Source organism: Scyliorhinus torazame, chromosome 25 (assembly GCF_047496885.1).
Source record: "Scyliorhinus torazame isolate Kashiwa2021f chromosome 25, sScyTor2.1, whole genome shotgun sequence".
NCBI classification, from domain to species: domain Eukaryota; kingdom Metazoa; phylum Chordata; class Chondrichthyes; order Carcharhiniformes; family Scyliorhinidae; genus Scyliorhinus; species Scyliorhinus torazame.
In genome coordinates, this window is record NC_092731.1 from 33,493,650 (window position 1) to 33,637,828 (window position 144,179).

Below are 144,179 nucleotides of genomic sequence, written 5' to 3' on the forward strand. Positions count from 1 at the left end.
AACTCGAAATTCCACTACGAAACACGGAGCTAATCTACAAGAACACTGCCCAGTGAATTCACACAATAAATTAAAGGGTCTTTCCCGCTGAAATGGTGACTGTGCCTCAACTCTGGACATGCGTCGCTGATGATAATAGGTAAGGTACAGGTAGACTAAGAAGATATAAATATGTTCACATGTTTGTTGACATGTGTGTGGTCAGTCGCTATTTTTGAGAACATATTCCCTGAAGGGGAAGATGAGGCGCGTGGTGCAATGGAACATTTCCCGGCACTTCCAGGGAACGATTACCTCCATGCTTATACTGTGAAATTTACAATTGAATCAGCTTCCATCTCCCGTTCAGAGGGTTTCCCAGATGATGACAATGCTCTGATGAGGATTCTAAACATCTATCGTTCTGAGTCATGTATTTATTCAGCTTTTCTATAACTGCGTCGATGTTACTCGTTTTAAACCACTTCCGCTCAATATTGTTCCCACAGTCTGCGTAAAGAAATCCTTCTTAATTCCCGATAGGATTCACAAATAGGTATATTTTATTGATGACGGATAGTTCATGTCTCACCTATTCAATTACTCCCATCCTCTGCTCACTCTAAGTTCCCTGAATTTACGTCCCCCCCTCAAGATTTTCACTAATTCAATTCCAAAATTAACATTGAATCTGCTTCCACCGCACTTTCAAGAAATACATTCTCTACTGTCTAACTGACAGGTTTAAACAGGCGCTACACGTCTAACTCTCAGGTATTTTTAGCAATACTCCTGAATCTGGGTTCTCTGCTAATACTTCTGCTCCGGATTAACACCCGCCCCAGAAATCACCAAGAATATAAAATCAAAATATTGTGGATGCTGGAAATCGGAAATAAAATCGAACAAGTTGGAAATACTTAGCTGGTCTGACGACATATGTGGCATTAAACAAAGTTATAATTTCAGCTGAGATGATGCTTTAACGTCTAAATATTTCTTGCAGTTTTCCTTCTTCCTCAGAAAATGACAAGTCCCTTTCTGAGAGCCAATGAAAACGTGAAGAGAGATTTCCAGGGATATTTTCACAGTTTGTTTTGCAGATACGGTGGCCGCGCTGATCCAACAAGCTCCCTCTTCTATATGCAGTCCCAGGGGACCCCAGTCACAATCGAATGCCGTTACACAGAAGCAGCAGCTTATACCTATTTCTACTGGTTTTGATGGCATTCTGACAGTGAGCCTCAAAACGTTTTCTGTTCTAACACCGATGGGGAAGCACTTCCCACCGGTGAAGTGGACGGTTTCACCGCTTGGAGACACAGCGACACTCACTTTTACCTGGAGTCCTCCGGCCTGTGAGCGAATCACTCGGCCGTGTATTATTGTGCCAGGATTGGACATCATGACACACAGAGAAATAAAATACTTAACACCTGGAGAATTGTGTGCAGTTTTTGTGTCCTTATCTGAGGAAGGATGTTCTCGCTATGGAGGAAGTGCAGCGAAGGTTTGCCAAGCTGATTCCTGGGATGACTGGAATGTCATTTGAGGAGAGACTGATTCGGTTAGGATTATATTAACTGGAGTTTAGAGGAGTGAGAGGGGATCTCATGGGAACTTACAAAATTCTAATAGGATTAGACAGGGTAGATTCAGAAAGAATGTTCCCGATGGTGGGGGAGTCCAGAACTAGGGGTCATAATTTGAGGGTAAGGGGTAAACCTTTAGGACTGAGGTGAAACATAGAAACATAGAAAAATACAGCACAGAACAGGCCCTTCGGCCCACGATGTTGTGCTGAACCTTTGTCCTAGATTAATCATAGATTAACATTGAATTTACAGTCCAGAAGGAGGCCATTCGGCCCTTTGAGTCTGCACCGGCTCTTGGAAAGAGCACCCTACCCAAACTCAACACTTCCACCCAACACCAAGGGCAATTTAGACATTAAGGGCAATTTATCATTGGCCAATTCACCTAACCCGCACATGTTTGGACTGTGCGAGGAAACCGGAGCACCCGGAGGAAACCCACGCAGACACGGGGAGGACGTGCAGACTCCGCACAGACAGTGACCCAAGCCGGAATCGAACCTGGGACCCTGGAGCTGTGAAGCAATTGTGCTATCCACAATGCTACCGTGCTGCCCTTGAGAACAAATAAATCTATGCTATCATTTTACTGTAATCCATATACCTATCCAATAGCTGCTTGAAGGTCCCTAATGTTTCCGACTCAACTACTTCCAGAGGCAGTGCATTCCATGCCCCCACTACTCTCTGGGTAAAGAACCTACCTCTGATATCCCTCCTATATCTTTCACCTTTCACCTTAAATTTATGTCCCCTTGTAATGGTTTGTTCCACCCGGGGAAAAAGTCTCTGACTGTCTACTCTATCTATTCCCCTGATCATCTGAAAAAACCTCTATCAAGTCGCCCCTCATCCTTCTCCGTTCTAATGAGAAAAGGCCTAGCACCCTCAACCTTTCCTCGTAAGACCTACTCTCCATTCCAGGCAACATCCTGGTAAATCCCCTTTGCACCTTTTTCAAAGCTTCCACATCCTTCCTAAAATGAGGCGACCAGAACTGTACACAGTACTCCAAATGTGGCCTTACCAAAGTTTTGTACAGCTGCATCATCACCTCACGGCTCTTAAATTCAATCCCTCTGTTAATGAATGCGAGCACACCATAGGCCTTCTTCACAGCTCTATTCACTTGAGTGGCAACTTTCAAAGATGTATGAACATAGACCCCAAGATCTCTCTGCTCCTCCACATTGCCAAGAACTCTACCGTTAACCCTGTATTCCGCATTCATATTTGTCCTTCCAAAATGGACAACCTCACACTTTTCAGGGTTAAACTCCATCTGCCACTTCTCAGCCCAGCTCTGCACCCTATCTATGTCTCTTTGCAGCCGACAACAGCCCTCCTTACTATCCACAACTCCACCAATCTTCGGATCGTCTGCAAATTTACTGACCCACCCTTCAACTCCCTCATCCAAGTCATTAATGAAAATCACAAACAGCAGAGGACCCAGAACTGATCCCTGCGGTACGCCACTGGTAACTGGGATCCAGGCTGAATATTTGCCATCCACCACCACTCTCTGACTTCTATCGGTTAGCCAGTTCGTTATCCAACTGGCCAAATTTCCCACTATCCCATGCCTCCTTACTTTCTGCATAAGCCTACCATGGGGAACTTTATCAAATGCCTTACTAAAATCCATGTACACTACATCCACTGCTTTACCTTCATCCACATGCTTGGTCACCTCCTCAAAGAATTCAATAAGATTTGTAAGGCAAGACCTACCCCTCACAAATCCGTGCTGACTATCCCTCATCAAGCAGTGTCTTTCCAGATACTCAGAAATCCTATCCTTCAGTACCCTTTCCATTACTTTGCCTACCACCGAAGTAAGACTAACTGGCCTGTAATTCCCAGGGTTATCCCTAGTCCCTTTTTTGAACAGGGGCACGACATTCGCCACTCTCCAATCCCCTGGTACCACCCCTGTTGACAGTGAGGACGAAAAGATCATTGCCAACGGCTCTGCAATTTCATCTCTTGCTTCCCATAGAATCCTTGGATATATCCCGTCAGGCCTGGGGGACTTGTCTATCCTCAAGTTTTTCAAAATGCCCAACACATCTTCCTTCCTAACAAGTATTTCCTCGAGCTTACCAATCTGTTTCACACTGTCCTCTCCAACAATATCGCCCCTCTCATTTGTGAATACAGAAGAAAAGTACTCGTTCAAGACCTCTCCTATCTCTTCAGACTCAATACACAATCTCCCGCTCCTGTCCTTGATCGGACCTACCCTCGCTCTAGTCATTCTCATATTTCTCACATATGTGTAAAAGGCCTTGGGGTTTTCCTTGATCCTACCCGCCAAAGATTGTTCATGCCCTCTCTTAGCTCTCCTAATCCCTTTCTTCAGTTCCCTCCTGGCTATCTTGTATCCCTCCAATGCCCTGTCTGAACCTCGTTTCCTCAGCCTTACATAAGTCACCTTTTTCCTCTTAACAAGACATTCAACCTCTCTTGTCAACCATGGTTCCCTCACTCGACCATCTCTTCCCTGCCTGACAGGGACATACATATCAAGGACACGTAGCACCTGTTCCTTGAACAAGTTCCACATTTCACTTGTGTCCTTCCCTGCCAGCCTATGTTCCCAACTTATGCACTTCAATTCTTGTCTGACAACATCGTATTTACCCTTCCCCCAATTGTAAACCTTGCCCTGTTGCACGTACCTATCCCTCTCCGTTACTAAAGTGAAAGTCACAGAATTGTGGTCACTATCTCCAAAATGCTCCCCCACTAACAAATCTATCACTTGCCCTGGCTCATTACCCAGTACTAAATCCAATATTGCCCCTCCTCTGGTCGGACAATCTACATACTGTGTTAGAAAAGCTTCCTGGACACACTGCACAAACACCACCCCATCCAAACTATTTGATCTGAAGAGTTTCCACTCAATATTTGGGAAGTTAAAGTCGCCCATGACTACTACCCTATGACTTCTGCACCTTTCCAAAATCTGTTTCCCAATCTGTTCCTCCACATCTCTGCTACTATTGGGGGGCCTATAGAAAACTCCTAACAAGGTGACTGCTCCTTTCCTATTTCTGACTTCAACCCATACTACCTCAATAGGGTGATACTCTTCGAAATGCCTTTCTGCAGCTGTTATACTATCTCTAATCAATAATGCCACCCCCCCCCCCCCCCACCTCTTTTACCACCCTCCCTAATCTTATTGAAACATCTATAACCAGGGACCTCCAACAACCATTTCTGCCCCTCTTCTATCCAAGTTTCCGTGATGGCCACCACATCGTAGTCCCAAGTACCGATCCATGCCTTAAGTTCACCCACCTTATTCCTGATGCTTCTTGCGTTGAAGTATACACACTTCAACCCATCTCCGTGCCTGCAAGTACTCTCCTTTGTCAGTGTTCCCTTCCCCACTGCCTCATTACACGCTTTGGCGTCCTGAATATCGGCTACCTTAGTTTCTGGACTACAAATCCGGTTCCCATTCCCCTGCCAAATTAGTTTAAACCCTCCCGAAGAGTACTAGAAAACCTCCCTCCCAGGATATTGGTGCCCCTCTGGTTCAGATGCAACCCGTCCTGCTTGTACAGGTCCCACCTTCCCCAGAATGCGCTCCAATTATCCAAATACCTGAAGCCCTCCCTCCTGCACCATTCCTGCAGCCACGTGTTAAACTGCACTCTCTCCCTATTCCTAGCCTCGCTATCACGTGGCACCGGCAACAAACCAGAGATGACAACTCTGTCTGTCCTGGCTTTTAACTTCCAGCCTAACTCCCTAATCTTGTTTATTACCTCCACACCCCTCTTCCTACCTATGTCGTTGGTACCAATGTGCACCACGACTTCTGGCTGCTCCCCCTCCCCCTTAAGGATCCTGAAGACACGATCCGAGACATCCCTGGCCCTGGCACCCGGGAGGCAACATACCTTCCAGGAGTCTCGCTCGCGACCACAGAATCTCCTATCTATTTTCCCCTAACCATTGAATCTCCTACAACTATTGCTTTTCTATTCTCCCCCCTTCCCTTCTGAGCCCCAGAGCCAGACTCAGTGCCAGAGACCTGGCCGCTAGGGCCTTCCCCCGGTAGGTCACCCCCCCCCCCCCCCCAACAGCATCCAAAATGGTATACTTGTTTTGAAGGGGAACGGCCACGAGTCCTCCCTGCACTTTCTGCCTGTTTGTTTTTTTCCCCCTGACTGTAACCCAGCTATTCTTGTCCTGTACCTTGGGTGTGGTTACCTCCTTGTAACTCTTCTCAATCACCCGCTCTGCCTCCCGGATGATCCGAAGTTCATCCAGCTTCAGCTCCAGTTCCCTAACACGGTCTTTGAGGCGCTGAAGTTGGGTGCACTTCCCGCAGGTATAGTCAGTGGGGACACCGGTGGTATCCCTCACCACCCACATCCTACAGGAGGAGCATGTAACTGGCCTAGCCTCCATCCCCTCTTACCTGACAGAATATAGCTGCCCTGTGGACTAACTAGATCTCTGCCCTCCGACCCTGCTCCCAGTCAGCTACACTTTCTGTAAACTCCTGGCCCTCTTTGCACTCTTTGCGGAAATGTCGGAAACAAAATGAAAGGAGCACCTTACTCCATCCTCACCTAACTCCCTCGGTCACCAAACTCTCACTATCGCACTCAAATGCACCAAATTCAGCACTCAGTGCAAACAAGGTCTGCACTGTAGGGGATCACTTTTATACTGTGAATCTAGCCTCTGAAAACTGGCCTAATCCAATTAACTAATTAACAAGCTCCAGCTGCAAGTGCCTACAAGTAGAAGCCTGTTTAAAGCTTATTGAAAATTCACCTTCTTCTAAACCAAACAGCAACTTTTAAGTTAATTAACTAAATAAAAGAAAGACTAAACTTTAGATAAAAATGAAGCCTTATACTCCCTCGGTCACCAAACTCTCACTATTGCGCTCAAATGCACCAAATTCAGCACTCAGGTGAGGAGATATTTCTTCAGCCTGAGAGTGGTCAGTCTGTAGAATACTCTACCACAGAATGTAGTTCAGCCCAAAAACCATTGTGTAATTTCAACGGGAAATTAGGTATAGATCTTGGAGGGATTTGGGAGGAAGGCGGGATCAGGGTATTGAACTTGATGAGCAGCCATGTTAATACTGATTTTGGAGAGTAGTCCATGGTGAGTCTGATAGTTGGATGGAACTTATTAATGTCATTGTGTAGTCGTTTCAGTGATTCTTCACCGTGGGTCCAAAGGAAAAAAATGTCATCGATGTACATCTGGTGTATAACGTCGGTTGAAGGTCCTGTGCGGTGAGTAGGTCTTGTTCAAACTTGTGCATTAAGATGTTGGCGTATTGGGGTGCGACTTTGGTCCCCATGGCTGTTCTGTGCATCTGGATGAAGAACTTGTTGTCGAAGGTGAAGACGTTGTGATCCAGAATGAAGCGGATGAGTTGCAGAATTGCGTCTGGAAATTGGCAGTTGTCGGTGTTGAGTACTGAGGCTGTTGCAGCAATGCCGTCGTCATGGGGGATGCTGGTGTAGAGTGCCGAGACGTCCATTGTGACGAGGAATGTTCCTGGTTCAACTGGTCCATGGGTGCTGAGTTTCTGTAGGAAGTCCGTCGTGTCGCGACAGAAGCTGGGCGTACCTTGTACAATGGGTTTCAAGATGCCCTCGATGTAGCCAGAGAGGTTCTCACACAGGGTCCCATTGTCTGAAACGATAGGACGGCCTGGTGTGTTGGCCTTGTGTATTTTCGGGAGGCAGTAGAGATCTCCAATTCGGGGAGTACGTGGGATGAGAGCACGTCGGGTGCTCTGAAGATCTGGATCCAAGGTCTTGATCAGTCTGTTAAGTTGGCGGATGTGTTCCTTGGTCGGATCTGCGGGTAGCTGTCTGTAGTGTTCTTTGTTGTTCAATTGTCGGTATACTTCTTTCCAGTCGTCCGTTCTGTTCAGTATGACAGTGGCCCCTCCTTTGTCTGCTGGTTTGATGACGATGCTGCGGTTGATCTTGAGAGCGTGGATGGCATTACGTTGTGCTTGGGTGATGTTCGGGGCTGTCTTGTGAATGCGACTGATGAATCTGGCATTGACGCGACTCCTGATGGCTTGAGCATACATGTCGAGTCTAGGGAAGGGGCCTTCTGGAGGGGTCCAATTCGACTCTTTCCTCTTCGGTTGCCGCACCGCAGATCTCTTGGTCTGCTGTTCCAGTTCATTGGTAGTCTGCTTGGGTTCGCTGTTGGCCTCTTGGCATCTGTGGAAGAATTCCCGGAGCCTCATTCGCCTGATGAATTCCTCCGTGTCTGCCGCGAGCCTCATTCACCTGAGGAAGGAGCAGTGCTCCGAAAACTAGTGACATCGAAACAAACCTGTTGGACGTTAACCTGATGTTGTAAGACGTCTTACTGTGGTCACCCCAGTCCAATGCCGGCATCTCCACATCATGTTAATACTGAATAGAGAAGCAGGCTCAAAGGGCAATCGGCCTCCTGCTGCTTCCACTTTCTATGTTTCTATGTTAACAACTCGAACGTGGTCAAATTATGATTACACTTCTGTCTGTCAGTCTCTCTGATTCAATGTATATCCACTCGTCTATCTATCTATCTATCTATCTATCTATCTATCTATCTATCTGTCTGTCTGCCTATCTACCTATCTACCTACCTATCTATCTATCTATCTATCTACCTAGCTAGCTATCTAAGACAATATTTATTCTCTAACAGGAAGATTTAAACAAATTATGTGGGTCTAACGCTTTGGTACTTTTACCAAATCTCCTGAATCTGAGTTCTCTGCTGATACTTCTTATCCTGATTAGTCGGCCCGGAAATGGTCAGTAATATCCAAGCAAAATAGGACATAGGCTGAAAATCTGAAATAAAATACAAGAAGCTGGAAATACGTAGCTGGTCAGGCAACATCTGGGGGAGAATCAACGTTACTGTTTCTGCTGCAATGATGCCTGAACTGCAGAATATTTCGAGCATTTAGTTCTTCTTATTCAGGAAATGACAAGCCCCTTTCAGGGAGCCAATGAAACGGTAAATAGAGATTTGCCCCTCCCATCTGACAATTAAATATTAGGCACATCAGGACATAAAATCCCATTCTGTGTTCAAAAACTTTGAGATATGCTTCAATAAAACGGATCTGTGATTTCACACAGTGAACACACGGATCTTTCAGCCTCCGGAGATGTTGGTGTATCAGCTCTGGGCTGTGTTGCTGCTGTTACACGGTAAGGTGGTGTTGAATCGTGAGATGTCAGTGATCCTCACTGTCATTACTTCATATACACCCATTGCGGGCAACCTCTCCCCTCCCCACTCACCGAGAGTGCATTCACACCCATTGAAGATGCATATTCTCCCCATCTGTTAACATGCGAGTGTCTTTCCATCACTGTCTCTGTCCCTGTATTTTTTCTCTCTGTCTCCCTCTGTCTCTCATTGTTTTCTCGCTCCTTCCTAACTCTTCCTTTTTTCCTGCTGTATCTCTTTGTCTTTGATTGTTTTGCTCGCGTTCATTAACTCACTCTCTCCTTTTATTAATCCCATCGACTTTCTTTTCCTCTGTGTTCCCTCCCTTTCTGTGTCCCACTCATGCTGTCTCTACCATTTTCTCTCCCCTTCTCCCCCCTCCTCATGTCGTTGCTTCTCGATTTTAGCTGTCTTTCTCTATATCGTATCTTTCTTTCTCTTCTATTCACTCATTCTCTCTCTCCCATACGCTCGCTCCCGTCTTTCACTCTCATTTCTTGTGCCGTTCCACAGATACCAAAGTTAACTTCCCTGTCTTTCCACAGTCGGTTTTACAGATTCGGCGGCCGTACTGATCCAACAGTCTCCCCCGGCTGTATCGAGTCTCCCGGACACACGTGTCACCATTGAGTGCCGTTACACAGAAGCAACAGCTGGGACCTATTTCTACTGGTATCGATCGCATCCTGGCCGAGAGCCTCAATACCTTTTCTATTCCAATATGATTGGAGAAGCCTATCCCACTGGTGAGGTGGACGGTTTTAAAGCGAAGAGAGGCAGCAACATTGACTTTTACCTCGAGTTCTCTGCCCTGTGGGCGAATCACTCGGCCGTGTATTATTGCGCCTGGAGTTTACACAGCGACTCACAGAGATTAAACCGCTCAACAAAAACCCCAACGGGGTCAAAATGTGACCACAGCCAATACAAAACACCTGTCGGCCACGCTCTGCGTCTCACTGTGTGTGGACCTAAATATCTATCTATCTATATATTTATCTATCTATATGTATAAAACAATCTATCTATTTATCTATCAATCTATCTATTTATTGATCGAGCGATCTATCTCCCTATCCGTTTCCTTGTCTGCCTGTTTGTGGCCGTGTGCCACTGAATGTCTCTTGGGTTGTCTTTCTGTCTGCCTTCTGTCTTTCCACCTAAGTAACTACCCATCGATGTTCTATATCTATCTGTGATGAATTTATCTATCTTGATATTTTGATATCTTGATGTCTTGATATTTAGCTATTTACCATGGAACGTCAGTTTCACATCCTATATTTTAATAAATTATATAAACATCTTCTGTTATTTTATTGTATTGCATCACAGCCTTGCCCTTTTCATTTCAAATTAACTCCTTCCAATGTTACCTGTAGAAAATTATGTTCAGGTGCCCTTGCCATTAATGTAACCTTTCCGCAACCAATTATGAGATCAGGTCAATGGGTTAACAGCCTGGTTGAAAAATGGGTGGAGATGTCTGACCAGGAATTAAACATAGCTTTCGATTGTGCCAGTGAATAATTCTCACGGTGAACTATCCAGGAAGTCTTCATTTCATATTCTTCCTGTTGCACTAGCCACGTGACAGGCAAATGTTATCATAGAATCATGCAATGAGACATTTCCGGGGAGGCTGCATGGTCCTCCTAGCTGTTTGTTGATGTGATCAACCCAGTTACAATTCTCTGATCACTTATTTCTAACACAATATCATGTAAATATTGCCTATTGAAAGTTTCTATTGAAACGTCCACCAACCTTTCAGGCACAACTTTCCAGACGATGTCAATTCTGTGCGGCAAAGGATTCTACTAATTTCCAACTCCTATCATTTTGTCAATTACTTTGAAACAATAACCCTTGATTTCCACCCTTCCTGCCGGTGGATGGGAAGTTTAATATTTTGCACAAGCCTGCCATGAGGGACCTTGTCAAATGCTTTACGAAATCCATGTATACAACATCCACAGCCCTTCCCTCGTCAATCATATTTGTCACCTCCTCAAAAAACTCAATTACTCTGTGAGACATGGCCTCCCTCGTACGAAACCATGCTGTATGTCGCTAATAAGACCATTCACTTCCAAATGTGCATAGATCCTATCTCTGAGAATCTGAGAAATGGGAACTCTGTCTCCCAATCTAACAGGTCGAGGCCCCTCATAATCTAGAACACTTGCAGCAAAATTCCTCTCAACGTTTGTTTCTCTGAGAGATCGACGCAATTTCTCCCATCTAAACTGGAGTCCGTCTTCACCTCTTACCCCGTATTTTATCACCTCATCTTTCCTCCAGTCCTTGTTTTGAACCTGCCAGCGCCGCCGCACTCAAGGAGCGCTACTGTTGAGTGGAATTGTCTTAATAATGTTATCCTTTATTCTAAACATACTGCTCAGGCTGACTGTTCTGCAATTCCCACTGGCCCGTGGATGTTATCCTACATTAATCAACCATACCGCTGTTTAAGGCCGCAATTATTCTTATTGGGGCCTGGCGCCCGAGCTTCTTAACGGCTTGTTACTGTTCGCCGGATTCATCTTCAACGTGGACCGCCTAAATTTCTATCTAGAAGGCCGCACCGGTATTTCAAAGCCGAATACATGGGCTGCGTGCGAACTCACGCCTCAATATTCCACTAGGCCTATTGCTAATGGTGAAAATGCGCTTAGATCCATGGAATCCCGGCAGTGCAGAAAGGGACCATTCGACCCATCGAGTCTGCACGAACCCTCCCAAAGAATATTCTACCTAGGTCCACTCCCTCGACCTATTCCCGTAACCTTGCGTATTGATCATGGCCAATGAATGAAATTAAATGAAAATCGCTTATTGTCACAAGTAGGCTTCAAATGATGTTACTGTGAAAAGCCCCTAGTCGCCACATTCCGGCACCTGTTCGGGAAGGCTGGTACGGGAATTGAACCGTGCTGCTGGCCTGCCTTCGTCTGCTTTAAAAGCCAGCTATTGAGCCCCGTGTAAGCAATCCACCTTACTGTACATATTTGTAATGAGGGAGTAAACCAGAGCACATGGAGGAAACTCATACAGACACGGGGAGAACATGCAAACTCATTTCAGCAATTTAGTGCATGGTTTTGACAAAAGTGGCCGGAGAGGAGCTGGTGCCAATCCACAATCCGATTTAGTGGTCGGGACTGTAAATGGAACCCCATTTAGAGAGAGTCTTGGCCAACCGGGGAGGAAGAAATATATCGTTCCAGCACAGATAATGCCTCAACGGCTGAATATTTCTATCATTTTGTCTCCTTATTCATGAAATGACAAGTCCCTTTCTGGGAGCCAATGAAAAAGTAAAGAGATATTCGCCCGTCCCAACCAACAAATTCAAATTCAGGGCACGGGGAATGCAAATCCCAGACTGCTCAGAACGTTGACATATTCTAGAAGAAGACGGCTCAGGGATTCCACGCAGTGAACACACAGATCTTTCAGCTTCCGGAGATGTTGGTGTCTCAGCTCTGGGCTGTGTTGCTGCTATTTTCTGGTGAGGTGGAGTTGAACAGTGAGGTGTCAGTGATCCTCGCTGTCATTATCTCACAAACGCCGCTTTGTTGTAACGGCTCTCCCCCACCCCTAACCCCCGGGAGGTCACACACCTATTGTCCCTGACCCTTTTTCTATCTGTCTCCTTCTGTTTCTCATTGTATTCTCTCTCGCTCTGCTAACCCTCCATTTGTCTATTTATCTTTCCGTGCCTCTGATTGTTTACCTCGCTCTTTATATATCACTCTCTCCATTTATTTATCAAATAGCTTTTCTTGCTCTTCCCTCCTTTTTGTCATTGGCTTCCTCCCTTGTCTGTGTCCCGCTCATTATCTCTCTATCGCTTCCTCCCTCTTCCTTCTCCTCTCCCTGTTTATGTCCTCTCTTTTAGCTGTCTTTCCCGATATCGTTGAATCACTTACCAACTATCTAACTAACTCATTAATCAACTAAGTAACTAACTAACTCACTCAATCTCGCTCGCACCTATCATAGAATCATAGAATTGACCCAGCCAGGAATCGAACCTGCGACCCTGGAGCTGTGAAGCAATTGTGCTAACCACTATGATACCGGGCTGCCCACATATCTTTCACCTTCATATCTTGCGACCTTCCACTGATATCAAAGTTAACTTACCTGTCTTTCCACAGTCAGTTTTATAGATTTGGCGGCCGTGCTGATACATCAGGCTCCTTTATCGACATCCAGTCCCCCAGGCACCTCGGTCAGCATTGAGTGCCGCAACACAGAAGCAACAGCTGGCACCTATTTCTACTGGCATCGATTGCATCCTGGCCGTGAGCCTCAAAGTATTTTCTATTCCTTCACCGCTGGTCATGTGCTTCCTACCGGTGACGTGGACGGTTTCACCGCCAGGAGACACAGCGACACTCATTTTTATTTGCAGTCCTCCGGCCTGTGGGCGAATCACTCGGCCGTATATTATTGCGCCTGGAGTTTACATAGCGACTCATAGATATAACTGTGATCAACAAAAACCCGCACAGTGCCTCTTTATCTATCTTTATTGCTTTCTATTTATCTATCCATCAATTATCTATCTATCTATTAATCGATACCTACACCTCCATCTATATATCTATGCATCTATCTACCATCTAAATATCTCAGCATCGCTAGTTTATACAGTGAATGACGAATACTGACATATTATTTAATGATATGGATTAATCGTCTTGTTCGCTTTCATTTCATAACATGGCATTGCATTATTATTATGAAAGCATGTTGCATGAATGCTCTGACGTTATTTTCGTTCTGTTAGTCGCTATTGTTAGGAACATATTCCGTGGAGGGGAGACCGAAGCTCGAGGTGCCATTGAACCTTTAACGGCTCATCCAAAGAACGAGTCCCTCCTTTTTGAAAGCTTCGACAGAATCTGCGAGTACCTCCCGCTAAGAGTATTTCCCAGATGACAATAATGCACTTAGGACTATTCTAACCATCAGCCGCCCTAAATATGTCACCAGTTCCCCTTACATTATTGTCATTTGGTGCTCGAAACTTTACCATCGGTCTTCGCTCCGACTATTCTTTTCACATGTCTTTAAGATCCTCGGAAAATAATTCCACAGAAAGAATGCATGTTTAAACCCAGAAACACAGAATGCAAAGGCGAGACATTTCTCCAGGTAGCTGCTTCACCGAGGCACCTGCCCTGCCAGCCGTTTGAACATATGGTGAAAACCGTTAAACTACATATCTCGCAGATTCTTGGTGTATGTGAGAAATTAAATTGCTTCACCCTCAAACAAAGAAGTAATTTGGCGCGTTTACCAGAATTGTAACACCTATAACACTTAACAAGAGCATTTCGCTCATGGAACTTCGGCTGGTTGTTTGAAAGCGGCCTCCAATTCGGCCCACATCATTCCCCCTCCCAGATTTCTTCATGTCACCCGATTAGAACATCCTCCTATTCTTCTGTCTCCTGATTTTATTCAACTTTCATTTAACTGTATCTTTGCTACTCGCCTTAACCCACTCCCGTGACAGCTAGAACGTCAGTGCACTCACTCTGATAAAGACAGTACTTCTGAAATCCCTATAGAATTTATAAGTAATTATTTTTTATTGCTGACGGCTGGATTCCATCTCGCCTCTTCTATTATTCCCATCCCCTGCTCAAATCAAAATCCACGTATCTAGATTCCTCTCAAGATTTTATCCAATTCTTTTCAAAATCAATCATTGAATCTCTCAGTTCAGGCAGTTCATGCTCTATTGTACTGAAGGCGGGGGAGGGGGGTTGGTCGTGAGATGAAACCCTTTGAAAGCAGATAGCTAGGATAACACTAGAATGCTTCTACCTCAGTTAGTTTATTGAGGAGTGAAACTAACCATAGAAAATATATCTAGTAATCATTGTTAACTATTAATCATGTATTCTAGGAACCACACTCTGATAAGAGGAAATGACAGTGAGGGATAGCGAAGGACATCAGATGGAGGGGCGGGGGCGGCGGGGTTTGAAAACCAACAGATGGCCAGTGGACAGGACATAATTACATCATGAGCTGATCACGCAGTTACCATACTGCCGAAAGTAAAATTAAATGGTCAAGGAATAATCTATATCTACAAGGATTGGACCGAGTCCAGCTCAGGGAGGGCTAATGATTTTTGGAAATTGTATAATTGTTGAGCCTAAAACAATGTGGAGCAGAGTGGTTTTGGCACTTATCCCAATCACTCTCCTTCGTAGCTTGACCAAGCTTGGAAAGTAAAGCCGTTTTTACAAGAGTTGCTATCTCCGTGAGTCTTTATGTTAGCTGAGACGTAATTAAGAGGGGAGATCCCCCACGTAAAAGCCAGCTCAATAATCAGTCCTTGAAAACACTTCCACAGGTCAACTGGCAGATTTGAACTGGTTCGACAGATCTAACCCTCTGTACTTTTTGCCAATACTCCAGAATCTGAATTCGCTGCTGATACTTCTATTCTTGCTAAGCCCCGCCCAGGTCTTGCAAAAGCAAAATATTAGGCTCGCGGTAAATCCGAAATAAAATCGAAAAGCCTAGAAATACTTAGGAAGTCTGGTAACATATGTGCAGAGAACGAATTGTGACGTTTCAGCTCCGATGATGGGAATTGACATGATTGACATAGGAATTAACAAATTATTGGAGGTGTTGGCGGGATTAAAAGTGGACAAATACCCACGTGCGGATGACTAGTGCCCCCAGGCTGCTCTGGGAGGCGAGGAAGGAGATTGCAAAGGCTCTGAACCAAATTTCTAATTCCCCTCTGGTCAAGGGGGATGTGCCAGAGAGCTGTCGAACAGCTGGTGTGGTTCTACCGTTTAAAAAGGCCGTCGAGATAAGCCTGGAAACTACATACCAGTGAGTCTCGCGTCAATGTTAGCTAAAATATCGGAGAAAAGTCTGAAGGAGAGATTCCTTCTCCACTTGGAGAGGCAAGGTTTGATCACGGATAGTTAGCATGACTTCGCCAGAGGGAGGCCAAGCTGTAACAATTTTTTTTTTGCGGAGGTGATCAGCTGTGTAGATGCGCGTCGTGCAGTTTATCTAGATCACTTGGATTTCAGCAAAGCCTTCGACAAGGTCCCACATGGGAGACCTATAAAGAAGGGAAATGCACATGGTATACAGGGTAATATGACAAGGTGGATTCAAAATTGACATAGTTGGAAGAACAGAGGGTGATGCCAGATGACTGGTTTAGTGTGTGGAAGTCAGTGTCCAGTGGTGTACGACAGGAATCAGTGCTGGGTCTCCTATTATTCGTCCATGTAGCAAATGGCTGGTTTAGCACACTTGGCTAAATCGCTGGCTTTTAATGCAGACCAAGGCAGGCCAACAGCACGGTTCAATGCCCGTACCAGCCTCCCCGAACATGCGCCGGAATGTGGCGACTAGGGGCTTTTCCCAGTAACTTTATTTGAAGCCAACTTGTGACAATAAGCGATTTTCATCTATTAATGACAGAGATCACTATGTGGTGTGTAGGATCAATATGTTTGCGAAAGACACAAACATTGGTCAGGTGGCTAACAGTGAGGTTGAGTGTCTTGGGTTACAGGAAGGTACAGACGGGTAAGTGGCAGATGGAATTTAATCCTGAAAAGTGTGAGACAGGAGTAATTTGACAAGGAAGTAGTCATTGAACGGCATGCCACTGGGACATTTGGATGAACAAAGGTACCTTGGTGTGTTTGTCCATAGATTCCAGAAGGCGTAAGGGCAAGTTAAGATCCTGATGAAAAAGGCAGACGGGAGACTTGACTTTATTAATCGAGGCATGTATTACAGAAGAAGGGGGTCATGTTGGAGCCATATATCAATTTGGTGTTGCCACAGTTGGAACACTCTGTGCAATTCTTGTTACCATATTATTAAGTCAAGTCACCTAGACTGACTTCCCTTTCGGTTGGGGGAGCTGATTGGTCGTGGTTGAACCTGAGGATCAGCACACTTCAGGAAAGGGGCATATTTGAGAAGGCGGGGCCTTCATGATTAACCTCAGCTGATACGGAAATTGAACCCCAGATGTTGGCCTTTCTCTACATCACAAGCCAGCCATCCAGCTAACTGAGCTACTCCGGCCCCTGCATTATAGGAAGGATGTGATTACACTGGACGGGCTTCAGAGGGGATTCACCAGGTTATTGCCTGGTATGGAACACTTCAGTTATGAAGAGAGTTTGGATAGGCTTGCGTTGTTTTCTCCGGAGCAGAGAAGACTGAGGGGTGACCACATCGAGGTGTGCAAGATTATGAGGGGCATGGGCAGGGAGGATAGGGAACAACTGTTCCCCTTAGTTGAAGGGACAGTAACGAGGAGACACAAGTTCAAGCTGAGGGGCAGGAGGTTTAGGGGGGATTTGAGGGAAAACGTTTTGAACCGGAAAGTGGTGATTGTCTGGAATGCACTGCCTGGGAGGGTGGTAGAGGCGCGTTGCCTCACAGCATTTTAAAAGTACCTAGATGAGCATCTGGCACGTCATAACATTCAAGGCTATGGGCAAAGTGCTGGCAAATGGAATTAGGTAGGCAGACCAGATGTTTTTCAAGCGTCAGTGCAGACTCGATAGGCCGAAAGGCCTCTTTTCCACTGTATTATTCTGACATTCTGTTATGCCTGAACTGCTGAATATTTCTAGCATTTTTTTTCTTATTCAGGAAATGACAAGTGCTATTCTCGGGGCAAATGAAAAAATAAATAAAGATTTGCCCCTCCCATCCGAAAAATAAAACTAAAGGACATGAGTCAGCAAATCCACATGTGCTCAGAACGTTGAGATATTCTGCAATGAAACGGCTCAGCGAGTTCACACAGTGAAGGAACGTATATTCCAGGCTCCGGAGATGTTTGCGTCTCAGTTCTGGGCTCTATTGCTGCTGTTACCTGGTAAGCTGGAGTGGAACTGTGAGGAGTCCGTGAGCCTCGCTGGGATTACTTCACAAATACTCCTTTTCTGTAACATCACTCTTCCCCACTCCCCCAGCGTCCATTCACACACTTTGCCTCTGTCCGTTTTTCTCTCGGACTCACTCTGTCTCTCCTTATATTTTCTCTCTATACTAACCACCACTCTCCCACCCAACCTGCCCCATGTTACGGTTGTCTTTCTGTGCCTCTCATTGTTTCTCTCGCTCCCATTATATCATCTCTCCATATTTTATCTAATCGGTTTTCTTGCTATTTCCTGTTTTTTGTCGTGAGCTCGCTCCCTGTCTGTGTCCCGCTCATTATCTCTCTACCTATTTCCCTATTTCTCCATCTTCTCTCCCCTCTGTCTTTTCACGTTTCACCCATTTGGCTACCTTTCCTTATATTGTTTCAGCTCTCTCTCAATCACTCAATTCCCCTAATTCGCTCGCCCCTATCTTTAACTAACTTTTATTTTGTCCTTCCAGGGATCTCAAATTAACTTCCCTCTCTTTCCACAGTCGGTTTTACAGATTCGGCGGCCGTGCTAATCCAACAGGTTCCTTCTACGGTATCCAGCCCCACGGGAACTCCAACCACCATCGAGTGCCATTACACAGAAGCAAAAGCTTACACATGTTTCTATTGGTATCGGTGGCATCCTGGCCGTGAGCCTCAATGCCTTTTCTATTCCAGCACCGCTCGGACAGCCTATCCCGCCGGTGAGGTGGATGGTTTCAGCGCGAGGAGACCCAACAACACTAACTTTTACCTAGAGTGCTCCGGCCTGTGGGCGAATCACTCAGCCGTGTATTTTTGCGCCAGGACTTTGCACAGTTACTCATAAAGATAAAGGTGCTCATCTAAAACCCTAACGGGGTCACAACAAATTATAAAAAATACATCTCCCCTGTCTGTCAGTCTCTTGTCTCACTGCGTACATACGTGTTTATATACCTATCTACCTATCTATCTATTTATTTATCTACATATCTATATATCTATCTATCTATATATATATATATCACCGTTCGTTAACACTGTGGGTGACAAATGATGATTTGTTATTCCATTGATCGATTAATCTTCTTGTTCTCTTTCACTTCAGATTATGACATTGCACTACTAATATTGAAACATGTAGCATTAATGTTCTGAAGTGCTTCTAGGGTTAGGGTTATTTTGTCGCTTTTGTTCCGAACATATTCCATGAAGGGGAGGATGAGGCTGGAAGTGCCATTGGGCCTTGCCGACCTCACCCAAAGAACGGGCCCATGCTTTTAGAACGTTTCTATAGAATCTGCTTACACCTTCTGTCTAGCCTGTTTTCCAGGTGATGACAACGCACTCAGGAGGATTCGAAGAAACATCTGCCGCTCAGGATTTTTGGTGAGTTCTCTGAAATTGTTGTCATCGGGTGAGCGAATCTGTACAATTGATATTAGCTCCTGTCATTCCATAATTACTCTTCAAAGGACTTGAAGGTTTTGTACAACTCGTCCGGATCTTCGGACAAATATTTCCCAACAATGGGAAATCTTTAAATGCATGAATATATCGCGGATTGTCCATAGAGTACACAGGGGAGATATCTCTCCAGATACCTGCCTCACCTGTCCCGCCAAGTTTTTTATGGTGAAAACCTTTAAATCACTGGTGTGGCAGATTGTTGGTACTTCTGAGAAATGAAACTGCATCTGCCTCAAACAAGGAAGTAATCTGGCGCTTTTACGAGAATCTTTGAATCCCACAACACCGAACAAGAGCATTCCACCCATGTAATTTGGCCTGGTTGTTTGAAAGCGGCATCCAATTAGGCCCACATCATCCCCTCCCACATTTTCTCATGTCACCCTATCAGCACATCCTTCTATTATTTTTATGTCTCATATTTTTATTCAGCTTTCCTTTAAATGCATCTACGCTTTTCGCCTTAACCCACTCCCGTGGTAGCTGGTTCGATTTTGCCCCCACACTCTGGCAAAGTGATTACTTCCGAATTCCATTTAAATTCATAAATAATTATCTTTCATTGATGACGGCTAGTTTACATCTACCCTCTTCAATTACTCAAATCCTCTCTCACTCGAAATCCCTGCATTTCGATTCTCCCACAAGATTTTATCCATTTCATTTCAAAAATCTATCATTAAATATGCTTAGCTAAGTTCAGGCAGTTCATTCTCTATTGTACAATTGGCAGATTTAAGCAGATTCTGCAGATCGAACTCTGCTCTTTTGCCAATATGTCTGAATCTGAGTTCTCTGTTGTTACTTCCATTCCTGATTCACCCGCCCGGAAATGGCTATTAATGCAAAAGCAAAATACTATCGATGCGGTAAATCCGAATTAAAATCGAATAAACAAGAAATACTCAGCAGGTCAGGCAACATATGTGAAGAGAAAGAATGTTACCGTTTCAGCTCCGATGATGAGCATTAATACAATTGATACAAGGAGTGATAAGGTATCGGAGGCGCTAGCATGCTTAAAAGTGGGCAAATCACTAGGAACGGATGAATAGTTCCCAGGCTGCTATGGTAGGCGAGGGAGGAGGTCTCAGGGTCTCTGACCCATTTTTAAAATTCCTCTGTGGCCACTGGAGGTGCGTTGGGGGCGGCTCCAGAGGTCTAGAGAACAGCTCATGCATTTTCATTATTTAAGAAGGTCTGTAGACTTAAGCCAGGGAACTACAAAGCAGTGAGTCTCATGTCAGTGGTAGGAAAACATTGGATAAAATTCTGAAAAACAGAATCTGTCGCCACTTGGAGAGGCAAGGTTACATCAGGGATAGTCAGCATGGGGTTGTCAGAGGGAGGTCGTGCACAACAAATTTGATTTAACTTTTTGAGGTGGTGACCAGTTGTTTAGCTGAACGTAGTGCAGTTGATGTAGTTTACATGGATTTCAGCAAAGACTTTGACAAGGTCCCACATGTGGAAGACTTATGAAGAAGGCAAATGCACATGGGATACAGTATCATTTGATGAGATGGATACAACGTTGGTTTTGTTGTAGGGGACAGAGGGTGATGACAGATGGCTGTTATCGTAACAGGAAACCAGAGTCCAGTGGGATACCACAGGGATCGGTGCTGGTCCCCTATTATTCTTCATTGCATATAAAGGACAGGCATGTCGATATGGGGGGGTCGGATCAGAAGGTTTGTGGATGACACAAAGATTGGCCGAGTGGTTGACAGTGAGGTTCAGTGTCTAGAGTAACAGGAAAATATAGACTGGGTGGTCAAATGGGCAGATAATGGTAGATGGAATTTAACACTTTGGGCGTAGTAATTTGACAAGGAAGTAATCAGTGAACGGCCTGACACTGGGAACTTCCAATGACCAAAGGCACCTTGGAGTGTTTTTCCCTCGATCACTGAAAGCGAGTGGGCAAGTTAATAGGGTGGTGAAAAAGGCATATGGGCGGCTGCCCTTTATTAATCGAGGCATGGATTACAGAAGCAGGGAGGTCATGTTGAAGTCATATAGAAATTTGGTGAGGTCACAGCCGGACCACTGTGTGCAATTCTGGTCGTCAGATTATTACTTAAAGTCGCCATAGTCCCCAGTGACCATAGGATGATTTCCCCATTGATGGCGGAGCTGGCTTGTGGTGATTTAACCAGATGATCGCCAAACCACAGGCGAGGACAAAGGTTGAGAAGGCGGGGCTTCCATGATCAACCTCAGGGCGTACGGGAATTGAACTCATCCTGTTGACCTTACTCTGCATTACAAACCAGCTGTCGAGCCACCACTTTTTAGGAAGGATGTGATTACACTGAACGGTTTGCAAAGGAGAAACACCAGGATGATGCTGGTGGCATTCAGGTTATAAAGAGAGGTTGGATAAGCTTGGGTTGGTTTTCGCTGGAGCAGAGAAGACTGATGGGCGACCTGATCGAGATATTAAAGAATATGAGGGATGTGGACAGGGTGGATAGAGAGCAGCTGTTTCACTTAGTTGAAGGGCGATTCACCAGGGTACACAAGTTCAAGGTGAGGGGTGTAGGGGGGATTTGAGAAAAACCTTTTTACTCAGATGATGGTGACGGTCTGGAATGCACTGCCTGGGAGGGTGCTAGAGGCGCGAGGGAGGGGGGAGGGGGCGGGGGTGCTCACAACCTTCAAAAAGATCCTGGCTCAACACTTGGCACATCATAAAATTCAAGGCTGTAGGCCATGTGCTGGAAAATATGATTAGGTGGGCAGGCCAGGTGTTTTTAATGTGTTGGTGTAGGCTGGATGGGCCAAAGGGCCTCTTCTGCACTGCATTATTCTATGATTCTGTGGTGCCTAAACTGCTGAAAATGTCGCGGTTTTTCCCCTTCCTATTCAGGAAATGGCAAGACCCATTCAGGGATCCAATGAAAAAATAAAGAAAGATTTGACCCTCATATCGAGAAGCAAACATTCGGGACATTGGGCCAGCAAATCCCATTCTGTGTTCAGAACCTCGACATATTCTACAATAAAACGGCTCAGTGATTTCACGCAGTGAACACATGGAATTTTGAACCTCAGAGATCTTAATGTCCCAGAACTGGGCTCTGGTTCTGCTGTTACCCGGTCAGATGGAGTTGAACCGTGAGATGTCAGTTATCCCCACCATCAGTACTTAATGCACTTCCCTTTGTTATACCGGCTCCCCTTCCCACACCTTGCGAATTCTTTCACACCCATTGAAGATGCACATTTTCCTCATTTGTTAGGTTGTCAGTGTCTTTACGCCGCTCTCTCTGCCCTGTCCCTTTTTGTCTCTTTGGCCCTCTGTCTCTCATTGTGTTCTGTCTCTATGTCAACTCTGCCTTTTTCTGTTTGTCTCTCTCTGCCTTTGATTGTTTCTTTCGCTGTCATGATCTCACTCCATTTATTAATCTCATCGATTTTCTTTGTTTTCCATCCTTTTCGTCTACCACATCCTCCCTATCTGTGTTCTGCTCATTATTTAGATTTCACTTCCTCTCTCCTTCTCTCCCCTCTATTTAGGTTTTTTGGTTTTAACTGCCTTTCCCCGGAACGTTGCATCTCTCTCTCGCTCTCGCACACGCTCTCATTTACCTCCATCTTTATTTCACGATCATTTATTGTGTCATTCCATGAATATCAAATTTAACTTCCCTGTCTTCCAACAGTGCGTTTTCCAGATATGACGGCTGTGCTGATCCAACAGGCCCTCGATTCCATATTCAGCCTCTCCGCAGAGCTAGGACCCTCCACACCGGGACACATCCTGGTAAACCTCCTCTGAACCCTCTCCAAAGCCACCACATCCTTCTGGTGGTGTGGCGACCAGAATTGTGCGCATCTATCTACCTACCTACCTACCTACCTACCTACGTACCTATCTATCTATCTATCTATCTATCTATCCATCTACCTATCTGTCTATCTATCTATCTGTCTATCTATCTATCTATCTACCCATCTATCTCTCTATCTATCTATCTACCTATCTGCCCATCTATCTATCTCCGCACATGTAGTATGCACAATGGATGGCGAACAATGCTTTGCTATTTCATTGTTACGATTCATTTCCGTTTCCTCTTTCAAAGAACAACGAACATTTCAGCACAGGCACAGGCCTGCACCGACCTTGCAGCCTGAACTAAACCTCTACACTTCCGGGGACCATATCCCTCTATTCCCGTCCTATTCATGCATTTGTCAAGATGCCGCTTAAAAGTCAGTTTCGTATCTGCTTCCACCACCTCCTCCGGCAGCGAGTTCCAGGATTCCACCTCACTATGTGTAAAACACCTGTCTCGTAGATCTCCTTTAAACCTTGCCCCTCTCACATCAAATCTATGTCGCTAGAAATTGACTCTTCCACCCGAGGAAAAAGCTTCTGACTATCCACTATGCCCATACCCCCTCATATTCTTGTAGACCTCTATCAGATCGCCCCTCAACCACCGTCATGCCAGTGAGAACAGGCCAAGTTTCTGCACCCTCTCGTCATAGCTAATGCCCTCCAGTCAAGGCAACATTACCTTCTCCAAAGCCTCCAGATCCTTCTGTTAGTGTGGTGACCAGAATAGAACGCGATATTCCAAGTGCAACCTAACTAAGGTTCTCTCAAGCTGCAAGATGACTCGCCAATTTTTAAACTCAATGCCTCGGCCGATTAATGCAAGCATGCCGTATGCCTTCTTGACTACTTTCTCCATCTGCGTTGCCACTTTCAGTGATCTGTGTAGCTGTACACCCAGATCCCTCCGCCTGCCAATACTCTTAAGGGTCCTGCCATTTATTGTATATTTCTCATCTGTATTAAACCTTTCAACATGCATTACCTCATATTTGTCCGGATTAAACTCAATTTTCCATCTCTCCGGCCAAGTCTTCAGCTGATCTATATCCTGCTGTATCCTCCGACGGTCCTCGCCACTCTCGGAATTCCACCAACATTTGTGCCATTCGCAAACTTGCCAATCAAACCAGTTATATTTTCCTCCAAATTATTTATATATATTGCAAGCAGCAAAGGACCCAGCACCAATCTCTGAGGAACGGCACTAGTCATAGCCCTCCGTTCAGAAACGCACCCTTCAACTGCTACATGCTGTCGTCTATGGCTGCGCCAGTTCTGCCAGCTCACCTCTGACCCTGCGTGATTTTACCTTCTGTACCAGTTACCATCAGGGACCTTGTCAAAGGCCTTATTGAAGCCCATGTCGGCAACATCCACTGCCCTACATTCATCTTGGTCACTTCCTGAAAAATTCGATCAGGTTAATGAGACACGACGTCCCTTTTACAAAACCATGTTGCCTCTCGCTAATACGTCCACTTATTTCCGAGTGGGAGTAAATCCTGTCTCGAAGAATCCTCTTGGATAATTTCGCTACCACTGACGTAAGGCTCATCGGCTTGTAATTAATTTCAGATTATGACATTCCTTGACAAATATTAAAACATTAATGTTCTGATATTCGAGTTGCCTTTACCGGCTCATCCAAAGAACGACACCCTCCTTTTTGAAGGTTTCGAAAGAATCTGCATGCATGTTCTGTCCTGCGTGTTTTCCAGATAACGACAAGGCTGCTGAATGTTTGGTCAATTCTCTTAAATTGTTGTCATCGGGTGACCAAACTTGTACAATCGATCTCAGCTCGTAATATTGCATAATCACTCATCAGAACACTTGAGGATTCTGTACACGTCTTTTATATCTTCTGGGGGGGAAATCCACAGAAAGGAGCAATCATTAAACGGATAAATATATCACCGCTGATTCAAAGAGTACAAAGGTGACACATCTCTCCTGATAGCTGCTTCACTGGTGCACCTGCCCCGCCAGCCGCTTGAGCATTTGGTGAAAACCGTTAAACCACTCTCTCGCAGTTTCTTTGTGCATATGAGAAATGAAACTGCACCTGCCTCAAACAAGGGAGTATTTTCGCAGGTTTACTATAATCTTTAAATCCTACAATACCGACGAATAGCATTACGCCAATGAAAATTGGCCTGGTTGTTTGAAAGCGGCCCTCAATTAGGCCCACATCATCCCCCTTCCACATTTCTTCATGTCACCCGATCAGCACACCCGTCTATTATTCTATTACTTTTCTGTCTCGTGTTTTTATTCAGATTTCCTTTAACTGCATCGAGGTTCGCCTTAACACATTCCCCTAGTACCGACTTCCATATTATCCCCACATTCTGGGGAAAGAGATTGCTTCTGAACTCCCAATAGGATTGATAAGAAATAACCTTTTATTTTCGACGTCCAGTTTACGTCGACCTTATTAAATTTCTCCCATCCTCTGCTCACTCCAGTTTCCCTGCATTGAGGTCCCCCTACCCCTCTCCGGCCCCACAATTAATTTCAAAAACATATGATTGAATCTGCTTAGATTGAAACTCAGGCAGTGCCGTCTATATTCTATACATGTCAGGTCTAACCAAATTAATCAGGACTACCCCTGTGGTACATTGACAAAATACGAATGAATCTGAATTCTTTGCTGGAGCTTCTGTTCCTGTCTAGTCGACCCGGAAATGATCATTAATATGAAAGTAAAATGCCCTGAAGGCTGGAAATCTGAAATAAAATCGAAACAGCTGAAAATACTTAGCACATCTGGCGACATGTGGGGAGAATCAGAGTTACTGTTTCAGCACCGATAATGCCTGAACTACTGAGTATTTTCAGTTTGTTTTTCTTCTCATACAGGAAATGACAAGTCCCATTTTGTAAGCCAATGACAAAGTAAAAAGAGACCCCCCCCCCCCACCCCTCAACCCACGATTAAACATTCGGGACAGGAAATCTCACTCTACTCAGAACGTTGACATATTCTCCCACTAAGAGGCCCAGAAAGTCCACGTAGTGAACACACGGATCTTTCAGGCTCCGGAGATGTTGGTGTCTCAGCTCTGGGCTGTGTTGCTGCTGTTACCCGGTAAAATGGTGTTGAATCGTGAGATATCAGTTATCCCCTCTGTCATGACTGAAAATATACCCATTTGGTGCAACTGTTCCCCTCCCGACTCCCAGAGAGTACAGTCAAACCCATTGAAGGTGCACATTCTCCGCATCTGTTCGCATGCCAGTGTCCTTCCGTCACTGTCACTTGCCCTGTGTTTTTTCTCTCTTTCTCTCATTGTTGATCTTCCTTTGCGAACGCTCCTTTTGTCCGTTTGTCTCCATGCCGTTGATTGTTTCCCTCAATCTCATGAACTCACTCTCTCCATTAATATCATCGAATTTCTTAGATGTTCCTCTTGTTCCTCTCTGTCCCCTCCCTTTCTGTCCGCTACTCGTGATGGCTCTATTATTTATTTCCCCTTCTCTCCCCTCCACAAGTTATTGCTTCTCGCTTTGAGCTGTCTTTCTCAATTTCGCTGTATCCCTCTTTATCTCACTCAGTCACATATTACCTGTCTCCGATTTGCTCGCATATATGATTCAATCGCATTTCTTGTGCCATTCCATGGTTGCCAAAATTAACATTCCTGTCGTTCCACAGTCGGTTTTACACATACGGCGGCGGTGCTGATCGAACAGACTCCTTCTTCTATATCGAGTCCCCCGGGCACCTCAGTCACCATCGAGTGCCGTAACACAGAAGCAGCAGTGGGCAGCTATTTCTACTGGTATCGATGGCATTCTGGCGGTGAGCCTCAAAACCTTTTCTATTCCACCATCGCTGGCACAGCGATTCCCCCCGGTGGGATGGACGGTCTCACCGCGAGAAGACCCAGCAACACCCACTTTTACCTCGAGTTCTCCGGCCTGTGGGTCAATCACTCCGATGTGTATTATTGCGCCTGGAGTTTACACAGCGACTCACAGAGGTTAAAGAGCTCAACAAAAACCCTCACCGGGTAATAATGCAACCACAGCCAAGAAAGCTCTCCTTTCGGTCAGCCTAAATGACGCACTTCAACCTATATATCTATCTCCGCCCCTGTAGTGTGCACAGTGTATGGCGAATTGATGATTTGGTATTGCATTGATAACGCTTTATATCCTTGTTCTCTTTCGTTTCAAACTATTAATTAGATGCATTATCTGTGCTACCCTTCTGAAACAAAGGAACTGCATTGGATGTTCACCAATCATCTGGTACCTCTCCTGCAGTCATAGAACAGTACAGCACAGAACAGGCCCTTCGGCCCTCGATGTTATGCCGAGCCTTGTTCGAAACCAAGATCAAGCTATGCCACTCCCTGTCATTCTGGTGTGCTCCATGTGCCTAGCCAATAACCGCTTGAAAGTTCCTAAAGTGTCCGACTCCACTATGACAGCAGGCAGTTCATTCCACACCCTAACCACTCTCTGAGTAAAGAACCTATCTCGGACATCCCTCCTATATCTCCCACCCTGAACTTATTGTTAGGCCCGCTTGTAACAGCTACATCCACCAGAGGAAATAGTCTCTGAAAGTCCACTCTATCTATCCCTCTCATCATCTTATAAACCTCTATTAAGCCGCCTCTCATCCTCCTCCGCTCCACAGGGACAATCCCTAGAACCCTCAACCTTTCCTCATAAGGCCTATCCACCAAACCAGGCAGCATCCTGGTAAATCTCCTTTGCACCTTTTCCAATGCTTCCACATCCTTCCTATAGTGAGGTGATCAGAGCTGCAAACAATATTCCAAATGTGGTCTCACCAAGGTCATGTACCTTTTGCAGCATAACCCCACGGCTCCTAAACTCAAGCCCCCTGTTAATAAACGCTAACACACTATTGGCCTTCTTCATGGCTCTGTCCACTTGAGTGGCAACCTTCAGAGATCTGTGGACATGAACCCCAAGATCTCTCTATTCCTCCACATTCCTCAGAACCCTGCCGTTGCCCTGTAATCCGCATTCACATTTTTCCTACCAAATGAATCACCTCGCACTTATCAGGGTTAAACTACATCTGCCATTTTTCGGACCAGCTCTGCATTCTATCAATGCCTCTTTGCAGCCTACAACAGCCATCCACCTCATCCACTACTCCACCAGTCTTGGTGTCATCAGCAAATTTACTGCCCCTCCCTACAGCCCCCTCGTCCAAGTCATTGATAAAAATCACAAATAGCAGAGTACCCAGCACTGATCCCTGTGGGATCACATTTGGAGTATTGTGTGCAGTTCTGGTCACCTCACTATAGGGAGGATGTGGAAGCATTGCTGTTTAGCACGAGGCTGTTTAGCACAGGGCTAAATCGCTGTCTTTGAAGGCAGGCCAGCAGCACGGTTCAATTCCCGTAACAGCCTCCCCGAACAAGCGCCGGAAATGTGGCGATTAGGGGCTTTTCACAGTAACTTCATTTGAAGCCTACTTGTGACAATAAGCGATTTTCATTTCATTTCATTGGAAAGGGTGCAAAGGAGATTTACCAGGATGCTGCCTGGTTTGCAGGATAGGTCTTATGAGGAAACGTTGAGGAAGCTAGGGCTTTTCTCTGTGGAACGGAGGAGGATGAGAGGGACTTGATAGAGGTTTATAAGATGACGAGGGGGATAGATAGAGTGGACGTTCAGAGACTATTTCCTCGGGTGTAGCTGTTACAAGGGGGCATAACTATAAGGTTCAGCGTGGGAGATAGAGGAGGGATGTCCGAGATAGGTTCTTTACTCAGAGAGTGGTTAGGGTGTGGAATGGACTGTCTGCTGTGATAGTGTAGTCGGACACTGTAGGAACTTTCAAGCGGTTATTGAATAGGCACATGGAGCACACCAGAATGACAGGGAGTGGGGTAGCTTGATCTTGGTTTCGGACAATGCTCGGCACAACATCGAGGGCTGAAGGGCCTGTTCTGTGCTGTACTGTTCCATGTTCTATGATCTATGTACTGTCCTTGACCGGCCCTAACCTCCTCCTGGTCATTCTGTTATTTCTCACATAAGACTAAAAAGCCTTGCGGTTTTCCTTGATCCGACCCGCCAAGGACTTCTCATGCACCCTCATAGCTCTCAGAAGCCCTTTTTTTTTAAGCCCATTATTTGCTACCTTGTAACCCTCAAGCGACCCAACTGAACCTAGTTTTCTCATGCTTACATACGCTTCCCTTTTCCTCTTGACAAGACATTCAACCTCTTTTGTGAATCATGGTTCCCTCACACGGCCATTTCCTCCCTGCCTGATAGGGACATACCTATCAAGGACACGCAGTATTTGCTCCTTGAACAAGCTCCACTTTTCATTTGTGCCTTTCCCTGAAAGGTTCTGTTCCCATCTTATGGTCCCTAATTCTTGCCTAATCGCATCATAAATACCCCTCCCCCAATTATAACCCTTGCCCTGCCGTATGGCCCTAATCCTCTCCATTGCAATAGTGAAAGGCACCGAATTGTGGTCACTATCTCCAAAGTGCTCTCCCACAACAAATCTAACACTTGGCCCGGTTCATTACCCAGGACCAAATCCAATGTGGCCCCACCTCTTGTCGGCCTATCCACATTTGTGTCAGGAAACCCTCCTGCACATACTGTAGAAAAACTGCCTCATCCGAACTGTTCGACCTATAGAGTTTCCAATCAATATTTGGAAAGTTAAAGTCACCCATGTCAACTACCCTGAGACCTCCACACCTATCCATAATCTGTTTTACAATTTCTTCCTCCACATCTCTATTACTATTTGGGGGCCTATAGAAAACCCCTAACAACGTGACCGCTCCTTTCCTATATCTAACTTCAGCCCATGTTACCTCAGTAGGTAGACCCCCCCCCTCGAACTGCCTTTCTGCAGCCGTTAAACTATCCTTGATTAACAATGCTACTCCTTCACCTCTTTTACCATCTTCCCTGCTCTCACTGAAACATCTATACCCCGGAACTTCCAACAACCATTCCTGTCCCTGTTCTAACCATGTCTCCGCAATGCCCACAACATCGTAGTCCCAGGTAAAAATCAACGCTCCGAGTTCACCTACCTTATTCCGGATGCTCCTTGCATTGAAGTAGACACACTTCAACCCACCTTTCTGCCTACCGGTAGATGCCTCCGACCTTGATACCCTCCTCAGTACCTCACTACTCTCAACACTAGCTTCTGGACTACAGCTCGTTTTCCCATCCCCCTGACAGATTAGTTAACCCCCCCCCCCCCCCCGCCTCGAGGAGCCGGAGCAATTTCCCATCCCAGGATATTGGTGCCCCTCTGCTCCAGGTGCAAAACGTCCTGTCTGTACAGGTCCCACCTTCCCCAGAATGTGCTCCAATTATCCACGTACCTGAAACCCTCCCTCCGACACCATCCCTGCAGCCACATGTTTATCTGCACTCTCTCCCTGTTCCTCAACTCGCTAGCATGTGGCACCGGCAACAACCAGAGATGACAACATGGTTTGTCCTGGCTCTCAGCTTCCACCCGAGCTCCCTAAATTCCTAAATTCCTATTTTAAATCCCCGTCCCTTCTCTTACCTATATCGTTGGTACCGATGTGTACCATAACTTGTGACTGCTCCCCCTCCTCCTTCAGGATTCTGAAAACACGGTCCGAGACGTCACGGACCCTGGCACCCGGGAGGCAACATACCATCCGTGAGTCTCTTTCACTGCCACAGAACCGTCTATCTGTTGCTCTAACTATCGAGTCCCCAATAACTATTGCTCTCCTGCTCTCCCTCCTGCCCTTCTGAGCCACAGGGACGGACCCAGTGCTGGAGATCCGTTCACCGTGGCTTTCCCCAGTCAGTGAGGATAAACAGATTTATCTCAAGGCCCCAGCAATTGCCTCCCTTGCCTCTCCCAGTATTCTGGGATATATCCCATCAGGCCCTGGGGACTTGTCTACCTTAATATTTTACAAGGACCCCAATACCTCCTGCTTTTTAATCTCAACACGACCCAAACTATCTACACACCTTTCCCCAGACTCATCAACTGCCAAGTCCTTCACTTTGGTGAATACTGACGCAAAATAGTCATTTAATACATAGAAACATACATAGAAGATGGGAGAAGGAGGATGATATTCAGCTGTTCGAGCCTCCTCCGCCATTTGTCACGGTCATGGCTGATCGTCCAACTCAATAGCCTAATCCTGCTTTCTCCCCATAACCCTTTATCCCATTCGGCTCAAGTGCCATATCTAGCCGACTCTTGAATGTATTCGATGTCTTAATACCTCACGCATTTCCTCTGGATGCACGCATAGATTCCCTCCCCTGTCCTTGAGTGGGCCAACCCTCTCCCTGGCTTCCCTGTCCTGGCTATCTTCTCCCTGGCTATCCTCTTACTGTTTATATATGTAGAAACATCCTTGGGGTTCTCCTTAATCCTGTTGGCCAATAACTATAATTTCTTAATCCTACAACACCGAACAATATCATTCAGCCAATGGAACCTGGCCTGGGTGTTTAAAAACGGCCCTCAATTCGGCTCACATCGTCCCCCTCCCATATTTCCTAATGTCACCGGACAGCACGCACTTCTACACTTTTCCTGCCTCGTGTTTTTATTCAGCTTTCCTTTAACTGCTTCTGTTATTCGCTTTAACCAACTTCCCTGGTAGCGACGTCTATTTTGTCTCAATTCTCTGGGTGAAGAGATTGCTTCTGAACTCACGATATGAATAATAAGTAATTACCTTTTACTTTCGAGGGCTAGTTTACGTCTACAATATTCGACTGCTCCTATCATCAACGCACTTCCTTTTCCCTGCATATAGGTACCCCCTCAAGAATTTATCAAACTGATATCAAAAATATATAATTGAATTTGCGTGGATTGAAACTTCAGGCAGTGCTTTTGTATTGTGTAACTGGCAGGTATAAACAAATCATGCAAGACTGACCCTCTTACATTGGCCAATACTCCTGAACCTGAGTTCTCTGTTGATGTTTCAGTTCCTGATTTGTAACCCAGAAACTATCAGTAATTTAAAAGGAAAATGCTCGGCAAGCTGGAAATCTGAACCTATATCGAAAAAGATGAAAATACATAGCAGGTTTGCCGACTTCTGTGGGGAGCTCCAATAATGTCCGAGCTGCTGAATATTTTGAGCCGGTTTTTCTTCTCACTGATGGAATGACAAGTCGCATTCTGGGAGCCAATGAAAAAGTAAAGAAAGATTTGCTCCTCCCACCCGACGATTAAACATTCGGGACAGGAAATCCCGTCTACTCAGAACGTTGACGTATGCTCGCACGAAGAGGCTCAGTGATTTCATCCAGTGAACACACGGATCTTTCAGCCTCCGGAGATGTTGGTGTCTCAGCTCTGGGCTGTGTTGCTGCTGCTACCGGGTAACGTGGTGTTGAATCGTGAGATGTCAGTGATCCCCGCTGTCATTGCTTCATATACACGCATTGCGGGCAACTGCTCCCCTCCCTAATCTCCGAATGTTCGTTCACCACATCTGTTAGCATGCCACTGTCGGTCCGACACGGTCTCTATCCCTGTATTTTTCTCTCTGTCACCCTCTGTGTCTCATCGTTTCTCTCCCTTTGCTGACCCGCCCTTTGTCCGTTTCTCTCTCTGTGCCTCTGATTGTTTCCCTCGCTCTCGTGATGCCCATTTATTCACCTCATCGAAGTTCTTCGTTTTACCTCTTTTTTCTCTATGTCCTCTCCCTTTCTGTGCCTGACTCGCGATGTCTCTATCGTTTTCCCTCCCCTTCGCTCCCCATTACATGTTATTGCTTCTCGCTTTTAGGTGTCTTTCTTTATATCGCTGTATCTCTTTCCCTATCTCTCATTCGCACCCTCGCTCTGTCCTATTCGCCAGCAGTTATATGTCACCCACATTTCCTGCGCCCTTCCACGGATTCCAAAGTTAACTTCCCTGTCTTTCCACAGTCTATTTTACCGATACGGTGGCCGTGCTGGTCCATCAGGCTCCTTCTTCTATATCGAGTCCCGCGGGCACCAATGTCGTCATCGAGTGCCGCAACACAGAAGCAGCAATTGGCAGCTGCTTCTCCTGGTATCGATGGCATCCTGGCCGTGAGCCTCAGAACCTTTTCTTTTCCAACATCGCTGGCCCAGATTATCGCCCCGCTGAGGTGGACGGTTTCACCGCGAGGAGACCCAACAACACCCACTTTTACCTCGAGTCCTCCGGTCTGTGGGCGAATCACTCGGACGTGTATTATTGCACCTGGAGTTTACACAGCGACTCACAGAGATTAAAGAGCTGAACAAAAACCAGACCGGGGTCATATTGTATCCACAGCCAATAAAACCCTCCTGTCGGTCAGCCTATCTGTCTCACAGTCTAGCTATCCAACTATAGATCTATCTATCTATCTATCTATCCATCTATCCACCTATCTATCTATCCAGCTATCTATCTATCCATCTATCTATCCATCTATCTATATATCTATCCAGCTATCTATCTATCTAATCGAGCTATCTATCTATCTGCCTGTCTGCCTATATATCTGTCTATATGTTTATTTATCTCCAGCCCTGTCGCATAGTGGATGGCGAATCATGATTTGCGATTTCAGTTATATCAATTAATCTCCTTGTTCGGTTTCCTTTCAGGCTATGGCATCCCATGACTAATATTAAAATATTTTACGTTGATGTTCTGACCTTCTTCCGGGAAGTTAGTCGCAATTCTTACGAATATATTCCGTGAAGGGGAGGGTGAGTCTTGAGTTGCCATTGAGCCTTTACCGGCTCATCCAAATAACGACACCCTCCTCTGTGAAATTTTCTATAGAAGCTGCGTGCTTCGATGTTAGCGGGTATATTGCATACTCACTCATAATCACTTGCTAGTTTTGTACACGTCTTTCCGATCTTCGAGCAAATATTCCACAGAAAGGAGAAATCATTAAACGTATAAATATATCACCGGCGATTTAAAGAGTACAAAAGCGAGACATCTCTCCTGATATCGGCCTCACTGGGGCACCTGCCCCGCCAGCCGTTTGAGCATTTCGTGAAAACCGCTAAACCGCGTCTCTCGCAGTTTCTTGGTGCACGTGAGAACCGAAATCATCTCTGCCTCAAAAAAGGGAATATATTGGCAGGTTTATTATAACCTTGAATTCACACAACACCGAACAACAGCATCAAAGCACTGAAAATTGGCAGAGTTGTTTGATAGCGGCCCCCAATTAGGCCCATATCAGCCCCCTCCACATTTCATCATGTCACCCATCAGCACACCCGTCCATTATTTTTCTGACTCATGTTTTTAATCAGCTTTCCTCTATCTGCACCTATGTTATTTGCCTTAATCCACGCCCCTGGTACCGACTTCCATATTATCCCCGTATTCTGGGTGAAGAGATTGCTTCTGAACTCACGATCGGATTTTTATTCAATAAATTTAGAGTACCCAATTATTTTTTCCAATTAAGGGACAATTTAGCGTGCCCAATCCACCGGCCCTGCACATCTTTGGCTTGTAGGGGAGAGACCCATGCAGACCCAGGGAGAATGTGCAAACTCCACACGGACAGTGACCCGGGGCCGAGATCGAACCCGGGACCTCAGCGCCCTGAAGTAGCCGTGCTAACCACTGCGCCACCGTGCTGCCCCATATGATTTATAAGTAATTAGCTTTTACTGTCATAGGCTAGTTTACGTCTACCTTAATCAATTGCTCTCATCCTCCACTCATTCCATTTTCCCTGGATTGAGCCCCCCCCCCCTCAAGATTGTATCCAATTGATTTCAAAAACACTTAATTGAATTTGCTGCGATTCAAGTTCTGACAGTGCATCCTGAATTCTACAATGGCAGATTTACACAAAATATTTAGGACTAACCCTGTGTTACTTTGTCCAATACTCCTGAATCTGAGTTATTTGCTGATGCTTCTGTTCCTGATCAGTCGGCCCGGAAATAATCAGCAACATAAAATCAAAATGCTCTGGATGCTGGACATCTGAAATAAAATCGAAAAGGCTGGAAATACCTTGCAGATCTGGCGACATCTGTGGAGAGAATCAGATTTACTGTTTCAGCTCCAATAATGCCTGAAATGCAGTATATTTTGAGCTTGTTTTCCTTCTTATTCAGGAAATGACAAGCCCCATTCTGGGAGCCAATGAAAAAGTAAAGGGAGCTATGCTCCTCCCACCCGACTATTAAGCATTCGGGACAGGAAATTCCGTCCGCTCAGAATCACTAAGAGGCTCAGCGATTTCACTCAGTGAACACACGGATCTTTCAGCCTCCCGAGATGTTGGTGTCTCAGCTCTGGGCTGTGTTCCTGTTGTTACCTGGTAAGGTGGTGTTAACTCGTGAGATCCTCGCTGTCCTTACTTCATATCACCCATTGGTGGCAACTGCTCCCCTCCCCACTTCCCGAGAGTTCATTCACACCCATTAAGGTACACATTCTCCGCATCTGTTAGCATGCCAGTGTCTTTCCGGCACTGTCTCTACCCCTGTACTTTTTATCTCTTTCATCTTCTCTCTCTCATCGTTTTTCTCCCTTTGCTAACCCGCCCTTTGTCCGTTTCTCTCTCTGTGCCTCTGAATGGTTCCCTCGTTCTGGGGATGTCACTATCTATCTATCTATTTATCTATCTATCTATCTATCTATCTATCTATCTATCTATCTATCTATCTATCTATCTATCTATCTATCTATCTATCTATCTAGCTAGCTAGCTATCGAGCTCTCTATCTATCTATCTATCTGTCTATCTATCTATCTATCTACCTAGCTATGTATCTATCTGTCTGTCTGTCTAGCTATCTACCTATATTTCTATCAATATCTCCATCTGTCAATCCAACTGTCAAATGATCTATCTCCGTATACATCTGCCTGTCTATCTGTCTTTCTGTCGATCTGTCATCTTTCTATCTAGTTAACTATACATCCAACTTCTGTATCGATCCGGGATGAATTTATCTCTCTCTCCCATTTCGGTTTTAATATCTAGCTTTTTGCCATTTAACGTCATTCGTCACATCCTGATATTTCTATAAATGATACATACATGTTCTGTTATTTAAATGATATTGCAACATGCTCTTGCCCTTTTCGTTTCATATTAACTCCTTACATTGTAACTGGGGCTGGTTTAGCACAGTGGGCTAAGCTAACTGGCTTGGAATGCAGAACAAAACCAGCAGCATGCGTTCAATTCCCATTCCAGCCTCCGCGAACAAGCGCCGGAAGGTGGCGACTAGGGGCTTTTCACAGTAACTTCATTGAAGCCTACTTGTGACAATAAGCGGCTCTTATTATTGTATGAAATCTTGTAACGCTGCCTTTGCCGTTAATGTAATATTTTCGCCAAAAATTATGATATGAGGTCAATGGGTAAACGGCCTGGTTGAAAAATGGGCCGACATGTCTGAGAAGGTACTAATTATTATTGTGCCAGCGAATATTTCCCACGTTCTATGTTCTATTAAGGGAATCGTGTAGATGGGCTTTAGAGTGGTTTCACAGGTCGGCGCAACATCGAGGGCCGAAGGGCCTGTACTGCACTGTAATGTTCTATGTTCTACGTTCTACGTGTGCGCTTTTCCAGGAAATGTTAACAAAGAAACAAAGAACAATACAGCACAGGAACAGGCCTTTCGCCCCTCCTAGCCTGTACCGGTCATGATTCCAACCTTGGCCAAAACTCTCAGCAATTCATTGTGCCGTATCACACTATACCCATCCTATGCATGTCTTTCTCAAGATGCCTTTTGAACGCAAATAATATATTTGCTTCCACAACCTCCCCTGGCAACGCATTCCAGGAACTCACCACCCCTTGTGTAAAAAACCTGCCTCACACATTTCCTCTACACCTTGCCCCACGGACCTTAAACCTATGCCCCCTGGTGACTTACCCCTCCACCTTGGGAAAGAGTGCCTGCCCATCCACACTACCCATGCCTCTCATAATCTTTTGATTTCTATCCATTCATCCCTCAACATCCGTATTTCTAATGAAAACAGACCGAGTCTAATCAGCCTCTCCACATAGCTAACGCCCTCCAGACCAGGAAACATCCTAGTATTCCTCCTCTGCACCCTCTCCAAAGCCTTCACATCCTTCTGGTGGTGTGGCGACCAGAATTGTGCGCAATATTCCAACTGCGGCCTGACCAAGGTTCTTATACAACTGTGGCTTGACTTGCCAGTTTTTATACTCGATGCCCCGTCCAATGAAGGCAAGCATTCCGTATGATTTCTTGACTACCTTGTCCACTTGTATTGCCACTTCAAAGGTCTGTGGACATGCAACCCCAGATCTCTCTGACATTCTATATTTCTGAGAGTTTTGCCATTTACGGTCTATTTCCCATCTATGTTAGACCTACCAAAATGCATTACCTCATATTTTTCCGGATAAAACTCCATTTGCCATTTATCTGCCTAAGTCTCCAACCTGTCTCTGTCCTGCTGTTTCGTTTAACAATCCTCAACGCTATCTGCCACTCAACTAACATTGATGTCAGCCGTGAACTTACTAATCAGACTGGCTATGTTTTCCTTCAAATCGTTTATGTACACTAAGTACAACAGAGGCCCGAGCACAGATCCTTGTGGAACACAACTACTCACAATCCTCCATTCAGAAAATCACCTTTCTACTGCTACACTTTGCCTTCTGTGACCGAGTCAGTTCTGTATCCATCTTACAACCTCACACTGATCCCATCTTACAACATCACACTGATCCCGTGTGACTTCACCTTTCATATCAGTCTTCCATGAGGCACCTGGTCAAAGGCTTTACTGATGTCGATGTAAATAACATCCACCGCCCTCCCCTCACCAATAATCTCTGTCACCTCCTCAAACAATGCAACCAAGTTAGTGAGGCACGACCACCTCTTTACAAAGCCACGCGGTCCATCGCTTATGAGTCCATTTGTTTCCAAATGGGTATAAATCCAATCCCTGAGAATTCTCTCCAATAATTTACCTACAACTGACGTGAGACTCACCGGCCTATAGTTTACAGGATTTTCCCTGCTATCTTTCTTAAACAGCGGTACCACGTTCCCAGTCCTCTGGGATATCACCTGTAGCCAATGAGCAAATAAATATGTCAGTCAAGGTCCCAGCAATTTCCTCTCTAGATCCCCTCAGTATTCTGGGGTCAATCCCATCCGGCCCAGGTGACTTATCTATCTTAATATATTTTAAAAGACCCATTACCTCCTCCTTTTCGATATTAACATGATCCAGACTGGCCATGCCGTTACCCAAGAATAATCTTCCATAAATTCCCTTTCTTTGGTGAACAATGATGCAAAGTACTCATTTAGTACCTCGCCCATTTCCTCTGGCTCAACACATAGATTCCCCCCGCAGTTCTTATGTGGACCAATGCTTTCCCTGGCCACCCTCTTCCTTTTTACATATGAATAAAAAGTTTTGCTATTCACATTAATCCTACTTGCCAAGGATTTTTCATGACACCTTCTAGCCCTTCTAATTTCCCGCATCAGTAACTTCCTACTTTATTGATACTCCCCACCCTTCTAGACCGTGGAAACGTCTTCTTTTCCTTTTTGATGAGGTTCACAATATCCCTCGTTATCCAAAGCTCCCTAAACTTCCCATACTTATCCTTCGTTCTCTCATGAACGTGACTTTCCTGAATCCTATTCAACTGTCGCTTGAAAGACTCCCACATGTCCGATGTTGATTTCCTATCCAAAGACATGCCCAATCCAAAGTCTTCAATTCCTGTCTAATGTTACCGTAATTTGGCTTTCCCCAGTTTAGCACCTTAACGCGAGGGTTACCCTCATCCCTGTCCAAAGGTACCCTAAAATTTACGGAATTGTGGTCACTACTCCCAAAATCTTCGCTTTCTGAAACTTCAACCACCTGTCCAGGCTCATTCCCCAATACCAAATCCAGTACTGCCCCTTCCCTAGTTGGACTATCTACATATTGCATCAAGAAAGCTTCCTGTATACACCTGACAAACTCTGCCCCATCCAAACCCCTAGCACTAAGTGAGTCCCAGTCAATATAGTGGAAATTAAAATCCCCTACCACAACAACACTGTTACTTTTGCACCTATCCAAAATCTCTCCAGCTACCTGCTCCTCTATCCCTCGCTGGAAGTTGGGGGGCCTGTGATAATCGCCCAACATTGTGACTGCTCCCTTCCTGTTCTTGAGTTCGACTATGATTGCGTCATTGTATTAGACGTCCAAGGTGTCCTCCCGCTGCACGGTTATAATATTCTCCTTAACCAGTAATACGAGTTCTCCGCACTTTTACATGCCCCTCTTTCTCTCCTGAAGCACCTATATCCTCCAACGTTCAGCTGCCAATCCTGCCTTTCTTTTAACCATGTGTCTGTGATAGCCACAACATCGTAATTCCAAGTACTAATAAATGTTCTAAGTTCATCTGCCTTACCCGCTATACGTCTGGCGTTGAAACGAATACACTTCAAACCACTGAGTTCGAGCAGACAGGGTGATGTTGTTCACTTATTTTTGTCCTCTATTGCCGCTTCAGTTATTGTACATTCTACGCTCTGGTTCCCAGCCCCCTGCCATACTAGTTTCAATCCTCCCGCGTGACTCTAGCAAACCTCCCAGGCAGGATATTCGTGCCCCTCTATTTTAAATGCAACCTGTCCTTCTTGTACAAGTCCCACCTGCCCGGAACAGATCCCAGTGGTCCAGAAATCTGAAAGCCTCCCTTCCACATCATCAGTTTAGCCACGTATTTAGCTGCACTATCCTCCTATTTCTATCCTCACTGCTATGTGGCACAGGGAGTAATCCTCAGATTACAACCCTAGAGGTCCTGCCTTTTAGCATATTTCATATTCCCACTGTTGCACTAACCACGAGACAGGCACAGGCTCTCATAGAATCATAGAAGGGGATAGTGCAGGGGAGGCTATTTGGTCCTCCTCGCTCTTTAATGCGGTGGTCAATCCAGTTGCAATTCTCTGATCACTTATTTCTAACCCAACATCATGTGAATATTGCCTTTTGAAAGTTTATTTTGAAACTTCCACTAACCTTTCAGGCACAACGCTCCAGATGATGTCAATTCGTTGCGGCAAAGGATTCTACTAATTTCCAACTCCTCTCATTTTGCCAATTAGTTTACAATAATACCGCGCAGTGTCGACCATTCCTGCCGGTGAACGTGAGTTTCGGTATACAGTGTATCCCTATTTTCTCTAACAAAACACTTCGCGGTAGGAAGTCACTCAATCCTACCCTGATTCTCCATGCTCCAAGGGTGCAAATTCACACAAATGGCAGAAGAATAAAGTGCTCTTTCGAAGGGTCGGGGTAGAGTAGACTCGATGGGCCGAATGGTCTGCTTTGCACTGTCGGGATTCTATGATCTATCACCTAAGTACTGTAACCGCGGTCACTATAACCGCCTCAGCAATCATTGCCGCGTTGCAAAGACGAGGCATTTCATTGGAACCACCGGCTCATGAAGGCTGTTTGAACATCTGTTGCAAATTGTTCGCCGACCGTTTATCAGACACTCGGTTCCCATTGAATACTTTTCAAACAGTCAGGAGTTCAGATCGCCGATGATTTAACCCTTTAATTTTCCGTCAGATATCTTTTTTCAACCTGAAAGCTTAGGCCACTGTGACGCGTCATCTAGAATCATGGAATCAGAAATCACAGAACACGGCCACTTAGCGAATTGAGCTGGTATCGGCTGCTTGCACGAGCTACTCAACTGGACCAGGGGAGGGTCTATCAACCCTCTTCATGTCACTATATCTGTCCACACTTCCAGGTCATTCTCCCTCAATCTCCAGGCCTCTCCTCAAATGCACGCATGCCAAGTCGTCTCAATGTCCTGCCAATGGTAATTGATTCGATAATCTCAGCACTCTCTTGTTTCTGGATTCTGTGAATTTATAAACAACTCCCGATTCATGCGGCCTCCTCAATCTTCCCCGTCATCCATTAGTTGCACCCCGCCCACCTTCTGATTATTGAGTTACCTTCCAAAACTTATTATGGAATCTACAGTACTTAGGTGATAGGTCATAGAATCCCGACAGTGCAAAGCAGACTATTCGCCCCATCGAGTCTACTCTATCCCGACCTTTCGAACGAGCACTTTATCCATGTACACTCACCCGTCTAGCCCGCGCAATTCCCATACCCCTGCCTTATCCCATGACCTAACCGGCACATCTCAAGACACGAAAGTACACTTTATCATGACCAATCCACCTAACCTGTCCATCTGTGGGAGGAAACTAGAGCACCCGGAGGAAATCCACGCATACACAGAGTGAACGTACACACTCCACACAGACAGCCATCCGAGGACAGAATTGGACCGCGGTCCCTGGCGGTGTGAGCCCGTGTGCTGACCACTGTACGATCCTGCCGCCATAGCTCTAGGCCATTAATTCTGTATTATAATAACTGTCTGCGTTACACAGATTTTCTTTGTCTAACTATCGCAGATGCTCCTGTCAGTGAAAAAAAATTCTATTAAAGTTCCTAAGCTGGAGCCCAGTTGTTATCAAACCTTCCCATTAGCTTGTTCTACGATAAGGAAAAGCAATCGAGCTCTCCAGCGTCTCCCATAAACTAAAATGTCTCAACTGGGGTCATTATGGGAAATCTCTCTTCAGCCTCTCTATTGCAAGGATAACATTAGAATCTGGTCTAGTTTCTCCTTATATTTGAACTCCCCTATCCCTGGCATCAATGAATGTCAATGAATGAGCAAAGGCCTGAATTGAGTGGATAACGCTCAGCGACATCCTATTCAGGAATATCGGCGCAGGAACATTGTCGGGCTGAGGGCAGGACTGAAGGAGTGCTGCCCTGGTGAAATAATTAAACCGAGCATTTGGCTGCTGTCTCATCTGGAGAACTAAATATTGATATAATGAGAAAAACACCGGACATCTGCTGGTATCCATCCTATATTTGCCCTGAAGCAAATTAACGAGCAACTGGTTATCTGCTAATTGTCACCTTGCTGTTAGTGATATCAAGGTGTGCGCAAATCGGCTGCCGCGTTTCATTAATATAGGGCAGTGACTACATTTCAAGCACGTTCATCACTGGGAAAAGGCATTGTTGGTCCCGAGGTCATGGAAGCCGCAACATAAATGCCCGTTGTTTCTTTCGGAGTCCACACGTCCTCGTCGTGTCTGCGCGGGTTGCCTCCGGGTGCTCCGGTTTCCTCCCACAGTCCAAAGAGGTGCAGGTTAGGTGGATTGGCCATGCTAAATTGTCCTTTGTGTCCAAAAAGGTTAAGTGGGGTTACTGGGTTACGGGGATAGGGTGGAGGCGTGGACCTGAGTAGGGGGAACTTTCCAAGGGCCGGTGCAGACTCGAAGGGCCGAATTGCCTCCTTCTGCACTGTATAATCTATGACCTATGCACTTAGCACTTGAATTGGTGCGTTATTTCCTTAATCTTCAGCCTTGTGTCTAATTTTCCTCCCCTTTCCCCTTCCATTTCAAGCATCCAATAGGACAATGCTGAACGATTTGAAGTGGTTCACTGGTATCATTGTTTCAGGAAAACAATGGACAAACCCACATGGTACAAAACTGTTCATGATATCAACAGTCATATTTCTAACAGCCAGAATTTATTTTCATCTGTACTACTCGAAAGCCAATCCAAGTCTGTTATTTGTTGCCACGCGAATATCTATTGGTTAATAGGTGTTCTCAGTGTCATTTAAACTGACATTATTCAACCGTTTCGTAGCTTTTTTAAGCAAACTTCAACGATGCTATTGATTTGCCGACAATCCTAAATGTAACGGGTCAATTTATGAACTGATCTTAGGTGATGGACGCCACTGCCTCACATCGTCAGGGGCCCTGGTGCAATTGCAGCCTCGGTTACTGTGTGGAGTGTACACAATCGCCCCGTGTGTGCGTGGATTTCCTCCGGGTACTCCGGTTTCCTTCTACAGACCAAATACGTGCCGGTTAGGTGGATTGGACAATATCAATTGACCCTTAGTGTCCAAAGATATGCATATTGGGCTGCGGTGGACGGGGCTGCTTTGGTGGGTAGTGGGCTTGGGTCGGGTGTTCTTTCGGAGGGTAGGTGCGGAACAGACGGGCCGAATGGGCTCCTTCTGCACTGCAGGGATCCGATTTAACTCGACTTTGAATGCACGAGCCATGAACGATCAGGTGTCCACCCTGTGGATCCCCAGCGCTGACCTCACAATCGGTTGGGGTTCACAGCACAGCCAAGGACGACGCACAACCAGCCCAGGGCATGTCTCAAACTGCCGGAAGGAAGATCTGATATTTCCGTCCGACCGAACACGCTTCAAAGTTCAGCTCGGTTCAGAGTCAAAAACACATTTAGCAAGGAAACGACATTGGAAATATTTTCATCAGAGCAGGAGGGGGAGGGGGCGAGGAAAATTGAGAGAAGAGATATGGAAATAAAGAAGGAAATAAATGTAAAGAGATAGATAATAACTCAAGATAGACTTACAACTGAACAAAAGGGCGGAGATAACTGCTCTGATGCAACTTCTGCTTCTGACGCACTGTCCTGTCTCCAATTAATCTGAGTCTCCTTAACCCAGTGCACACACCGGAAGGTGCCTTCGATCCACCGAAAAGATGCGATCCCACCTGATCGTCTTTCTTATTTTCCTTCTCGCGTTCAGTATGTTAAAATGTCTGATGTATGTTCGCTTTACTAAAATGGATGGGTATTGCTCAAACTGATGCAGAGGAGTGGTGACTTATGAAATCATCAATTATTTAACCTAAGATACTGGCTTATTTATTCTGTTCACTCTTTTGTACTTACATTTATTGATATTATGAAAACTTTTTAAAATTATTATACCCACGTGAAGGCCGAAGAGATTTCGCCATTTTATTGTCAATTACATGTCTCGGGGCAATTGAAGGGATTTAGATTAAAGGCGGAATTTTCATCTTTACTCTTCCGCTGCTCCAACACCCAGCCACTCAAGTGTAAGTGAAACAATCTTCATTCCTCCCCCCTATTTTCTGCTTCCAGGTGGCTGCCGGGGAGATGTGGTGCAGCAATCGCCTCATTCCTCTGCCATCAAGGAGAGAGGAACAACTGAAATGGACTGTCTACAGGAAGGAGAGCTTCGCGATACCATGTTCTGGTATCGGCAGCCAGCCGGTGGGGGATTCTTGCTAATGGGTTATATGTATTTAGCAGGCGAGGCTCAGTATGAGGACGGTTTCAAGAGCGGATTTGTTATGACGAGGACAATGGAAAATAGAAAATCAACTCTGAAGATCAACACTGTTGAACCCACGGACGCAGCAGTGTATTTTTGTGCAGCTGCTGATACGCCACAGCGGTTTACAGTCATTGGCAACTTAGACAAAAAACCCTCACACGGGATCATCGCAGACTGGTGTTGCTTCACAACGGAGTCCGGAAATTACATAGAGAGTGCCTTCGATTCTTAATTTTTTAAGCGCGTAAATCTAAACTTCACCCGATGACAAGACTGGGGGACGATAAATACAAGGTGTCCTCAATAAGATTAGGGAGGGTGGTAAAAGAGGTGGGGGGGTGGCATTATTAATTAGAGATAGTATAACAGCTGCAGAAAGGCAGTTCGAGGAGTATCAGCCTACTGAGGTAGTATGGGTTGAAGTCAGAAATAGGAAAGGAGCAGTCACCTTGTTAGGAGTTTTCTATAGGCCCCCCAATAGTAGCAGAGATGTGGAGGAACAGATTGGGAAACAGATTTTGGAAAGGTGCAGAAGTCATAGGGTAGTAGTCATGGGCGACTTTAACTTCCCAAATATTGAGTGGAAACTCTTTAGATCAAATAGTTTGGATGGGGTGGTGTTTGTGCAGTGTGTCCAGGAAGCTTTTCTAACGCAGTATGTAGACTGTCCGACCAGAGGAGGGGCAATATTGGATTTAGTACTGGGTAATGAGCCAGGGCAAGTGATAGATTTGTTAGTGGGGGAGCATTTTGGAGATAGTGACCACAATTCTGTGACTTTCACTTTCGTAATGGAGAGGGATAGGTACGTGCAACAGGGCAAGGTTTACAATTGGGGGAAGGGTAAATACGATGTTGTCAGACAAGAATTGAAGTGCATAAGTTGGGAACATAGGCTGGCAGGGAAGGACACAAATGAAATGTGGAACTTGTTCAAGGAACAGGTGCTACGTGTCCTTGATATGTATGTCCCTGTCAGGCAGGGAAGAGATGGTCGAGTGAGGGAACCATGGTTGACAAGAGAGGTTGAATGTCTTGTTAAGAGGAAAAAGGTGACTTATGTAAGGCTGAGGAAACAAGGTTCAGACAGGGCATTGGAGGGATACAAGATAGCCAGGAGGGAACTGAAGAAAGGGATTAGGAGAGCTAAGAGAGGGCATGAACAATCTTTGGCGGGTAGGATCAAGGAAAACCCCAAGGCCTTTTACACATATGTGAGAAATATGAGAATGACTAGAGCGAGGGTAGGTCCGATCAAGGACAGTAGCGGGAGATTGTGTATTGAGTCTGAAGAGATAGGAGAGGTCTTGAACGAGTACTTTTCTTCTGTATTTACAAATGAGAGGGGCGATATTGTTGGAGAGGACAGTGTGAAACAGATTGGTAAGCTCGAGGAAATACTTGTTAGGAAGGAAGATGTGTTGGGAATTTTGAAAAACTTGAGGATAGACAAGTCCCCCGGGCCTGACGGGATATATCCAAGGATTCTATGGGAAGCAAGAGATGAAATTGCAGAGCCGTTGGCAATGATCTTTTCGTCCTCACTGTCAACAGGGGTGGTACCAGGGGATTGGAGAGTGGCGAATGTCGTGCACCTGTTCAAAAAAGGGACTAGGGATAACCCTGGGAATTACAGGCCAGTTAGTCTTACTTCGGTGGTAGGCAAAGTAATGGAAAGGGTACTGAAGGATAGGATTTCTGAGCATCTGGAAAGACACTGCTTGATTAGGGATAGTCAGCACGGATTTGTGAGGGGTAGGTCTTGCCTTACAAATCTTATTGAATTCTTTGAGGAGGTGACCAAGCATGTGGATGAAGGTAAAGCAGTGGATGTAGTGTACATGGATTTTAGTAAGGCATTTGATAAAGTTCCCCATGGTAGGCTTATGCAGAAAGTAAGGAGGCATGGGATAGTGTGAAATTTGGCCAGTTGGATAACGAACTGGCTAACCGATAGAAGTCAGAGAGTGGTGGTGGATGGCAAATATTCAGCCTGGATCCCAGTTACCAGTGGCGTACCGCAGGGATCAGTTCTGGGTCCTCTGCTGTTTGTGATTTTCATTAATGACTTGGATGAGGGAGTTGAAGGGTGGGTCAGTAAATTTGCAGATGATACGAAGATTGGTGGAGTTGTGGATAGTAAGGAGGGCTGTTGTCGGCTGCAAAGAGACATAGATAGGATGCAGAGCTGGGCTGAGAAGTGGCAGATGGAGTTTAACCCTGAAAAGTGTGAGGTTGTCCATTTTGGAAGGACAAATATGAATGCGGAATACAGGGTTAACGGTAGAGTTCTTGGCAATGTGGAGGAGCAGAGAGATCTTGGGGTCTATGTTCATACATCTTTGAAAGTTGCCACTCAAGTGGATAGAGCTGTGAAGAAGGCCTATGGTGTGCTCGCGTTCATTAACAGAGGGATCGAATTTAAGAGCCGTGAGGTGATGATGCAGCTATACAAAACTTTGGTAAGGCCACATTTGGAGTACTGTGTACAGTTCTGGTCGCCTCATTTTAGGAAGGATGTGGAAGCTTTGGAAAAGGTGCAAAGAAGATTTACCAGGATGTTGCCTGGAATGGAGAGTAGGTCTTACGAGGAAAGGTTGAGGGTGCTAGGCCTTTTCTCATTAGAACGGAGAAGGATGAGGGGCGACTTGATAGAGGTTTATAAGATGATCAGGGGAATAGATAGAGTAGACAGTCAGAGACTTTTTCCCCGGGTGGAACAAACCATTACAAGGGGACATAAATTTAAGGTGAAAGGTGGAAGATATAGGAGGGATATCAGAGGTAGGTTCTTTACCCAGAGAGTAGTGGGGGCATGGAATGCACTGCCTGTGGAAGTAGTTGAGTCGGAAACATTAGGGACCTTCAAGCAGCTATTGGATAGGTACATGGATTACGGTTAAATGATATAGTGTAGATTTATTTGTTCTCAAGGGCAGCACGGTAGCATTGTGGATAGCACAATTGCTTCACAGCTCCAGGGTCCCAGGTTCGATTCCGGCTTGGGTCACTGACTGTGCGGAGTCTGCACGTCCTCCCCGTGTCTGCGTGGGTTTCCTCCGGGTGCTCCGGTTTCCTCCCACAATCCAAAGATGTGCAGGTTAGGTGAATTGGCCAATGATAAATTGCCCTTAATGTCCAAATTGCCCTTGGTGTTGGGTGATGGTGTTGAGTTTGGGTAGGGTGCTCTTTCCAAGAGCCGGTGCAGACTCAAAGGGCCGAATGGCCTCCTTCTGCACTGTAAATTCAATGAGAATCTATGATTAATCTAGGACAAAGGTTCGGCACAACATCGTGGGCCGAAGGGCCTGTTCTGTGCTGTATTTTCTATGTTCTATGTTCTATGTTAAGGTACTCCCTAATAAATCAAGAGGGAAATCAGAAGAAACGCCGACATTGGTGGCTGGTGAGAATGTAGGAAATAGACAAATATCCTTGCCGCTTTTACAGGGAAGCTGGATCAGCAGACCAGTTCACACGTATGGAAAATGCAGCTGATAGACAGTAATAAAGACAGTCTTGCAGGTTTCCCGTATGGAGCATAGACAACTGTTGGGCGGAATAGCCAGGTCAGGCAGATATATCAGGTACAATTCTAGATAACGGGCGTCATCATCTGACGGGGAGGAGTCAATAAATAGAACGGGGAACAATTTCAGGGCGTTCACATCTCCCAAATAACGAAAAATCATGCTTCAATCAAATGGAATCCCAGTTGGGATCTGATTGTCAGGGGTGCAGACAGACGCGTCACTTCGGGTTGACAAGACGTTCAATGGTGTAACACAGGAAACAGTCAGACCATTGCTGCCCTGCCGACTCTTTGATAATAACGCAATAAGAATTAGTGAATCGCTACAACACAAGAGGAGGCGACAGGACTCGTTCTACCCATGCTGGCTCTCTGCAGCATCAGCACAGTTCGTTCCACTTTCACTGCTCTTTGTCCATATTTTACCTTCAGGTTTCCTTCAAACCCTCTTTTGAAACCCACGATTCAATCAGCCTCCAGCAGAGTCTCAGGCCACAGATTTCAGAGGCTAGCCTCTCTCTGCGTTAAACAAGGCTTCTCCTCGTATTGCTATGGCGTCTTTCGGTAAACACTATGAAACGGTGCCCTCTGGTTCTCATTTGAATGAAGGATCGGAAGGTACATTTGCCGAGGACATATAATTAAGTCGGAAAATAAGTGTCAAGAGTCGTCAAAGAGAGAGGTTAAGTCAGTAGCAGAGGATTGGTATATGAGGTATAATATAATGAAATGTGATATTGTCCACTCTGGCAGACAAAGTAAAAAAGCGGCATATTATGTCAATGGAGAGAAACTGTAGAATCACACCGTGCACAGGGATCTGGGCGTTCAGGAGCTCAGATCACAAGGGTCTGTGATACACAGGAACAGCAGCACTAGGAAGGCAGATGGCTTATAGGAATTTGGTGAATCGCGGAGAGAGGAAAGGAAGTGATGTTACAGTTGTACAGGGTATTAGAGAGACAAAATCTTACGTGTGGTGTTATCTTGCTCTCCTTACCTAAGAAAGGATTAGGATGAAAAGCGACTGATTGCGGACAGAAGGGGTTTACATCTGAAGGAAGCTTCAGCAGAAGGCGTATAACAATTGGTTTAGAAGAATAAGTGCTGAACATATTGACACATGTAATATCATGAAGGGACTTCCAAGGAGTAGATGCTGAGGGGATGATTCCCCGTGCGTCGGCGTCTGGAACCAGGGAAAACTGTATAAAATTTAGGAGTCTGTCATTTCAGACGGAGGCAAGGAGATTGTTTATTTCTCTCAGGGAGTCTTTAGTCTGTAAAAATGCCCTTCCTCAGAGGGGAGTTCAGTCTGGGCCATGAAATATGTTCAAGGTTGAGTTAGACTGTTTTTGGATTAGGAATGGCCTCAATGAGTATGGGGGGGGGGGGCGTTGCGAGTCGCACGCAGGGAAGTGGGGCCGATGCCACAACCAGATCTCACCGAATGGCGGAGAAGGTTCCGGGGGGGGGGGGCGCATAACGCTTGCTGCTGTTCCTGATTGTTGTCTGTTATTTTGTGTTGTATTTCATCCGTCCACCAATGGGAACACTTTCTCTCAGTCTACCAGGTCCAGACCCCTCATGACTGGGAACACTTGCAGCAAATCTAATCTCAACGTTCGTTTCTCTGAGTAGGTCGGCCCTCTTGTTCAAATTTACCAATAAATTGGAGCCCCCTTCACCTCTTGCTCCATATTTCTTCACCTCATAATTTCTCTAATTCTCATTTTAAACCTCCTGTCAGTGTTTCCTAACTCAGGAAGTATTGTTGGCGCACTTGCCGCAATAATGCTATTCCTTTACTCGAAACATATTGCCTAGGATTGAACGTCCTGTACTTCTCATTGACCCGTGGAAGCTATCCTAGATTAATCGGCCATACGGCAATGCAGCCGCTGTTTAAGGCCACAAGTGTTCTTATTGCGGCTTGACGCTCTACCTTTAAGACGTATTTTTATTGTTGAGACAGACACAAGGAGAACGTGCAAATCCTACACAGTCACCCACGGCCAGAATCGAACCCAGCTCCATGTGAGGCAGCAGCGCTAACCGCTGTGCCACCGTGCCGCCCATCTATTGCTATTGGCTCTCTTATTCCTAATGCCCTATAAGCATCACGATTTAGCGACCATTCTATGACTTACATCAACGAGTGACAAACAGGCAAGTTTAGATATCAAGATCTGGTTTTGTCGTTCCCCTAATATTCCATTTCATTTGATTTACTCCCATGGAAATTGCATCAGGAATTTGGTAGAATAGGTCTAATGAAATTGAATCTACTGTCAGCAAGATCGTGGAACCATTACAGCAGATTTAATAAAACTGGCAACAACAAACAAATGGGGACATAAGATTATATTTTTACGCAGCTGGAGTGAGCCTGGGTAGGGCGCTCTTTCAGAGAGTCAGTGCAGACTGAATGGGTCAAATGACCGCCTTCTGCACTTCCGAGATTCTATGGAAATATCTGGAATGCTCAACATTAAAATATGGCAGAAGCAAATTGAATTCTGACTTGGCAAAAGGAATTTTTTTTTTTCAATTGAAAATCTGAGGTGGTGGGGAAGGAACAGAGACGGTGAGGTCGGCAGTGTGAACATAGTTTAGTTAACTAGTTCCGGCTAAGCACATTTTTAATTGTTTCATTTGGTACCGTCTGGTTCTGTCTGGAATTTCCCCGTGTTTTACCACACCAGTTGCTGACTTTCTTGGCCAAAGAACACTGTTACTTAAATATCAGCCCACTGCAGAATTAACCTAACGAATCTTATTTTTTATTTTATCCACCGATTCCCCAGCAGGTCCTGTTACTCAGTTCCCACTTTCATCACAGGAAAGCAAGCCGGAGAGTGGAGCGGCATTGTTTCCACAATGGAGCAGCGTTTCAGAGCATGATTTTGGCCCAGGTCACCGAAGAAGAACTTGTTCTAATCCACAATCTGATTTAGCCGTCGGAACCGTAAGTAGAACCACCGTGTAGAGAGGGCTTTGACCTTCCGAGAACGTAATCGGGAAAGTCCAACCACTGGAGACTGTCACCTAAAGATTTTGTGGTGTATTACTGCCCCAGGGCACTGTGTTCCAGACAGATTCACAACTTTGGCGATAACGCTCGCAGTGTAAACATTCATGGCGAAGACTTGGAGAAAGTGAACAGTTTCCCGCACCAGGGGCCAGTAATGACAGAGCATTGATTATGGAACTTGGTGTTTTCCTTCCATATATTGGAAACATATAACTAACTCCTCCAGTGCCAAGGAAGCCATTTAGCCCATCCAGTCTGCACCGACCATCTGAAAGATAATTTCACCTGGACACACTCCCCTCCCTATCCGTAACCCTATCCCCCCCCCCCAACTGAACATCCTTGAACACTAAGGGGCAGAGGGACAATTTGGCCCATCCACCTAACCTGCACATCTTTGGACTGTGGAAGGAAAGCGGAGCACCCGGAGGAAACCCACGCAGATACTGGGAGAACGTGCAGGCGCCGCACAGACAGTGACCCAAGGTCGGGTCTCTGGCGCAGTGAGGTGCAGAATTGCCTTGCCTGTTGATTCCTTAGTTCATATTTTTTTCTTTTGGCTTTATTGTTGCGGGTCCATAGAGACACGCCTATAAATCGAGTAGAAGAATGTGCAACTGAAAACGTCAACATGTGCTGGAAAGTTTTATATTTTGAGCAAAAGAACCCGGACGTCATGACACCCAACGGATTGGAGGAGTACGTCTTAATTTGTTTGCTGGTGGACAATGGGTTGGCCAGGTATTCTGCCCTGTAATCGACAACGATTGGTTCCTGGCAGGTGAGGCTTTTCGGAGAGAACCCAGGAATGGTAGCGGCACCCTCAAGGTGGAAGCAGTTCTCACTCTCTCGCCGCGGCTGATTACTGTTTGAAGGCAGAATCTTCTAGACCGTGAAGGAAGAAGCTGTCACTCTTTCTCTCGAATGCGACTGCCTGCTGGATGTGTGAGTCCAGAGTGAAAACTATTAAAAGCTGAAAGAAGAGATCAGGTCTATCTGAAAGTCTAGACTGAAAGAAACTAACTGAAATACGTCCATCTGAAACAAAGACCCTTATCCTTTTACTTTCATAATTATTTTACACCCCTGTTTTCCTCTGTGTTTGTTTGTCTGTGTGTGTTTGTTGAGTTTTGCCTGAAACCGTGACCCCCCCCACCCCGCGCATCTGGTCCACAAATCCCTCAAAAAAAAAATTCCATTTAGATCCGGTCATATCTCTAACGCCTTGCATTATTGTGGTAAAATGTCTTTATTCTGATATTCCATTCCATGTGCAATGCAGACCACCACTTCCATTCCTGGTTCAATTTTCTCTCTGTCTGTTCGTTTCCTGAGATTCGTATGCAACGACAATCAAATTCCTTTGAATAGCAGCATTAAGAAGGATTTCCATATGGTGCATCTTAATAAATTAATCACTAGGGTCACGGAATGTTGCATCGGTGACGAGTGGCAGAACGGATTGTTGCCTGGCTTCAAGTCGGAAAGCAAAGTGTTAAAGGATTCAGAGTGGCAGAAGGTCATGTGGCGGCAGCATGGGAGCTTTTCCCAGGAGAGCGGGCAGAACCCTCGTGTTGGAGTAGCTGCTAAGCTAGTGAATAAACTGCTCCAAAATCTTTGTTGTCAGCGATTCGGGAACCACAACATTTAGATGGTGTCAGGAGTTGACAGTATTGTGCCAAGACTTTGCCGCATCGTCCCGTTCATCTTTGATTAAAACATTTTGGGTAGTTGGGAAAATTCGAGAAGAAGTGGCTCATTTATTGTGGTGCTTCATTACCTGTCAAGTCAAAAAGGCCAAAGCTTCCACTCATTCAAACTTAGCACGCCGGATGCCGTCGAAAAATTAGAATCATTCGTTTCCAAAGAGAGGAGGAAAAAGACGACCCTGAAATAATCCTTAAAAAGTTCAAGAATATCTGCCTACCAGTTTAAGAAAAAGCGTAATCAGAGATAAACATGAGTTCAATTCAACAAACCCGATGAATCAATACTATCACGCTGAAAGAAGTGTGCGTTTAGAGCTCTTACTGATGAAGTCATCAGTGATCGAATAGTTTGTGGAATTCATAGCGATTTTGTTCGCAAGCAGCGGCTAAACCAACAATCAGAAATAAACGGTAAACAGGCGGGAAACGTCCCCAACTGCACCGGCCAACATGCTCCGAACAGAACAATTTGCTTTGAATATTGTAAAGGATGCAACAAATGTGCGAAATGGAATCACTTCCCAAAGTGCCACTGGACAAAAGCATGGCAGCTCCATCATGTCATCAGCAACATTGCACTTGGTCGGTTCTCCACGGGTAGGAGCGTCAGTCGATGAATGAATTGGAGTTCAGCCAAAGAAGCAAAGTTGCCGAGCCTCCAACGCACTCTATGCGAGAGTGCGAACACTATCAAAGGGAAGGGTGAGATTTTTACCACCCTCAACATAATTGGCAATAACACAAGACAAAAGATAAAGTTTGACACAGAAACAAAGTGTAACGCATCATCCATTTGAATGTTACTGGGACGAGACCAATATGCAACTCCGCACCTCAGCACGAAGTCGGATCTCGCAGCTTATGGCAAACAGAATATCTGCACCAAAGGCGTATCTACCCTCTATTGGACACACAACAATTTCAAGTTTTATTTAGTAAATCAGAATTTAAGGCAACTACTAAGTCTTCTGAACATAATTACATTTGTGCTCATTCAACTTGGTCCAGAGTTTGTGCTCCACAGCTGCAGGTTCCAGAGATGGCAGCATACAGAGACCTTTTCAACTGCTGCATCATTGGTAAGTTACCAGTTGTGTACCATTAGATGACTTGGTGCCACCAACAGTCTATGCTCCGAAAAAGTACCGATCACCATGAAGCAGAAAATAGATAATGAGCTCCATTGTATGACAACACTGGGTGTCATTGCTCCTATCAACGAAGCCACAGAATGGGTTTCAGCAATGGTGCCCTCAGTAAAGAAAGATGATACAGCCATGGTATGCATTGATCCAGTGCATTTGAACAAAGCGCTGCTCAAACCTCATCACTCTATGAAGACAGTGAAACAGGTGATAGCAGGCATGCTAAATGGTGTTAAACCATCTCAACGTGAACTGTGTGTTTTGACAGATTCCGGTAAATGAGGAATTCTCCAAACTAACCACATTCATCTATCTGGTAGGCAGATACCGTTTCCTTTGCATGCCCTATGGAATCTCTACTGGCAGCGAAGTCTTCCAACTGTGAATGGAGCAATTCTTTCCAGGTCAACTTTGCGAGATCTTCGTTAATGAGATTCTGGTTTGGGGTCGTAGTAGCCAAAAACATGCTACATGTATTTGTCTCGTCCTTGACAGAATAAGGTCCATACAGTCGAAGCTGAACCTTGTGAAATACAGACTGAGGGTCAGCCAGATTCCTTACGTGGGCAGTTTACACACAGCCAATAGTTTAAAGCCCGATCCAGATAAGGGAATGGCTATATGATGGATGACCAATCCTGTGGACAAGCGGGCCATAGAACGCTTTCTGGTACAACAAATTATCTTTCCAAGTTTATCTTTTGTTATAATGAGGTAACTGGATCTCTTTAGCAACGTCTCCACTACGCCAGCAAATGGCGCTGACAAGAGCACTGCACAGTGCACGTCAATAGACTCAAACAAGCACTCGCAACCCCAATAGCACTTTGATGTTTGAACCTTCAAATTTATATCAGCATAGACTTGGCGCAATAGCCTTTCCTTCAAGGCCCCTTACTGACACTGTTACTCGTTATGCACAGATTCAAAAGGAACTTCTTCCTTTTGGCTTCGCCTGTCAGAAATGTCATGACTTCACATATGGTCGTCCTTCAACTGTTCAACCTGATCATCAGCCATTGATAGATTCTCTTGAAGAACCCTCTCTACATTGCATCTGCAGGGCTGCGCCGTGTGTTGCTAAAGCTGCAATGTCACAATCTGTGCATCACATACAAACGGGATAAGAAGCTGCACTTGGCTGATATCCTCTCCAGAGCCTTCTGACCCTGCTCACATCAGGCGGGTCCCGAGCAATGCATATATGTTCTAGTGATACATGTGCTTTTCTCACGTCTAACCGAGGAGCTCAAACAGGCCTAACAGTTGTATGACGTCATCATGAGGGGCTATCCAGAATCCTCAATGGAGCTTCTTCCCCATTAGAGATGAACTGACCATAAAGATTGCACTAATACTGCTCTTCGGAGGAACAACGCCTAACACCTTTACCAAGGCAGCCCGGGTCAAAGCTGCCAGGCACAGGGCCAATGATTCAACCGTTGACAGCTCCACTGATATGATAAACCATCAAGTCTCGGTTGCATTGTGGTAAATTTTTTCTACACTCTTTCCAGTTTAATAATATGCTTTATATAATAGGGTGACAAGAACTGTACACAGTATTCACAGTGTGGCCTCGTTCATCGATGGTCTAATGTCTTGTAAAACTTCAGCAAGACGTCTCAACCAAGCATGCCGAATGCCTTCTTCACCACCCTATCCAACTGTGACACCACTTTGAAGCAGATTTAAATTGTACTCCTAGATCTGTTTGTTCTAACACTCTCCCCAACACCCTACGAATAACTGAGCAGGTCCTGCCCCGATGCGATCTACCAAAATGCATCACCTCACATTTATCGAAATTAAACTCCATCTGTGATTCATCAGATAACTGACTCAATTGATCAAGATCCTGTTGCAATCCTAGATAACCTTCTTCACTGTCCACTATGCCACCAATCTTGGTGTGATCTGCAAATATACTAGCCATGCCTCCTAAATTCTCATCCAAATCATTAATATAAATAACAAATAACGGTGGACCCAGCACTGATCCCTGAGGCACACCGCTGGTCACAGGCCTCCAGTTTGCAAAACAACCCTCTATAAGCAGTTGACCTAACCATGCACTGCAGGCTCAAATTCCCAGAGAAAGTACTGCAGGAAGAGGGGAAAGGGTAATACTGACCTGAAAGGGGGGGGGGGCATACTAATTACACCAGGATGCTTTTGAACCAGATGGACAAGCCCTCAAGCTTGTGGCGAGGGATATGTCTGCGGAAGAACCAACTTTCCATGTAGGATTTGATCCAAGGTTAAAAGTAATGGCTAGTGTAGAAAGGATGTGCAGGTTTGACCTGTACTCATTAGATGACATAAGACAGACATTGTTGTAAGGACGAAGACTCTGGGGGAGCTATGCAGGATAGACTCTGAGCGGTATCTTACCCAATGGGGTATCCGGTGGTAGTCAAAATAAGGGGATGAGTTTGATCTCTAAGAAGGTCATTAATCTCTGACATTATCTTTCCCAGCGAGCAGTGCGGCGGAGGGGCGTCATTGGATGCACTTAACGTTGATTTAGTCTGATTTCTGCTCGACACGGAAGTCAGGTGTTATGGGGAGCTTGCTGAAAGCGGAGATAAGGATCAGATCAAACATCTGTTCCGTGAATAAGTTCTGAATGGCCTCCTCCTGCTCCTTAATCTTACAAATTTAAGAGTTTATGAGAATTGAGAAGAGCAAGCAGCTGCATGGTTGTGGAGGTAGTAGGTGCATTGTTGATAATCGTTCAATATTCTGTGGGCTCCGGAATGGTTCTTGCAGATTGGAAGGTGATAAATGTAACAGCACCATTTAAGAAAAGTGGGAGAGAAAACACAATCAACTACAGATCTGTTAGTCTGACACCAGTAGTAGGGAAATCCTAGAATCTATAATAATCTATGATAAAGGATGTGATAACAAGACAGTTTAGAAATTATGGTAGGATTGGGCACAGTCAACATGAAGCTATAAAAGTGAAATGTTTAACAAACCTGTTGGAGGTTTATTTGAGGATGTAATTAGTAGAATTGATCAGGAGGGAACGGTGAATGTGGCATATTTAGATTTTCAAAAACTCGCTTGAGGAGGTTCCATACAAGAGGTTAGTGAACAAAATTGGAGTCAACAGAATTGGGAAAATATACTAACATAGATTGAGAAGTGGGTAACGGACAAAAACAGAGCAAAGATAAGTGTGTCATGTTCAGATCGGTGAAGCTGTGATTAGTGGGCAAAGCAAGGATTGGCGCATAATCCCCGGATATTCACTGTCTATATCAATAATTTGGATGGGGGGTGGTTAAAGATAATATTTCCAAATTTCAAGATGGCACAAAATATAGGAGGACGTGTGCATTTTATACCTCAATGCAGACAGTCTCGCCGGTGTTAACTTAAAGTGTCTTTGCTCATGGGTCATTGGAAGCTCACATGCAGGCAGAGTAAGGAATTAAAAAGGCAAATAGCATGTTGGTCGTTATTATAAGATGATCTGAGTACAGGAGCAAAGATGGCTTACTGAAATTATATAAAACATTTGGTGAAATCTCACCAAGCGCCTCATGTGCAGTTTTGGTCTCCTTACTAAAGAAGAGATCTACTTGGCACAGCGAAAATGCAACAGAGATTCAGGAAATAAATTCCTTTGATGGGGTATTGTGTTTGACGAACGATTAAATAGGCTGACCCTTTATTCTCTTGCGTTTTTAAAAATAAGAAGTGGTCGCAATCAAGCGTACAAACGTATTGCAGGACTCAACAGGGTAGATGCAGGAAGGATGTTTGCATTGTCGAGGTTACGGTGGTGCGGTCTCTAGAACCTGGAGATAAAGTCTCAGAATAAAAGGCAGGACATTTTGTACTGGCGTCAGGAGGAATCTCTTCACTCAGAGGGTGGGGTACCTTTGATGAAGTCTATGTCTTAGAAGGCTGCGGAAATTCTGTAATTGACCATATTCAAGACTGAGAGAGATAGAATTTCTACATATTAAGAACTTCAAGGAATATGGTGATAGTGCAAGAAAATGGTGCTGAAGCAGAATCCCAGCCCTGATCTGTTACTCGCCGAGCGAGCTCGAATAGCTGAGAGACCTACTTCTGGTCCTATTACTTATGTTTTTATGAGAGCCCACCATAATACGTGACTTCTGCATATTCAGAATGTTGACCCCAGCAACGTGGGAATTTAGTACTGTGATTGAGTTGATAGAATACTGTCCTCCAGTCCCCTGCCGAGACGTGGCAAATATCACAGAGTGCAATTTTAGCAGCTATCATGTTATGTTTGTCTCTTTGCTGTTTTGGGACCTTTCTTGTCTTGTGCTGTTTGCATGATTACTGGCCAGCAATTAACCTGAAGTGCAAAATACTGTACATTTGACTCCGATTTCGAGCCTCATAACAACATTGTCCCTTTTTTACACCCTCCAACTAATCCTGCTACTCCGTTCATATAGTCAGAGAGGTTTACCGCACACAAAAGGCCCTTCGGCTCATCACGACTGGACTGGTCAAAGACAACCACTTCAGTATTCCAACACATTTTCCCGCACGAAGTTATGAAATGTTATGAGGGACTTTGCCTCCAACAAACTTAAAGGCAGTGAGTTCCAAACTCCCGCCACCCTCTCGATGAAAACCTTTTTCCTCATATTCCCTCTAAACCCTTATCTTAAATCTATGCCCGCTTGTCACCCATCCTCACACCAAGGGGATAGGTTTCTTCCTGTCTACTCTATCTATGCCCCTCATGATTCAATACATCTCATTCATGTCCCCCCTCAGTCTCCTCTGCTCCAAGGAAAACAAACCCAGTTTATCCAATCGCTTTTCATAATTAAAACTCTCCAGCCCAGGCAACATCCTGGCAAATCTCCTCTGCATCCTTTCAAGTGCCATCACGCCCGTCCTATTTTGTGGATTCCAAAACTGCGCAGAATACTCTCGTTGTGGCCTAACCAACGTTTTATATAGTTCCATCATAACCTTCCTGCTCTCCAACAGTATGCAACGGCTGATAAAGGCAAGTATACCCTCTCAGCCACTGTATACATCTGCTCTGCTACGTTAAGAGACTGGTGTACATGCACAGCAAGGTACCTCTGATCTTCTGTACTTAAAGGATCCTGCCAGTTATCATGTATTCCGTTGCCTTGGTTGTCCTGCCCAAGTGCATCACCTCACACCTATCCGGATTGAAATCCATTTTCAACTCATCAGCCCATCTATTTCCCCCTGTAATCTATGGCAATCCTCATCACTATTTATCGCCTCCCCAATTATCGTATCGTCTGCGAACTTATTGATTAACCCTCCTACATTAATGTGTAGATCATTTATGTAAACCACAAACAGCAGGGGGTCCATTAAATGATCCGTCTGTGACACCACTGTACACAGGCTTCGAGTCAGAAAAACACCCCTGGACCATCACCCTCTGCTTCGTGCCACTCAACCAATTCTGGATCCAATTTGCCAAATGTCCTTGGATCCCATGGCTCTTACCTTCGCCATGAGTCTCCCAAGTGGGACCTTTCTGAAGTCCAAGTAGACTAATTCAAAGGCATTTCCCTCATCTATACACCTGGTCACCTCGTCGACAAATTCAACCAATTGATCCGTCGCGCCCTGCCCTTAACAAAATAATGCTGACTTTTCTTGATTAATTCCTGCCTCTCAAAGCGTACATTAATTTTGTATCTCAGAATTGCTTCCAATAATTTCCCCACCACTGAGGTTACACTGATTGGCCTTAGTTTCCTGGTTTATCCCTTCCTCGCTTCGTTAATAATGGTGCCATATTAGCTGTCCTCCAGAGCTCTGACACCTCTCCTGTGGCTAGAGAGGATTGAAAATTATTGCCAGCGCCACTGCTATTCGTCCCTTGCCTCACTCAGCAACCTGGGCACACTTCATCTGGCCCTGAAGACCTGTCTACTTTTAAGCATGCCACCCACTCAGAACCTCCTCTCTGTCTATGCTAATCTATTTAATTTTATCACAGTTGTTCTCTTCCCAGATTTCTATCTCTACATCATCCCTCACATGAGTGAACACCAACAGGAAGTATTCACTTAGAACCCGACCTACGTCTTCTGGCTCCACACACAAATTACCACTATGATTCTTAAGGGGCCCGACTCTTTCCCTAGTTATCATTTTACCCTTAATGTACTTCAAAAAAAATTAGGGTGAAATTCTAACCACAGAAGGATGGCTTTCTACGATCTTGAAAAGCCCATCCACCCAAAAAGGAATTATTAAACCAAAAAGATTAAGTTCCATTTCCTTCACTTTCTATAGGGGCGGCACGGTTGCACAGTGGTTAGCAATGTTGCCTCACATCTCCAGTGACATGGATCAATAGCGGTCTTGGGTGACCTTAAGGTCTGTGTGGAGTTTGCACGTTGTCCACGTATCTGCGTGGGTTTCCTCCAGGTGCTCCGGTTTCCTCCCGCAGCCCATCAGATGTGCAGGTTAGGTGGATTGGCCGTGATAAATTGCTCTTTTGTGTCCAATGGTTAGATAGAGTTACGGGATGCGGTGGAGGCGTGGAATTAAGTAGGGTGCACTTTCGAAAGGCCGGTGGAGACTCGATCGGCCGAATGGCCACATTCTGCACTGTAAATTCTATTATTCTATGAATAAGCGGTTGCTAACTGATCGTGGGTGACGGATGCTTATAGGTTATCTTTCTGGACTATGAATCCAGAAATCTGGAGTGATTATCTGAGAATACTTCACATCCCTCCACAGTACCATGGGGATTTAAATTCAGTACATTTCTCACGAATTCATGTGTCAGCAATGGAGACCATGGAGTAATCGGGTTGTTGTAAAGAGCTCCATGTGTAACTCAAACCCTTCGAGAAAGAACTCTGTCAACCTTATCCTGTTTGGCCTCGACTTGACTCTAAACTGAACAGACATGTGAGAGAGAAGTGACTCTTAACTGCCCTCGGTTATTTGCGAATGAGTCTCTCAGTTGTATTCAAGGAGGCCGCTTATCACTACCTTATCAGGAGCGATTATGGATAATGAATGAATGTAGAAACTGCATACCCATGTTGCATGAATGAATAAAAGCGAAAGAAGCAATCTATTAATTGGGCTGTCAACACATTGAGGCACAATATTACGAAAGTATTAAGTGGCAAAGATTTTTTGCAACCAGAGACAATTCAAACTTGCTACACATGTTGCATGTCAGGACCCAACTTAATCAAAATGCTCTTGACTGAAATAATTCTTTCATGTTTGGCTCAATATTGCATGCATTCATTGTCTCCCTCAGGAGTCTATAGTAAAAGAATGACTGATCTGTCCAAAGACAATACGAATCACAGGAATCACCGACCTTCTCAGGTGTTCATCATTCTATTATTGCCAGAAAGGGTGATAATTCCTTGGCGTTCTGGCGAGATTGAGTATGGGCACAGCTAGTTAAATCTTTCCTCTAAGACAACGCATTAATCTCAGAAATCAACCCAATACACTTTTGAATGAACAGTCTTCAATAAAAGTCTATCCTTCCTTAATCAGTCAAAGACTGTGCGCAGTACTCTAGGTTCAATGTCAACAAAATGCTGCAGGGCCACAGGAAGACTTCCAATGTCCACAGAAAATAAATTGTTCCTTTCAAACTACGAATGTGGCTTTATTATGCCATATACAGCTAGACGATACGGAGAAAACAAATGTAATGACAAGACAAATAATCCTGCTGTTCGGCCCAACGCCACAAGAGGGCCTCATCGCAAACATGTTCTACCAACAGAAGAGCATTTTCTGTCGAGCTGACAGCATTCTACTGGCAGTTATGGGCTCATCTTTTACTGGTAAAATAACAAAAAAAATTAAAAATACGTCCTCCACTTTACTAATCTTTTTTTTTAAAGCACAACCGTGCGTGTCTTATCGATCTAATTCTAGAGCGATATTATCTACCTCTCTAAGCCCTAAAACTCCACAGACACTGAAATATGTTTTTATGAAGTGAATTCGCTGCAGTAATTTGGGAAACACAGAATCCAATTGCTGTACAACAAACTCCCACAAAGGACAACGTAAACACCAGCCAATCTGTTCCAGTGAGCATTTAGTAAATACTTAGCATTTAGTAAGTATTTAATAAATCACAGGTTCAATTCCGGACTTAAGGGACCATCTGTGTGGAGTTTGCATTTTCTCCCCATGTCTGCGTGGGTTTCCTCCGGGTGTTCCTGTTTCCTCCCACGGTACAAACATGTGCAGGTTAAGCGGATTCACTATGTTATAAAATGATGTGTAGGTTAGGTGGGGTTGCGGGTATAGGGCGTTGTAGTAGGCTTGGGCGGAGCGCTCATTCAGAGGGTTGGTGCACACTCAATGGGACGAATGGTCTTCTTCTGCTCTGTATGAATTCTGAGGTTCTAATCTATGTTTCTATTGTCTCTGGAACCCCGCGTTCAATGTCATTGCTCTTCCCATAATGCAACACCGCCCTCCATACTGTTCTTGAAGTGTCAGCTTTGATTGGGTATTCAGGTCTCTGCGGTATTATTTGAACCCACACAGCTCAGTCTCAGGTGTGAGGTGCAAGCCACTGAACAACTGCCGCCAGAGAAAGACAAATCTGAGGAGGTGATCGCATAGATAATGTAGTTTGAAGTTCTCTCATATTCGCTTTACGAATACGCCTTTTACGACCAGCAGCACGCTATAGATTAACCAACAAAGCAAGAGTCGTAAACCAGTCTTTCGACTAAGGTACCAGAGGAAAATGTGGGTGCTGTCTGTACTTCGACGTTCAAAAGTAGTCACACTTTTTTGACTGTCAGTTACTCTACTCGTTTCTCAATGTCTGGCGGACTTACATTTATCTCTTCAGCTTTTCAAGGGAACCATCCATTTTCAATTTTAAACTGTCTCAGATCCCTCTTGAGCTAAAGCCCGCTAATGTTCATTTAATTATCTAATCAGCAAATCCGGATGCCGCATAACGTGGCCGATTTAACCATTTCTTGATGATATTCATCAATGAATTTTAGTGCTTCCCCATGCCGAGAACTACTGCATTGCTCCAACTTATATCTTCCACTGAGTTCCAGGAATACATTTCACAATGTTTAGTTCTTGGAACCCCGATTTCCTTAAGTTCCTCATTTCATTCCCGTTCAAGAAGAGAACCCGGATTTTCCGACCGCGTTGTGGGGGTACCTGCAGCAGGAGGTTTGGCGGCCCCGCCAAAAGCCCATTGACTACAGGCGCGACCGCACTATCCCGGTGGCAGGAGGCACTGGAGAATTCTGACAGTATTGATAATTCCTTTCAGTCCCGTTCAACAAGATACCGCAAACCAAAGTAATGCTAGTTCATCTCTTAAGCTCTCTACTCATTGATATGCTGGCCAATTATTTGGAGTATGGTACAGCAGTTATCATGGGGGATTTTAATCGACATGTCGATTGGTTTAACCAGGTCGAGCAAGGCAGCCTTGAGGAGGAGTTTATAGAATGTATCCGCGATTGTTTTCTAAAACAGTATGTAATGGAACCTATGAGGGAACAAGCGGTCCTTGATCTGGCCCTGTGTAATGAGACAGGATTGATTCCTGATCTCATAGTTAGGGATCCTCTCGGAAGGAGCGACCACAAACTGGTGGAATTTAAAATACAGATGGAGGGTGGGAAGGTAAAATCAAACACTAGTGTTGTGTGCTTAAACAGTGGGATGAGAGAAGAACTAGCTAAGGTAGACTGGGAGCAAAGAGTTTATGGTGAAACAGTTGAGGAACAGTGGAGAACCTTCCAATCGATTTTTTTACAGTGCTCAGCAAAGGTTTATACCAACAAAAAGGAAGGGCGGTAGAAAGAGGGAAAATCGACAGGCGATATCTAAGGAAATAAAGGAGAGTATCAAATTGAAGGAAACTCCATACAAAGTGGCAAATATTAGTGGGAGACTAGAGGACTGGGAAATCTTTAGGGGGCAACAGAAAGCTACTAAAAAAGCTATAAAGAAGAGTAAGATAGTTTATGAGAGTAAACTTGCTCAGAATATGAAAACAGATGGTAAAAGTTTCTACAAATATATAAAACAAAAAAGAGTGGCTAAGGTAAATATTGGCCCTTTACAGGATGAGAAGGGAGATTTAATAATGGGAGATGAGAAAATGGCTGAGGAACTGAACAGGTTTTTTGGGTCGGTCTTCACAGTCGAAGACACAAATAACATGCCAGTGACTGGTGGAAATGAGGCGATGACAGGTGAGGACCTTGAGAGGATTGTTATCACGAAGGAGGTAGTGATAGGCAAGCTAATGGGGCTAAAGATAGACAAGTCTCCTGGCCCTGATGGAATGCATCCCAGAGAGCTAAAAGAGATGGCTAGGGAAATTGCAAATGCATTAGTGACAATTTACCAAAATTCACTAGACTCTGGGGTGGTCCCGGCGGATTGGAAATGAGCAAACGTGACACCACTGTTTAAAAAAGGAGGTAGGCAAAAAGCGGGTAATTATAGGCCAGTAAGCTTTCTTTCGGTAGGAGGGAATATGCTGGAATCTATCGCCAAGGCTAAACAGCGAGGCATCTGGATGGAAATTGTCCCATTGGGCAGACGCAGCATGGGTTCATAAAGGGCAGGTCGTGCCTAACTAATTTAGTGGAATTTTTTGAGGATATTACCAGTGCGGTAGATAACGGGGAGCCAATGGATGTGGTATATCTGGATTTTCAGAAAGCGTTTGACAAGGTGCCACACAAAAGGTTGCTGCATGAGATAAAGATGCATGGCATTAAGGGGAAAGTAGTAGCATGGATAGAGGATTGGTTAATTAATAGAAAGCAAAGAATGGGGATTAATGGGTGTTTCTCTGGTTGGCAATCAGAAGCTAGTGGTGTCCCTCAGGGATCAGTGTTGGGCCCACAAGTGTTCACAATTTACATAGATGATTTGGAGTTGGGGACCAAGGGCAATGTGTCCAAGTTTGCAGACGGCACTAAGGTGAGTGGTAAAGCAAAAAGTGCAGAGGATACTGGAAGTCTGCAGAGGGATTTAGATAGGTTAAGTGAATGGGCTAGGGTCTGGCAGATGGAATACAGTGTTGACAAATGTGAGGTTATCCATTTTGGTAGGAATAACAGCAAAAGGGATTATTATTTAAATGATAAAATATTAAAACATGCTGCTGTGCAGAGAGACCTGGGTGTGCTAGTGCATGAGTCGCAAAAAGTTGGTTTACAGGTGCAACAGGTGATTAAGAAGGCGAATGGAATTTTGCCCTTCATTGCTAGAGGGGTGGAGTTTAAGACTAGGGAGGTTATGCTGCAATTGAATAAGGTGTTAGTGAGGCCACACCTGGAGTATTGTGTTCAGTTTTGGTCTCCTTACTTGAGAAAGGGCGTACTGGCACTGGAGGGTGTGCAGAGGAGATTCACTAGGTTAATCCCAGAGCTGAAGGGGTTGGATTACGAGGAGAGGTTGAGTAGACTGGGACTGTACTCGTTGGAATTTAGAAGAATGAGAGGGGATCTTAAAGAAACATATAAAATTATGAAGGGAATAGATAGGATAGATGCGGGCAGGTTGTTTCCACTGGCGGGAGAAAGCAGAACTCGGGGGCATAGCCTCAAAATAAGGGGAAGTAGATTTCGGACTGAGTTTAGGAGGAACCTCTTCACCCAAAGGGCTGTGAATCTATGGAATTCCTTGCCCAGTGAAGCAGTAGAGGCTCCTTCATTAAATGTTTTTGAGTCAAAGATAGATAGTTTTTTGAAGAATAAAGGGATTAAAGGTTATGGTATTCGGGCCGGAAAGTGGAGCTGAGTCCACAAAAGATCAGCCATGATACATTGAATGGCGGAGCAGGCTCGAGGGGCCAGGTGGCCTACGCCTGCTCCTAGTTCTTATGTTCCTATTATACATTATTTGCCATTGTTGTGCCAGCTCCGATTTATTTCTGAAAGTAACTTTTTCAAACAAGATGCTTAAATTGTGATACCATTTATCTTAACCTGCACTCTCACATAATTTATATACATAAACCTCATAACATTAGTACTGTGTAATAATTTCGTTCAATAAGCTTTCATCACTTCCTTCGTTAATTCCATTAGTATTTTCATAGAATCCCTACAGTGTAGAAGGAGACCATTCCGCCGATCGAGTACGTTGAAAGAGTGTCTGAGCTAGGCCCGGGCCGACGTACTATCCCCGCAACCATTCAACCTACATCTTTGGACACGAGGGTGCAAGTTTAGCGTTGCAATTCCAACTAAGCTGCACATCTTTGGACTATGGGAGGAAACCGCTGCACTAGGAGGAAGCCAATGCAGACGCGGTGAGAACGTGCAAACTCTACACAGTCACCCATCGTGACATCGAACCTGGTTCCAGGCGCTGTGAGGTAACAGTGCTAACCATTATGTCAACGTGCTCCGGTTTATAGATCATCTACTGTGATAGGGACTCGGGCCTGTTTGCCTGCAAAACTCTCCACCTTCAACAAAGGTGAAAAGATATTTGATGAATTATCACACACGAGTCTTGACAGAAGAGTTCAATGACACAGAATAAAATGGACGGTGCGAGCATGCTTACGACGTTGGCAGAGTGACAGGAAAGAGGGAGATCTGGCGGCCGAAATCAAAACAGAAAACGCTGGAAACTCTCAGGAACCTAGCTTGGAGAGAGCAAAGAGATTTAACATACCTCAAAGCATTTGACCTTTCGTCAGAACTTTGCATTTGACCTCAAACCTTATCCCTGCTGCTCTGTCCACAGATACGCAGTAGGCAGTCCCCTATTTGGACAGTCCCCGGTATGGACAATCTCTTATCGGGACATTTCCTTAATCGGACAGTCCATTACCTCGACAATCCCTTATCGGGACAGTCCCCTAACCGGACAGTCCCTTACCTGGACATTAACCTCTCTGGACAACCCCCTGTCTGGATAATCCCCTACCGGGTCAGTCCCCCCAACCGGACAGTCCCTTACCTGGACATTCACCTCTCTGGACAGCCCCCTGTCTGGATAATACCCTGCCGGGACAGTCCTCTAATCGAACAGTCCATTACCTGGACAATCCGCTACCGGGTCAGTCCCCCAACCGGACACTCCCTTACCTGGACATTCACGTCTCTGGACAACCCTCTGTCTGGATAACCCCTACCGGGTCAGTCCTCTAATCGGACAGTCCCTTACCTGGACATTCAGCTCTCTGGGCAGCCCCATGTCTGGATAATCCCCTGCCGGGCCAGTCCTCTAATCGGACAGGCCCTTACCTGGACATTCACCTCTCTGAACAACCCTCTGTCTGGATAATCCCCTACCGGGGCAGTCCTCTAATCGAACAGTCCATTACCTGGATAATCCTCTATCGGGGCAGACCTCAAATCGGACATTCCCTTACCTTGGCAATCCCTTATCGGGACTGTCCCCTAATCGCCTATCAGGCCAGCCCTCTGAATCGAACAGTCCCTTATCTGGGCGACCCCCTCTCGGGACAGTGCTCTAATCGGACAGTCCCGTCGCTGGACATTCCCTAAATCGACAGTCCCCTATCCGGATCAGTTATATATTCCCAACATTGTCTACGTTATGTTCAAATTTCCCGGACCCCTAGTACTTTGTTTTCGTTTCACTGGGGCGGAAGCTGATGGACACCGGCACTTCACCATGCATTTGTTTATCGTCTTCCATTTCTGCGTCATTTGTTTACAGATAATTGTAAACCTCATTACCATCGTTTCGATAGCGTTTCCCAAGTCCTTGTTGGATTTGTTTCGCCGCTTCTTGTCGCAAACGTCAGTCTAAAGGACAAACATCCCATCCCCCTGTATCAAACCCACCAAACGCGGGAAAACCAGTAGACGCGTTTTTCTAGTGCTAGTAGCTTTGCAGAACTATTGACAAGTGTCATTCATGTTCACAAGTTTACCGGGGACTCTCATCCACAGATCCATATGAGAAGTCAATAAATTGCAACAATTGATAGTTATTTGAACGTACATCGTCAAAAGGTCACAAGGAGCGTAATTCATCAGGCATTTGACACCGAGTAACATGAAAATATATTCTGAACGAGTAATCGAATCTTGCTAGGGTTTCAGCAGCACCTTAATGGAGGGTAGCGAGGTGGAGGGCTTTCGGGAAGGGGTTCGAGAACTCAAGTTGCAGGCAGAGCAAAGCAAAGGGCATGAATGGAGAAATTGCAACTGTTATTGAAACAATAGCGCCATCCACCGCCCATGTGTTCACATGCCCCGAATTTCTCCAATGGGCTGAGAGCCGGTTCAATACCAAAGAAACTAAAAGCAAAGAACTCGGCCCTTTTTTTTAATGTATTCGTTCACAGGATGTGTATGGTGCTGGGGAAGCCAACATTTATTGTCCAATCCTAATTGCCCTCGAGAAGGTATTGGTGGTCCGCCTTCTTGAGCCGCTGCTGTCCATATGGTGTAAATACACCCTAGGCGCTGGAAAGGAGGAACGTGCAGGCTTGTGACGCAGGGACGGTGAGGGAACGGCGATGCATTTGCAACTCAGGATTGTGAGAGACTTGCCCTTCTCAAATTGTAGACTACTTACTTGACAAGTTAACTGCAACCGTCACCCAACAAACAAACTTAAATCCATTATAGATCATCGACTCCTTAGAATAAATGGATCCATTAGAGGAGGATCTGCGGCTTGGTTGGAAAATCTGCTGCCTCTGAGTCAAAATGTTGCCAAGTACTAGTTTCCACTTCCAGGGACTTTAGAGTAAATCCATACAAATATAGCTAGTAGCAGTACGGATGCAGCTACTCAATATTGAATTACTTTTGCTCTGTTCAGAGGGGAAGATTTAGTGTCGCAGGGTTAGTACTGAGGGAGGGCAGCACTATCTGAGGAGCAGCTTTGAGGATATCTGCATTGTCGGTGTTGCTCTTTTGTGGAGAACACGTTGGAGCAAGGGCTGCTCTGTCTTCTCCGCTTTGAAGGGAAGCAGGCCGGTAGGTCCGGGGGAGTTCTACCAAATACCATGAACCGGTCTCAAAGAAGCAGATTGTGCAGGATGAACTTCCACCTCCCTCTTCATCGCCCCGCCCCCTCCGCACCACCCACAACTCCTCAACGATTTTTTTCAATTTATTACCCCCCCCCCTCCCCACCCGCACCACCCACAACTCCTCAACGATTTTCTTCAATTTATTGCTCCCCCCCCCCCCCCCCCGCACCACCCACAACCCCTCAAAGATTTTTTTCAGTTGATTGCCCTGTGCTAAACCAGCCCCTCTTAGACATTCTTCCCGTTTTTCGGTAAAAACGGTTCTTATGAACTCTCAGTGGGAATTGTCGATGACCAGCATATTTTCACAAAATGGACTCGAAACGTTAACTCTGCATTCTCCCTTTACAGGTACTGCCAGACCTGCTGGCGTTTTACAGCATCCTCTGGTCTTGGATCAGATTCCAACATCCGCAGTATTTTGCTTATATTTACAGTTCTGCATCCGCTACAAATTGAACCATCTTCTAAACGTCTACCTGCTGGGAAAACGGCAAAATTTTCAAGAACTCCATTAGTTTGCTATCAACTCTTAGTTTCCTGAGATTAAAGTCTGCTTTGAATGTCCTGATGGATGAAATAGCTCCTTGCAATATTTTTAGCACATTCTCCGTTTCCATATTGCTTTTGGAGGTTCGATACCATCATTGTCCACATTATTCCAAATGATTACAAATGCCATAGCTGTCATGCGTCTATTCTGTCCTGAAACATTTGTAAGCAACAATAGATTCACACTGTATTCCATGTTTTCAAAAGAGCGAAGGAAACACACTTACTTGTGCAACGCCACAATCGCATTAACTGCAAATAATTCGGCTTTACTTCTTCATTCAACGCCGCCGTTTTCTGTTAGATACATCTTGCAACTTATTCAAACAGGAATCACGCGTTGCGTTTAGCTGTACATTAAGCAGCTAAACAATAGAACAAAATGGTAGACCTCACAATGTTGTATTTTGGGTACAGGTGCATTGTGACGCGGAACAGTTGGTAGAGAAATGAACGGAAATGCGAACATCGCCACACATCAACATGACAGATGTGCAGGTATGTTACTACGGAACAGTATGATGATTTGCTGTATGAACGATTTGTAGTTATTCAAGGGAAGGTGGCGGGTAGATCCTATGATCTATCATGTTGTAAAAACGACGAAAATAATGCAGGAAGAGGACGAGGAGAGTATGTAAGAATGGTGGACGAGGTCGGAAGAATGGTGGGGAAAAGGGAGGAAGTCGCAAAGGAAGAAAGTGAAGACGAAATGACGGACGAGTGTTTAATGGTTGGATGCCTTCCCCCTGTTTCTATGCAATTGCTCAAGGAGTGAATGGTCACCTAAACCTGTCCAAGAAGGTCAAATATTGAATGACGACCACCTATTCAACAGCCGGGATTGGTGGAATGGCCTGCCTCCGTTCCTATTCAACAGACTCAAGATGGGCTGAGTGAGCTCCCGCTATTCCAGTGCAATAGGTGCACGGGATAAAAGGTCGTTCTCTCTCTGCATGACAAACAGGAGGGGTTGAAGACCTTTCCTAGTTTCTTTGTGAAAGGATGCATTGCCCTGAATGATCTCCTCCTCTGTTCCAACCAACTGGAACAAAGAGGTGAATATCCTCCTCCTGTCCCTATCCAAGAGGCACCAGCAGATGAATAGCCATCAATTTTTCCCATTTAAGAAAGGCAAGGCACTGAACATAATTCTACTACATTCCAAAGATCTTATCAGTTTTCAATATCTCAACCTCAAATCACACCACGAGATGAAGAGGCGGGGCCTTGCACCGCTCGGGCTGTTTTTGTATGACTATAAATTACCGTGGGGACAGGGGGGACACGGTGATAAAATGCAATGCAGCCGCCGTACAAAAACCTCGACGTGCTCGCCTAGTGGAAGATCAGCAGAAGAGCAGTGGCAGCGGAGTGAAGGAGTCGACATCTCATGGTAATAATCGAAGGAGCCTCGTAACGGGAGTCGGAATTGTCCAACCAGGGCATGCTTATGCAGAATGGATCATTTTGTGTCATTTGTGGAAATCTTCATCCCCACACCTCCTGACCGGTATTTGTCGCTGAACCAAAATAAAAAATTGTCTGGTCACAGATCACACAGATGTTTAGTGTGATTTCCCAGCGAAATTCGTCTCCAGTGCCAACCTATAGTGATCACTGTCTAAACATATTTGATTGTCTGGAAACTGCTTTGGGCTTCTTGGTGCCTTGATCAGCGCTACACTAATGCCGAACGGAGCACCTTGTTGTCAACTGACCTGTTGATGTGCTGGGACAACAGCCTACTTCGGGAGCGGCACCAAACTAACGGTATTAGGTAAGAAATTGACTTATCTCTCTGTCTAAATGAACGGCGGCGTACATTCCAGCCTTCCAGAAATACGAAATTGGCTATGCTCTGAACAGACGCCACCCGCAATTAATTGCGACCTGACGCTTTAAACGATGGTGTAAAATTCATAGAATAAATTTCGACCCACAAAGATCAGATTTCAGGACAAGATGGAATCCATAGATTAGAATTGAAACATACAGGTCAGTATATCTTTCATATGTTAACATGGAGTCATCTGGACGAGAATGGGATCCATGCAGTTGTTAATGGAAACATATAAACCAGAAAGATGCCGAGTAGAAATCAATAGCCGTGTTGAGGCGTTTTAAGAGGATGAGGTGTCACGGTGCGACTGACGTGGCTTATTTCGGACAAGGAACCAAGTTAACAGTTCTGGGTGAGTCACCTGTTTCTTCCTCTGAGTGTATCTGTCGGGAGATGATGAATAAGATGCTTAATTTTTACAAATCATGTCCATGGATCATGTCCACTTACCTCGTGAATGTTTGGCTGTAAATGGAGCAAAGTCTCTGACAGGGACGGGGTGACTCAGGGACCTGTTCATGACTTAGAATTGATCATCGTGCAAGCAGCACAGTCTACTTCGGCGACGGGACAAAGTTAACAGTTTTGGGTAAGGCGACTGTGTTCCTCCTATTGACTAAAATAAATGACTAGTCACGGTAAAAAAATCTCGAAGGTTTATGTTCAGATGTTGGATGTTAAAAGCTGAAGACTCGTTCCATAGGCCAGGCTTTCAGTCCAGTCCCTTGCATAGAAAACATGGCATGTTGATATCATCGATACGTTTAAGGTGATTACACGAATTGGCAGAGCAGGTTGAAGGAAAATATTTACTCTTGAAGAGGGAAGGCAGACCTTTTAAATTAGAACCAGGTCGGTCAAGTGTGATGTCGGAAAAATCCCATGCACACAAAAGGTAGTGGGGATCAGACAATCGCTGCCCAAAACCCTTGTGAGGATGTTGAGGGTTTGAAAACTCTAAACTCTCCTGAGATAGGTGGAAGCGAGCAAACGTACTGAGGGACATTAACCCAAAGGTGGAAAGTGGCGTTAAGACACAATATCTAAATGAATGATGTAACAGGTTCGAAGGGTTGCCTCCCATTCCCGTCTTCATAAGTTTCTTAATGGTTTTAACATAATATAAGCTCCAATAAAATAGAATTAACAACCCAGGCTTGAGCGGTATTTTGCTACAGCCCTGTACCGCTGTGTTCTGCTAATGAAGCTTACTTCGGAGATGGGACAAAACTGGTCGTTTTAGGTAAGTGAATGCATTCCTAATACTGGTTAAAGTTGGTCCAATTCACGAATTCGCGCGGGTGGTTGAGGCAGTGAAGAAAATCGGAATTTGGTGAATTAATTTTAATTCTGCAGCGTATTGAGACAGACTGGCGGTTGCTGAATTCGATTAAACCAAGGGTGGAAAGCGGCGTTAAGACACAATATCTAGATGAATGATGTAACAGGTTCGAAGGGTTGCCTCCCATTCCCGTCTTCATAAGTTTCTTAATGGTTTTAACATAATATCAGCTCCAATAAAATAGAATTAACAACCCAGGCTTGAGCGGTATTTTGCTACAGCCCTGTACCGCTGTGTTCTGCTGCTGAAGCTTACTTCGGAGCTGGGACAAAACTGGTCGTTTTAGGTAAGTGAATGCATTCCTAATACTGGTGAAAGTTGGTCCAATTCACGAATTCGCGCGGGTGGTAGAGGCAGTGAAGAAAATCGGAATTTGGTGAATTAATTTGAATTCTGCAGCGTATTGAGACAGAGTGGCGGTTGCTGAATTCGATTCACTGTTGAACAGGAGTTTGGAGGCAGCATCAGGCAGGATCTCTCAAATGAATAGTGCCAGTGACAATGCAGATACAAGCAGAATGACTTACTCAATGAGAGCAGGCCAGTAAACAGAGGGCACATCTATCAAAGGAAAAATGTCAGATTCAATTGTTCTTTACACAGTTTTAGTCTGCACAATGTAAAGAATGCAGTAGAGGCATTGGATACGGTAACAATTAACAAGGATGCTGGTTTAACTATCAGGAGAGATTGGACCGGCTGGAGCAGGAGGGTGGCCTAATAAAGATTCAGAGTATGGAAAGTGTTGCCATAGGGCAGATCTAGGGAAGGGAGTGGGGGGGGGGGGCAAATATAAAAAAGACACTGTTAAATCCAATCTGGAATTCCAGAGAAATATCTTTCTCCAGGGAGAGGTGACAATTGGCTAACACAGGGTTGAGGCGAATCGAGCAGATGCTTTTCAACGGGAAACTATGTAAAGACATGAGGGAGGAAGAAGCCGAACCTGACGGAAATTCAAAGTAATTCCACCTCTTCCCCGTTGATCTGGAACAGTAATTAATTCATATAATTCAGAGACAAGGTAAATTGAAATTGCTAATCGAATTCAACAGTGTTGTCGAGCTATTATATCTGTGCACTCCATGAGCGGATTAAAAATTCCTCTTTGAGGATAATAAGTTCCAACACTTCAGTTTCTCGGACAGGCTCCATAAACTAGGTAATCAAGTGGTGATCCAATTGGTGTGTATGGGATGATTATAGGATTCAGTAGGCTTGCTAGCATTGAAGCATTTACACTGGTGTTGGGAGGGCTCACAAATGGGGCGAACCACCAAAACTGGAGCCAGAGCGGTCAGGAGTGACGCCTGAAAACATTTTGCTTAAAAACGTCCAGTGGAATTCTTAAAATGTCTGCCCCAAAAAGTTGTTACTAGTGGATGGATTGGAGAAGTGCGGTAGATTCTCAATTGAAAATTTCAAATGGCTGATTTACTGATTCCTAGATAAGCAATGATATAATTTAATGATGTACCAGGCTCAGTCAGTTATATGGCTTCAGACAGTTCCTATCAGGTCACGCTCCATTATTCTTATATTCTCATATTCCTTTGATCCTATGTTTCTCTGTTTTCCATTTTTACGCATAGTCCTTTAGGGACACCGATCACAGATAGGCGAGATGTTTTACAACAGGCATTGACCTTTGTGCTCCGGGAGCATCTACTATTTCGGAGCTGGAACTAAAGTAACTGTTTTGAGTAAGTTAATGTCTAGATAAATATAAATTGATATGCAACTTTTTTTTTCCTGTCTATCTGTCTACTTGTCTGGCAATCTGTCCATCACTACTGTGTTTTAGTACTATTATTCAGTATAGTGCAGGCTCATATAGCGAAACAGTGCATTTTGGGAAAGGGTCGAAGTTAACGATTTTGGGTGAGTTCAATTTCTTTTTTCAATGAAGCAAGAGTCGTTTGTGTCAAGCAGATTCGAACGATCGAATACAAGGAAATGTTGTAGTGCTGTCAGGGCTGCAACATAACACCATTGATATCCTGGTCCAGATAGATGGATAGGTGGTATTGAGGAGGCAGTTGATTTTAATTAGAAACCTCCTTGTTAATTGATAAGGTTGCATTAGCTTACGGTTATCTCGTGTGAAGAAAAGGCCACCATCAAATATCAATAGTGCGGCAGTGAGTGGGGCAGGAGTGTTTTTGTGAAGTGACATGCTGATGTGGAAACAGTGGTAACCAACCCTTGCATTTTGGAGATGGTACAAAACTGGTTGTCGTAGGTAAGTCAATTGATCCAAATGGGTTGCTTAAAATTTGCCTTTCGTGTGAATGAGTATTTGAACACGTTGCTAATTTGTTCTAGTCAGTTTAAAGAAAGCGAGATGAATAAGAAATGTAGAAAGTCATTTGAAAGCATTTTATTAATTAAGTAACAGGTGAAGTAACTGACTTAATGTACAGGAAAATAAGTGAGATTGAAGGCAAACGAGGGTGGAACTGGGAAACATATGTAGAGAAAGATTGTAAAAGCATAGTAAACATGAGCAGAAGGTCATTCTGAAAATCCAGCCTCTTCGGCCATTCAGAAAGATTATGGCTGATCTGATCTTGACTCAACTCCACTTAACTCCCTGTTCCAAGAACCCTGACTCCCCTTACACATTAATATCTGGAAAACGCAGCCTTGAAAATGTTAAATGACCGAGCCTTCCAGCTCTCCGTAGAAGGGAATTCCGAATATTCTGGACTCTCTAAAAGGATAAATTCCTCATCTGCAATTAAAATTATTCTGAAACTATTCCGCCAGAGTTTTAGATTCCGACCCCCGCATCCCCCCCCCCCCCCCCCCGCACCCCTCCCTCGAACCCCGAGGAGAAAGTTTCACTCAGCATTTACCTTGACAAGCCCCACTCAAAATCGCATCTGGCTTATGAAAATCTCTTCCCGGCCATGCAGCCTCCGGATCTAGAGTAATATGTAGATTAAACTGGAAGAGGGTGGAAAATTATAGAGACATAACTGTATGAAAAGGTCAAAGACAATGCGCAAAAGTGTAGTAAAATACAGTATGAAAAGCAGTATGGCTGAATAATACACAATGCAATGTTTTCCTGTTGTGTTCATTGACTGGCGTGGAGAGAGTTGAATAAAACTCTAGTTTTATTACAACCATGTAGCATAGTGTCTGGAAGCTATGATTATACATTTGGCGATGGCTCAAAACTCGTGGTTTTGGGTAAGTTATATACCATAGAATTGGCACTTCTAAGTAAATTTATATCAGAGAATATCATTGCATGAGGACTGATAAAATAACATCTCATTGAAATTTAAAATGATTAAAAGCTTTCTGCATGACAGCGGCCTGATATATCAGACAATCGTAATCATATTAATGTTCACGTTCCGTCAATACATGCCCCAGACCCCGAGTGGAATATCCAACATTTTAGAAAAATGTCGTTTTTCTGTGTAGTAATCGGCGAGTGATAACGTCCTTGAATATTAATTAGAGGCGGAATGCTATACACCGGGTCCCGAGTTTTAAGTGTTGATGGTGGACGTGATGTAGAGAAAGGTAGGTCAAACATAAACAACTTTAGACTGAAGAGTTACTGAAGTTTGAAAGCACATTCGTTTATTACACACTTCCAAGAAGTTTAGGAAGGAAGCTACACTTAACCTGGGTAAGTCACCAGTTAAGTCTCAGCTAGAGTAATGCGTTTCATTCTGGGTGTCGCACGTTATGAAGGATCTCAGTGCCATGAATCCATTGCACAATCAGAGTCAGGCGAATCGTTACAAAGATCTGTCATTCAAAGCATGCATTCCACAAAATTGGATTTTATTCATTGGAATTTCGACTGTTAAAAATGTTATTTAGAGATATTTAGGGGTTCTGATAGTGTCATGGCGAGAATCTATTTATGCAGATTGGGTCATCGAGAACTTGGGGATCGGCATGAAGTAAAAATCAAAGGCCGACCTTTCGGGTCAAAATTGCCAAACACTCGAATAGGTAAAATATGTTCAACCTGGAGAAGCTGGAGTTCCTCTTCATAGATCAGAATAGGTTAAGGCAGGTTTTAACTGAGGTATTGGAATTAATTGAAGTTTTGGGTGCAAAGATAATCAGAACAGATTTCGTCGGCTACAGGGCCAGTAACCAAAAGGGCCACATCTAATGTAATTAACTGATTTGGAAATATATCGACATTCGTGCACTGTCACTGGGTTCATCCTTGAATCCCCCCCCCCCCCCGAACCCCAGGTGAATTGGCCATGATAAATTGCCCTTAGTGTCCAAAATTGCCCTTAGTGTTGGGTGGGGTTACTGGGTTATGGGGATAGGGTGGCGGTGTTGACCTTGGGTAGGGTGCTCTTTCCAAGAGCCGGTGCAGACTCGATGGGCCGAATGGCCTCCTTCTGCACTGTAAAATCTATGATGATCTATGACAACTTAAAGCTTTGAGTTAAATATCAGCCGAAAGCATAAAATAGCTTGACAAATTCACTCTATATACCAAATTAATAAAGAGGTGAGCGACATTCTAGGCATGCGAAGATCACTAGTTCATTTCACATCCTCTATTTTCCTGAATCAGGTGCCCTTGGCTTTGCTCCTTAAACCATTGGTACTTAGTTTATGTACACCGGAATAGCCGTTTTGGAGAGTAGTTAGAAGTTGGTTTGGTACGTTGGTTTGGACCGGACTCATATTTGGTGAGGACTGAGCTGGGACGCCAGATGTCCCTCCCTAAAACAGATTAGTGAACCAATGGGTTTTCAATGACAGTCCAACAGATTTAGGGGACATTATTATTATGCTGAACAAAAAGGGTTCACTCAGCCCATCGTAATTCCGTAAATTCACTGAAAGTCTTTCCGCATTTGCATTAACTGCAATCTATCAGCTTTGCTCTGCAATATTTTATTTCACCTGAATGCGTGAAATTCATTCAAAAGTTCAACATTCCTCAACCATTGGTAAAATATTTCCGCTGATACCTATTCGCGCATTAAAATAAAAAAAGTAACCCCTCACTATTGGTATTGAATGTGTCCAGCAGTCACCAACACATCTTCCAGAGAAACAACTGATCTGATTCTTCTAGATTCAAACCTATCATGTTTCTGTACGCGTCTATTAAACCTTCCCTTCAGCTTTTCTGTTCTGTGGAGAAAATTCCCAGCCTATGCACTCTATCCACGAGGACGGAACGCCCTCATCCCTGGTACTTTTCGGATTTATTTGCCCCGAACCCTTTCCTTGGCATCCATAATCAAGTTCGCTGTCCAGTAAGCAAATAATTCGGTAGCTACGTTATTCCCAATAAGATGAGATAGAAACACCAAAAACGACAATTCAGTATTTACTTCCACAGATAGACACATAATAACAATAATAATTATGTTTATTGTCACAAGCAGTCTTACTTTAACACTGCAATGAAGTTACTGTGAAAAGCCCCCAGGGGCCTCATTCCGGCGCCTGTTCAGGTTCACAGAGGGAGAATTCAGAGGTCTGTAAACAATAAGTGGATTCACAGTCATTATTCAACTGATGTTAGCTGTGTTGCAATAACTCAAATCAGTTTAATTGCAATGAAGCCATGTTTCCAGTACCACATGAGCTATTATATAGTCACAACAGTTTTTTGCTGCTTTTCAAAGCTTCCATTTCTGGTGTTCTACGATTAGTCAACCATAGAGTTTTCGGAACATTTTAATCCTTTGAGGGTGTGAACAGGTGAGGATGGGCAATCCTTTCTGGACTAATCGGAGTCTTAATATTGCGATTTCAACAAAGTTACTCCAATAAGTAAATTTTGGCCGTGATGGCTGTTCCACATTCCATTCTATCGACCATTAACTGCTTTTCCCTCAGCTGTATGAGCTCTAAACTCCGGAAACTCTCTCTCTCTCCAACCCCCAGCCCCGCCCCCGCCATTCCTCTCTTCAGCACCTACCGAGCAATCCACCACCACCGACCACTCTCCTCTGTAAGAGATACGTTATCACCCATCTCTTATGTCTACCCTATTTAGGCCACCTGAGCCTAATATCTACTGACATAAGTCGCCTTCAATTTCTTTGCCTAGCTTTCTCTTCCACAAAGGTGCTTCGAAGGTTTTTTTTTACTACAACAACAGCATTGCATGAATTATGCAGTGTTTAGACCTTGTGAAAAGTGAAAATCGCTTATTGTCACAAGTAGGCTTCAATTGAAGTTTATGTGAAAAGCTTTTAGTCGCCATATTCAGGCGCATGTTCGGGGAGGCTGGTAGGGGAATTGTACCGAACTTATGGTCTGCGTTGGTCTGCTTTAAAAGCCAGCTATTTAGCCCTGTGCTAAACAAGCCCCTTGTGTGGACCATTGTATCAAATCCTTCTCCACCGTACATTAGAAGGTTGTCAAGGCCTTAGAGAGGCTGCAGGGGAGGTTGATAAGAATAGTAATCGGGCTCAGGGACTTCAGTTATGTGGAGAAACTGAATATTTGGTAATGTCGCTCCATTTATGTGATTATAATAAAATTATATCGCAACTAACCAGAAAAACAGTGTTGCTAACTTTTGGTTGGTTCAATTGGCTCTGTTTTATAACCTTTGCTCTCTAGTCGCCAGGTATCTTTATGATACCGCCACGAGGTTCAAGTTCAAGTAATGATCAATAACTCAACACATCAATTAGTAAGATTCAAATCAAAGCACATTTATTATACACAGTAAATCGCTACTCATGCATAAATTCTACTTCTAAGGTCCTTCTACAACTAATAGGCCTATACTTAACTTCGGACTGGCCTACCAGGTCAGGGGAACAAATGGCATTTCGTTCGGAATCTGAAACTGCGGGATTCAAAGCCGGTATGGACAGGTAGCTAGGAGCGCCTATCTCGTAGCAAGCGTTGACTTGAGACTTACTTCAGAGATGCGGCAGCTTGGACCGGTCACTCTCAGGGGTTGCTGAATGACCCGGTCAAGAAGAACCATTTGAACTTGGGGCTTAACTTTATAGTCCCTTGGGGCTTCCCGCCTTTCGGGGTGGACCCTGTACCCGGTTCTAGGTGATTGGACTTCGTTCCAATCGGTTTGGTCGATTTCTCCAATACAGGAGCGGTTCCCTGATCGATGGGCGGTCTTGAGGTGTTCGTTAACCTCTTTTGTGTTGTCTCCTGCTGACGCCGAAGAGTCTGGCTTGGTTTTGTTTATCCCAAATGTTGCGATTGTTCCCGGGGATTGCTCATTAGTATGTAGATGGCTGCTACATTATTATGCTGATGGCCGCTGGTATCGATGCTGTCTGGGCTTTTGCAGAGTTTAATACACAGTAACTTGCACCTGCCAGTTTCTGCCTGTGTTGGCTGAATTTCCCTTCAGCCTTTGCTGTTCTCCATTTTAAATCGGGACTTGGCCAACTCAGGTGGCTACAACAGACACAATTTAAAATAAAGTACAATTGCAGTACTCGCTGGAGTTCAGAAGAATGAGTGGGGGGATCTCATAGAGACTTATAAAATTTTTACGGGACGAGACAGGTTGGATGCAGGGAGGATGTTACCAATGATGGGTATGTCTAGAAGCAGGGGTCACAGTCTGAGGATTCAGGGTAAACCATTTCCAGATATAAGGAGGCATTTCTTCACACAAAGAATGGTGAGCCTGTGGAATTCAAAACCACATGAAGTAGTTGATGCTAAAACTTTGAATATATTCAAGAGGTGGCTAGATATAGCACTTGGGGAGAATGGGATCAAAGGCTATGGGGAGAAAGCAGGATTAGGCTATTGAGTTGAATGATAGCCATGATCGTGATGAATGGTGGAGCAGGCTCGAAAGGCCAGAATGCCTCCTCCTCCTCCTATCGTACATGAATATATGTATCGATGTAAAGATATTCAAAATCGTGGCCCAAGACTTGTTCCTAGCGAATAAAAGTGTTATTGTACGGAACGAATTTAAACTTGGGTTCAGGCTCCTTTTAAATTGAAAACATTTGAACAACAATGCGTTATGGTGCTCAAGGCGCTTTGCTCCATTCCGGCTATCCTACCAAGTTAATAGCTGCAGGTGAGGATGTAACCTGGTCAACGCACAGTCCAAAGATGTGCAGGTTAGTTGGATTGGCCAAGATAAATTGCCCTTAGTGTCCAAAATTGCCCTTCGTGTTGGGTGGAGGTGTTGACTATGGGTAGGGTCTCTTTCCAAGAGCTGGCGCAGACTCAATGGGCCGAATGGCCTCCTTCTGCACCGTAAAGTCAATGATAATCTATGATTAATCTAGGACAAAGGTTCGGCACAACATCGTGGGCCGAAGGGCCTGTTCTGTGCTGTATTTTTCTATGTTCTAACCCAACTCTATCGTCATCAGCTCAACTGGTTCAAAATCATATAATTGCTCAATATGCCCAATGCGCAGTATTCTTGCTTCCAAGCCCAGACGTCATTGAATCAAATCCTACTCGATATTGAGTCCATAATCCACGCCACCGCTGTGGGATTTGCAGTACCTAAGGTGTGCTGCACTGTTTGAAAACAGCGTTGACTGAGTACTGCACAGTCAGAAGATTCGTACTGAAGGGATACCATAGTGTTGATGCTGTGAGCCTTCAGATGCAACATCAAGCTGAGGCTCCATTAGCTCTCCCGGATGGGCGAAAAAGGTCCTGAGCGTCATATGTAGATGAGTGAATTCCTCCAGTGTTTATTACTCAACCAACATCTGTAAACATTATATGATTGTTTGTCCAATGGCCACTGTAGGAACTTAATTGTGCGCAATTAGACTCTGGCGCATTATAATATTAAAGCATTAGATACTGCTCAATCTGTAAATTGTGTGTTTGTAAATTTGGCTGGATGTCTTGAAAGGTGCGTGCACATCACTCTTCAAGTATTGCATGCCTTCCAACCACAATCTCCTTTCCTGACGGAGTGAATGCATTTTAACAGCACAGTCCTGAAGTGTGAAACAGATGGGTGGTTGCCATTTCTGAGCCGGATATCTTACACTGCACCTTGTTTTACAAAATCATGCCAAACCCATATATTATTTAGGTGGATGGGATTATATTGGCACTTATGGGCAAATCGCCTTTTTGGGTACTCGGAACTCAAAGAACCAAATAACATGCCCTTCTGGTTGTGAAATATGTCCACATATTAATTAAATAGAAGACACAGAGCATTCTTTCGTCCCTCCTCACCTCATCTAAAACACATATCCTATTATGTTTCTTTCCACATCATATTTTTATCCAGATTCCGCCACAAATATATCGGTGATAATCGTCTCAACTAGCCCCATTTGGTAGAGAGCTCCACATTCCACTCCCTGATTGAAGCATTTTCTCCTGATATCTCTACTGAATCTATTATGATCAAAGCACCGTCGAATTACAGGTTACGTTTGAAAATGACATATCCCAATCACAAACAATAATCCGAAACTTCAAAAAAGACAATTGCATAGCTAGAGGCGAGAAATAGCTGAGTTAATTAGATAAGTCAACTGAAACATATGGAGGGTAAGTAACATTGAAATAAGCCTTCAACAAAAAATGGACCCCATTGAAAATCAACAAAAAAGTCAGTGATGAAGGCCCAACCGTGACTCACTTGGGAAGCGAAAGTTGGATCAAAAGAAGAGACTTATAATGTTGCTTAAAAATTAGGGTCTGAGGATATCGATTGTTTAGAAAACAGTAGAGGGCCAACCGAAAATCTATAACAAGGGAAAAGTGGAATATGTGAACAAACTAGCCACGAAGATAAAAACAGATTACCAGAGCTTTTTTCAGAATATAGAGAGGAAATAAACATTTAAGTAAACATTAGCCCCTTAGAAGTGGAGACAGGCGACATTATCATGAGGAATGATGAAATGGCTGACGTAAACAAATAATTTATGCCCATCTTTACAGTAGACGTCACACGTTTCATACACAGAGGGTGAGTGGTATGTGGAATGAGCTGCTGGAGGAAATGATTGAGGCAGGGTCATTGACAACATTTAAAAGGCATTTGGACAGATCCATGGATAGGAAAGGTTCAGAGGGATATCGGCCAAATGCAGGAAAATGGGTTAGCTTAGATGGGATTCTTGGTTGGCATGGGCCAATTTGGGACAAAGGAAATGTCTCAGTGCCGTAGATTCTAGGAAATGTTTCGTGCTCTTTTGTAGAATTCTAAAAAGCTCCCAATCCCCAGTCTTGCTGCTTTTTCTGGTAATTTTATGTGTCTCTGCAGGGATTTGACATTATGCCTTATTTCTTTTGTAAGCCATAGTTGAGTCACCATTTATTTTTGCGCCAGGTAGGATGCAATACTTGTTTCAATTCATGCACACGCAAGACAAAGCATTCACATCTTGCAAACTAATTCGGTAGTATTTTATAATGGGTAACATAGAAACATAGAATGTAGGAGCAGAAGTAGACCAGTGTGTAATGGAACCTACGAGGGAACTAGCGGTCCTAGATCTGGTCCTGTGTAATGAGACAGGATTGATTAATGATCTCACAGTTAGGGATCCTCTCGGAAGGAGCGATCACAATATGGTGGAATTTAAAATACAGATGGAGGGTGAGAAGGTAAAATCAAACACTAGTGTTTTGTGCTTAAACAAAGGACATTACAATGGGACGAGAGAAGAGTTAGCTAAGGTAGACTGGGAGCAAAGACTTTATGGTGAAACAGTTGAGGAACAGTGGAGAACCTTCCAAGCGATTTTTCACAGTGCTCAGCAAACGTTTGTACGAACAAAAAGGAAGGACGGTAGAAAGAGGGAAAATCGACCGTGGATATCTAAGGAAATAAGGGAGAGTATCAAATTGAAGGAAGAAGCATACAAAGTGGCATAGATTAGTGGGAGACTAGTGGACTGGGAAATCTTTAGGGGGCAACAAAAAGCTACTACAAAGGCTATAAAGAAGAGTAAGATAGATTATGAGAGTAAACTTGCTCAGAATATAAAAACAGATAGTAAAAGTTTCTACAATTATACAAAACGAAAAAGAGTGGCTGAGGTAAATATTGGTCCTTTCGAGGATGAGAAAGGAGATTTAATAATTGGAGATGAGGAAATGGCTGAGGAACTAAACAGGTTTTTTGGGTCGGTATTCACAGTGGACGACACAAATAACATGCCAGTGACTGATAGGAATGAGGCTATGGCAGATGAGGACCTTGAGATGATTGTTATCACTAAGCAGGTAGTGCTGGGCAAGCTAATGGGGCTAAAGGTAGACAAGTCTCCTGGCCCTGATGGAATGCATCCCAGAGTGCTCAAAGTGATGGCTAGGGAAATTGCAAATGCACTAGTGATAATTTACCAAAATTCACTAGATTGGGGTGGTTCCGGCAGATTGGAAATTTGCAAACGAGACACCACTGTTTAAAAAAGGAGGTAGGCAGAAAGCGGGTAATTATAGGCCTGTGAGCTTAACTTCGGTAGTAGGGAAGATTCTGGAATCTATCATCACGGAAGAAATAGCGAGGCATATAGATGCAAATTGTCCCATTGGGCAGACGCAGCATGGGTTCATAAAGGGCAGGTCGTGCCGAACTAATTTATTGGAATTTTGTGAGGACATTTCCAGTGCGGTAGATAACGGGGAGCCAATGGATGTGGTATATATGGATTTCCAGAAAGCCTCTGACAAGGTGCCACACAAAATGTTGCTGCATAAGATAAAGATGCATGATATTAAGGGTAAAGTAGTAGCATGGAGAGAGGATTGGTTAATTAATAGAAAGAAAATAGTGGGGTTATTGGTGTTTCTATGGTTGCTAATCAATAGCTAGTGGTGTCCCTCAGGGTTCAGTGTTGGGCCCACAATTGTTCACAATTTACATAGATGATTTGGAGTTGAGGACCAAGGGCAATGTGTCCAAGTTTACAGACGACACTAAGGTGACTGGTAAAGGAAAAAGTGCAGAGGATACCGGAAGTCTGCAGAGGGATTTGGATAGGTTAAGTGAATGGACTAGGGTCTGGCAGATGGAATATATTGTTGTCAAATGTGAGGTTATCCATTTTGGTAGAAATAACAGCTAAAGGGATTATTATTTAAATGATAAAGTATTAAAACATGCTGCTGTGCAGAGAGACTAGGGTGTGCTAGTGCATGAGTCGCAAAAAGTTGGTTTACAGATGCAACAGGTGATTAAGAAGGCGAATGGCATTTTGTCCTTCATTGCTAGAGGGATGGAGTTTAAGACTAGGGAGGTTATGCTGCAATTTTATAAGGTGTTAGTGTGGCCACACCTGGAGTATTGTGTTCAGTTTTGGTCTCCTTACCCGAGAAAGGACGTGCTGGCGCTGGAGGGTGTGCAGAGGTGATTCACTAGGTTAATCCCAGAGCTGAAGGGGTTGGATTACGAGGAGAGGTTGAGTAGACTGGGACTGTACTCATTGGAATTTAGAAGAATGAGGGGGGATCTTATAGAAACATATAAAATTATGAAGGGAATAGATAGAATAGATGCAGGGAGGTTGTTTCCACTGGCGGGTGAAAGCAGAACTAGGGGGCATAGCCTCAAAATAAGGGGAAGTAGATTTAGTACTGAGTTTACGAGGAACCTCTTCACCCAAAGGGTTGTGAATCTATGGCGTTTCTTGCCCAGTGAAGCAGTTGAGGCTCATTCATTAAATGTTTTTAAGATAAAAATAGTTTTTTGAAGAATAATGGGATTATGGGTTGTGATGTTCGGGCCGGAAAGTGGAGCTGAGTCCACAAAAGATCAGCCATGATCTCATTGAGTGGCGGAGCAGGCTCGAGGGGCCAGATGGCCTACTCCTGCTCCTAGTTCTTATGTTCTTATATTCGGCCCTTCGAGCCTGCTCCGCCATTCAAGGTGTTCATGGCAGTTAGGAAACTGTTTTATTCTGAACATAAAGCAAAGTTAATTTTTCTCCGTCTGAAAGGTTATTTATTTATTCTACATTTACGAGATGTAGGCTAGGCCGGCATGTATTTCATATTTATAATTGCCCTTATCAAAGTGATGGTGAGCTGCGATCTTGAGCGGCTGGAGTCCCGATTATATAGGTTCCATTTTTGTTTGGAAAAGAGTTCCGCTATATACAATTCTCACTCTGGTTTCATTGCCGTCCGTGTTCTCACCATTTACTTTTGTTTAACCCCACACAGAACATCCGGTTAAGAATGCCACTGTCACTCTCTTCGAACCCTCTCCCAAAGAGATTAAAGACAAAAAGAAAGCAACTGTGGTTTGCCTTGTCTCTGACTTCTACCCCGACAACATAAAGATCTTCTGGCACGTCAATGGCGAGGAAACGAAGGCCGATGCCAAGAGCATTCAGACCGATCTCAATTCCATCTCAATGGACGGTAACAAGTCCTACAGCATCACCAGTCGCCTGAGATTCAATATCTATGACTGGATCAAGATTAGGACGATTACATGTAAAGTGGATCACTATGCTGAAGGATCCACCGCGCGCACGCACAACGACACGTTAACCGTCAATGCTGGTAGGTCCACTGAAGCTGCCATACCTTCTACTTTAGCCATGAAAAAAGCAGGATTTTACTCGGTGGCTGTGGTCTTCTCAATAATAAAGTAACCACGCAGAATGAACTGTAGATCGACAAATAACTAAATTAATAATTCAAAAATACATAAATACATAGAACATGTAAATGTAATGGGAAACAATGGTAAAATCATATTAAAATGACTGACAGAAGTTTCGAAATAGTTATGTTTTTCTCTTCATTTCTTTCAGAAATCTGCGGCGTTACTAAAGGTAAGCCTTCTATCTGCTTTTGGCAACCAGGCTTTGGGTGCAGTGTGAGTTTCCTTCTGAAAATGCAAAGAAGGTTTACCAATATGGTTCCAGAGATGGGGATGGGGGGGTGGAGGGGGGGGCGGGGTTAGCGGCAAGGTCGCCTTGGAGGAGCTGGAGTTGTTCTCCTTCCAAGAATGGAGATTCAAGAAAGAGTTAATGGGAATGTAAAGATTGTGATAGATTTACACGATATTGACAAAAAAAAGTTGCTCCGTTCGGTGATGATATATGGAATAGGGGACACAGGTTTAATGTTTTGTGATAAAAATGCAGAGGTAATGTGAAGAAATATTCGTGTTTTGCGGAAAATTGTAATACACTGTCGATGAAGCTGGTAGAAGTGCAGAAAATCGATCATATCAAAAGCAACCAGGATGGGAACTTGAGAGAATCCAATTCACAGGGCTACAGGGATAATGGTGGATGGGGATAACTCAACAGCTTTTCAGAGAAACAGCACAGACTGGAGAAGCCGAATGGCCTTCCTCTATTTCATAGTGATGCTCAGACATTTAAATTGTCAGAATTGATAAATTGTAATTCCGGAATTCTTTACGTATAAAATATTTCATGCATAATTAATTTGAACATTTGGAAACATTTGTTTTCCATTCAAAATTCTTTGATCACAGGATTGTTAGGGCGCAGAGGTAGGCCATTCAGTCCATTGTATATGCTCCGGTTCTCCAAATGAGCATTATGATTTAGTGTCAATCGCCTGCATTTTTCCCAGATCCCTGCACAATATTTCTATTCGAATAATCATCTAATTCCCTCGTGCTTGTCTCAGTCTAACCAAAATTCACCACAACTCCAGTCAGCGCTTTCCAGAACCAAAATACTCTCTCTGTGAAAAAGGTTTTCCTCACATCACATTTCCTTCTTTGAGAAATCACTTTAAATCTGTGCCCTCTTGTTGTTGCTGATTTTGTGAGCGGAAACAGTTTCTCCCTATCTACTCTGCCCGTCTCCCTGAAGAACTTGAATGTATCTATCAAATCGATGGTTAACCCTCTTCTCCCCAAGGAGGACAGTCCGAACCTCTTTAATCCATTGTCAAAACTGAAGTCACTTATCGCTGGAGCATTCTTGTAAATCCCTCCTGCACTCTCTCCAAGGAGAACTGTCCCAACATCTCCAGTCTATCTTTATTAATTAAGTTTCTCATCCCTGGAGTCACTGTCTTAAATCTGTTCTGCATCCCCTACAATGCGCTCACGGCTTTTGTATAATGTGGGGCCCAGAACTGTACACATTACTGCAGCTGAGGTCCAATTAGTGACTTGGATGTATTTAGACTAACCTGCTTGCTCTTGTACTCCCTGCCCCCATTAATAACGCCCAGAATACTGTATACTTTATTAACTGCTCTCTTCGCTTGTCTTCCAGCCTTCAATGATGGAAGCACATATAAACATAGGTCCCTCTTCTCCTGCACCCCTAAGAATTTTATTCCTCATTTTATATTGTCTCTCCATGTGCTTCCTTCCAAATTTCATCACCTTACCCTCCTCCACATTGAACTTCATCAGTCACCGATCTTCCCACTCCATGAAATTGTGTCTATCACTTTCAAATTCTACACTGTCCTCACAGTTTACAAAAGTTTTGGATCATCCACAAACTTTGGTGATGATCCCTGCACACCAAGATCAACATCAGTAATCTTAATTAGTATAAGCATAGGTCTAAATATCGATCCCTGGGGATCACCACTGCAAGCCTTCTTCCAGCCTGAAAAATAGCCGTTGACCATTGCGCCTTGCTTTCTATTTTCCAGCCAATTTTGTATCCACGTTGCTGTTTTAATGTCACACATCTGTTGTGTGTCATTCTGTCTGGCGCCCTTTGCCGTTGGGTTTATGAGAAAAATCCTGCCGGGAGAGATAAGGAGTTGGGCTTTCCAGATAATGCTGTTCCTGTCAATTGACATGGCGGTGCCTGTTCTCAACTAAGAGGAATATACGTTTCCTGTGATGAGGGGAAGTTACGGACTGGGAGTGGGTGGAGGGTGTTGAGTGGAAATACATCTATCTTAAAATAAACAATTCATTCTACTTGATCGTAGTTAGAACTTGGCGCAGCAATAAGAATTGGAATTCCACTCTGAGAGAAAGAATGTTTTCTGGACTGCGTTTTAGGACCATGTTACATCCCACAATTATTTGTAGCCAATGAAATGCATTGGAAGTCTAGTCACCGCTATAATGTAGTGATCACAGAAACTCGTGTGCAGGTAGAAACCTCCCCAAAATGGCAATGAACTATCTGATCAGGTAATCTTATTTATATGACGTCGGTTAAGGGATAGCTCGAAGCCCACGGCACACTGGGGGACAGAATACTACCGTCAGATCACTTAAATTCACCTCAAAGAGTTTAATGTCTCATTTGAAAAGTGGTTCGTCCAATCGTGCACTCTTTCCTCCCTACTGACACAGGGATTTTCTGTCAGGTCTGTGAGGATCGAGAGTGGGGCCTGACTGGTCCAAAAGCAGAAAGCGCCCTACTGATTATTCGCTCACACAAACTCCTAATCCATACACTTTTGATTTCCTAATTCAGATAGTGCTTCATCTTTGGGGGAGGGATGTTGGTGCGGTCTCCACAGTAGATTGAAGTGTACATAATTGGACATAGAATGTCAATGGAGTAGACTTACTGTAATTGGGTCGTCCTAGACCAACGGTACGCATCAAAGGACAATATTACCGTTTTACAACTCAACTCATACACTGGGATAAAACGAAAACAGAAAATAATGGACAAACTCAGCAGGTCTGACATTATCTGTGGAGAGAGAAGGGAGCTAACGCTTCGAATCTGGATGACTCTGTCAATGCTCATACAGTGGGATCCTGAAATGAAGAAATGTTCCATTTGTTAGCCGTAAAAGTTGTTACTTGGGGAGAACAGAAAGTCCAAAATTGTTCATTATGTTTACTTCACAGCTTCGAAACTGCAAAGCATGGGAACAGGGAAATTGACTTACCTCATCCTCATCTGCAAAAGCATCCTTTATGGGATATTCGTCACAATAATTGCTTGGAAAACTAAGGTAAGTTTAAACTAACTTCATATATTAAAACATGCATTCCAAAACTTCGTTTCGGTGCTCAAGACATGAACAAAAATGCCTTACCTTAGTTGTTGGACACCTTTATTTATATTTAATGACGGTCTCTAGCGACTATCTGATATTAATGAGCCCTGGTTTCGAATTCTTGTTCTGTGGAACTCAAATAAAGACAACTTCTTATTCGCTGCTATCATCCACGACACCAAGTCAAACGTCACGTGAATACAATTAGTCCTATTGAGACTATTGGGCATAAAAGCAAAATGTAAGAACAGCATATAGGCTATCATGAGGAGGAAATGCAAAATGAAGGACTGAGTCCATGACGTAAAGTTTCTGAATTCATTGTTGAGTTTAGAATTCTGCAAAGTGCTTAATCAGAAGATTATTGTTCCAACTTGCGTTGGGCTTCAGTGGGATATTGCAACAGGGCGAGAATAGAAATGCGAGCATGAGAACAAGGCGGTGAATTGAAATGGCAAGTGATGGGGAGGTCGGGTCCTGTTTGAGGATTGAACTAAGGTGCTCCACAAAGTAGTCACGCTGTCTGCGATTGGTCTTCCCAATGTAGAGGTGACCGTATTGTGAGCAACAAATAGCGTAGATCAAATTGAAAGATGTACAAACAAATTTCTGATTCACCTGAAATGCATATTTGGGGCATCGGGCAGTGAGGTGGAAGGAGAAAACGGGCTATATGTTGCATATCCTGTGTTTTGGGAAAGGGTTGAGATGTTGAGCGCGATAAAGAAGTGGGCCAGGATGCCATAGAGAGAACTGCCCCTTACGAATGCTTACAGGGGATGGGGGAGGAACATGTATTTAATGGTGGTATCCTGTTGGAGTTGGCTGAAGATAATGCTTTGAATGCGGTGGCTGGTGGGGTGGAAAGTGAGATGAAGAGGAACGCTATCATGGCTCTGAGAGCAGTGGAAAAGGGTGAAGGCCGAAGTGAGGATGTATTTGCATGGAGCGAATTGCTATGATCTGGATCTGGATCTTTTATTCTTGTCTAGTCATGCATAACTGGAATGCATTGCCATAAAGGGAAGTGGAAACAAATTCAATACTAACTTTGAAAAATACATTCGATATATATTTTGGGGAACGGGAAAGACAATGGGGAGAAAGCAGGAATATGCCAGTAGGCTGACAGAATGGCCTCTTTCTGGGCAGGATGATTCTGATTTCAAAGTGATGATGAGGCCCTTTTTTTTTATACTAGACATCTTACAGCAAAAGGTTTGACTGATCATTACAAACGTTGAATGGAGAAATGGCGGAATACACGAAAGAGAGAGAGATGAGCGGAAATATCAGTATTGCGAATAGTTTGGGGGTGAACTTTGTCCCATCAACTCATGCCGCACCGATGGAAAGATTTATGCTCTGTTGCTGCGGGAGATTAATGGCGAAATTTAGCTATTAGCTTTTCGATTGGAATAAATCCTTTCGTAATCCTGACATTGCTTCAAGTTCTTGGTGTCTAAATAGATTATGCTTTGAAAATTCTGAATATTTTTCTAGATTATTTGCTTATTCATTGTAAGTCCGTGTTATTTGAATCTTTGTAAAGAATCATATAATCTAACAGAGAACAGGAAGCCATTTGGCCCCTTGTGCAATGCTTGAGAAAAATCTGCCATTGTTTTAGTTGATCCCAGATGAATAATTCCAGCCTCTCTGACGTTCCCATGAAACTAAAGCTCTTGTGCCAGTCCAATAAAGCTGTGTATATTAAAGCAGAAAGCACATTGTAAGTCCAATCATATTTAGTACAACTATTGACGTCTTTTATTCTTGTCTAGTCATGCATAACTGTTACTGTTAGTTTTAGAATTATCCTCATAGATTGTGGACCGAGACTGGGATCACAATTGTCTATCATTTGTCATAGGGTTCTCAGTGCATCCGGTATTGACAGGTCTCTTGTGATTTTTAAAAATATATTTCTTCTACTTGTTCACTGTGTAAGAAATAAATAGAATATTTCTACAAAGAAAACCGTTTCTTCTCACCATTATTTCAGTCTTTCCCATGCGTGGCTTTTTCTTTGCTAAACCCCCATGTGTAGATAACATTTTTATGCGTGTTTGCTGGGCGTGGGTATAAAGCGGTATCGACCAAATGTGGGACAAAGTGGCTTAAATGCAGATCAGCTACAAAAGTCGGAAAAGGCACCGGGGATTCAATTGCATCATTATGTTCCTATGTAATATGTACCAGAGGAATAAATCACCTCCTCCTCTTACTATGCAACAGACGCGAGGGGGTCGAAATACATCCTCTTTCAATGCAAAATAATTCTCGTGGCTGAAGGACCCCCTGCCAATTTTCTCTCGTATTCTTAAGTGGGTTGCATAGAACAAACACAGAACAAAGAAAACATGCAGCACAGGAACAGGCCATTCGGCCCTCCAAGCCTGTACCAGCCATGATACCAACCTTGGTCAAAACCCTCAGCACGTCCTAGTGCCGAAACGCTGTATTCACATCCTAGCCATGTATTTGCCAAGATGCCTTTTGAACGCTGGTAATGTATCTGCTTCCACAACCTCCCCTTGCAGCGTGTCCCAGGCACTCATCACCCTCTGCGTAAAATACCTGCCTCGCACATCTCCTCTAAACTTTGCTCCTCGGACCTTAAACCTATGTCCCCTGGTGGCTGATCCCTCTACCCTGGGAAAGAGTCCTTGTCCATCCACACTACCCATGTCCCTCATAATCTTGTAGACCTCTAGCAGGTCACCCCTCAACCTCCGTCTTTCTATTGAAAACAGTCCGAGTCTATTCAGCCTCTCCACATAGCTAACACCCTCCAGACCAGGCAATATTCTGGTAAACCTCCTCTGCACCCTCTCCAAAGCCTCCACACCGTTCTGATAGTGTGGCGACCAGAATTGTGCGCAATATTCCAAGTGCGGCCTTACCAAGGTTCCATACAACTGTGGCATGACATGCCAATTTTTATACACGATGCCCCATCCAATGAAGGCAAGCATTCCACATGCTTTCTTAACCACCTTGTCCAATTGTGTTGTCACTTTCAATGACCTGTGAATGTGCACGCCCAGATTTCTTTGACTTTCTATATTCCTAAGAGTTTCGCCATTTATAGTATATTTCCCCGCTATGTTAGACCTACCAAAATGCGTTACCTCACATTTGTCTGGATTAAACTCCATTTGCCATTTCTCTGCCCAAGTCTCCAACCTATCTATATCCTGCTGCATCCTCTGACAATCCTCAAGCCTGTCTGCCACTCAGCCAACATTGGTGTCATCCGCAAACGTATTAATCAGACCAGCAATAAATCGTTTATGTATAGTACAGACAACAAAGGCCCCAGCATAGATCCATGTGGAACACCACTAGTCACAACCTTCCATTCATAAAAACACTCTTCGACTGCTACCTTTTGCCTTCAGTGACCGAGCCAGTTCAGTATCCATTTCACCACCTCACCTCTGATGCTGTGTTGCTTCGCCTTTTGTACAAGTAGGTTCCTATGTCTAGGACAGATTCAAATCGGCTCAATGTGAGCCAAATATTAGACTCATACTTCTGGAACGGGAGATTATTTTTATTTGAAAGAGGATGTGGGCCACACTAGCAAAAACCAGCCTATGTTTCTCTTTCCTAATGGGATTGAGAAGATGGTAGTTAGCCACTTTCTTGAATACAGTCGGATAAGCCATTTGCGGGCAATTAAACATCAGGTACATGGCTGCGGGTCTAGAGTAACGTAGAGGCCAGGCTACATGGAGATGATAAATTGGAATTTACAAGGCCGCCATTACTGCTCACAGATTTGTGTTCTATATTTTCAGTCAATTCGCTTAATTTAAGTTCTCCAGCTGTAGTAATAGGATTTGAATTCATGAAAATAACAGAGAACAAATAACAATACAGCACAGGAACAGACCTTTCGGCCCTCCAAGCCTCCAACGACCATGGTACTTTTCTAAACTAAAACCGTATGCACTTACAGAGTCTGTATCCTTCCATTCCTACCCTATTCATATATTTGTCTAGCTGTCCCTTAAATGCCGCTATCGTGACTGCTCCCACGACCTCCCCAGGCAGTGTGTTCCATATATTTATCTCCCTCTGCGTTAAAAACCTGTCTCGCTCATTTGTTCTATCCTAGGATAGAGAGAGCATCTGACTATCCACTCAGCCCATGGCACTCATAATTTTGTAGACCTCTATCAGGTCACCCCTCAACCTCCGTTGTTCCAGTGAGAGCAGAACGAGTTTACCTAACCTCTCCTCATAGCTAATGCCCACCATACCAGGCAACATTCTCGTAAGCCGCTTCTGTACCCTCTCCAAAGCATCCACATCCTACTGGTAGTGTGGCGACCAGAATTGTACACAATATTCCAATTGAAGCCTAACTAAGGTACAGCTGCAACATGACTTGCCAATTTTTATATTCAATGCCGCGACCGATGAAGGCAAGCATGCCGTATACCTTTTTGATCACATTATCCTCATGCATTGCCACTTTCAGCGATCGGTGGACATGCACGCCCAGATATCTCTGCCTGTCAGCACTCGCAAGAGTTCTACCATTTTTTGTGTAATTCCTACATGCATTGGACCTTCCAAAGTGCATTACCTCACACTTGTCCGGATTGAACTTCATCTGTCATTTCTCTGCCCAAGACTCCAACCAGTTTCTATCCTGCTGACAATCCTCTTCATTATCCGCAACTCCATCAATATTTGTGTCGTCTGCGAACTTACTAATCAGACCATTTTCTTCCAAATCATTTATACACACCACGACCAACAAAGGCCCCAGAACTGATGCCTGTGAAATGTCGCTAGTCACAGCCTTTCATTCAGAAAGGCACCCTTTCTGAAAAATGAAAATTGCTTATTGTCACGAGTAGGCTTCAATGAAGTTACTGTGAAAAGCCCCTAGTCGCCACATTCCGGCGCCTGTTCTGGGAGGCTGGTACGGGAATCGAACCCTGCTGCTGGCCTACCTTGGTCTGCTTTAAAAGCCAGCGATTTAGCCCAGTGTGCTAAACCAACCCCTCGGCTACCCTCTGTCTTCTGTACCCAAGCCAGTTCTGTGTCCAACTTTCCAGCTCTCCTCTGATCCCATGTGACTTCATCGTTTCTGCCAGTCTACCATTAGGTACCTTGTCGAAGGATTTACTGAAGTCCATTTGTACAACATCTCGTACCGTTCCCTCATCTATCATCTTTTTCACTTCCTCGAAAAACTCGATCAAGTTAGTGAGGCACGACCTCCCCTTCACAAAACCATGCTGTCCACCACTAATACGTCCATTTGTTTCCAAATGTGAGTAAATCCTATCTCTAAGAATCTTTTCCAATAATTTCCCTGTCATTGACGTGAAGCTCACCGGCCTGTAATTTCCTGGATTATCCCTGCTACCCTTCTTAAACAATGGAACAAAATTGGCTACTCTCCAGTCCTCTGGAACTTCACCTGTAGTCAATGTGGATACAAAGATTACTGTAAAAGCCCCAGCAATTTCCGCCCTTACCGCCCGCGGGATTCTGGGGTAGATCCCATCAGCCCTGTGGACGTATCTACTTTAATGTTTTAAAGATTCCCAAAACTTCATCTTTATTAATATCAACATGACTCAGAATATCTACACACTCTACCCTATGCTCCTCATCCACCAAGTCCTTCTCTTTGGTGAATACTGAGCCAAAGTATTCATTTCGTATCGCTCCCACTTCCTCTAGTTTCATACATAGATTCCCTCCAATATCCTTGGACAGACCAACCCTTTCTCTGGCGACGCTCTTGCCCTTTACATATGTGTAAAACGCCTTAGGATTTTCCTTAATCCTGTTTGCCAATCACATTTCGTGACCCCTTTTAGCCTTCCTAACTCCTAACTTAAGATCATTGCTACTTGGTTTAGATTCTTCAAGGGCTTCACCTGTCCTGGGCCGTTTAGACCTTACCAATGCTTCCTTTGTAATTTTGTCAACATTCATAATATCCCTCGTTATCCAGGGTTCCCTGCACTTGCCACCCTTAATTTCGTCCTCACAGGTACATGCCGGTCCTGAATTCTAATCACCTGACATTTGACAGCCTCTGGATTATTTCCCCAGACCACTGCAACGTCCTAGCTACTAAATTCGTCACATGCAATTTCACTAACTATTGTTTTTGTAGGTTCCTCTTTGGACAATTTCATTCCCAGATTAGGCACAGAGAATAAAACAGCCCTCCTTTGTAAATGGTATCTCCACATGGGCAGTGGTGCTCACATATACTGAGGGATTGTTTCAGTGGGAGGTTTGTAATGGCGGGACTGAGAAGTTCCTTTATTATCCTTTGGGGTTGCTGACCTACTGGAGGAGGGATAGACACAGTCACTTCTGCTTTTAACTGCGTAACACCAAACGTCCATACTTAAGAACCTGGCAACATACGATGCCATTTTTCTCCTCGTATCTTTTCGAAGACTAGGCTGGCCTGAGACCTAAGTCAATAAAAATACATAGAAATGTCAATATACAAAGTGGCAAAAGGCGCATCTGATCCACACCAGTTGTTCTGTTCGACCCAATCTCTTATTGACCCTTTCATTTCGGTGGAGGAACAAACCCTTCTACTCTCCTCTTCATTAAACATATACGGATGTCCCTTAAATACATTTACTTTTTGCCTCAAGCTTTTCCCTGCGATAGTGAGATCCACATTCTCAGCGCTCTGACCGATTCGTATCCATTATTGGACTAATTACTGACTATCTTATAGACAACCTTTTTCTGACACCGCAAATACCTTCTCTTCATCTACCCTTTCAAACCCCTTCGGACGTTTAAATACCTCTATAAAGCCAACAAATGTTCTGCTTTTCCACACAAGTACAGCAAGGGAATCTATGTGTGGAGCCAGAGGAAATGGGCGAGGTAATAAATGAATACTTTGCATCAGTATTCACCAAAGAGAAGGAATTGGTAGATGTTGAGTCTGGAGAAGGGTGTGTAGATAGCCTGGGTCACATTGAGATCCAAAAAGACGAGGTGTTGGGTGTCTTAAAAAATATTAAGGTAGATAAGTCCCCAGGGCCTGATGGGATCTACCCCAGAATACTGAAGGAGGCTGGAGAGGAAATTGCTGAGGCCTTGACAGAAATCTTTGGATCCTCACTGTCTTCAGGGGATGTCCCGGAGGACTGGAGAATAGCCAATGTTGTTCCTCTGTTTAAGAAGGGTAGCAAGGATAATCCAGGGAACTACAGGCCGGTGAGCCTTACTTCAGTGGTAGGGAAATTACTGGAGAGAATTCTTCGAGACAGGATCTACTCCCATTTGGAAGCAAATGGACGTATTAGTGAGAGGCAGCATGGTTTTGTGAAGGGGAGGTCGTGTCTCACTAACTTGATAGAGTTTTTCGAGGAGGTCACTAAGATGATTGATGCAGGTAGGGCAGTGGATGTTGTCTATATGGACTTCAGTAAGGCCTTTGACAAGGTCCCTCATGGTAGACTAGTACAAAAGGTGAAGTCACACGGTATCAGGGGTGAGCTGGCAAGGTGGATACAGAACTGGCTAGGTCATAGAAGGCAGAGAGTAGCAATGGAAGGATGCTTTTCTAATTGGAGGGCTGTGACCAGTGGTGTTCCGCAGAGATCAGTGCTGGGACCTTTGCTCTTTGTAGTATATATAAATGATTTGGAGGAAAATGTAACTGGTCTGATTAGTAAGTTTGCAGACGACGTTTGGTGGAATTGCGGATAGCGATGAGGACTGTCAGAGGATACAGCAGGATTTAGATTGTTTGGAGACTTGGGCGGAGAGATGGCAGATGGAGTTTAATCCGGACAAATGTGAGGTAATGCATTTTGGAAGGTCTAATGCAGGTAGGGAATATACAGTGAATGGTAGAACCCTCAAGAGTATTGAAAGTCAAAGAGATCTAGGAGTACAGGTCCACAGGGCATTGAAAGGGGCAACACAGGTGGAGAAGGTAGTCAAGAAGGCATATGGCATGCTTGCCTTCATTGGCCGGGGCATTGAGTATAAGAATTGGCAAGTCATGTTGCAGCTGTATAGAACCTTAGTTAGGCCACACTTGGAGTATAGTGTTCAATTCTGGTCGCCACACTACCAGAAGGATGTGAAGGCTTTAGAGAGGGTGCAGAAGAGATTTACCAGAATGTTGCCTGGTATGGAGGGCATTAGCTATGAGGAGCGGTTTAATAAACTCGGTTTGTTCTCACTGGAACGAAGGAAGTTGAGGGGAGACCTGATAGAGGTCTACAAAATTATGAGGGGCATAGACAGAGTGGATAGTCAGAGGCTTTTCCCCAGGGTAGAGGGGTCAATTACTAGGGGGCATAGGTTTAAGGTGAGAGGGGCAAGGTTTAGAGTAGATGTACGAGGCAAGTTTTTTACGCAGAGGGTAGTGTGTGCCTGGAACTCGCTACTGGAGGAGGTGGTGGAAGCAGGGACGATAGTGACATTTAAGGGGCATCTTGACAAATACATGAATAGGATGGGAATAGAGGGATACGGACCCAGTAAGTGTAGAAGATTGTAGTTTAGTCGGGCAGCATGGTCGGCACGGGCTTGGAGGGCCGAAGGGCCTGTTCCTGTGCTGTACATTTCTTTGTTCTTTGTTCTATTCTTTCCTGATGGCTATCAATGCAAATTGTCTGGGCTTCATGGGATACAACGACCTTTTTATTGGATACAGACATGGGAAGAGGTGTTTCTTATCATACTGAGTGATACCAATGTACATCAATTCAACCTTTAAACCAGGTTTGTAACGGTACAGGCAGAACATGGTTAGGGAATTCTGAACGTTCTGTCGATATTTTTTCATTCCAATGTTTCTCTCTATCTTCCCCCGTTCCAACTATAACACCCAGCAACCTATTTCCACCAATCCCCTATTCCTGTAAATCTATGTCCTCCCTATTCCGAAACGATGGTTCTTCCATCTTTCTATTCTCCCCACTGCCACTTCTCTGTCTTCCTGTTTAGCTCGTTTCTTTATTTCTTCACCTTCTGTCTCTCCTCTTCTCTCTATCGATGTCCATTATGCTACCTCTCCTGTCCTCCGTCCAGAGTCTCCCTCCTCCCCTCACATTCTTATATCTGCAACCGCCTCAATTCTCCGTCTCTCTCTATGTTTCTCTGCCCTTCTTTCTGACATTTTATCTTTCACTCCGCTTTTCGAAGCCCTCTTCTTGACTATTTATCCCTCCCCATTTCACGCCGCTGTCTGCCTCGCGCACTCTAACTGTGTCTTTGTTTCTCTGCCTTTCTCCCTCTCTCCATTTCCAGTCCTCTTGTTTCGACTTATCTATCTTTCTATCACCTTTCGTTCCCCTCTCTTGCTCGCTCTCTCTCTCTCACACCCTCTCTATCAATCTATCTTTCTATCTATCATCATCTCTTTCTCTCTATCTCTTTCGCTCTCTATCTCTCTTTCTCTCTCTATCTCTCTCTCTCTCACACACACACATACAGCTTCTCTCTCATCCATATCACTATCTTTCTCTGACTCACTTTCGTTCTGCCTTTTTCACTCATTTCCTCTCAATATGACTTTGTTTCTTTCTCAGCCTCAGTTTCTCCGTTGGTCTCTCTCTATTATCCCTCGCCCCTCTACGTGCGCTAAATTCAGTCTCTCGTCTCCCCTTTTCCTTTCCTCAAGCACTTCTTCGTTGTTCCTTCCGATTCTTTACTTCAAAAATACACTATATGCAAAACTGCCGGCGGTAACAATGGAATCAATCAATGTGGGATGTCAAACTTGGCCAGAATTTAAGTATATCTGATACTATGACAAAAATGTGATTTTAGTTTTGTCAAAAAATTCAGCTGCATGAGCGCAAATACCGACCACAAGGTGATGGTGTGGTCTGACTTTAATATCCACGTGTATTGTTATTTCCGTCAGTTGCTCAGACTTCTCTGGAAAATACTGACTCAAAACAAGATTTCAACTGGGTACAAAAACATTCAGCAGCTGCACGGAAAAAAAAAACTCAAACGGAAGCGGTAGGGTCTGAGCTGTGAGTTGACAGGCGCGCCTCACGGTTTCTGAAGTAGGTCATGAACACGAGTTTCACTCTGCGGTTTAACGGAATCCACCACCTGTCCTTGCGGTGCTGTCAGTTTGAGGCCGGCTGATTGAGATTTTGTTCTCGCATTTCCTACTGGGTGAAAAACTGTTTCTGCGGCCCTGCACTTGCCTTCTCTTTGCTGAGAAATGTGCGTGTGTTTAACAAAACTGTTGATGTACGTTGCGTTTAATTTTAATGTAATTATTATTCCAACTTCAGTTTATTTTCATTCACCTTTCTATCTTCTTATCGCCACACTTTCTTTCCTGATTCTTTCAATCTTTATTGTTTGTTTCATGCAGGAAATATTTTCTTCTGTCAGTCATTTCTTTTAATTTTTCATTCCTGTTATCATAGAATCCTTACAGTTCAGAAGGATGCCGTTTGGCCCATCAGTCTGAACGGACCCTCCGAAAGAACACCATATCTCAGCCCACTCCCCCGCCCTATCCACGTAACCACGCCTTTCAACACTAAGGGCAATTTTACCATGGTCAATCCACCGAACCTGCACATCTTTGTGCTTTTCACAGTATGTCCATACTTGTGACAGTAAAAGATTAGTGGAAAAAATAGATTATTACATCTTTGGACTGTGGGAGGTAACCCGAGCACCCGCAGGAAACCCACGCAGACATGAGGAGAAAGTGCAAACTCCACACAGACAGTCGCCCCTGGCTGGAATTGAACCCGGGTCCCTGACGCTGTGAGGCAGCAGTGCTAATCATTTATGTTTTCTTTCTCTCCACTTCATTATTTTTCTTGTCTCCTCACTGTCTTTCATTGCACTTTTCTTTTTTGTTTTCATGCCTACATTTTTATCTTCCCCCGCTTCAATCCTTCCTCCGAAACTCCCTTAAACCTCTTTCTCCTAGGATTCGTCGCCACCTCGACATTCATCGTATTTCTCCAATCTTTATCCCATACTTTATTGTTTCATGGGACTGGGTGGACCAACATGTATGTCCAGTCACTAATTTCCATCAACTGAGCGGTTGGTTCAGCCAGTTGAGCGTTAACCACATTGCTGTGGGTCTGAAGGCACGTGTAGGCCAGACCGGCAGAGTTCCTTCCCTGAAGGAAGACCAGCGAATCATATGGGTTTTGGAGCAAGGTATAGTAGTGACTGTTGCTACCTTTAAATTGAAGATTGATTCATTGACTTTAAATTCCTCAGCTGCTGTGCTGGGAGTTGAACTCGTGTCCCCCAGAGTATTAGCCTGGGAGCCCACGTCACTAGTCCAGGGGCATGACCACTGTGCCAACCTGCACAGAAATCAAACACACCTCATTTCTAGTTGTCTTTCATTCCTCCAGCCCTTCTTTGTCACTATGGCTCGAGATGAACAAACACGATTAACAGAGAAACAGAGTTCATGTTTTAAGACCAATATGACTTTTCATCGAGAGATCCAAAGACGATTCATATATGATTCCACACATTACCCCTCTTCTCCTCCCCACAAATGTTGCCAGACTCATTGAGGTTTTCAAGCACTTTTAGTCTTTTTTTTATTTCACATGTCCAGCGTCCAGTGTTTTAACTGAAATCTCTGCTGCACCCCGCTCTCCATTATGTGATATGCACATTTTCAGGGACCTGGGATAAATAGTTTAACAGATAGATAGATGAATAGATCGACAGATAATAATGCATATTAGTGTCACAAGTAGGCTTACATTAACTCTGCAACGAAGTTACTGTGAAAAGCCCCTAGTCGCTACACTCCGGCGCCTGTTCGGGTACACAGAGGGAGAATTCAGAATGTCCAATTCACCAAACATGGACGTCTTGTGGGAAAAAGCCGGAGCACCCGGAGGAAACCCACGCAGACACGGGGAGAACGTGCAGACTCCGCACAGACAGTGACCCAAGCTGGGAATTGAACCTGGAACCCTGGCGCTGGGAAGCAACAGTGCTAACCACTGTGCTACCGTCCCGGCAATTAAAAAGGAAAACATTTGCTGGTTTCTGTGTTAACAGCGGGGATGGGAGGACTGGGGTTAATTAATTCGCTCTCTCTAATCGCTGGGCCTAATTAACCTCTTCTGTGCGCACGAATTGGTGACCAGAGTTGGAAGTTTCAAGAAGAAACGAGAGTTGTGGCGTGCTTGTTAGTCGAGTCGGAGCATTAGTTGGGGATGTAATTCCTTCTGGCTGTTCAATCTGTAGCAGTTAGGGGACAGGTGGAATTATCCAGCCGGTGCACGCGCTTTCAACAATCAAACATTATTATTTCAAAGAATCATTCAATTACCCGAGCAACAACAAGGCCGGAAGGAAAAGCCACATACAAACAGGAAACGGCCATTCGGCCCCTCTAGCGTCTTCAGACTGTCAATGACATTATGGTTCATCATCTATCAGCTTTTTTGCACAGCACTTAATGACTTTGCCACACAATAAATTAACAATATCACGTTTTACAATTTCAGAGCCCCACGCAGGTTTTTGATGGGCGGGACTTCCCGATTAGAACTGGCGTTTGTGGCGGGTGCATTGTGACAGCACTTCTGGACGGCCGACATCTTATTCGAAGGGTAAACAGCCTTCTTCTGAATCTCCTGGTCAGATAAAGGCTTTCACTCCATGCATGCCCTATCAAACCATTTAATCAACTTAAAGCCCTTGATTTCATCACTGCTAAATAGTTTATAACTCGAGGGAATACAAAGCCAGGAATGATTGTAAATATTTCGAGATACTCCCAACAGAGGGAACATTATCCAGACCATAGAATCATCGAATGGTCATTCGGCCCTTCCAGTCTCTGCCTGTTCTTGGGAAGAGGCATTCTGCAAGCCCCCACTTCTCCTGTCAACACAATGATTTCAATCAGACGCCTCGACATCTGCAAATTTATCTGGACTCTTTGGTTTTGCCGTTCTTGTGGGCAAACGTTATCAATATGCACACAATAAAATAGCACAGAGGTACAGAGATATAAAAGAAGCAGTCAGGATGTGTGGTTGTCAGAGTGTATCTGCCATGCGTCGGTTGAAAGGTAAGCGAATCGGAGCGTCACCCATCATCTGCCCGAACCCACAGACATTGTATTTTGCAGGAGCGTGCTAAAATATGAAAGTAGGTCAAAGTGTGAGATAGCAGAGAGATTCTAGCAGTAATTCTGGGCTGCGAATGTGGAGATGAGAGTTCCAATCCCACTGTGATAGACAATTTAATGTCATTATTGTTTCAAACATTCTTTTTTTGGACTTTTGTGTGTTCGAATATTTTCTCTTGGATATCTTGTGTGTTCGAATATTTTTTTCGCCTTGCATCATTGGTGAATTTCATGTCGTCCTCTTTTCCCATTTTGATCCTGAATATAATTCCTACAAATTCTGATCACAATTCAAGACCCATATCTGCTGTGCAGTTTCCTCTGATGTGAGTTTTCTTTCGACTCTGCATCTGTTGTGCATTTCCGGAAAATCCTGCTTACCCAGGCATTTATCCATTGCGCATGGGCTGCACTGAGGCAGAGAACTGAAATAATTACTGGTGGCAAATAAACCTATGCATCAAATAGATCCTTTATTAACATGTTAAAGGTCGAGATACAGGGGAGAGATGTTGCTCCTGGTGGAGAAAGGAAGAATCTGAACTGTTTGCATGGCGCTGTTAAGGTGGCATTTATTGACCATTTCTAATTATGCTGCCAAGTGGGTAGCGAGTTACCTTCTTAAACCATTGCATTGCCTGTGGCGTAGAGGCACATATAGTGCTGTTAGGAAGGATTCTCACCCTGTGGCAGTGAAGGAACAGCAATATAATTCCTAGTCCGGAAGCTGGGCGAATTTAGGGCGAACACACCCTAAATGTTCCTTCGGCTTGATTCCCATGCGCGTGTTACCCTTTTCATTATATATGGTTTGAGAGCTGCTGTCCCATAAATCTTGGCAAATTACTACACTCCATATTGCAGATGCGACACACGGCTTCCAATCATTCTGAATCATTGGGGTATCGATCAAGAGAGATGTTTGGCTTGGATGGTGTCGAATTTCTTTATTGTTGTTAAAGCTGAACTCATAAGATCAAATGCAGGACATGCCATTTTGTTTAATTTTTTCACGGAATGGCAGCGCGAGAGAAACCAGAGAATCGCTATAGTGAAGAAGGAGACCTCAGAAACAGCAATCTATTTGGTCTCATCCCCGCACCCTATTCCTAACCTGTACATCTTTGGACACGAAGGGGCATTTTTAGAATGGCCAATCCACCTAACAGGCACGTCTTTGGTCTGGGGGAGAAAACCGAAACAAACCCAGGAGATAGGAATAACGTCAAACAACATGTCAAGTCACCCAAGGTCCAAATCTAACCCCGGTCCCAGGAGCAACAGTGCTAACCAGTATACCACCATGCCATCCCTGAATTTGGGAATGTAGTAAAGGGCTATTTTCATGAACCGCTCAAGCCCATGTGGTGTAGGTACACCCACTGTGCAATTTGTGAGGGAGATCCAGGACTTGGACCCATAAGAGCATAAGACATAGGAGCAGAATTAGGCCATTCGGCCCATCGAGTCTGCTCCGCCATTCAGTCATGGCTGATATTTTCTCATCCCCATTCTCCTGTTTTCTCCCCATAACCCCTGATCCCCTTATTAATCAAGAACCAGTGACAGTGAAGTAAGGGTGATTTATTTGTAATTCAGGATGGTGTGTGGTTTCGAGGGGAATTAGCAGGAGGTGGCGTTCCCACGTGGCTGCTGTCCTTGTCCTTCTAGGTGGCAGAAATTGCGCGTTTAACATGTGCTTCCAAAGAAGCCTTGGTGAGTTCCTGCAGTGCATCTTGTAGATGGTCCACATGGCTGCTAATGTGCATCAGTGGTGTAGGGAGTGAATGTTGAAGGTTTTTTATACGTACATAAAGAGCAAGAGGGTAGTCAGAAGAAGAGTTGATCACTCAAGGACAGGGGAGGGAATCTATGTGTGGCGTCAGGAGAAATGGGCGAGGTGCTTAATGGGTACTGTGCATCAGTACTCACCAAAGAGAAGGACTTGGTGCATGATGAGTCTGGAAACGGTGTGCAAATAGTCTGAGATCAAAAAGGAGGATGTGTTGGGCGCCGTGAAAAATATTAAGGTAGATACGTTGCCAGAGCCTGATGGGATCTACCCTAGAATACTGAGGGGGGCATGGGAGGAAATTGACAGAAATCTTTGTATCCTCACTGGCCACAGGTGAGGTCCGAGAGGTCTGGAGAATAATTAATGTTGTTCCTTTGTTTAAGAAGCGTAGCAAGGATGTTCCAGGAAATTACAGACCGGTGAGCCTTATGACAGTGGTAGGGAAATTATTGGAGAGGTTTCTTCGAGACAGGATTGACTCCCATTTGGAAACAAGTCGACCTATTAGTGAGAGGCAGCATGGGTTTGTGAAGGGGAGGTCGTGTCTCATTAACAAACGAGTTTTTCAACAAAGTGACGAAGATGATTGATGAAGGGAGGGCAGTGGATATTGTCCACATGGAATTCAGTAAGGCCTTTGATAAGGCCCCTGTGGCAGACAGATACAGTAGGTGAAGTCATACGGGATCAGATGTGAGCTGGCAAGATGGATACAGAACTGGCTCGGTCATAAAACATAGAGGGTAGCAGTGGAAGAGTGATTTTCTGAATGGGGGCTGTGACTAGTGGTGTTCCACAGGGATCAGTGCTGGGACCTGTGCACTTTGTAGTATATACAAAATGACTGGTCTGATAAGTAAATTTACGGACGACATACAGGTTGGTGGAATTGTAGATAGCGATGAGGACTGTCAGAGGATAAGCAGGATTTGGATCAGTTAGAGATTTGGATAGAAAGACGGCAGATGGAGTTAAAACCGGAAAAATGGGAATGAATGCATCTTGGAAGGTCTTATAGAGGTGGGAAATACACAGTTAAAGGCAGAACCCTTAGGTGTATTGACAGGTAGAGGGATCTAGGTGTCCAGGTCCACCACAGGTCACTGAAGGTGGCAAAGTATGTGGAGAAGGTAGTCAAGAAGGCATACGGCATGCTTGCCTTCATCGATTGGGCAATGAATATAAAGATTGGCAAGCCATGCTGCAAATCTATAGAAAGATAGTGAGGCCACACTTGGAATATATACGTGGAGGCTTTGGAGAGGGTACAGAATAGGCTTAGCAGTATATTGCCTGGTAGGGGGGCATGAAGCATGAGCAAAGATTGGACAAACTCAGTTTATTTTCACAGCAACAATGGAGGTTGAGGGGCGACCTGATAGACACGTACATCACAGGAACAGGCCCTTCGCCCCTCCAAGGCCAACCATGATGCCCATCTAACCTAAAACCTTCTATACGTCCGAGATCCGTATCCCTCTATTCCCATCCCATTCATGTATTTGTCAAGGCGCCTCTTAAATGTAACTATCGCACCTGCTAAATTATGAGGGACATGGACAGAGTGGATAGTCAGAAGCTTTTGCCAGGGTGGAGGAGTCAATCACTAGGGGACATAGTTTTAAGGTGTAAAGGGCGAAGTTTAGAGGAGATGTGCGAGGGACGTTTGTTTACACAGAGTGTAGTGTGTGTCTGGAACTCGCTGCCGGAAGAGGTGGTGGAAGCAGGTATGAGAGTGACGTTTAAGAGGCGCCTTGATAAATACACAAATGCGGTGGGAATAGAGCGGTACATACCCCGGAAGTGTAAAAGCTTTCAGGTTAGATGGGCAGCATGGTTGCCGCAGGCTTTCAGGGCTGAAGGGCCTGTTCCTGTGCTGTACTTTTCTTTGTTCTTTGTGTTGGATTCTGTGCCAATCAAGAGTTCTACTGGATGGTGAAGATTTTTCGCTTTACTCCGAGGTGCACTCATTCAGGCAAGTAGAGAATATCCTTGCACATCCCTGACTTATGCCTTATAGATGTGGAATCGACTTTCGGGTCAGGAGTTGACCCAATGGCCGCAGTTTCTATTCCTCTCTTATAGTTATAGTATTTTTCTGGCTTTTCCAGTTCAGTCTCTTGTCAATGGTCACTCCAGAAGGGTTGATCTATGGCAATGCCATTGAAAGTCAAGGCGAGGTTGTTGGATACTCTCCTGATGGAGATGGTCTGGAATTTGCCAATTATCAGCCAGAGCCTGGATGTTTTCCAGGTCTTGCTGCATACGGGTACAGACTGCTTAAATTACTGAAAATTGTAGAATCGTCAGCGAACTTCTGAATCTATGATAAAAACATAGAAAATACGAACAGGGAGGGCGGGGGCATTGGGCCCATCGCGCGTGTCCGCCATTCATTATGATCGAGACTGTTCATCCAACTCAATAAGCTGATCCCGCCTTCACCCCATATTATTTGATCCCCTTCTGCACAAGTAATATCTAACTGCTTCTTGAAAACATACACTGTTTTGCCTCAACTGCTTTCTGTGGTAGCTAATCCCAGAGGCCGACCCGTCTCTGGGTTAACGCATTCCTCCCATCTCAGTCCAAAATGCTCCACCCCATATACTCAGACTATGACCCCTGGTTCTGGATACCCCGCCATTAGGAGCATCCTTCTTCCATCTACCCTGCCTAGCCCCGTTAGAAATCTATAGGTTTCTATGAGATTCCACCCTCATTGTTCTAAACTGCAGCAAATACAATCCTAACTGACTCAATCTCTCCTCACACGTCCATAATGTCATTGATGAAGTTTCTGAAGATGTTTGGGCGTAGGGAAATACCCTAAGGGTCCCCTGCAGCAATATCCTAAGGCTGAGATCACTGATCTCCAACAACCACAGCTATTGTCCTATGTGCTAGATTTGTCTCCAAATTGTGGGATGTTTTATCCTTATTCCCATTGACTCTAGTTTTACTCCACGATGCCACGCTCGGTCAAATGTTAATTTGGTATTAAGGGAAGTAACTCTCACCTCCGTTGTTGTGTTCAGGTATTTTTTTCCATGTTTGGATCATGGCTGTAATGAGGTCAGAAGCTGGGTGGCCCTGAAGGAAACCAAATTAAGTGTCAATGAGCAAGTTATTGATAAGTGACTAGGGGGCGGCACGGTCGCACAGTGGTTATCACTGTTGCTTCACACCGCCAGGGTCCCAGCTTGGGTCACTGTCTGTGCAGAGTCTACACGTTCTCGCCGTTTCAGCGTGGGTTTCCTCCGGGTGCTCCCGTTTCCTCCCACAGCCCAAGATGTGCTGTTAGGTAAATTGGACATTCTAAATTGCCTTTAATGTGCAAAATGGTAAGGTGGGGTTACTGGATTACTGGGTTACGGGGCTGGGTAGAAGTGTGAGCTTAAGTGGCGTGCTCTTTCCAAGGGCTGATGCAGACTCGATGGGCCGATTAGCCTTTTTAGAACATAGAACATACAGTGCAGAAGGAGGCCATTCGGCCCATCGAGTCTGCACCGACCCACTTAAGCCCTCACTTCCACCCTATCCCTGTAACCCACTAATCCCTCCTAACCTTTTTGCACACAAAGGGCTATTTAGGATGGCCAAAACACCTAACCTGCACGTTTTTGGACTGTGGGAGGAAACCGGAGCACCCGGAGGAAACCCACGCAGGCACGGGGAGAACGTGCACACTCCGCACAGACAGTGACCCAGCAGGGAATCGAACCTGGGACCCTGGCGCTGTGAAACTATAGTGCTATTCACTGTGCTAACATGCTGCCCCGAACTTGATATTAAGGGATGTAACTCTCACCTCCCTTGTTGCGTTCAAGTATTTTTTTCCATGTTTGGATCACGCTGTAATGAGGTCAGGAGCTGGGTGGTCCTGAAGGAAACCAAACTAAGTGTCAATGAGCAAGTTATTGACAAGTGATTAGGGGGCGGCACTGTAGCACAGTGGTTATCACTGTTGCTTCACACCGCCAGGTTCCCAGGTTCGATTCCCGGCTTGGGTCACTGTCTGTGCAGAGTCTGCACGTTCTCGCCGTTTCTGCTTGGGCTTCCTCCGGGTGCTCCGGTTTCCTCCCACAGTCCAAAGATGTGCAGGTTAGGTAAATTGGGCATTCTAAATTGCCCTTAATGTCCGAAATGGACATTCTTCTGCACTATAAATAATGAAATGAAAATGAAAATCGCTTATTGTCACATGTAGGCTTCAATGAAGTTACTGTGAAAAGCCCCTAGTCGCCACATTCCGGCGCCTGTTTTGGGAATTGAACCGTGCTGCAGGCCTGCCTTGATCTACTTTCAAAGCCAGCGATTTAGCCCTGTGCTAAACAGCCCCTGCTCCGAAAGTGCCATTTGACAACACTGTCGACAACACTTTCCACAAATGTTCTGATGATTGAGAGTAGACAGATGGGTAGTAATTGGTCAGAAAGCACGATGGAGGTTATCGTCAATGTGAAGGCAGGTCTTTGTCTCCACAAGAACCGAGCAGCGGTCAACCGTACCAATACTGTCATGGACATGTGGATGTGCCGCAGGTTAATTGGTGAGTCGAGGCCAAGAGCCCCCCTCCTGCACCCCGACCCCTGTCCCTTGTTGATTCCCTGACCATCTGCCGCAAACCCAGTCTGGCAACTCTGTCCTTCAGAACACGGCCAGCTATCGAGTGGAGATGATACCGAGCCACTCTTGTTGAGCTACATTGATGTTCCCCAACCAGAGTACATTCTGTGCCTTTACCACCATCAATGCTTCCTCCAAATTGTGTACAACATGGAGAAGTACTGATTCATCAGCTGAGAGAAGTAGACGTGGGTGAGTGCTCGGGAGGATCAGTATTTAGCAATCAGCAGGAGGTGTCTCTGACCATATCTGATCTGTTGCCATGAGTCGTCACGTCGAGAATCCCGAGGGCAGCACCCGATAACCATCCCCATCAGTTGATGAACCAGGACTTCTCCATGCAGAACACAACTTGTTCCTTGAAGGTGGTAGACAATCTTTGGGGAGTCCGGAGCTGAATTATTTGGCACAGAATTATCAGCCTGCTCCTGTTGCCACGGTATTTACATGGTTGGTTCAATTCAGTTTCCGGTTTAATGGCAAGCCGGAGGTTGTTGATGTTGGGGATTCGGCCATGGCAATGCCAATGAATGCCATGGGGAATCGTTCGATACTGTTTTGCTGGCGTTTCCCGTTCCTGTGCACATTTATTCTTGTTGCAGATCTATTAATAATCAATAGAAACACCAGTATATTAATGACACAGATATGTCTCAATTGCCTGCTACTGATTTCCCATAGTTTTCAGCATTTGATGCGAAAGTGTTATGTTGCTGAAGCGTTGGCCCCAACTCAATCTTTTTAAAAAGCATTACACCAAGTTTTTTGAGACGAACCTAGAAAAAAATACGAAGGGGAATGATTGAACGATTGAATATCCAGCGATGGATATTTCTGAAGCATTCCAACTGGAGAAACAGATTTAAGTGAATTGGTTTAAATAACAGAGGAAATGGGAAGAAATATTTTTGATGCAGCCGCTATTGCTCTGGAACTTGTAGGCTGAAACTATGTTGCAAGCAGGTTCAATAAGAACTTTCACCAGAGGACTTGATACAATTTTGAAAGCAACAAGTTTATTAAGACTGCGGGGAAAGAACAGGAGAGGGGACAAAGACAATGTTGTAATATGAAGAAATCCACCTCTTAACTTCTAGAATCAAATTTAGATCAAATTACAGTTTACCAGTTTAGCTCTCTGCCTCTCCATGTTTCTTTCACTCTCTCACACACACTCTCTCTCTCTCTCTTTCGCTCTCTCTATTTGTCTTTTTTTCCTATCCCGGTTCCTATGTCGTTCTCTTTCGCTCGTTCTGTCTCCCCTAACGCTGCCTCTCTGGTTATTTACACTTTATATCTCTTTGTTTCTGCATTTTTCACTCTCTATTTTTCTCTGGTTCTATTTCTCTCCGTTATCTATATAGAACACACAGTGCAGAAGGAGGCCATTCGGCCCATCGAGTCTACACCGACCCACTTAAGCCCTCACTTCCACCCTATCCCTGTAACCCAATAACCCCTCCTAAACGTTTTGGCCACTGAGGGCAATTTATCATGGCCAATCTACCTAACCTGCACGTCTTCCGACCGTGGGAGGAAACGGGAGCACCCGGAGGAAACCCACGCAGACACGGCGAGAACGTGCAGACTCTGCAAGACAGTGACCCAGTGGGGAATCGAACCTGAGACTCTGGCGCTGTGATGCCACAATGCTATCCACTTGTGCTACCGTGTTGCCCGAGATCGATATAGATCTCGACCTATTTCTTTAAGCAACTCTCGTCCTCTCTCCATCTCACGTTTCCTGTCTACTCTAATTGTCCATGTACCTCTCGCCCTCTTTCTTTTTCCCTTTCTCTCTAACTCTGCCTCTCGTCTCTCTCATTGTCTCGCATTCATTCTCTTCCTCGTTTGTGTCTTTCTCAGTGTTTGTCAGGGTCCTTCTTCCTCATTGTTTCGCTCCATTATTTTCCTCTCTCTCTCGCTCTCTGTCTGCCTCTCTCACACACCATCTGACTCTCCCTCTATCTATCCCTCTTACTCTATTCCTCAGAGAGCAGGACTGTAGTCGGTGGGGAACATCAGTGCATATCACGAAGACTTGCTTGGTATCGCCCGACACAGAGATTCAGAGTGATCTGGACGTGCAGGTCCACATATCTTTGAAAGTCGCCACAGAAATGGACAAGGTAGTCAAGAAAGCATACGGAATGTTTGCCTTCATTGGACAGGGCATTAAGTATAAAAACTGGCAAGTCATGCTGCAGTTGTATAGAACCTTTGTAAGGCCGCACTTGCACACATTTCTGGTCGCCAATCTACCAGAAGGATATGGAGGCTTTGGAGAGGGCGGAGAGGATGTTTACCAGGGTGTTGTCTGATCTGGAGGGTGTTAGTCAATGGAGAGTCTGAATAGACTCGGGCTGTTTTCATTAGAACGACGAAGGTTGAGCGTTGACCTGATAGAGGTCTACAAGATGATGAGGGGCATGGATAGTGTGGATGGGCAGGCGCCCTTTCGTAGAGTGGAGGAGTCAGTCATCAGGGGTTAAGGTCCGTGGGTCAAAGTTTAGAGGAGGTGTGCGAGACAGTTTTTTTACACAGGGGGTGGTGAGTGACTGGAACGCGATTCCAGGGGAGGTTGTGGAAGCAGATACATTTCCGGCGTACAAAAGGCATCTTGACAAACACATTGATAGGATGGGGATAGAGGGATATGGCACAATAAAGTGCTGAAAGTTTTGGTCAAGGTTGGTATCATGACCGCTACAGGCTTCGAGGACCGAAGAGCCTGTTCCTGTGCCATATTGTTCTTTGTTCTGTATTCTTTTTCTGAGGCATGTGGTGAGGGAACTAACAAGAAAGGGCTGAATATCTTGACCTCGTCCTCGCCAATCTATCTTCCGCAGATCCACATGTCAATGACATTATTGGCACGACTGACCACAGCACAGTCGTGTGCAGACGAAGACCCATCTTGACATTCAGGATAAGCCCCACCGTGTTGCCTAGCAGTACCATTATGCTAAACAGGATAGATTTGGAGCAGCTCTAGAAACTGCTCCTTTTCGTTCGATGTAGGGTCGAGAAGAAACAGAGATCGATGCCTCTTCTGATGCTGGGAGAGTCTATGTCAAGTTAGTATAGAGTTAAAGTAAGAGATAGCATCTACATGAAAGGGTTAAGAATCTTTCTTCACGTAAACAACCTCACTCTATGTGTGTGTGTGTTGTCTGTCTGTCTGCTTGTCTGTCTGACTGTGTCTGTCTCCATTTCTTCACCCCTCCGTCCTTGCTCATGTGTATCATTCCTGCATTTCCATCTTTTCATGCAATCTATCTTTCTCTATTTTTGAATGTGCCTTTGCATTTATCTACATTTACACTCCTCCCTCCACCCTACTTCACAACTGTCGCGCTATTTCTCTAGTTTTCTCGCATTTCATCTCTTTATCTCCTACCTTTCCTCTCCCCCAGCGGGCACATTGCTGAAAACAAACTGCAGTACACCTCGTGCATGAAGAGGAACTCTCGCGATGACAGTTGCGTATGCTATACACTAAAACGGCTGTCATTTGTTAGACGACAGCGCCCTCCTGTGGTGCAGTGAAGAAATGTCAGTTTTGGGACAGGAACGAGAACAACTTGCACTCCCATCGCACCTTCAATTTAGTGACACATATCAAGGGTTTCGTGGGAAAACTCTCAAAGACTGCTGAGCAATTGAAGGCTGTTTAAAAAAGATTACAAGGTGTGCACAGGGCATATCAGCTATAGTCAATCAGTACTTTGCATTAATATTCACACTTGAATATGACATTCGACTGTTGGAATTTAATAATGATGAGCACGCCGAATAACATTAAATTACATATAAAAATATTGTTTTAGAAAACTTAAGAACCTGAGAATAGATGAAGCATCCCATCCGGGTGCTGTGCACACGAGGGGCCTTAGGAAAATGGGTATGTGTTGTGCTAATGCCCAGATCCATTTTGTTATGGCTTGCTTCACTGCAGACTGGAAAGTGGCCAATTTAGGCCCCACCATTTAAAAGGGAGGCAAGACAGACCCTGATGAATATAATTCCATTAGCTCGATGTCAGTAATGGGAAAGATGCCCGAGAGACGTATTAAGCATGCAGTACAAGAGTGTTAGGATAGAAGGGGATATATTAGGGCACACAACATGGCTCCATATAAAGTCTTCATGTTTTATAAATGTGCTTGCATTTTCTGAAAAGGTAAGCAAAATTGTAACGAGGTAACACAAATAGATCTTGTGACATTGGATTGGAAACACTTTAGTCCCAGAACAGAACAATAGGCTTCGCAACGAGAATATACATACAAGGGCACTGATAATGCAATTGAGTTAGGTGAAAAGTCGTTTTCGATGGATTGGTTTTGTCTAGTGTTACCCCAGTCAATGATATGGGTGTGAGTGGTTGGGACGACTGTCAGCAACCCTGCAGAAGAACGAGGGCCATTTCGGTAAATGATGCTCCATCTCGTAGGTGGATCTGGCATGTCGGGGTGGTCTCTGAACCTGACTGGTAAATGGTGCTGAATTTGGAAAAGTGTGGTATTATACAGGTGGGCAGACCAAATGCTTCTGGATGAAATGGAGACTTACAATTTACAAAATTATTGTGACTGATTCATCTCCTGAGGAAGTTTTACTTTGAATTCCTCTCCTGAGTTCACAGTGTTTATGAGAGTCTTCACCCCAAATTTGCCTGAGGTTTTATTTGGGTGTTTGCCTATCCCACGAGTTGCCTGTGGTGATTGGGAACTATGTATATTGTCACACGCAAGGCATGTGTGGATTGCCCTGGGATGGACGACAACATATTCCCCTTCAATATTGTTAGCGACTTTGTATTTTCATAATCTATTAAGTGTAGAAGGTGTGGTCAAAACCTGGTATTCCTGAAAGGAGTTGGGGAGGAGGGTCCGGAGCAAGCAGAGTGGACCTTAAATTAGTATCAGAAAGAGGTGATGCCAGGAAGAACTTGTTCACACAAGAGGCAATGCAAATCTGGGCTTCTCCCCTCCCAAAAGGGTAGAGAAGCCGGGGTCAATTGAAAAGTTCAGCGTGAGATCTATTGGTTATTGTCTGGCGAGGGTATTAGGGCATACATAACCAAAGTGCGGATGGGCGGGGGAGGGGGGGGTGTAATTAATGATGCAGATCACCCATGATCTCTTTGAATGTTGGAAGAAGGTCAATGGGACGAATGGCCTCGCCTGTGTCATATGTTCCGAACTAGATAGATTGAGAGAGGGAATTCCAAAGCATAAATCACAGCCGATGGAAGGTCAATGGTCCAGTGGCGGAAGAGGAGAATTCACAAGAGGACAGATTTGGAGGACCTCAGACTGCTATCAGCGTCTCATCTACAAAAATGTTCAACTTCCTCAATCCCGGCAATTTCAACAGTTTCTCTTTGAATGTCATTTCAGTCGGTAGATGCAAAATGTAATTAAAGAATCCTCGATGGGTGATTATCTGTTCTGAGTTTCGAACGCTAATCCTGCATTAATCAGGCCGTTGTTACAATACTGACTCACCTCGTGCATTTACTCAATGTTTCTTTCTTATTTTCTATAAAAAGCAGAAGAGCTGGGTGCGTGATTCATACAGGCCGAGGTCACCTGGACGGTGATAATTGATCAGGTAACAAGAGAAACTGCAGCTCAGCCAGTCAAGATCCATTAATTAGTGCTTCGGAGAGAGAGTCGGTCTCTCGCTACTATAACTTCAATTCCAACCGGTTTGTCTGCTCGAGTCCAGAAGATATATGCATGGATAGATAGGTGGAGAGATAGAGAGAGAGAGAGAGATCGATAGATAGATAGATAGATAGATAGATGGATAGATAGATAGATAGATAGATAGATAGATAGATAGATAGATAGATAGATAGATAGATAGATAGATAGATAGACAGACAGATAGATAGATGGATGCATAGACAGATCGATAGGTAGATAGATAGATATTTAGTTATTTCTCGTTCTATTTTTTGTTGAGTTCCTCCATCTTCGCGAGTCACTGTGTAAACTCCATATGCAGTAATACACGCCCGAGTGATTGGAACGCAGCCCAGAGGAATTCAGGTAAAAGTGAGTGTTTTCGGGGCTGCTGGCCGTAAAACTGGATATGTGAGCTGGAATCTGTTGGATCAGCACGGACGCCACATCTGTAAAACAGTGAAGGAGTGGAATATATAAACGCAGGGATAGTTTGCATGCGGGTGACCAGCATTCGGGAAAAAGAGGGAAGAGTGGGCGAGACGGGCAGGGAAACAGAGTGTCACAAGGTGACGCGGAGAAAAGACAAAAGTGTGGGCGACAGAGAGATCGAGAGGGGGACAGATACTGAGACAGGGACTGAGAAAATGTGTGGGTAGTCTTCACGTTCGCAAATATGGAAAAAGGGAGAAAGAGCGAGAAAAAGAAAGAAGAGAGAGGTAAATGGAGAGTCAGTGAGACAGACGGAGGCAGCGATCAATGGAACGATAGATAGAGACAGAGAGATAAAGAGAGAGAGTGGTATGAAAACAGAGCGACCAAGAGTAGACACCGACAAGCTGTGTTATTGAGGAGAGTAAGGAGCTACGTCCCAAAGGAGGACACCCCGGGCGGTTACAGTGAGGATCACTGACATCTCAGAGGCCAGCTCCGCCTTACCCGTTGCCATCAGCAACAAAATCGAGAGCGGGGTTGCAGCCATCGCGGGATCCGTATGTTTATTGAGCCTGATCTCGGTATTCGAGTGTTTATTGGTTGGTTTCACTGAAAGTTCAATATCTGGGCAGTGCGTGCGATTTAAAACTGGCAATATTGATTTACTACCTCCAATATTGCATGATGGGAAGGGAGGGGACTTCTCTTAACCTCTCCATTGGCTCTCACATTTGGTGAGGTAATCTCCAGAGCACCCTCCCCCACCACCCCCAGTGTAACACCCAGCACTGCAGTGACTGGTTCGGTCCTGATCACCCTTCTTCTGCCGCACCAGGTTTTTGTTGCACTCATCCTGTTCCTCGTGTCACTGTGGAGTCTCCAGGCACAGTAATACAACCCAGTGTGGTTCGCTCGCAGGCTGGGCGCCTGCAGGTGGAACGTAGAGTCGTCGCTCCTGGAGGCCGTAAAGCCGTCCACCTCCTTATTCGGATCGACCTTGTTAGAGTTGGGCGAGTAGAAAAGCAACAAGAGCTCCCCATTTGCCAGCTGGCGGTACCAGGTAAACTCGGAGCTGAAGGAACCCTTTGCGGAACACAGGATTTTGAGAGGGGAATTCGGTGATTCGGAGATGACAGCTGGGCTTTGATCAACTGTCCCGCCTGCTACACCTGCGAATTAGGAAGAAAATGCTGGGATTAAAAATCAGGGGGTGCTGAAATTCGAACCAAACTGCCAAAAAGTAAATGCCGAGGGAAACTCACCGTGCAACAGAATGGCAGGCACCAAAAATCGCATTAAATGCATTCTGATTAACAGTTTGCACAGGAGAAACTGACCAGACCTTGATTTCAAACAGCCCCTTCCTTGGGGACTCATGGCCGTTTATAGAGTTGCCTTTCAGTTTCATTGACAGCCACACTTCCACTCACTCTAAGCTCCTCCCACTAATACTCGAATTGTCAATCCCTCAGACACAGTCCCCATCCCTCCCCCCACCTCCAACCGATCACATCACTGAGCAGCCTCCTCCCTTGCTCCATTGCAACACATCTCCTCCCCATCCTCTCTGACATCCGGCCGCAATTGGGCACATTGCTCCCCCTGGCGCTGGAGAAATGAGTTCCCAGATATTAAATATCACAATGACTCAATCTGTGAGAAAGTGTCGCTCGTTCTTGCACCCGACCGCGACTGAAGCAGCGGCCTGGAGAAAATTTCAAACATTCTACCGGGAAAGTGTCATCTGTCAGCTCCTGATTAAACCAAAATTCTTAAGCAGATTTTTTTTACAACCATAATGATCTTTATTGTGACAAGTGGGTTTACATTAACACTGCAATGAAGTTACTGTGTAAATTCCCTAGTCGCCACATACCGCGGTCTGTTCGCGTACACTGAAGGAGAATTCACAATATCCAATTCACCTAACAGCACGTCTTTCGGGACTTGTGGGAGGAAACCGGAACACCCGGAGGAAACCCACGCAGACACGGGGAGAACGTGCAGACAACGAACCAAGCCGGGAATCGATCGCTGCTGCTGTGAAGCAACAGTGCTAACCACTGTGCGACCGTGCCGCGCATCGAGATAGATAGATGAATAGATAGAGATATAGATAGATACCTAGATACATAGAGAGATAGATAGCTAGATAGATAGCTAGCTAGATAGATAGATAGATAGATAGATAGATAGATAGATAAACAAAGAACAAAGACACGTACAGCACAGGAGCAGGCCCTTCGGCCCTCCATGGCTGCGCAGACCATGCTGCCCGTCCAAATTAAAATCTCCTACACTGCCGGGGTACGTATCCCTCTATTCCCATCCTAGTCATGTATTTGTCAAGATGCCCCTTAAACGTGACTATCGTCCCTGCTTCCACCACCTCCTCCGGCAGCGAGTTCCAGGCACCCACTACCCCCTGCGTAAAAAAACTTGCCTCGTACATATCCTCTAAACCTTGCCCCTCGTACCTTAATCCTATGCCCCCTAGTAATTGACCCCTCTATCCTGGGGAAAACCCTCTGACTATCCACTCTGTCTATGCCCCTCATAATTTTGTAGACCTCTATCGGGTCGCCCCTCAACCTCCTTCATTCCAGTGAGAACAAACCAAGTGCTTTCAACCTCTCCTCATAGCTAATGCCCTCCATGCCAGGCAGCACCCTGGTGAACCTCTTCTACACTCTCTCGAAAGCCTCCACATCCTTCTGGTAGTGTGCCGACCAGAATTGAATACAATGCACCAAGTGTGGCCTAACTAAGGTTCTACACAGCTGCAGCATGACTTGCCAACTTTTATACCCAGTGCCCCGACCAATGAAGGCAAGCATGCCGTTTACCTTCTTGACTACCTTCTCCACCTGTGTTGCCCTTTTCAGTGACTGTTGGCCTGTTCACCTAGATCTCGCTGAGTGTTAATACTGTTGAGGGTTGTACCATTCACTGTATATTCCCTACCTGTATTAGACTTTCCAAAATGCATTACCTCACATTTGTCCGGATTAAGCTCCATCTGCCATCTCTCCGTCCAAGTCTCCAAACGATCTAAATCCTGCTGTATGCACTGACAGTCCTCATCGCTATCCGCAATTCAACCAACCTTTGTGTCATCCGCAAACTTACTAATCAGACCAATTACATTTTCCTTCAAATCATTTATATATACTACGAACAGCAATGGTCCCAGCACTGATCCCTGCGGAATACCACTAGGCACAGCCCTCCAATCAGAAAAGTGCCCTTCCATTGCTACTCTCTGCCATCTATGACCTAGCCAGTTCTGTATCCATCTTGCCAGCTCACCTCTGATGCCGCGTGACTTCACCAATTGTACCAGTCTGCCATGAGGGACCTTGTGAAAGGCCATACTAAAGCCCATATAGACAACATCCACTGCCCTATCTGCATCAATCATCTTTGTGAACTCTTCGAAAAACTCTATCAAGTTAGTGAAACACAACATCCCCTGCACAAAACCGTGTTGCCTCTCGCTAATACGTCCACTTTCCCCCAAATGGGACTAGATCCTGTCACGAAGAATTCTCCCCAGTAATTTCCCTACCACCGACATAAGGCTCACCAGCCTGTAGTTCACTGGATTTTCCTTGCTACCCTTCTTAAACAAAGGAACAACAATAGCTGTTCTCCAGGCCTCCGGGACATCACCTGAAGACAGTAAGGATAGATAAATAGATAGACAAGTAGACTGATAGTTAGATAGATAGATAGATGGATAGACAGACAGACAGACAGACAGATAGATAGATACATAGATAGATCGACAGATAGATAGATAGATAGATAGATAGATAGATAGATAGATAGATAGATAGATAGATAGATAGATAGACAGATAGATAGATAGATAGATAGATAGATAGATAGATAGATAGATAGATAGATAGATAGAACCTGACTCGCAAATGGTGCTGAATTTGGAAAAGTGCGGCATTATACATTTGGGTGGCGCAAATGCGTCTGGATGCAATGGAGACTTACAATTTACAAAATTATTGTGGCAGATTCATCTCCTGAGGAAGTTTTACTTTGAATTCCTCTCCTCGGTGAAGAGAATTTATGAGAGTCTTAATCCCAAATTTGCCTGGGGTTTTATTTGGGTGTTTGCCTATCCCAGGGGTTGCCTGTGGTGGTTGGGACGTATGTATATTGTCACACGCAAGGCATGTGTGGATTGCCCTGGGATGGACGACAACATTATCCCCTTCAATATTGTTAGCGACTTCGTATATTCATAATCTATTGAGTATCGAAGGTGTGATCAAAACCTGGTATTCCTGAAAGGAGTTGGGGAGGAGGATCCAGAACAAGCTGTGTGGACCTTCAATTAGTATCCGAAAGAGGTGATGTCAGGAAGAACTTGTTCACACAAGAGGCAATGGAAATCTCATCTTCTCCCCTCCCAAAGGGGGAGAGAAGCTGGGGTCTATTGAAAACAGCATTCGATGCAGTTCGCCGGGAACTGGATATGTGAGCTGGAGTATCTTGGATCAGCACGGACGCCACAGCTGTAAAACAGAGAAGGAGGGGCAAATCTAAACCCAGGGATAGTTTGCATGCGGATGACCAGCATTCGGGAAAAAGAAGGAAGAGAGGTCGAGACGGGCAGGGAAACAGAGTGTCACAATGTGACGCGGAGAGAAAGACAAAAGTGTGGGCGACAGAGAGATCGAGAGGGAGACAGATACTGAGACAGGGAGAGAGAACATGTGTGGGTAGCATTCACATTCGCAAAAGCGCACGAAAAATAAAGAAGAGAGAGGTAAGTGGAGAGACAGTGAGACAGACGGAGGAAGCGATCAATGGAACGATAGATAGAGACAGCGAGATAAAGAGAGAAAGTGGTATGAAAACAAAGCGACCCAGAGTAGACACCGACAAGCTGCGTTATTGAAGAGGGTAAGGAGCTACGTCCCAAAGGAGGACACCCCGGCGGTTACAGTGAGGATCACTGACATCTCAGAGGCCAGCTCCACCTTACCCGTTGCCATGAGCAACAAAATCGAGAGCGGGGTTGCAGCCATCTCGGGATCCGTGTGTTTATTGAGCCTGATCTCGGGATTCGAGTGTTTATTGGATGGTTTCACTGAGAGTTCAATATCTCAAAGTTCTGGGCAGTGCGTGCGATTTAAAACTGGCAATATTGATTTACTACCTTCAAAATTGCATGATGCGAAGGGAGGGGCCTTCTCTTAACCTCTCCATTGGCTCTCACATTTGGTGAGGTAATCTCCAGAGCTCTCTCTCCCACCACCCTCAGTGTAACACCCAGCACTGCAGTGACTGGTTCGGTCCTGATCACCCTTCTTCTGCCGCACCAGGTTTTTGTTGCACTCATCCTGTTCCCCGTGTCACTGTGGAGTCTCCAGGCACAGTAATACACCCCAGTTTGGTTCTCTCGCAGGCTGGGCGCCTGCAGGTGGAAAACAGAGTCGTCGCTCCGTGATGCGGTAAAGCCGTCCACCTCCTTATTCGGATCGATCGTGTTCGTGCTGGGCGAGTAGAAAAGCAACAAGAGCTCCCCATTTGCCAGCTGGCGGTACCAGGTAAACTCGGATCCGATGGTGCCCTTTGCGGAACAGAGGATTTTGAGGGGGGAATTCGAAGATTCGGAGATGACAGCTGGGCTTTGATCAACTGTCCCGCCTGCGACACCTGCGAATTGGGAAGAAAATACTGAGGTTAAAAGTCAGGGGGTGCTGAAATTCGGAGCCAAACCGTGAATAAGTAACTGCCGAAGGAAACTCACCGTGCAACAGAATGGCAGGCACCAAAAATCGCATTAAATGCATTCTGATTAATAGTTTGCACAGGAGAAACCGACCAGACCTTGATTTCAAACAGCCGCTTCCTTGGGGACTCATGGCCGTTTATAGAGTTGCCTTTCAGTTTCATTGACAGCCGCACTCCACTCATTCTAAGCTCCTCCCACTAATACTCGAATTGTCAATCCCTCAGACACAGTCCCCATCCCTCCCCCCAATCACATCACTGAGCAGCCAACTCCCTTGCTCCATTGCAACACATCTCCTCCCCGTCCTCTCTGACATCCGGCCGCAATTGGGCACATTGCTCCCCCTGGCGCTGGGGAAATAAGTTCCCAGATATTAAACATCACAATGACTCATTCTGTGAGAAAGTGTCCCTCGTTCCGGCTCTTGCACCAGACCGCGAATGAAGCAGCGGCCTGGAGAAAATTTCAAACATTCTACCGGGAAAGTGTAATCTGTCAGCTCCTGATTAAACCAAAATTCTTAAGTAGATTTTTTTTTACAATCATAAAGATCTTTATTGTAACGTGTAGGCTTACATTAACACTGCAATGAAGTTACTGTGAAAATCCCCTAGTCGGCACATTCCGGCGTCTGTTCGGGTACTTTGAGGGAGAATTCACAATATCCAATTCAACTAACAGCACGTCTTTCGGGACTTGTGGGACGAAACCGGAGCAACCGGAGGAAACCCACGCAGACACGGGGAGAACGTGCAGACGCCGCACAGACAACGACCCAAGCCGGGAATCGATCGCTGCTGCTGTGAAGCAACAGTGCTAACCACTGTGCGACCGTGCCGCCCATCGAGATAGATAAATAAATAGATAGATACATAAATTCATAGATAGATAGATAGATAGATAGAGAGATCAATCGATCGATCGATAGATAGATAGATAGATAGATAGGTAGATAGATAGATAGATAGATAGATAGATAGATAGATAGATAGATAGATAGATAGATAGATAGATAGATAAAGAACAAAGAAACGTACAGCACACGAGCAGGCACTTCGGCCCTCCAAGCCTGCGCCGACCATGCTGCCCGTCCAAATTAAAATCTCCTACACTTCCGGGGTCCGTATCCCTCTATTCCCATCCTATTCCTGTATTTGTCAAGATGACCCTTGAACGTCGCTATCGTCCCTGTTTCCACCACCTCCTCCGGCAGCCAGCTCCTGGCACCCACTACCCTTTGTGTAAAAAAACTTGCCTCGTACATCTACTTTAAACATTGCTCCTCGCACCTTAAACCTATGCCCCCTAGTAATTGACCCATCTATCCTGGGAACAAGTCTCTGACTATCTACTCTGTCTATGCCCGTCATACTTTTGTAGACCTCTATCGGGTCGCCCCTCAATCCCCTTCGTTCCGGTGATAACAAACCAAGTTTTTTCAACCTCTCCTCATAGCTAATGCCCTCCATACCAGGCAACATTCTGGTAAATCTCTTCGACGCCCTCTATAAAGCCTCCACATCCTTCTGTAGTGTGCCGACCAGAATTGAATATTATACTCCAAGCGTGGCCTAACTAAGGTTCTACACAGCTGCAACATGATATGCCAATTTTTATAGTCAATGCCCTGGCCAATGAAGGCAAGAATGCCGTATGCCTTATTGACTTCCTTCTCCACCTGTGTTGCCCTTTTCAGTGACCTGTGGACCTGTACACCTAGATCTTTCTGAGTGTTAATACTGTTGAGGGTTGTACCATTCACTCTATATACCTTCTCCCTTGCTCTATTGCAGCACATCTCCTCCCCATCCTCTCTGACATCCTCCGCAATTGGGCACAGTGCTCCCCCTGGCGCTGGGAAAATGTGTTCCCAGATATTAAACATCACAATGAATCAATCTGTGAGAAAGTGTCGCTCGTTCCGGCTCTTGCACCAGACCGCGAATGAAGCAGCGGCCTGGAGAAAATTTCAAACATTGTGCCTGGAAAGTGTCATCTGATAGCTCAGCTGCTGATTTTAACTGAAATTCTTACGAAGAATCTTTTTAATAATAATAATCTTTATTGTCACAAGTAGGTTTACATTAACACTGCAATGAAGTTACTGTGAAAATTCCCTAGTCGCCACATTCCGGCGCCTCTTCGGGTACACTCTTGGACTCAGCAGTTTACTTTCCGGTACTTTCCGCCTTCCTGCAAACACACCAGGTTAATTCACAAATCCGCTTTAGTTGGTCAACTATGGATAAGACATGAAGAACTGTGTCATCCGCAATATTCAATGGCGATGCAACACCGCCTCCAAGTGACAGTGAGCAAAGAGATCCATCTGGGATTTTCCCAGTGTAATCGATTAGGAAGGGCGTTTCAAGTGGAGGCACGGTGGCAGAGTGGTTACCTCTGCTGCCTCACAGCGCTCGGGCCTCCGGTCCGATTCCGAACTTGTGGCGTTTGTATATATTTTCTCAGTCACAGACCAAAGATGTATAGGTTTGGACATGTTAATTTGCCCCTTAGTGTGCAGTTGCAGGAATAGGGTGCGGGATTCGATCCTTGGTGGGGCGGTCTTTCGAAGGTTGGTGTAGACTCAATGGGCCGAATGGCCTCCTGGAGGTCTGATTGTAGGACGACATATTTGAAATAGATCCACACTCTGATGGGCCCCTCTCCCAGATACTCCCATGTGTAATGCACAATTACATTAAATGCACATTGCAAAATCGCCCCATTTTGCCAAACAGTCAGACTGGCCCCTCACCTGTCTCCACACAATTTTCCTCATCTCACCCTATGAGCAGCACCTTGTGTTCCTCTCTCTCCCTCATGTTCTTATGTGGATCCCCCTATGCGTTGATCTAAGCTATTCACCGAGCTATCGTGGCTCCCCACCCCCAACCACCCATCTCCAACCTACCCACCCCACTCCCCTCACCCCCAGCCCACCCATCAACCGAACAATCCCACAAATCACCCCACCCCACCGATCTCAATCGATTGAAACCGGATAAATGTGAGGTGACGGCTGTGGGCAGGACAAACAAGATAAATGGCAGGATCATGGAAAGCTCCAAGTGTCGTCAGCGGGCCCTTGCTGTCCATCAATCCTTAAGATAGCAGAGCAGGTGGATACAATGTTTGAAGACATACGGCATGGTTACCTTTCTTAACAGAAGCAAAGAGTTTAAGAGCAGGGAGGTTATGCTGGAACTGTATAAAAGGTTGGTTACGCCACAGCTAGAGTATTGTGTGCCGTTCTGGAATCCACATTATAGGAGGGATGTGATAGCACTGCAAAGAGTGCAGAGGAGATTTACCAGCATGTTGCCTGGGCTGGAGATTTTTAGCTATGAAGAGAAATTGGATAGACTGGGGTGATTTCCTTGGAGCAAAGGAGATCGAGGGGGGACATGATTGAAATGTATTAAATTATGAGGGGCACAGATATAGTAGACTGGAAGAAATCCATCCCTTTGGTGGATGGGTCAATGGCCAGCGGGCACAGATTTAAGGTAGGGGGCAGGAGGTGTAGCGGGGATGTGAGGATTTCACCCAGAGGGTGGTGGGAGTCCGGAACTCGCTGCTTGAAAGCCAGGTGAAGGGAAAAACCATCATTCCATTCAAGGAGTATTCAGTTGTGCACTTGCGATGTCAAAATATAAAAAACTGTGGAACAACTGCTGGAAATGAGATTAGGATAGTTAAGGGGTCGTTTCTGACCGGTACAGATGCAATTGGCCGAAGGGCGTTTTCTGTGCTGCAGACCTCTCTAACTCTGAACTGCCAGTAGGGACACCAACTGCGCAGAAGTCAGCTGCCACGGCGGCCGGTTAAACTATCTCCTTCTTCTTTCTCACTTCCCATTCATCATATAATTTTATTATCACAGCCCCCTTCCGAAATTCCCTGAATGTACTGGGCTTCGCCTCCTGAAATGAGGAGCTCCGATTCCCACAGCGCTACCCCAGGCGGACTGATGGCATTACAGCCTGCTATTCCGAACTCTTCTGCCGGTGACTCCAGTCCGGTGCCTGGTGGCTCAGCAGCCCCACGTCTTTGCTGCATCGCATGAGCCCAGGAAGCGCCTGAAACCAGAAATTAGGCTAAAATTATTAAGACACCTCAAGCTCAACATGTAACGATGGATAAAAGTAAATTACTGCGGATGCGGGAATCTGAAACGAAAGAGAAAATGCTGGAAAATCTCAGCAGGTCTGGCAGAATCTGTAGGGAGAGAAAAGAGCTAACGTCTCGAGTCCAATGGAACGATGGAGTCAACGTTTTGCTAAATTCTAGATAAAGTTGCGATCAGTTCTTCCACAGCTGAAACGGAAACGGTGACTTAAATGCCCGCCTTCTTTGACCTATTTCGAGAATTCGGATTTACCCACTCCCCAACACCACACACAGCCTCAGCAGCTTTTGAGGGGAGAGAGGTCGAGGTCTCCACTGCACTTTGTGTGCAGAATGCTTCCTGTGCCTCCTGGCACTACCCCTGGAAACCAGGTTCAGCAAGAGCTGGGTGACGAGAAATGACAATCAACATTCTAATTGCTGACAGAGAAATGCAATGTCGGCTCAAGTGCACGATGATCGGTTTGCGAATCCCGAGATCTTCCGTTCCGAGTATCAGGGTGATCCTGGATTGGTTCAGTATTTCTCTGCATGGCTGGCCTGCCAAGTGCCGCAGTGATTCACCGCCCTGAGAGCCAACAGTCTCATCCCTGCAGGCTCTCACATCGGCGTTCCTGACTTCACACAGCGCCGGGGTAAATGTGTGATTCTCAGCTTGGGCAGATTGTGATAAAGGCAGTGTCACGGGCACAGAGCTGGGGCTTGAATAGTTTGCAAGACCTGTGAATCAAGGCACCGAGTTTACTGCGGACAATTTTTCTGCCAGACCAAAGATAGCGGCGAAAGCAAGTTGTTGGAGTTGGGGAGGCATCGTGGAAGCCCCCCCCCCCCCCACCCCACTCTCGTCCCGTCTCCTCCCCTTTCCCGTTTGTTTGGAGCTCAGAACCACACAGAAAGGGCGCCACGGTAGCACAGTGATTAGCACTGTCGCTTCACAGCTCTCGGGTCCCAGGTTCGATTCCCGACTTGGGTCACTGTCTGTGCGGAGTTCGCTCGTTCTCCCCGTGTCTGCTTCGGTTTCCTACGGTGCTGCGGTTTCCTCCCACAGTCCAAAGATGTGCAGGTTAGGTGGATTGGCGATCATCAATTGCCGTTAGTGTCCAACGAGGTCGGCGGGGTTGCTGGGTTATGGGGATAGGGTGGAGAGTGCTCTTTCCAAAGGGCGGTGCAGACTCGATGGGGCGGATGGCCTCCTTCAGCACTGTAAATTCTATGAAAACTATTGATACACCCTCCCCTCATTTGAGTGACAATCACCCCCCTCCCCTCAGTTATCTGTCCTTTTCCCCACAGTGTCAGTGAGAGATCCCACCTAGCCGCAGTCTCCCGTACCAGCCTCGCCGAACAGGCGCCGGAATGTGGCGACTAGGGGCTTTTCACAGTAACTTCATTGAAGCCTACTCGTGACAATAAGCGATTTTCATTTTCATTTCATTTCTAGTCACTCCTCCGCCTCCCGGCAATGTGGCTGACAACCTCGGAATCCCTGACAATCAATAACTTGCGACTAAATGGATGGGTTGGATTTCTGGTCGCTGGGTGGTTTTTGATAGGGAACAGAGCTGTTTTGAAGCGCTGTGCTCCATCAGTAGCTACACAATAATAAACCGCTGTGTCTGACCCTCTGGCGCTATCCAAAATCAGCTCCGAATTGCTACCGTCCAAATTTTGGGCGATGGAAAATCTGGCGTTAAAATCGGCTTCGTAGTTCGCTTGGCCCCCGGTCACCGTGAACCCGATGAGGGTGAGCCCCTCCCCGCGGCGCTGCCGGTACCAGAGCATGGTAGTGCGGATAGTTCCCTTCTGCTCACAGTTCAGTTGGGCAGCCCCATCTTCCTTCACGGTGATTGTAACCGGCCACTGATGCACCACATCCTTCGAGAAAGCGCCTGCAAAAATATTTCGGCCATTAATATGTGAAAGTCAAGACGGGTCACTGCTACATTAACTTTGAGACGAAATTCCCAAACAAACATGTGACCCATTCCCACTCTTCAGCCCCACAGTTTGCAAATGTTTTCCTCTGCCACCTACACATCAAATTTCATTTTATAAACCACTTTAGAATTTGCTTCCACCGCCATTCGACATCACAAACAACTGCTTCAAACAGCAATCGCTTTATTTCGATCTGTTCATCATTTGTCAATTGTTTTACTGACACGATTTTATGTGGATCCTTTGATATGGATCGGTTTTTACGTATAGATTACATGACAGTCACACGTTTTGACCTGTAGCGATCCCATTAATTCCCTGGCTTACATGGCAGCAGAAGGAAAATGATGAGGACGAGAAATTGGAAAGACATCGCGGGGTGACTCAGGATTCAGTCTCCAGTTGCAGCGCCGCTTCTGACAGTTTTGTCCCCGGCCCTTGTCACGTTGGGGTAGTGTTAATGCGTCACCTCATAAAAGGAAGTGCATCACTCTCCCATCCCCGCCCCATTGGATCTTCACATTTGCGTCTGTGCGAAAGATCAATAGGAATGTTGTCCTGATCAACTTATCCCTTTCCCTCAAATTGGACAGACCTTAATATATGCTGTCAGCAGGGCGCAAATTCAACCACGAGCTATGGTGCAAACTGGGTGACCAGACCGTCCATTGCAGACGTCGCCCGGATTTTCCCTTCAGCAAAGAGGAACAAAAAAGAAAGAAAACTCCAGCACAGGAACAGGCCCTTCGGCCCTCCAAGCCTGCGCCGTCCATGCTGCCCGTCTAAACTAGAATCTTTACACGACCGGGGTCCAGATATCTCTATTCCTATCCTACTCACGTATTTGTCAAGATGCCCCTTAAACGTCACTATCGTCGCTGCTTCCACCACCTCCACTGGTAGCGAGTTCCAGGCACCCACTACCCTCTGTGTAAAAAACTTACCTTGTAAATCTTCTCTAAACTTTGCCCCTCGCACATTAAACCTATGCCCCCTAGTAATTGACCCCTCTACCCTGGAAACAAGTCTCTGACTATCCATTCTGCCCATGCGCCTCTTAATTTTGTAGACCTCTATCACGTCGCCCAGCAACCTCCTTCGTCCCAGTGAGAACAAACCAAGTTTTTTCAACCTCTCCTCATAGCTAATGCCCTCCATACTAGGCAACATCCTGGTAAACCCCTTCTGCACCCTCTCTAAAGCCTCCACATCATTCTGGTAGTGTGGGGACCAGAATTGAACACTATACTCCAAGTGCGGCCTAACTAATGTGCTATACAGTTGCAACATGACTTGCCAATTGTTATACCCAATGACCCGGCCAATGAGGGCAAGCGTGCCGTATGCCTTCTTGACTTCCTTCTCCGCCTGTGTCGCCCCTTTCAGTGACCTGTGGACCTGTCCACCTAGATCTCTCTGACTGTCAACATCCTTGAGGGTTCTACCATTCACTTTATATTCCCTACATGCATTAGACCTTCCAAAATGCATTACCTCACATTTGTCCGGATTAAACTCCATCTGCCATCTCTCCACCCAAGTCTCCAAATAATCTAAATCCTGCTGTATCCTCTGACAGTCCTCATCACTATCCACAATTCCACCAACCTTTGTGTCGTCCGCAAACTTACTAACCAGACAGTTACATGTTCCTTCAAATCATTTATATATACGATGAACAGCAAAGATCCCAGCACTGAACCCTGCGGAAAACCACTAGTCACAGCCATCCAATCAGAAAAGCACCTTTCCAATGCTACACTCTGCCTTCGATGACCTAGCCAATTCTGTATCCATCTTGCCAGCTCACCTCTGATCCCGTGCGACTTTATCTTTTGTACGAGTCTGCCATGAGGGATCTTGTCAAACGCCTGACTGAGGTCCATATAGACAACATCCACTGCCCTAACTGCATCAATTATCTTTGTGACCTCCTCGAAAAACCCTATCACCACCTCCCCTTCACAAAACCGCGCTGCCTCTCGCTAATAAGTTCACCTGCTTCCACGTGGGAGTAGATCCTGTCTCGAAGCATTCTCTCCAGTAATTTCTCTACAACTAACGTAAGGCTCACGGGCCTGTAGTTCCCTGGATTATCCTTGCTACCCTTTGGGAACTGGGAATATCACAGATGTCCCCGAGGATCATTGCGAAAGCTTGCGAGGAATAAAGAGATTCTGACCTAGCAGGAGCCGGAGAGGAGACAGGAGGGCGGCATTATGTGGAACATAAACACCAGAAGAGTAATTCCAGTTTATATAACGCCAAAACAATCATTCACATTTATAGAACGCCTTTAACGGAATAGGATGCCCCAAGGAATGTCAAAGGAGCATTATTAAAGAAAACAAGACCTCCAATTATACAGGAGATGTGAGGCCGACAGACCGTAAACATAACTAAAAGGGGTAGCTTTTAAGAAAAGACTAATAGGAGGAAGGTAAGGCGACATCGTGGCACTGTTACCTCACAGCGTTCGGGACCCTGCTACAATTGCGACCTTGGGTGATTATCAATGTGCAATTAGCCAGGATTGCATCCGGGTACTCAATATTTCTCCTACAATCTGAAGATGTTGGGTGGATTGGCCAAGATCAATTATCCCTTTGTGTCCAAAAGGTTAGGTAGGATAACAGGGAGAGAGCGAGGGTGTGGGTCCAAGTAGTGCGCCCTTTCAGAGAGTCGGTGTAAACTCGATGGACCAGATGGTAGCTGATAATGACGACGACAGCCAGAGAATAGATCAGGATATAGATCGGTTAGAGACTGGGGCGGAGAGATGTCAGATGGAGTATAATCCGGACAAAGGTGAGGCAATGCATTTGTAAGATGGGGAAAAGGTGGGACATCTACAGTGAATGGCAGAATTCTTAACGGAATTGCGAAGCAGAGGAATCTCGGTGCACAGGTCCAACCTCAGTAGGGCCACGCTTAGAATATAATGTTGATTCTAGTCGCCACGCTACCAGAAGTATGTGGAGGCTTTGGAGAGGGTGAAAAATGAATGAAAAATGAAATGGAAATCACTTATCGTCACAATTAGGCTTCAAATGAAGTTACTGTGAAAAGCCCCTAGTCGCATCATTTCGGCGCCTGTTCGGGGAGGCTAGTACGAGAATTGAAGTCGCGCTGCTGGCCCGCATTGGCCTGCTTTAAAAGCCAGCTATTTAGCCCTGTGCTAAACAAGCCACTACGGGTATTAGCTATGAGGAGAGGTTCGATAAACTCGGTTTATTCTCACTGGAACGATGAAAGTTGAGGAGCGACCTGATAGAAGTCGACAGAATTATGAGGGGCATGGACAGAGTGGATAGTGTCATGTGAGAGTACCTTTAAGACATGGATGTTTAAGCAATGTACCTTTAAGAAAAAAGTGATGTCAGAGAGTGGGTGGGGCTGAGCTCAGGTCAGCCATTTTGCAGTTTAGTTGCAGTTTTTGGAAAAGAGCTGGTGTGTGTCTGTGTGTTTCCAGAGAGCTGCAGGTTTTTAGTTTCAGTTTGAAAAGAGCTTGTGAGTGCCTGTGTTTTGCAGTGAGCTGGATGTGCTGTGATGTCTGCCATAAAAGACCATCTCTGGATCATTTGGGTGATTTAAACTTAACATAGTGAAGCCTTTAACCTGGTGTGATTTTGTTTAAAGGTGTTAAGTCTCTTGGCAGTTCGAAGGAACATTTTAAGGAATTATTTACTGTTCCAATATTTTCTGAGTTATCTTTGAAGTAAGGGGTGTTAAGAGATCCAATGTTTATTTAAGATGTTAAGTTGAGTTCATGGAATAAACATTGTTTTGTGTTTAAAACCCCACGTGTCCATAATTGTAAACCCACACCTAGGGTGTGCTGGGAAACGCACTAAATACATTAAATGGAGAGGTTGGTTGAACTCCATGACACATTTTGGGGTTCTGAAAACGCCTCGCCCATAACAATAGGCAGAAGCTCATTCCCAGGGTGGAAGAGTCAATTACTTGGGGACAGTGTCTGAGGATCAGTGCTGAGGGAACAATTCATTTTCTGAGGATCAGAACTAAGGCAAAACGTAATTGCCTGAGGTTCAATACTGGGGGAGCAGTTCAGTGCCTGAGGGTCAATACTGAGCGGTTAAGGGCTGATAAATCCTCAAGGCCTGATAATCGACATCCCATGGTATTGAAGGAGGTGGCTCTAAAAATAGAGGATGCTTTTGTGATCACCTTCGAGGATTCTACAGACTGTGGAACAGTTCCTGCAGATTGGAGGGTGGCTAATGTAGTTCCATAGGTCGAGAGAAAGCAGGGATTTATAGACCAGTAAGCCTGACGCCGGTATTGGGGAAATTCTAAAAATCCATTATCAAATATTTTATAGCAGGGCACTTAGCAAACAGTGCAGAATCGGGCAGAGTCAGCATGGATTTATAAAGGGGAAATCATGATTGCAAATCTACTGGAATTCTTGGAGGATGTAACTAGTAGGCGATCCAGTGGGTGTGGTCTATTTGGACATTCATAAAACTTTCGACAAAGACCCACATAAAAGATTAGTGTGTAAAATTAAAGTGCATGCGATTGGGGGTAGTGTATTGGGACAGATAGAAAACTGGTTGGCAGACAGAAGGAAAGAGTAGGAATTAACGCGTCTTTTTCAAATTGGAGGTCAGTGAAGGCTGGTGTACCGCAGGGATCGGTGCTGGGACCCCAGCTATTATACAAAATATATTAATGACTTAGATGAGGCAACAAAATGCCATATCTCTAAAATTGCAGGCGATACCAAGTTGGGTGGGAGATTGAGCTGTGGGGAAGATGCAGAGATCCTTGACAGTGATTGAGACAATTTGAGTGAGTCGGCAGGTGCAGTATAATGTGGATAAATGTGAGGTTATCCACTTTGGTGGCAAAAAGAAGAATGCAAACTATTATCTCAATGGCCATAAATTAGGAGAGGGGAATATGCAACGAGACCTGGGTGTCCTCGTACACTGGTCACTGAAAATAAGCAATCAGGTGCAGCAGGCGGTACAAAAAAAAAGGGAAATGGTATGCTGGCCTTCATTGCGAGACAATTCGAGTACTAGAGCAGGGGTGTTTTGTTGCAAATATACTGGGCCTTGGTGAGGCCCAGGCATATTGTGTGTAGTTTTGGTCTCCTTGTCTGAGGAAGATATTCTAGCTATAGAGGTAATGCAGCAAAGGTTTACCAGACCGATGCCTGGGACGGCGGGACTGACGTACGAGGGGTAATTGAATCAGTTAGGATTGTATTCGCTAGAGTTCAGATGAATGAGGAAACCGAGAGAATTCGAACAGGATTGGACAGGGAAGATGCAGGAAGGATGTTCCTGATGGTGAATGAATCCAGAAGCAGGGCACAGTCTGAGGCTACGGGGTAGACCATTTAGGACAGAGATGAGGAGAAATCACTTCACCCAGAGAGTGGTCGGCCTGTGGAATTCGCTACCACAGGAAGTTGTTCAGTCCAAAACGTTGTATGGTTTCAAGAAGCAGTTTGATATCCCACTTAGAGCGAAGGGGATCAAACAATATGGGGGAAAGCGGTATTATGTTATTGAGTTGGATGATCGACCATGAACATAATGAATGGCGGAGCCGTCTTGAAGGGCCGAATGGTCTCCTGCTGCTCCCATTTTCTCTATGTTTCTATGAGGGAACAGTACATTGTCTGAGAGTTAATACTGAGGGAACACTTAATTGTCTGAGGGTCAGAACTGAGACAACACTTCAGTGCCTGAGGTTCAACGCTGAAGGGGCAATTCATTGTCTGAGGATCAGTATGCGGCAACACTTCATTATTTGAGGGTTAATACTGAGGGAACACTTCATTGTCTGAGAGTCAATCCTGAGGGAACATTCATTGCCTGAGAATCAATGCTGAAGGGCCACGTCGTTGTCTGAGGGTTAATATTGATGGAGAACTTTATTTTCTCAGGTTCAGTATTGAGGCAACACTTCATTGTCTGAGAGTCAATACTGAAGGATCACTTTGTTGTCTAACGGTTAATACTGAGGGAGCATTTCATTGTCTGAGGTTCAATCTTGAGGTAGAACTTCATTGTCTCAGAGTCAATACTGAGGGAACACCACTTTCTATGGTCCAATACTGAGGGAGCACCTCATTGTCTGCTGGTTAGTACTGCGGGAACAGTTTATTGTCTGTACCTCAATACTGAATGAACTCTTCAGTGTCTGAGGGCCAATACTGAGGGAACACTTCGCTTTCTACGGCTCAATACTGAGGAGGCGCCACATTGTCTGCACGTCAATACTGAGGTAGCGCCTCATTGTCTGCACGTCAATACTGAGGGAACACTTCATTGTCGAGGGCCAATATTGAGGGAACTCTTCGGTGACTGAGGATCAATACCTAGGTAGCACCTCATTGTCTGCTCGTCAATACTGTGGTAACACTTAATTGTCTGATTGCCAGTACTGAGGGAACGCTTCATTGTATGAGGGTTAATATTGAGGGAACACTTAATTGTCGGAGGGCCAACACTGAGGGAACTCTTCAGTTTCTGACGGTTCAGTTTTATTCAATACTGAATAAACACTTCATTGTCTGAGGGTCGACGTATTGAGGGAACATTTCTGTGCCTGAGAGTCAATATTGAGGGAACACGTCTATGTCTGAGGGTTAATACTGATGGAACACTTCATTATCTTTCGTGTGAAACGTCTTGAAATGAAAAATGAAATGAAAATCGCTTATTGTCACAAGTAGGCTTCAAATGAAGTTACTGTGAAAAGCCCCTAGTCGCCACATTCCGGCGCCTGTTCGGGGAGGCTCTTACGGGAATTGAACCGTGCTGCTGGCCTGCCTTGGTCTGCCTTCAAAGCCAGCGATTTAGCCCTGTGCTAAACAGCCCTTAAAATTGCTTGTTGTCACAAGTAGGCTTCAAATGAAGTTACTGTGAAAAGCCCCTAGTCGCCACATTACGGCGCCTATTATGGGAGGCTGGTACGGGAATTGGACTGTGCTGCTGGCCTGCCTTGGTCTGCTTTTAAAGCCAGCGATTTAGCCCTGTGCTAAACAGCCCCTTTTCGTCTTGTCGAGGCCCCTTGTGTTGCAGAGGGAGGCTTTAGCAATCTTTCCGCTCCTACTCGGAGCCAGCTAGGTTAATGTATGTTTGTTAATATCCAAACAATATAAACTGAAAACAGATAAACTGGTAATTTCTCTCCTTCCTGCACTTTAGGATTTTCCTCTGTCCTAAAATGGGACTACGTTGCCACAATTACACAGGTCACTTGAGTTGTTTTTTGTGAAGTATGGTATTGGCTGTATCTGTGAAAAACGAACACAAGTTAACGGTAAAGTTACAGTTCAAGGACCATTGACCTGAAATTTTAACCCAGTTCCGCTCGTCACAGGGGCTGCCACACCTGCTGAGTATTTCCAGCAACTTCTATTTTTATATCAAATTTCCAGCATCCACGATATCCACGATAGGGCGGCGCTAGCACAGTGGTTGGCACTGTTGCTTCGCAGCGCCAGGGTCCCGGGTTCGATTCCCGACTTGGGTCACTGTCTGTCCAGAGTTTGCACGTTCTCCCCCTGTCTGCGTGGATTTACTCCGGGCGCTCCGGTTTCCTCCCACAAGTCCCGAAAGACGTGCTTGTTCGGTGAATTGGACATTCTGAATTCTCCCTCCGTGTACCCGAACAGGCGCCGGAATGTGGCGACTACGGGATTTTCACAGTAACTTCATTGCAGTGTTCATGTAAGCCTACTTGTGACACGAATAAAGATTATTATGTTTATACATTTAAATTGGCTGGAGCGCGTTGAGGGTGTGAAGTTCGCTGACAGAATAGAAGTTATATCTCTCTTCCTTCACGTTTTAGGAGGTGGGGTTTTTGACGGGGCATAGAGCCAGACGGCTCCACTGTGCAGCACTCGTTGCACAAAAATACACCGCCGTGTCTGCGGGTGTAGCTTTCTGGAGCTTCAAAGCAGAATTTCTATCGCCGTCACCGGTTATTTTATAACGGGTTTGGTCTTTCTCCTCATAATGGTCTTGTCCTCCATACTGTATGTACCCGATCAAAGCGAGCCCTTGGCCAGATGACTGGCGATACCAGAGCATGGATTGAGGAGAAGATTCCTGCTCATGGCAGTTCATTGAGGCCTGATTACCCTCTGCTACCACCAGTGTGGTTGGACTTTGTAGAGGCTGCAGTCCTTGCGCTGGATTAAACAAAAAATGAAGCGGTTTCATTGAACCTTATCACACAGAGTAAGGCCACTTCGACTATCTATAATAAAACCTCAAGCGTTCATAGAAACATGTGCAAAGCATTTCTGGTTAACCCTGCCTGCATTATTAAATATTAAACAATTGAACAGTCAACCTATTGCTGAACCAATTAAATATCAATCGATGAGTACAAACCCAACTCCGACGATGATCAAATCCATTGACTGAATATTGCCAGGCGTCAAAGAATGTTAGTTCAGTTTAATCAATTTCCTAGTGCCATTCACTGACACCATTTACAAGAATGTGAAAAAATGTTGCCACCCCCCCCTGCAAATGCCTTGATTTCCCGCCCGTTATTCAAACATTTATCCACCACAGCCTTGAAGATACTCAGAAATGCGGGATCCGCAATCCACTGAGTTACAGAATTCCGTAGATTCACGAACTTGTCTATGAAGAAATGTCTCCTCATCTCAGCCATCATTGAGCGGCCCTATCCCCAGTCGGCGGCCCCGTGTTCTAGATTTCCCAGCCAGAGGAAACACTACCTCGAAGTTCCCACCCTGTCAAATCCCGTCAGAACTGCATGAGCGTCATCAAAACTACCTCTCATTCTTCGAAACACAAAAGAGTATAATTCCAAGTTATTCACTCTCGCATCACAGTAACCCTGTCATCCGAACCCCGAATCCAGGCAACTTTCTCTATACTGCCGAAAATAGTTATTTGTATGTGGACAGCAAACTGGCAGGCAGTCCCAATGGTATGGTATCACCAAAGCCCAATATATGTGGAGCAGGTCAGAGTTATTTGTGTACTCCATTCCCGTACAGTAAAGACCAATATTCTATTTGCCTTTCTACTTGTTTATTGTACCCAATCACTAAGTTTTTGTGCTCTTCGCGGGAGTAGACACATGTCTCCCTGAACATAACCATTTTGAAAATCGTCGCGTTTTAAAATGTGTCGTTTTTTAAATTATTACAACCTAAATGAACAAACTCACTTTCCCCACATTACACTCCCATCTGCCACACTTCCGGCTCAATTAACCTGTCAATGTGCCTTGGTCGCTTCTTTGGGTCCTGCTCACAGCTTACATTCCCTCCTGACTTTGTATCGTCACAAAACAGGGATACATTTCTCACCGTCACTTCGCCCCGGTAATCTATGTAACCGTACGCAGAATACTTACACGGCTGAGAAATTAATAAAGTTAAAGAGATCAAATATATTTGCATATTTGGTTGGAAAATGCCAAAACTGATGCCTGTAATGACCGTGTTCTCGCACTAAGTGACTCCAATTCAGACTAAACGTGAGCCGACAGACAGCCCAAATCCTGCCCCCGGAAATGACATACTTCCGGATGACGGCGGCACGTTTACGCGAGAATAAAATAAAAGCACAACACGGCGGATATTGAAAATCTGATGAAACAAAAGGAAATCCTGACCGGGTCTGGCAGCATCTGTGGAGAGGGAAACGGAGATAACGTTTCGAGTCTGTCTCAGTGTTCCACAGATTTTCCTCATAGATTCCGAGTTGACCCGGTGAACTGGTTTAAGAATGCGTGTCGGCTTCTGTGATTCTCTGGAATGTAAATATATGTTGAAAGTTACCTTGGGCTTGGGTTCACACTGCACTGTGGACCAGCAATAATCTGAAGTCTATTGGCTGTATAAACCATTTAACTTAGTGCAAGTTTCAGAATCGTTGTCCAGGAGACTTGCCCCAAACCACTTCAAGACAGTTCGTGTTGGCCTTTGAGACACAGGGCATGTGTTAAAGTCTCAGCTCAGAACTGGAGTACGAATGTCCAGGCGGACATTGCAGTGTAGTGCTGAGTTGTTGTCGGTGTTTACGTACTGAAATGTCCAGGGAAATGTTTTTGCCCTCAATAAACACGAATGGATAGAATTATAGTATCCCTACAGTGTAGAAGGAGGCCGTTCAGCCCGTCGAGTCTACATCCTGCACAGACCCAATCCGTGCCCTATCCCACCTAATCTTTGGACATAAGGGACACTTTAGCATGGCCAATCCACCGAAGCTGCCCATCTTTGATGACATCCTGTATGTGGAGCTTAACTGGGAAATGTTGTTATGCTCCCTCCGAGATGACAGAAGTGAATACACTTCAACAGAGATGATTCTTTGGCTGTGTGTTCGTGGGCCTGAACCACCGTCACAGAAACTCCCCACTACATTCGTTAAGAAGGTTGCACAGATGTCGACCTAGGAATGAATGAGGCAGAGGGGTTAAAGACGGGTTTTGTGCTAGCTTGCCGTCGGGTTGAACCGCTGTGCTTGACTCGCAGCGCAGAAGTACGTCACTGAGCCTGTCAGTTGGGATTCTTCAGATGCAGGGTGAATTTGTTGCTTCCAGCATCAAGTTGGACGGGGAATCGTTTCTGGAAATCGGGCCCGCAACCACCGTACCCGCTGCAAATCAACTCGATTGAGCCTCCCTCCCTGCTGTACCAGAATATTGTGTAGGTGCTCATGCAATATCCCACCAAATTGCAGAGCAGACTGAGGGTCTGTTCCTGTCTGATCGAAGCCACGGGTGGGAACTGGGCCACAGTGGGTGCAGCCCGGACCCCTAAAGCAGGTTTCAAGAAAACAAAACATCTTAGAAAAAAAGATTGAAATGTAACAGAGACCGTTCAGCCCACCCTGACTGCTAGTTCATTAAAATGGCCATTCAATCACTTTCACCCCTTGTATTTTTTAGATATCCCTGCAAATCCCTCGTTTATGTATCCATTCCGTTTTTTACTTTATTACTCCTTTCACTTATTAATAAATGTCACCGTTTTTTATCGTTGGCAGCGAATATTTGAGGGGGTAAGACTTACAGCATACACAATGCCCCATCCATAAGCTAAGAAAGATGAAGGGCGTTCTTGATTAGAATGCATTCGCTGTCTTCTGAGGCGAGGAGGAAGGATAATGTGTTACCAGTAAATGTCCCCATTCAACGGAAATGCAACCGGATTTAACAGAAGTGCACCTGAATATCGGCCAACCAATGGAGTGCCTGGGCCACATAGGAAAACAGTTTGAACAAATGAGAACCCGAGCATTTTCTTGTGACTTTTGCCTTGGAAAACGTGGGACAGTACAGAAGGCGGTCTCAAACGTTCGCCGGTCACTTTCTGCTGTCTGGACTGCAGTGTTGTCAATGTTTCCCTCTCAATGAATCGCTCTGAAGAAAAGCATGAGCTGGATGTTGCATTGGCCAATTGTGGGGTCGCCCTCTGTAGAAGCAGCTGCCGCCTTTCCTATACTGCACTCGTGTCTGAATTTCCAAAATGTAGAACCAAAGCACTGAGATGGACAAAGTGCTTGAGTCCTTGTTTCATACAGAGGTGTTGAGAACAAAACTGGGAGGTAGCAGAAAGTCTTTATCACCTTCTAATTGGGCAGTATCTGGAGCATTGCGTCCAGTTCAAAGACAGGCAGAGTAACAGAACATTCTTATACCCTTCTTATTGGACAATATCTGGAACTTTCCGTCCAGGTTTGGTAACCAGACGTCAGGATGGATATGAGGGCCCCTGTGTTTAGGGCTAGAGTTTAGAGAATCCCAAAGTGTATAATGGAGTTCACCTGGCCGACAACTTTTAATAGATTGTGGTATGGGGAGCACACGGCTCACTCTACAGGTATAGTACAGCAGAAATGGAGAAGTATTTTTTAAAGCAAAACAATGTTTATTCTATGAACTCAAGTTAATCTTTTTAAAACAAACAGTGAATATCTTAGCAACCAGTAAATTAAATACACTCCCCAAAGAATACAACACTAAGTAACCTGTATGCTGTCCTTTTACATCCAAAAGACTTAACAAACCTTCAAACAGGAACACATTGGTTTATATTTAATACTGAGACCGTTTTACAATTCTGACTTCGCCAAAGGATCTATAGGTAGTCTTTCGATAGCAGTGATCAACAGCAGAGCAGCTCACTGAAAAACACAGACACACCCAAGCTCTTCTCAAACTGAAACTCAAAAAGCAGACGTAGAGCTCAGCTCCACCCACACTCTGACATCACTCCAGTAACATGAGCAGCTCCATTTCTTAAAGGTACATTTCTTAAACACCCATTTCTTAAAAGGTACTCTCACATGACACCTGAGAAGACCCAAGGGGGATTTGCCAGAATTGTTTCTGGATGAAGAAATTTCACTAACAATGCTAGATTGCAGATTCTCGGCTTGTTCTCCTATGTCAAGGGAGATTGAGGAAAGGTCTTGCCAGAGGTGATGAAGATGAGGACAGTCATAGCCATAGAGCCATAGAGGCATACAGCACAGAAGAGGCCCTTCGGTTCATCGAGTCTGCATCGGCAAACTAGGCCAAACATACACTAATCCCATTTCCCAATACTTGGCCCATAAAAGTTATGACATCTCAGGTAATTAGCCACGCACTTCATAAAGTGTATGAGGTTTCCCGTCTCTATTACTCTCATAGGCAGTGCATTCCACACTCACAAGACCCTCCGGGTGCAATGTATTTTCCACAAATCCCCTCTAAACCTCCTGCCCCTCATCTTAAAACTATGACCCCTCGTTTTTGACCTTTCAACTAAGAATAACAGTTGATTCCTATCCACCCTGTCCATGCCCCTCAGAATCTATAGATAAGATAGAGAAAGAAAATATTGTTCAGAACTCAGGGATATAGATAAAACATTTTGGGGGGAAAGGTACAGAAGGAATATGAGGAGAAGCATTCTGACACAGCCAATTTAATGAGCTGAAATTGGGATATTACTTTATTGTCTATGGTTCAATATTGAGAACCAACTTCATTGTTTGAAGGTCCATATTGAGAGGGCACCTTCATTGCCTCAGGACAGACAAAGAGGGGACAATTAATTGCCTGAGGGTCAGTACTGAGGGAAAACTTCATTATCTCAGGGTAAATATTAAAGGAAGACGTCTTGTCTTAGGGTCATTATGAGGAAGCACATCAACCTTTGAGGGTCAATGTTGAGGGAACAATTCATTTCTCAGGGTCAATAGCGAGGACTCACTTCATTGGTCAATACTGAGGGAACACATGATTGTCTGAGGGTTAATACTGAGGAAACTCTTCATTGTCTGAGGCTCAGTACTGAGGGAATATTCACTGATTGAGTCTCGATGTTGAGGGAACACTTCGTTGTCTGAGGGTCAATGTTGAGCGAACACGCCACTGTTTGATGATTAATACTGAGGGAACACTTCATTGTCTGAGGGTCAATATTGAGTAAGCACTACATTTTCTGAAGATCAATTTACAGTGAGCACTTTATTGGCTCAGGGTCAATATTGGGGGATACCTCTTTGCCTGAATGTCAATACTGAGGGGCAATGTTACTCTCTCAGTGGCAACACTGAGGGAACTTTATTTTCCCAGGGCCAATAAGGAGGGAACATTTTACTTTCTGGGGGCGGGAAATATTGAAGGATCACTTCAATGTCTAAAGGTCAATACTGAGCGGACACTTCGCTTAATATTGAGGGAACATTTCATGTCCTGAGGGGGAGTGTGGAGGCAGCACTTCATTGTCTGAGGCTCAGCATTGAGATAACACTTCATTTCCTGAAGGAGCACTTCATTCACTGTTCGTCAATATTGAAGTAACAGCCATTGCCTGAGGGTAAATGTTCAGGGACCACGTCATTGCTTTGGGTCAATATTGAGGGAGAACCTCAGTGTCTGAGGGTTAATACTAATAGAAGACTTGATTATCTTTCGTGTGATACGGGAAGTTGAGACACCTTGTCTTTTAGCACAGGGCTAAATCGCTGGCTTTGAAAGCAGCCCAAGGCAGGCCAGCAGCGCGGTTCGATTCCCGCAACAGCCTCCCCGGACAGGCGCCGGAATGTGGCGACTAGGGGCTTTTCACCGTAAGTTCATTTGAAGCCTACTTGTGACAATAAGCGATTTTTATTTCATTTCATTAACGGGATACTGTACATGGTCTATCCGTTCTTGTTGGGGAGGGGGGTAGTTGGGTATGATGTATCTGTGTTAATATCCAAGCAATGTAGTTGAAAAAAACAGATGAACTGGTCATTTCTCTCATTCCTGCCATTGGGATTTTCCTGTGCCTAATACGCAACTACATTTACACATTTACACAGGTCACTTGAGGTGTGTTATTCGTTGGCTCTGTGAAAAAGAGTACGCCTTACAGTTACAGTTCAGGGGCCATTCTTCAGACTCTTGACCTGAACTGTTAACTCTCTCCACAGATGCTGCCACACCTCGTGAGCATTTCCACCAACGTCGATTTTTATTTACATTTTCCAGAAACCACGATATTTATGTTTATACATCGTATTGGCTGGAGCGCGCTGAGTCCGTGAAGTTCGCTGACGGAATAGAAGTTCTATCTCTCTTCCTTCACGTTTGAGGAGGTGGAGTTTTTGACGGGGCATTGCACCAGACTACACCGCTGTGCAGCACTCGTTGCACAGAAATACACAGCCGTGTCTGCGGGTGCAGCTCGCTGCAGCTGCAAAGCAGTATTTCTATCGCCGTCACCGGTGATTTTATAACGGGTTTCGTCTTTCTCCTCATAGCGGGCATCTCCTCCGACCGAAATGTACCCGACCAAAGTGAGCCCCTGGCCAGCTGATTGGCGGTACCAGAGCATGGATTGAGGAGTCGATTCCTGCTCATGGCAGTTCATTGAGGCCTGATTACCCTCTGCTACCACCACTGCGGGTGGACTTTGTCGAGGCTGCAGTCCTTGCGCTGGATCTAAACAAAAAATTAAGCGGTTTCATTGAACCTTATCACAAAGAGTAAGACCACTTCGATCATCTGCAATAAAACCTCAGCCGTTCATAGGAACATGTGTAAAGCATTTCTGGTTAACCCTGCCTGCATTATTAAATATTAAACAATTGAACAATCAACCTATCGTTGAAGCAATTAAATATAAATCGATGAGTACAAACCCAACTCCGACAATGATCAAATCCATTGACTGAATATTGTCCAGGCGTCAAAGAATGTTAGTTCAGTCTAATCCATTTCCTGGTGCCATACACTGATACCATTTGCAAGAATGTCCAAAAAGGTTCCCGTGTCTCTACAAATGCTGTGATTTCCCCATTATTCAAACATCTGTCCACCATAACCTTGAAGATACTCAAAAATGCGGGATCCGCAATCCACTAAGTCACAGAATTTCGAGGATTCACTAACCTGTCTATGAAGAAATGTCTCCTCGTATCAGCCCTAATTTATCGCCCCTTATCCTCAGTCGGTGGTCCCGTGTTCTAGATTTCCCAACGAGCGGAAAGACGACCACTACGTTCCCACCCTGTCCAAGTCCTCCAGAACTGCATCAACTTCATCAAGATCACCTCTCATTCTTCTAAACACAAGAGAGTATAACTCTAATTTGTCCCTTCTCGCATCACAGCAAACCTCTGTCATCCGAACCCCGAATCCAGGCAACCTTTGCTATACTGCCGAAAATAGTTCATTGTATATAGGCACCAAAATTGCAGGTAGTATCAATGGAGTGGTATCACCAAAGCCCGATACATGTGGGGCAGGTCAGAGTTATTTGTGTACTCCATTCCCGGACAGTAAAGACCAATTTTCTTCTTGCCTTTCTACTTGTTTGTTGTAAACGATCACTCATTTTCTGTGTTATTCACGGGAGTACACACAAGTCTCTCTGAACATAAACATTTCGAAAACCGAATATGTCGATTTTTCTGTTCTCACAGCCTAAGTAAATAAACTCACTATCCCCACATTACACTCCCATCTTCCACACTTCCGGCTCAATTAACCCGTCAATGTCTCTTGGTCGCTTCTTTGTATCCTGCTCACAGCTTACATTCCCTCTTGACTTTGTATCGTCACAAAACAGGGACACATTTCTCACCGTCACTTCGCTACGGTAACCTATGTAACGGTACCCAGAATACTTACACGGCTGAGAAATTAATAAAGTGAAAGAGATCAAATATATTTGCATATTTGGTTGGAAAATGCCAAAATTAATGCTTGTAATGAACGTGTCCTCACGCGAAGTGACTTTAATTCAGATTGAACGTTAGTTCAGACAGACAGCCCAAATCCTGCCCCCGGAAATGACATCTTTCCGCATGACGTAGGCACGTTTATGCGACAATAAAATAAAAGCACAAATCGGCGTGTGTTGAAAATCTGAAAAAGGGAAAGAAAATGCTGGAAAACCTCACCGGGTCGGCAGCACCTGTGGAGAGAGAAGCGGAAATAACGTTGCGAGTCTGTCTCAGTGTTCCACAGATTTTCCTCAAAGATTCAGAGTTTTAACGATAAACTGGTTTGGGAATGCATGTCGGTGTCTGTGTTTCTCTGGAATATTAACAATGTTGAAATTTTCACTGTGGACCAACAACAATCTGAAGTCTATTGTCTGTACAAAGCATTTAACTTAGTGCAAGATTCAGAAAAGTTGTCCAAGAGAGTTCCCCCCAAACCACTTGAAGACAGCTTGTGTTGGCCTTCGAGACACAGGGCATGTGTTAGAGTCTCAGCTCAGACTCTGGAGTACGAATGTCTGGGCGGACATTAAAGTCTAGAGCTGAGGTGCTGTTGATGTTTACGTACTGAAATCTCCAGGGAAATGTTTATACCTTCAACCAACACGAATGGATAGAATTATAGTATCCTTAAGGTGTAGAAGGAGGCCATTCGGCCCGTCGAGTCTGCAACGGCCAATTGAAAGTCCACCCTACACAGTCCCAATACCCACCCTATCGCTGTAACCCCACCAAACCTTTGGACACTTAGGGGCAATTTAGCATTATCAATCCACCCAAGATGCACATCTTTGAAGACTTCCTATATATGGAGCTTAAGTGGGCAAAATTGTTATGCTTCGTCCTAGATTACAGAAATTAATACACTTCAACATGGATGATTCATTGGCTGTGTTCGTGGCCCTGAACCATTGTCACAGAAACTCCCCAATACATTCGTTCAGATACGTGCGCAGGTGTCGACCTAGGGATGACTGAGACAGAGGGGGCAAAGACGGTTTTTGTGTTAGCTTGCGGCAGGTTTGAA

The 144,179-nt window shown here is 44.9% G+C and overlaps 1 protein-coding gene across 1 annotated transcript; it reads left to right on the plus strand.

The window, feature by feature from the left end:
• Positions 1 to 44,136: 44,136 nt before the first annotated feature.
• LOC140402252 (immunoglobulin lambda-1 light chain-like) lies at positions 44,137 to 91,365 on the plus strand. The gene is made up of 6 exons (XM_072489882.1): positions 44,137 to 44,493; positions 72,338 to 72,402; positions 85,621 to 85,965; positions 86,220 to 86,240; positions 89,234 to 89,340; positions 90,587 to 91,365. The coding sequence occupies exons 1-6, from the start codon at positions 44,192 to 44,194 to the stop codon at positions 90,611 to 90,613; spliced, it is 867 nt and encodes a 288-aa protein (XP_072345983.1). The 5' UTR covers positions 44,137 to 44,191; the 3' UTR covers positions 90,614 to 91,365.
• The last annotated feature ends 52,814 nt before the right edge of the window (positions 91,366 to 144,179 follow it).

What these genes read in the sequence shown, in the direction of transcription:
- LOC140402252 (XM_072489882.1), top strand. Translation starts at nt 44,192, where the DNA reads ATGGACTGTCTACAGGAAGGAGAGCTTCGCGATACCATGTTCTGGTAT. An exon ending in GACAAAACTGGTCGTTTTAG is followed by an intron (nt 72,403 to 85,620) that starts GTAAGTGAATGC and finishes AACCCCACACAG; the next exon opens with AACATCCGGTTAAGAATGCC. An exon ending in CACGTTAACCGTCAATGCTG is followed by an intron (nt 85,966 to 86,219) that starts GTAGGTCCACTG and finishes CATTTCTTTCAG; the next exon opens with AAATCTGCGGCGTTACTAAA.